We start from the raw sequence: 140,848 nt of genomic DNA, 5'->3' as shown, positions 1-140,848 counted from the left end.
GTCTCTCTGTGCTGGCCGTGGGTCCTGGTGACTGTGCCGTCACACAGACGGTCACACATCCCACAGCGTGGGGTGCTCTGCACTCCTGGGGAGCTGCTTTGGCTTCCTTGCTCAGTAGACCAGCCCCAACTGGGCCCTGAGACCCATCCTGAGCTGCCATCTCCTGGGCTGAAACTCGGCCCTGCAGGCCTCTCTACTGCCCAGGTACCTCCTGCCCGAGCTGGGAGCACTCATAACACCATCAATTCCCAAAGTCCCTTGGATTGCAGCAAGCTGGTCTGGGGTCCAGGGTTTTCTGCGCATGTCACCTCGGATCCTGTTGTGCGTGTGGGGTGTGGGCGTGTGCACATGGGGCTATTGGTCCCTCCACCCCCACCCTGCTATCTGTCCTACTCCGGGCGAGCAGCACTGCCTTCCCCAGCCAGGGAGGACAGCTGCCACTCTTCTGTTCTCTGGAAGGGCTCAGAGGGGAGGCAGGCTCTCAGCAATGATGGATGGGTTTCTAACAGTGATTCTGTGGTTCTTGGGGTTCCGAGAAGAGAATGGCATTGGAGCGCTTGGCTCTGAGCTCTGGCCCTGCTGTTCCTGCATGTGGGTGAGATTCTAGCCTCCTGGGGGTCAGGTGCACACCTGCACCATGCTGCTGATCACTCCAGGCTGCTGTGAGGGCGGGAGGCCATGGGTGGGAGCAGCTGGGTCCCCTGAACCTTCTGTATCCCTGCTGTGCCCCCCAACAGCAGAGCTGCACCCCTGCTCCTCCAACCTCAGAACCTGGCCATCTGGTAACTCTTAGGTTCCCCTTTGGAGACCAGGAATAATTTGTTATAAAAAGAACGGGGACCGAGAAACGTGGCCCATGTCTCAGGGGACTTGTTCAGGGCAAGTCTGTCTCCTTCACTTCTTGCCCCTGCTGAATAGGCCTGGACCCCTCCATGAGGGTCTGTTTCTGCCTGATAAATGGAACAGATGTGAGTGTAGGGGAAACAGATCCTAGAGGCCCTGGTGCTTCTGGAAACCTCTCAGGAGGATTTGTGGGGGAATCTAAGTTGCAGCAAGAATCATAATGGGGAAAGCCTCTGTGTCATTAATCACCCTGTCGGAGGCCAGCGAGGGGCTTCCCAGGAAGCTCTTAACATCCTGCATTATGGCCCGGCGGCTCAGCCCTGCTTGGAGAAGAACGAGGCTCGTCAATTATCCATGGCGGTGCGGGCGGCCGAGTCAGCGCCCCTGAGAGGCTCCAACCCTGGGCCCCTGGGGGAGGGAGGGACTGAGGCTCTCCTCTCAGGCCGCCCCACTTGGCAGTTCCTGCTGGCTCTGCCTTCCCCAGGTGTTACTTGGAAGTGACAGAAAGTCACCTGAGTGTGAAGGTTAGAGGGGAAAGGGCACTATAGTGGGGAGATGGGTTAGCGGGGTGCATGTGGCATAGGAAGAGCTGTTCCTGTGGGTTTCTGGAACCCATGCTGGACCCTGTTTACAGGGCTCATGTGGAAGAGCCTTGCAGAGCATCTAGCTCACACCCTGGACTTACAAGGAGGATGTGCAGAAAGGGAAGGTGACCTACTCAGGGTCATGGCAAGGAGGCTGAGGTGCTCTTGCAGGGAGGTGAGGGGCGTGGAGGATGGTGACCTGTGCAGGCTCCAGGCCAGGCCTGCCCATGGCACGTGGATCTCACAGCCACGCAGGAGGCCCACTTCCTCATCTTCTTCCCCCAAGAAGAGGAAGGCCAGGCCTGGAGACTTCAGCAACCAGCCGGTCAGAGGGAGCTGGGCGGCAGGGCTGGGGCTCAAAGCCAGTCCTCCATCCCAAGTCTTTCCCTGGGAACCCCAGGCTGTGCTGGGGGCCTTTGGCTGAGGCCGGACACTCTTGCTGTCCTCGGTCTTCTGTCACCACAGTGATCTTCAGTCCTGCCAACCACCTGGTACTGTGGGCCAGAGACTCTGCAGCCCCACCGAATGCAAGGGGTGAGGGGCCGGCTGTCCTCCGGCATGGCCATGGGGTCCGCGAGGCCTGTGTATGTGAGGGCTTCGGAAGGCCTGAGCGGGCTTCTTGCTGCCTTGGAGAGGAAGATGGTGGGGAGGAAGTGGGCACTGGGGCTACTCTGGCCAAAGGACTGAACCTTCCTGAAGGAATGTGTCACTTGTCATTTGAACAAGCCACTCTCCTGCCTGAAACCTACCGGAGCTTTCCTCAGCGTGGCCTGGGGCTGCCTGCAGAGCTGCCTGGCCTGAGCCCCATCTCTGCCCTCACCCCTCGCCGCCTGGCCTTCAGTGCCTGTCCATCTGTCGCCTTCCAGTACCTCTCAAGTTGTGCTGGACGTGCCCTGCACGATCCCTCTGTCGTCCCACCTGACACTCTAGCTTTCTGGGGTTGGGGACAGAGCTCAATAAAGGAGCACCCAACTCAGAGGAGGAACCCACAGGCTCCCAGCCCCTCCCTCGCCGTGGCTCTGCAGGCCCATTCCTCCCAGCCCTCCATGATGTCAGTCTAGCCAGCATCCTGAGGGTCAGGGAGGCCATGGATGCCCCTGAACCCCAGCTGGCCCAGGTAGAAGCCAGGGCTCTAGGCCACAGAGCCCTGCCAGGTGGGGGCCAGGAGCAGTGGCTGCAGCCCTGGCATCCAAGTTATCTTCCAGACCCAGGCAGAGACGGGGACACAGAGGGGCCGGGACTCAGAGGAGAGGGGGCTGAGCAGCCGTTGGTAGAATCTTCCAGTGTGCACAGTGCTGAGACACAGGACAGATGCCATTCCAGGGCTAGAGCAGCTGGTGTCACAGTGGTGGGCTGACAGTGGTGGGATGGTGGGGTGGTGTGTGCCCAAATGCAGTGCCCCCTGAGGCTGCGGGGTACAGACTGCAGATTGGATAAATAATTCAAAGCTTGACATTTATGTCTGGTCTGCAGGCACCACGCCACTCCTCCAGCCCAGCTCTGCTGCTGAGTGTGCCTCCTGGTGGCAAGCAGGCTGGAGGAGGCCAGCCACAGCCCCACAGCCCACCACAGGGCTGCACTTATTTCAGAGAGCGCCCTTGTGGCCTGGGCTTATTCAAGGACACTTGTGTTCCCCAGGGCCATGGTGCCTTAGGCTTCTCATCGAGGGCTGGAGATGCAGCAGGAGGCCCATCTACCTTCAGCCAGCAAGAGGAACTTCTCAGAAGGGAGTGACCGGTAAGAAAAATGGGCTCTGTGTTTGGAAGTCCAGGCTGTAAATTTCCTTCAGATTTGGTTTCATGTTCCAGAGGCCACAGCCCCCAGGCCAGGAGGGAGGGCTCAAGACCAGGCCCCGGGGCCCAGGGCTCAGGAGAGGAGCCCCCTCAGCCTACTTGGATCCAGAGGTGACTTCTGTTGGCAGAGCTCAGAGGAGGGGAGGAGGTCCCCATAAAACGACCCAAACTTGAAATGCCAAATATGAACATTAAATAAAAAAAGAAGAAGAAAGAAAGCCTCCTTAACCCCTTACCACCAGGCAGGGCGGCAGCAGGAGCTGTGCCTGCCCCTACCCCAGCTGTCGGGGTCTCCGTCCGGCGTGTGAGCTGTTTTAATGCTGTCTCCCTGGTTGGTCACAATGTGTACACCACCTGGCCGGTGTAGGGAGAGAAAGCACGCAGCCCCCCGGGTGCTGCTGGGTGCCTGTGGTTCTCCCACGGTGGGACAGAAGGTCCAAGAGCTCAAGGGCCAGACGACCAGGTCTGGTACCGAAAGCCTCAGATCCTTCAGAATGGAAGGAAAAAGGAAGTCTCTGGAAACAGACCTCCAGAGGTAGTTGCAGAGGGTGAGGGAAGGCATCCTCGGTCAGGCTGGGTGGCCTTCGACCTTCCTAGCAGGACCACTGAGCTGTTGGAAGGGGAAGTTGGTCCTAGGTCTGCCCCCCGCCAGCGGGTATGGACTGAATGCTTGTGTGCCCCCCAAATTCATACACTGAAGCCCTGACTCTCTCTGTGGTGATGTTTGGAGATGGGGACACTGGGAGGTGACTAGGTTCAGATGAAGTCGTGAGGGTGGGGCCCCATGGTGGGATTAGTGCCCTCATAACCAGAGTTGCCAGAGAGTTTGCTGTCTTTCCCCTGCACATGAAGACTCAACAAGAAGGTGACATTTGCAAGTCAGGATTAGTTCTTACCAGAATCCACCACGCTGCCACCCTGATCTCGGATTTCCAGCCCCCAGAACTGTGACAAATAAATGTCTGCTGTTTAAGCCACTCAGTCTTGATGTTTAGTTATTGCAGCCCAAGCCGAGAAACGTACCAGATGTCTGGCCTTTGTTGATCTCAGAATCTTAGATGACCTATTTTAGAAAGGAAAATACCAGGCACCTCTGTTTAGAACAGAGCACTGTGCCCCTTTCTTTGGGAAATGCCTTCTCCAGGTACCTGGTTGGGGACACAGCTGATTCTCTATGGCACAATGTTGCCATAGAGAAGTTCCTTGGCAAATACTAGCAGAGTTGTTCTTCTCTGTCCATCGCTCCTTCTTCCTCTACCACCACAAGAGGTCTGTGGCCAGGAGGCAGAGGGCTAGCCTGTGAGCTCACGGCCACCAGTTTGCTACACCCAGGGAAGTTCTCAGGTGAGTGCTGGATGGATGGAAAGGTGGTGGTGGGAGAGCTTCCAAGTCCAGTCTTGGCTTTGCTATCCTCAAAGTCCCCCAGTTCCTTGTCCTGCACCAGATGGTTCAGCAAGATTATCTTATAGGCTCCTTTCACAGGCTCTAACCCTCCTGAGAGGTATCTGTTGCCTCCCAGAAGGTGTGGGCTGGTGTAGACATGGGTGCTTGGAGAGTGTCCTGGGGAACCTTGGCTAGAAGGTCTGGCCCGTGGGCATCACAGGGTTCCTGTCAAGAAGGACAGCTCACCCTGGGGAAGGAGCTGCTGCTGGCCGTTTCTTCAGCAACACAACTCCAAGCTCTGGTCCCACGGACATGCTCATTTCCGTGGCCAAAAGAAGACAAGAGCTCTGTAGCCTGGAGGTCACACAGCTCAATTCATAATGAGAATAGATTTGGTGTCTGGCAAGAATATCATGCTGAGGGGTAATTTTTCTCCTGTTATAAATCCATTAGGACATTAAAAATCTCAGCTGTGACTTTAAAATATGGAATGGAATTTTCTTCAGAGCCCCCTAGGTAAATTTTCTTCTGTGGTAAATGCAGAAATCTAATGAATCTCCGCTCGCGCACGGAGGACTTTGCTCCCAGCGGTGACTACTGTGCTTGTTGGGCTGCTCCCCAACTTGCAGCTTGAATGATTCTTTCAGAAAAAGCTCACATAAGCCCTGACAGTGCTTGCCCCAGGCTGGAACTGAGAGCGCAGCTCACAGGCATTACAAAATACCTACTGCGTGCTGGAGGCCACTGGGTGCTGAGCATGAGTCTGTGCACATGGCAAGTCTGCACCAGGGAGGGCAGCGTAGCACCAGGACAAGCCAGCCTGCAACACAGGCCCACTCCAGTGCTTCACCAATCCAGAATCCAGACTTTGGCAAGCCTGGACCTGGAGCAGGCTGGAGATCTGGGCCTGGGGACTATGAGGGAAGGCTCTGGGAAGCCCAGCACCTGCTTGGGAAGAGCAGCCCTGGGTCCTTCCTCAACAGCTGTGCCGTCATCTCAGGCTGAACCATCAGACTGCAGCCAGAAGAGCCAGGGAGAGACCCACAGCCAGGCCTGCAGCCTGGGGCCAGGACCACCCAGCTCAGGGGAGCCTCAGCTCCGGGCCAGAGGACGGGACTGAGCTGGAAAGGTGGAGTTGTAAGTGGAAAGACATAGCAAGCGGACATTCTGTTCTGAGCCCAAAGTCAGATAACAATTTTCCTCCAAATGTTTCTGTGCAACTTGAATGCATTTAAGCGCCATCCACAAAAGATGCTTTCACAGACGTCCCAACAGCGCCCTCGGAGGTTTAAGAATGTTTCCAGGAATGTGGCTGTGGAACTGACCAGGGCCCTCTGTCTTATCATCCTGGATGAGCTCAGGGCACCTGGCAGCGCAATAAGTGCCCCGTGTGGTTTCAGCCATGAGCCAAAGCTGGGAAGAAGTCATGTCAGATATTCGAGCTCCTTTAACAAATGATGCCCCCAAATCCAGTGGTTCAATGGGATCAAAGTTTGTTCTCATGCTTTTAACCACCAATGCAAATGTCCCCCCAGTAGCCATCTCCAGGCGATGATCGGGTCACCCTGGCTCCTATTCTCTTCTGTCCTCTTTGAGGCCATCGTCACCCATCTCTGTGGCCTCATTGGGGTTCTGAGGAGCTAGGGCAGAGAAGATGCTAGTGGAAGGTTTTGATGGGCCGGGCGGGAGCAGCACACTTCTCTCCCACTCACGTCCTCTGACAAGAACAGGCTGGGAGAGGCCTGCAAGGCCTCCTGGGAAAGGCAGTACACAGGCAGGCTGACCAGAGGTAGTCCAGGTGACAGCTGGCAGTCCGCTGCAGCTCGGGTGCATTGTCTTCTAAGTCCCTCCAGCAGCAAAGACCCTGAATTTTCATCCTGTTTGGCGCCACAGCCCTCAGTGGGAGCAACTGAGTGGAGCTGGCTCTTCTACCTTACCTTCGAGCACTGCTCCAGCCCAGATGGGGCCTCCGAGCAAGGGCCGGTCCCACTCACACACTTCCTGTTCCCAAAGCACCCAGCCCACGAATTTGCACGGATTGTGGATTCACATGTCGCCTGAGAGAATGGTTTAAACACCTGACTTTATAAAACTCCTGGGGGAGAAGGACAGAGGCCTAACGCCTGCAGCCGCAGGTCTCATCCTGGTCCGGCTCACACTGTGAGGCCCTCCCTGGCCTGGTGTCAGGAAGCCTGGGCAACAAGAACCCACCTTGTTAGGCTGCTGCAAGGAGTAATGAGACCACGGCCGTGACGTGCTGAGTGCAGCCTCTGGGCCAGCCGTCGGCTCTCCCTCCCTCTTCACCCGGGCTCCACCGTCTTGACAAAGCCCTGGCAGGGGTCGTGTTCACAACCAGCGGGACCAGGACAGATCCAATCATCTTGTCTGCAAGTGGCCTGGATTCTGGCACCATGGAGAACCATATCTAGAATGTTAGAGGCTTTATCTAAGGGTCCAGCAGAATCTCCTGGAGTCCCAGCAGGAGGAGGGACAACATAATGGTCACTGTGATTCTTTACACTTCTACAGTACTTTGTGGCACTTTCACATCTGTTGTCCCACCTGGGGGTTCAGTGGCCTTAGTAAATAGTTTCGGCTTTGCAGGCCACTTAGTCTCTGTCATGCCACACAACCCTGCTGGTCTCATGTGGCAGCAAACACAGACGACATGTGACGAGAGGCCATGGCCTTGCTCCTCTCAGTCATTTACCAAGGCGGGTGGCAGGTCCAGTCTGATCTGCTTACAAGTCCACTGAAGTTCAAACGGAGTCACTGGGTGTCACACGGCTCTTGCTGCAGCTGTTGGACCAGGGCTGACAGACAATCATTCTCTTTCCCTTGAGAATTGGGAACAAAGTCAGCACATGAGGGTCAAGCTGCTTCCTCCCCCTGTGCCTGCTGTGCTCTCACAGCTGTACCTGATAGATGCTCAACCAGTGGAGGACTGGCCGGGGTGACAGGGAGAAGAGGCAGTGCGGGGACATCAGCACTGCAGGGTCAGATGCACTGCAGCAGATCAGAGAACCAGAGAGGGGTGTGTGCTCTGGAGAGATGAGAGATGGAGGCACAGAGACAGGGAGAGATGCACAGAGATAGAGACAGGGACAAAGAGAGAGAGAGTGAGACTGATACAGAGACAGAGAGGGAGATATACAGGAATGGGGACAGAGGTACACAGACAGAGAAAAGACAGGGACAGAGAGAAGCAGAGGCACCCAGAGATAAACACAGAGAGATTGAGCCTGAGTGACGTCCCATCTCCCCCTGAGTTCTGCGGACCCTTACTTAGCATCACCCCTGTTTCTGAGCTCGCCTGACCAAGGCAGTGGTGTGGCAAGGATCAGGGCCTAGGCCTCCAGAGCCCGGCCGCAGGGCTCCCTCTGCCAATCAGTGGTTGTCGACCTTCACCTCGTTTACTCCGTCAGGGGCCGTATCCAAACTCCTGGGCTCCTCCGTGCTGGACATGGAAACGTGCTTTCCTGCAAGGGTTCTCCATCCTGGGCTCTGGGCCTTCTGTGGTGATCCAAACATCTGTGTCTCACAGGGTGACACCACCTCCCACCTGGAGGCTGCGTGCTCCACCGGAGAACTCCTGGGTATCGGGAAACACCTGGCCACAATGGCCTGGGTCTGTCCCCATGGACAGATGGACCTCATTCCACAAACACCATATGCCCCCCACAACACACACACACACACACACACACACACACAGATATGATGCCACATTCTTTCCATGTCTCACAACACTCACACACACTAACACATCTGCATGTATACCATACACAGCCACACCATATAACACATCACACCACACCATGGAACACACTCCATTCACACTCACACACCACACACTCTGCACACACCACCCAGGCAGGCACACCAAACTCCTACCTCCACATACCCATGCCGCACCCCCCCAGCACCCCGCACCATTTCCTGTTGTCCTTCACGGCAGAGCCACCCACCCCATCTCTGCCTCTTGATGCCACCAGCATCCCAAGCGCAGGCTTCAGAACAATTCAGCAATTTCAGGCTGCGTTCCCAGCTCCCCTCATTTCCTCCTATTGTTCGAGGGGACGCGTTTGCAGCCTGTGTGTCTAAGGGGGAAGGCTGCAGGGTGGCCTGGGCTTGCCAGGTTTATCAGGGACTGGAAGGTGGCTTCACATCCTAGTTCCTGGGTAGGAAACAGAAGGAGGCAATCCAAGGTCCTCTCTTCTGGGCCCTTCAGCTGAGATGGCAGAACACCCACTGTGCCCCTGGGAGAAAACCAAGGACAATAGGAGGCCCTGACAGCAGGTCTGCCCAGCAGTGACCGGAAGCGCTTACGTGCTAGTCCATGTCCTTGGAAGACCACTCATTCACAACCTGGCCAGGGGAGCTGCCTGTCTCAGCTCTGTCAAGCTTGTCCAAGGAGAAGCCGGGTGCTCAAGGACACACGCAGATGGGTCCCTGGCAGGGGCTACTGTTGGATTTAAAGGAGTCTGGAGGGTCCTCTGCAGGATGCCTCAGAGTTCCCTGTCTGGTCCAACCAGTTCTGCATAACAGCTGGCCCAGGCACTTTGGGATCTGGGACCCAGGACAGGCTCTGAGATGAACTTGCCTGAGACCTGAGGATGAACTTCTCCTCTCGGCCTCAGCTTCCCACCGGTTCAGAGAGCATGGGTTGAGACAGCAGCTGCACATTTGAGTCCCCCGGGAGCTTGCAATACATGGCTGGCCCCCTCTAGCCTGACTTCTGACTTCTTTTGTTTGGGGTGGGAGGGACCCAGCCCTTAAGAATGTCCTAGCCTCTCTGCCTGTAGCCAGGTGGACACCCCAGGGCTGGGCTCCTGCTCCCATTCTCTTCAGGGGCTCAGATGAGGGGCGAGGCCTTGGTTTGGGGAGGGCAGCCGGCTGTTTGAAAGGCAGCATTGCTGCTATTCCTCTGCTGTTTTAGTTTGTAGATCAACTCAGAGTTTGCAGGTGAGTTCACTGAACTGTCACCTGGTGCTTTTGTGGAATTCTGGGGCACCTGACCTGGAGGGCTATGGCAGCTAGAATGGTGCTGCCCAGGACCACGATCACAAGTCAGGCGTGACTGTTCAAAGTCAAGTGTAAACAAAGGAAAAAACCAGTTCCTCAAGGGTTCTACCAACATGTGGCTAGGGCCACTGACTGCAGCGCAGGGACAGGACACCCCTTCAGCACTGGATGGCGCTGACCTGGACTAGAGGTCATTTTACAGATGGGGAAAGAGGCCCAAAGAGGCTAAGTGGCTTCTGTGGCCTCAGAGCTTAGTGGCTTAGAATCCTAGCATTCCTGTTGGAATCCTCGCTTTGGAGGGCTGGGAAAAGAGTTTGGAGACCTGTGCATTATCTTTCTCCCCGTCTGCACCCCAACTTCAGCATAAACTCAATGTCTGGCCACCTCTGTCAGCACCCAGCATGTGGCAGGTGCTTAAATATGTGTTGACTCTGAGGAGCTGGAAGCTGGGTGGGGTCTTGCGGGGCCTGGGTGTGGAGAAGGGAGAGAGACTGGGAGAGGATCTGGAGAGAGCAGGGGGGCGGGGCAGGAGGAGAGGCCATGGCTGGAGCAGCAGGAGGCAGACCAGGCAGAGACGGAGGGTGGCCCCGTGTAACAGCTGCCGAGGGGCAAACCAGGACCAGGAGTGCATGGGGGCTTGGGGGTCCTCGGTGGCCTCAGGACCGAGGGCTGGTGGGGTCATGGTCCTGCTTGCTCAGACCCTGGGCCAGAGCGGGCCTTCATTTCTGTCCTTCAGGAGCCTCTGTTCTAGCTGTGTCCCAAAGAACTCGCACCACAATGCCCAGGGTCCTCATTCAGCAGAGGACAGCAGCACCATGCCAGTCCTCAGAAGGGCTCTTCCCCCTCAGTCTCTGCCACTGTTGAGCTGGGGGTCCTGGGAGGGGAAGGAGCCCTCTGAGTCAGCCCCACCCGCGGCTGCAGTCTTGGGGGCTCTCTCTGAAGGTGCCCCCCAGGGACGTAGAGGAAGGTGGATCTCCCTGCGCAGTTCCTGGTGCCCAGCCACAGAGCGCTCTGAAGCATCTTTACAAAAGGGCTGGTTTTATCAGGGTGGATCGGAGCCAAGTCTGTTATCTGCAGAGAGGTCTGGCTGGGCTGCTCAGAAGCTCAGGTCACCTGGGAAACATCCTCCCTGGGCAGCCTCCCCTGGCTACAGGTCTGGCCCGGCCCTCCTTGTCTTCAGGCCGAAACAAAATCTCAAAATGAAGGTGCTTTTTATAAAAAGAAGAAAAAAAAGTATGATTTCATTTTCTTTTTTCAAATTCTGTGACGATTAGCATGGTTTTTTCCTTCAGTACTCAGGGAGTGGATCCAGTCCCCTGCATTACAGCAGTCTCTTTAAAATTCCATCTCAACAGTGGTGTGGTGGCACACACCTGTGACTCCAGCAACGCAGGAGACTGGGGCAGGAGGACCGAAAGTTCCAGGCCAGCAGTGGCAGCTTAGGAGGACCTTGTCTCAAAAATGTAAAAATAAATAAAAAGGGCTGGGGACTTAGTTTAGTGGTGGAGCACCCCTGTGTTCAATCCGCACTACTGGCTCCCCCCAAAAAATCCCCCTCAGTTCTTGCTCTGAAAGTGATGTGCTGGTTTGGATGGAATCATAAATTCCTGTGGGATTCCCAAAGACACTTTGCTGGGGGGTGCTCTGACTGCCAGGCAGGACCAAAGCTCTCGGCCTGAGAGCACTGGAAATGCTCCAAGGAAACAGTTCGGAGATGCTAGTGGCACATCCCTGGCAGTAGGTGGGGAGGAAGTCATAACATCCCTCAGAGAAGTGAGTCAGCTCTGTCCTTAGGAGAAGCCCCACACCGCCTGGTGCATGGACTGAGCACCAGACTGCCGACTTCTCTGTCAAGTTGCTGATTGCAACTGTTAGCTGGAGTGACTCAAGCAGGCTGCTGGGAAGGGGAGACTCGGACATGAACCTCGACTTGTGACTTTCCATTGCTGGGCTTCCCTTCACCATGCTTCAGGCATGTTCTACTGGGAAACCTTCCTTTGCTGGGCCTCCTCTTTCCTACCTGTAAGATGGGTCTGTTGGGTGGCCACACGAGAGGTTTGTAAGCAGGGTCACTGCCAGAGCGGGATGGGGATCCCCCTTGAGGAAGGGGTTCTGGGCAGCAGTTAAGAGCCTCACTGGCGTCAGGTGGCCTGGGCATAAGTTCAGCTGAGACTGCCTTTTGTGGCCGAGAGCAAATCCTAACCTTCCTACCCAAGCTGCATGTACTACTGCAGAATCCCTGGGATGGGGCCATGGCTTTCTCTCTCTCTGAGTCTGGGAATTAAGGGGTTCCCACTGTGCTCCTAAAACTGTGCCAGCAAGGGTAAACAGGTGTGATCCCTGCAGCCCGCCTTGCCATGCTCTCCTGACAGGCGAGTGGATTTGGAAAGTGCCCAGGTGTCTTTTCCCGAGGACCTGCGGAACCTGGAGCCGAGGGACCGCCCGGCCACGCTCTCTGAGTTGTCGGGGGTACTTATGGCACCCAGGGCAAAATCTCAAAATGAAGGTGCTTTTAATAAAAAGATTCAGAGAGCTGCGTGAAGCTGGCATCTGCATGGCCGCCACCCTTGGTTAGTCGGACCACCGTAGAGCAAGGTTCTGTGCTTGGGTCCTGCACCTTCTCACTGTGCCCGCCTCCTTCCTCCCCGGGGAGAGGACTCCCTGTACTGACCGGCCTCTCCCTGTACCCAGCCGCCCTCTATCTTTCAGGCTTTCTTGGCAGATCACGACCCTCCTGGCCTTCTCCGATCCAGCTGAGATTAACCCTCAGGCACCAGAGCCCATCCTCTCTCACCTGCTCTAAGGCCCTATTCTAACAGTTTCCACTCTCCTGAATTAAGGTATTCTTTCTCTACAGGTTCACACCCATCAATATCCAAACATGCAGGGCTTTCTACTTGTCAAACAAAACCCCTTGCCCACTCCGCGTCCCTCCCCTCCACACCCTGCTGGCTCCTTCCCATCACAGCTGAACTCCTTGAGGACATTATTACACTCGCTGTCTTCCATTTTCTCCTCCCACTGTTGTTTCATCCTTCCCTGATTTATTTTTCTTCCGAACACTGGTTACTAGTATGCGACACGTTTTACAATTATTCTCAGTATCCACAGGACACTGAACCCCCTTGTACACCAAAGCCACAGATACTCAAGTCCCTTACATAAAGCTGTATGGTATCTCCATAAACCTACCCGTATCCTCTCACATGCTCTTAGTCATCTCTAGATTACTTATGGTAACAAATCCAGCGTAAACTCTGTAACCAGTTGATTCACAGCGATGTTTGGGAACAGTGACAAGGAAAAAAGTCTGCCCATGGCAGAACAGACGCAATTATTTTTTCCAGATATTTTCGGTTTGTGGTTGGTTGAGTCCTTGGATGAAGTACTGTGGATACGGAGGGGCTGACTGAACTTCTTTATCTTACTCTCACCTGCCTCCCTTCTAGAAGCTAATCTCTTTGAGGGCTGGGATTCCATCTGGTATATTCCCGGCCCTAACCTTAGTACTTAGACCAGTGCTGATGTAGATTGGGGCTAAATAAATATCTTTTAAACAAATGAACAAACATTCATAGATTACAAAATGCCCTCATGTGCCTCCGCAAGTGATTTCACTGGACTTTCACAACGGAAGTGAGTCTTGGATGATCTTGTTTTGCAGGCAACAGGATGGAGGCACAGGAAGATGATGAATGTCCCCGGGATCACTGAGTCAGAACAGTGAGGATCCCGTCTCTGACTCGCTCTCTGACGCCTGTCCTTCCCCCACGGCTGCCTCATCAAAGGGCCCCCTCTCTATCTTTTTAGGTCCCTGCGGGAAGAGCTCTGTGCCACCAACTTTGTCTATGGATCAAGAATGGCGGAGAACTGAACCCAGATGTGTCAGTCAGCTTCTCTTCACTGTGACCAAAACACCTTCAAGAACAACGTAAGAGCAGGGAAAGCATTTGGAGGTCACAGTTTGAGGTTCAACCCCTGGTTGGCTACTCCGTGGCCCCGAGCCTGAGGTGAGGCAGGGCATCGTGGAGGAAGGGTGAGGCAGAGGGAAGCTGCTCAGCCCCTGGCAGACTGGTGGCAGAGAGAGAGATGAGCCACGGACAAGATATATATTCCCCAAGGGCCCCCAGGGACCTTTCTCCAGCCACACCCCACCTGGCATACCACCCAGTGATCCATTCACATTATGAATCCATCAAGTGGGTTAGTCCACTGACGAGGTCACAGATTTCCTATCCAGTCATTTCACCTCAACTTTCCCGCGTTGTCTATCACTTGAGCTTATTTGGAGGACACTTGGTATCCACAACACAATAAAAGACTCGAGTGGGCGGTGACCTGCATTAACCCATCACCCTGGTGCTGACCCTCGGTTGCCTGAGCCACCATCACTGGGCAAAGCACTGATTGCATGCATGATGGGTTGGTTAAGATCTTACCTTTGGGGGTGTAATTAATTCAAAGGCAATTAGATATTCAATATTTCTCTTCCTGACTGCCAGGAGGAATTCATAGAAAACCTTTCAATCAGCAACAACTCCAACACAATCTCTGGCCCCAAAGATGATCAATATCACCCAGCAGAGCATTCCTCTCTCTCCAGCAGGCTATTCATTTCGGGAACTTTCAAAACCAGAGCAGAGCATCCATTTCCATCTTCATCAGAAGCCCCTGCCCGCATCCTTTACAGACCATCCTTCAGAAGACACAGCGATCCATGTGACTTTCTCAGACTGTCCATCTTCATGTCATGCTGCAAGTCCCAGGAGCCCTCATAGAAAACTCTGCCCAGGGGGACGGAGGTGAGTGGTGGTCACATTTTAGGGATGTTGGTCCCTGACTTCCCTGAGCCTCCCTGAGCCTGTGGAGGTACCCTAAGGAGAGGAGACCCTTCATCTTGCCACCAGGTTTACATCCTGAAGTCCCCGGAGCCAACGCACCTGGCAGCCTGCCATGGACACTCGGAACCGTTGGTGGCCTCTTCCCTCCCCTCTGCTCTGCAGGCCCAGCCCCAGGGGTGGCCTTGGCCTCAGTGCCCCACCACTTCCTCCCTGTCTGGCAAGGTCCCGGATGTCCTGCCAGCTCCTGCCAGCCACCTCCCGGTGGGAGTTAGGGGGGTGCCTGTGGAACAGGGTTTCTGTGGAATCCCCTCTCTTCTCCCTCCACCCCACCATCAGTCGGGTTGTGGGAGATGCGGAGAAAGTTCAGGACAAAGGTGCCATTTGCACAGACTTCTTGGATGTGAGGACCCCCTGGAGCCAACATCCTGTCTGTACTTTCAGGCTTTACCATCCCCTGGTGGAAACGCCACAGCGAGTGTTCCCCCGATACCGTGGGCCACATCAGTGCTGTGTTGGGAATGTCCTGGGAGACCTGAGAGCGGGTGGGAAAGTGCTGCCCAGGCCCCCCTCTGAGGGGACATTTCCCTGGGGGAGCACTTTCTGAGGGAGCACCTCCCAGCCTCCCTCAGGTGAAGGGGAGGAATTGTGAGCCTCAGAAGTTTAGGAAGGATGGAGAGGGTCAGGGCATACTGTTGGCCGGCTGACCAGGAGAAGCAGGTGACATTGGAGGAAGCCTGGGATGCCATTGAGCACTAACATTTTGGGCTAAAATAAAAACAGATTCTTTGGGGTGCCACTGAGCCTGGGCCAACCTGAGTGTTTCCTTGGACTTTTCCAATTGAGCGTCATCTGCGGATGATGGAGGAATGAACTCTGTAAGAACCCAAGGTGTAACAGCCACCTCAGGCAGCACGCAGGAGGCTAAATGCCTCAATTCTGTCACCTGTTGTTTTCCAAAGTCCCTGCATGGACATTTCTTGGGCTCCAGGTCTGACATCTCCTGGTTTGTTTACTGGTGAGGGGAACAAGGAGGTGATGACGGACCTCACTAGCCATGCGTCCTCATGACTATGTGTCAACTCAGGCAGACACGCGCTGGTCCCCGAGGGTGGAGACACAATGCGTGCTGTGCCTCTGGGGAGTTATTGCCTGTATCAGCGCGACAACATGGTGGGAGCCATGTGACTTACACAGACGTCCTATGTCCTTCTAGGTCACAGCACAGTCTCTGTGGCTAGGTGGGTAGGATGCTCTATGGGTGGCCTCCCTGTATACCTGGGAAATATTCTTAGCCAGGGTCAGGGTGGCGTGGACTGATGTCCCCAGCTCCTACCTGCTTCTAGTCCTTCCTGCCTCTGGCTCTCAAAGTCGTCTTCTGATGACACCATCCTCTCTATAGAAGCCTCATGCTTCTGACTGGGCAGTGGCTGTTCATCCATCCATCAGTCCATCCATCCATCTGTCCATCCATCCACCTACCCACCAGCATTCACTATCTACTATCCATTCCCTCCAGAGTAAGGTCCAGACTTCTGGTATGATCATTTAGGATGATCTGCTATCAGCAGTAGGAGGCCATAAAGACATTTGTCATCTCACCGTCCAGAAGGGTGGAGCAGGGACCTCCAGCCAGGATGGCAGAGCTCGTGCTTCACTTGTGCCCGATCCCATCATTTTGTCTGATCCTGCTCACGGGCTTCCTCCTCAAGCTGGAGACACCATGGCCAGAGATAGGCACACACTGTCCCAAAGAAGAAGGGGAAGCTGCTCTTCCTCTGCTCCTTCCTGTGACAGTGGGGTGGCACACGGGCTTTGGATGTGCATTTTCTAGTCCTAGGAGCTGATCATGAAGTGCGACTCCAAACCCACCCGGCTGTCAGGTTGGGCCCAGCCAGTGGCAAAAGATAAACCACCACTTTCAGCATGTTCCTGGAGCCCAGGGACCAGTCAGTGGGACACACTCAGCCCAACAGGCCCCCACCACAAGGACAGCACGGAGTAGCCCTTCTCCCAGAGCTTGGCCTCAGCCGTGTGCTGGCCTCTCAGCCCTCCTCCCATCACCCTCCCAGGCTGTCCTCCTCGGTGTTCTCCCTGCTCCCCCGGGTTCACGTTTCCTTTTCCCCGGGAAGGAAGACAGTCAGCATAAGGGCTCCCTTGTGTCACACATGACACCAAAGCTGGGGCTGCGGGAGCTGCCAGAAGCTCCCCTCTCCACCCTCACTCCCAGGGCCTGGGACTGGGCGGACTCAGGTCCCACCGGGCATACCTCCTCTGCCCCTGCTGACCGGGGACCTGAGCCCAGAGGACCCGAGCTCCAGCTGAGGCTATTGCAGCAGCTGATGTCCACCCACCCGGCCCCAGTTGTATTTGGCTCCATCATAGACGTTTTCCACAAGTGAAGTCGAGGGAGCAGCCAGGGCCCTGCTCGATTTTGAGCAAGCCCTGCTCAGGCCCACAGCCCCACTCCTCCTACAAACTCCGCTTTGGAAAATGACCGAGGGCAGAGCGTCAGATAGGCATTCACTCAAGAAAGTTCACTGAGCACCGACTGTGTGCTGCACACTTAGGTGCTGGGTATGGGGAACTGGGTGAGGGAGGGTCTAGTGGTGGGAAGGCACATTAGTCATGGGCTCGGACAGGCTGCCCCTCAGCAACCGAGTTCAAGCTGTATGTTCCCTCTGAGCCTCAGTTTCTGGTCTGTGAGACAGGAGCGGTCAATAGTACCTAGCCCAGATCACGAGGATCCGAAGAGATAAAGTCTGTGTGAAGCGTTTAAGCAGTAGTTAGGAAATGACAGATCACATGACGACGATGAATAAGTTCCCCTGTGGGAGGCCATCCTTACACGCGACTGAGTTACACTCCCCGGCTGGGTGCTGAGGCGCACAGTCCAGAAATGTGGCAGAGCTTTCCCCACCCTTCTTGGGTCCAAGGGTTGGGGTCTTGTGCCTGGGCATGGCTTCCTACAGCCCATGGGTGAAGCTACACTCACCTGTTCCTTTGTAATATCACCCCTTGCCCTGTTTAGGATAGAATCTTCCATGGAAGTGCCTTGTGTGTGTCCCCTTCTCTTACTGTGCCCTTGGGTGTGGCCTACCCAGGTGTCCGTCAACCTGCTGACAGTGGACATCATGAAGATAGACTCAGCCCCCTGAAACCTGACCCCTGGCCTCATTTGAATAGCTTCTCCTCAATAAAAGGGGTCAGCACGTGCTCTCGCTCTCTCTCTTTCTGTGGACCCTTAAGGTCAGAGGAGCCGTCACAGCGACCCCAAATAAAAAGGTATTTGTGTCTCTTGTGTGGTTATTTCGTGCAGCCCAGTTAGCCCAGTTCAACTAGAGTGACCCCTGAGCCTTTAGTCGTGAGAACAGAAACCCGGCATTCCCCCCTTGTGGGGATCACAGGGTGCTACAGAAGTGCAGGTTGGCGCCAGAGTTAACTGGGAGCTACTGGAGGGGTGCTGGGGGTGCCATGTGGGTGGACAGGGCCTCTGCTGCAGGCACTAACACCCTCGCCTCTCAGCAGCGTCACACACAACTCCTCGTCTCTGCAGAGGTCGTGCATGTTGACCCAACATCTAGGCATCCTTCTTGCGGGGCCTTAGTAATGGAGGCTCCCTGGGTCCTGGGGTCCGTCAGCTCATCCATGATGAGAGGGGAGACAGCACTGCCGGGCAGCAGCTCCCTCTGCCCTTCCATGCTTCAGCCAGAAACACCCGCCATCCTACCGCCATCCGTTGCCCGGGACTCGGCACACGGCCCATCTCACTGCAAGGGTGGCCAGGAGAGGCGGGAGAACACAGGAGCGGGCGCTCTGTGCAGTGGACATGGCCACACAGAGTAGGGAAGGGGGTCTTATGGAGGGTGTTTGGGAAGCTGGGAGCAGCTGAGGGAGCCTGCCGAGCAGACAGCTGGGAAGCACAGGGCTGGACGGTGGGCCAGTGCACAGGGACTGCAGGGAAGGCCATGGACTGGAGGGGCAAGCCTGGGCAAGGACCCCCTTAGGAGGCTGTTCTCTGGATCTGGACAACGGGGGCCAAAGCAGTGAGACAGGCCTTTGATCTGTCAACCGTGTGATCAAGTCAGTGACAGGGGCAATTCCCAGACTCTACACCTGGTGACAGTAGTTCCTGAGCTGGGGATTAAAGAGGCTGGGGCACTTGGGGGAAGGGGAGGGGCTCAGCCGTGGAGCAGCAGGCAGCAGGCCCAGCCTTCCAGGACTTGGGACAGAGACCTGGGCTACAGGGTCGCGGCCTCTGAACACCGGCCTCCTGTGCACGCTGCAGTCCTCCACTTTCCCCTCAGATCCCCTCCTCTTAGAGGAGCCCGGGAATCAGCCAGTCCCCACGGAACAAAGGCAAGGCAGATGAATCAGAAAGCCCCGTGTTATCCCGCAGCTGCAGTTCTGAAGCCCATGATTCCCAGTGTGGACACACCCAACCCCAGGGCAGTGGCTGGGCTGGGTGTAGACACCTAGGTGCTCACTGCAGCAAGAGGCAGTATGTTCAACCCGGAGGGCCCTGGCACGTCACATAAATATCATGCTTTGTGTGTGTGGAGTGAGCCGTGCAGGATAAGCCTGGACTTAGAACCCAGTCCTCCATGCCTGGGGCATCACTGAATGCAGAGGAAGATTTTGTGTGTCCCAAAGACCTTCGCTGTTCCTCTGCTGAACTCTGGCACTTCGCCTCAGCTGTACTTGCTCAGCCTTGGGGGAGAGGGCCCTCAGCCCTGAGCTGGAGCCCTTGACCTTCCTTTGGGAAGATTAGGGTTATTTGCAGATGATGAATCAGAGGAGCATTCTTTATGAATCAGTCCTTACCCACATATTGCTCTAGCCATTTCACAGAGGGGTAAATGGAGGTGCAGGGCTAGGTCATGGGCCTGTTTCACCAAGCAAAGCCACGTTAGGGTGAAAAGAGGAGCCACATACCCCGTTTCTGCAGAGGTGAATCCTGGTTGCACAAGCCCTGCAGGTCCTGTGCAGGAGGAGGCCACACTGCACAAGCCCACTGGAAGGTGGCAGGCTGGGGACGCAGCCTCTGGTGGGTCTCTTCCAGACGAGGCCCAAGTACCTTTTATTAAACAGAAGACGGCTCAGCAACGGGTACTCCTCACGCAGGGCCAGGAAGTTAGCACTCTTGGCTGCTTCCCAGCCTGGCTGAGTCAGCAGGAAATCAGCCAAGGTGCGGAAAACCTTGCCTTCCGTGATTCCAGCGTGTTGATGTTTTTCAAACACAGTGCTGAAGAGACTGATGGACACGCACAGACCTGCCACCCTCATGGTCCCATATCCCTGGGCACTGACAGCCCGTGGAGGTGAAGGGGCTGTGGACAGACATTCTAGGGGACTTGGGAAGGGGTTGAAGTGAAACTCCATTAGCTCCTTTCCTCGTTTGTGAAATGGGTTGGGTAATGTGTGCTCCTCAGGCTGCCACAGCTTGAGCTTTTCCAAGTACAGGGGGCTTTGTAGGGAGCACATGAGACTTGGATTTGTTTGTTGGCCTTCGATGCTGGGGGTGGAACCTGACCCTGTGCATGCTAGATTGGAATCCTTCATGCTGCTGTTAGGACTCACTGCAAGTCCCTGGGCAAGAGGTGTCCACTTCTTCATCCCATGGCTTCATTTTTATCCTACATGAATCTTTAGAAGTAAGTACCCAGCCCAAAGGACCAGACGAATATGCAGTGTTTGGAAACCGTAAATCCCTAAACAAACTCAAGGCGCTATTACTTTTGGTGCTTCTGTTACGGCGGCACTATGCCTGGGGCAGGTTCTGAGCAGCTGGAGACCTTGTTTATTTCTTTTAGGCCCTTAGACAAGACTGGGGGCAGCTCCTTCCTTGGGATTTAATAGCAAAGGACTGGATGGGTGGGTCCCTTCCCATAAATAATGTTTCCCCCAAAGGGTGCAACTCTATGAAAATTTGATTCCTCCGCTGCTCAGCAGTCTGCTGAATTCCCTGACCACATTCAAAGAAGAAATTGTTTTTACAACCGCCTCTGCTGGGAGGCAGCTGTGACCCTTCGTCCCAGGCTGAGAAGCCATGACTCAGCTTGGCTGATGCAAGGACCAGGAGGCACACATGGCCCTGGTGGGTCCCGAAGGGTGGGAAGCACCACCAGGTCCTTTGCAGGGGAGGGTGGGGGACCCACCTCAGAGTTGTGAGCCCTGGGAGGCAGGAGGGGTCCTGCTCAGAGGCTGGTTCCAGGCGCACTGCCTGGTGGGAAGGGGTGGGTGCTTGGCACCCAGGAGAGCCAGAGGCCAGGGGAAGTGATGGGCAGATGGGCAGATGGGGGAGCCAGAGCTTTGGGCGTCATTTCTGGGGCCCTCCTTACCTCTGGGAACACTTATGGAAGGCAGACGAGAGCCACCTCAGGGGTGACCAGGCATTGCCCTCATCTTGGTACAAAGACAGGGGTCCTCCTGGCTCTAGGAGGAGAGCCCAGCCCCAGTGGGCTGCAGAGTGCAGGGACCTTTGGGGCCCAGGACATCTCTTCTCAACATCACAGTCTGGACTCCCACCTCCAGAATCGGCCCCCCAGGGCAGGGCCAGGTCTGTGCTGAAGACAGAGGGGAACAGTGGCCAAGATCCCCACCTTAGTGAGCTCTTGTCCCGTCCTGATGCCTTGGCACGTGTTTTGCAGACATGTTTGACTTCTCATGCCGGGAGCAGGGCTCAGCCCCCTGACGCAGCTTCCAGTTTCTCATGCAGAGATCCGTCCACGCAGAGGCCTCCTGGTTACCCTTCCCCCTGGGATGGGGGACACACTTCCCAGACTCACCCGCTGGCCCTCACACCCACACCCCTCTGCCAATGGGCCCAGGGGCACCCATCAGTCACAGCATGGCCCTGTGGTACTTGGCCTGGGTGGCTGTGAACCCACCAGTTGGAACTCCCCGGGGTGGGGGGGATGCCTGCTTGGGGGATGCTCTGGAGCCCAGAAGGCCTCAGGCCCCCAGTCCCACCTTGCCCTCCTCCTGCCCCCATGCTGGCCAAGCTCCTGTGGCCCAGTGGCTTCTCTCCTCCTTTGGCTCTGTGAGTGGCTGCCATATTCCCTCTGGGATCTGGACGTTACAGAAGCTCCCCCTGTCACTTCCCAGGGCTGGTTGCTTCGCCTGCCCCCTGTCTCACTGGCCTGCACACTGAACATGACCTTCTTCCTGTCAGGCCTCCTGGAGTGACGTGGATACAGGGAGGACCAGAGCCACACGATGTCTCTCAGGGTAAAGAAGTCTCCAGGGAGAGGCACAAGGTAAACCCACGTCCACCTCCCCTGCAGCACCGTCGGGCATGGAGAGGGTTAGAGATAGGAGCCTGGGAGAGGCCACAAGACCGACGGAGGAAAAAATCCCATGCCAACCCTGGAGCTTGTTCAAAAAGTGTAACAGGGCTGGAAGTCACCCTGATGCCAGGCTGGAGTCCAGGGGCGCCTGTGGTGGGATGCGAAGGTGGCGTCTGCTGCAAGTCTCTCCCCCAGGAGCCCCTTACCATCCCGCTTCTGCTGCAGCCTCTACCATGGCCTGGTCAGAGGATGAAAGGAGAAACTAGAAATAACAAACTTTCCATGGATTGTAACCAGAACATGGTCATCTGGAAATGTTCGCCTTCCTTGTTGGCATATGGGACTGAGCAGGTGACACAAATCTGGAGTGAGGTGTCTGGGGTCCTTGGGCTCCTGCAGGAGACCCCTGAGTGCCTGGCCAGTTTGGCTCTAACCCACTGGGTGGGACCCTCAGCTGCTCCATTCTGGGTTGGGTGGTCCTCTGCACAGGGCACTGATTTAGTTGCCAATCCAAGATTTTTTTTTTTAAGAGTCAGACGATTTCATGATAAAACTCTGATCTGCCCCTGTGTTCCACTCAGAGGGACTGACACCAGCTGCTGCCTGGAAAGGCACGTGTGCTCTGTGGCACCCCAAAGACCTGCCCCCCCCCTGCTGCCTCTGGTCCTTTCCATTCATTTCACCCCCCGGCCTGAAGTGCTCTGGACTTTGGGAATGTGGTTCGCACTTTCTGAGAGTGGTCCCAGAGGAGCGATGGGCAGTGGCAGAATCTTGGCAGGGGGTAAGGGGCAGGGCCCCCAGCACAGCGCCCAGCCCAGGCAGGGGTGGGGTAAGCATCTCTTCTCCTTCTCTGCAGTGAGGCCTGCAGCCCTTGTGCTCTGGGGGACTGATTACCTGTCCCTTGTCCCCTCTTCTCCCCTCCCTTGGTCTTGGCACAGCCAGCTAGTTGCTATCTCACCTAGTCCGCTTTCTTGGAGGCTGGGAGTAGGTGGGAGGCCAGACCTCTGGGAGGTCTGGAGGCCTGACCTCACCACCACCCAGAAGACCACTGTGAAGCCGGCCCCTCCTGGGTCCTAGGGGTCCTATGGTAGGCCCCTGAACACACCCACCTCAGCCTCCTCTGATGCTCAGGACACCTGAGACTTAGCAGACAATAAAGCCACCGGTGGTGCCATCTTAGATCTAGGGAAGGTGAAAGGGGAGGATCTGGGAAAGGACTTTTTGCTGAATGGTCAGCCAAGGTGTGGAGGAGGCCCCTTAGGCCCGTTCCCAGGGCAGGCTCCGGTGGAGGGTGGGGAGTGTGAATACTGTCTCAGAGTACAGGTTGGAAGTGGGACTCAGAGAGAGGGTCGGTGACAAGGACGAGGAGGCCCAGGTGCAGTCTCCTGGCTGCTCCAGCCGTTGCCCTCCACCCCGCCCTCTCCGGCCTGCAGGTCCTCTGTCCTGCACGCCCAGGGCCTGGTCACAGGGGGAGGCATCCGAGGGCTGGATGGGGTGTCAGAGCCTTCAGACCCTGGGGCTTCCGGGGACGCTCTTGCCTGTTGTGGACGACAAAGGAACCAGGCCCTGGAAAGACATCCGCACCAGGTTTCTTAAAATCAGCAGGATTTAATGAAAACTAAGTCTTCTTAGTTTAAAAAAAAAAGGGAAGAAAAAAAGAAAAGAAAACCCAGCGCCTGACCTTAGGCCCTGTCACCACTCAGCTCCCTGGTAGTAGGGAGGAGGCCCTCGTCCCCACCCAGCCAGGACGTAATCACTGCGATGTCTTTTAATTCTGTGTACTTTGTGATCAATGTTTTACAGAAAATGTGGCTTTTCTATTTGCGATGAAAACATAAATTGCTTTTAAGTATATTTTTAAAGCCCCGATCATCATGGATATTTCCAAACAGGAGAAATAGAGATGACGGGGGACATGCGGTCCCAGCTTCACCCCGGTTGCCTGCGGCTGGTCTTGTCTCTCTCGGCACCCCAACTGTCCCCACACCTTGTCACTGCAGCAGCTATGGCTGCCACCCAGCTCACGGCTGTGCCGGTGTGAAGCGTGTGAGCAGAGCCAAGCCCTGGCACGAGGAGGCCCTGGGTACAGCAAGCTCCTGAGAGGAGCCGGGGGCTTGGGGCTGGGGACCTTCCTTCAGGCCAGTTTCTTACTGAATGCACAAGAAGCCGGCACCCGAGGGTGGCATCCAACTGCCCTGCCCTGGCACAGGCTGACTGTGGGCCTTCTGAGGGCAGGGCAGGTCCTGGAGCCTCCGGAGTGGTGTTCCCGGAGGTTGCCCAGGAAATACTCGCTGAAGACAGGTGCTAGCTGGCCGGATGGCTGACGCAGGAGGCAAGGAGGCCTGATTTCCGACGACCCCTGACCCTTGCGATGGTGTATTTTACGTGTTGAGTTGGCAGGACCACAAGATTCCGAGGTGCTTAGTCAGACGCTGTTCTGGGGGTGTCTATAGGGTGTTTCAGGAAGAGGTGAAAACGGAGGAGAGCAGATGGCCCTCCCAATGTGGGCAGGCCCCACACAGTCCACTGGGCCTTGCTAGAATGGAAGGCTCAGGGGGAAAGTGGTCTGCCTGCCTGTCTTCCACCTGGGACATCAGTCCTCTGCCTTCTGAGCTGGACCCTGGCTGAGACTTGCACCGTCCACCTTCCTGGGTCTGATTTCTCCCAGCGGGTTCTGTGCACACAATACATTCTGACCTCCTATCGCTTCTCTTTCTCTGGAGGATTCTGACCTTTGCCACTGTCACCTGGATCTTCTTTGCCCCTGATGCCATGTCTGTGAATATCCTGGGTTCCATGTCACTAAGACCAGTCATCAGTTGCCCTTCAGAAAGGGAGGCTCCTCTGCCCGGATCATCGTGGCCGAGTCCCAGGAGCCTTTCCAGCAGGCAGAGAAGGCAGGCGGAAGGACGGGGACTTGGAATGCCACTGCTGCTTCAGGTTGAGGGCGCCCTTGAGAAGAAATGGAGGTGGCCTCTCAGCACAGAGTGTGAACCCCAGCAAAGAAAGAGGCCTCATGACCTTAAAGAAAGAATTCCTCCCACAACCTGAACTTGAGTTCTTCCCCAGGGCCTGCAGAGTAGCGCTCAGCCTGACCCACACCTTGGCTTTATTTTTTGTGAGGCCCAGAGCAGAGAACCCACCAGACTTCTGAGCTACAGGCTGTGACCTGGTGAAGGGTGTTATTTGAACTTTTCCCCCAGTGTCATGACTGGGAACCATCTGGGGCTATTTGTTATTCAGCAATAGCAGGTTGGTACAGGAGAGTAAGCAAATCCTCCTGCGTCCACTTGTCCTGATGGGTGTCAAGGTTTGGAGAGAGGACAGTCTCAAGAGGTGGTCAAATTTTACCTTCCAGGTCACAAGGAGAGGGACGTGAGGCCCAGAGAGGGGTCACAGCAAACAGGGGGAAGCTGAGCTCTGAACCTGGGGCCTCGGGACAAATCCCACGATCCCAAGGTCCCTACTGAGGTCACAGGGGTGGGGGGTGGGGGGTGGGGGGTGGAGGCAGCATCCACCCACGGCCAGTGGCACCCATGCCAGGTTTGACTTTCTTCAAAGCAAATTTGAAGAAGCCAAACTTTCTCTAGTCAATGCCCTTCCAAGAGCCAACAGTCCCTGGAAATGAACCCTGGAGTTGGTGACGCCACCATAGGCTCTCCTCCCAGAGTTATGGTGTGGCTGTCCCTAGGCACCTTGGGAAGCCAAGAAGATGGGGCCAATGGGAGCATGCGATCCAGGGGCAGATGGGCCCAGAGAAGAGGCAGGGCACCATGGGGCTGTGGTCCTGCCAGCTACCCCAACCCGACTCCTCTTGGTGGTGCTGTGGAGGTGCTGGGGGCTGCATGGGTGTTGGGGGAAGATCTTGGCTATGTTTGCAGAAAGAAGCCAGTGTGAAGGTCCAGGGAAGGAGGCAGGGGAGTGCAGGTCAGTCCCAAGGGGCAGAGGACATGGGTCCAGACCAGCTGTCCCCAGCTGTGGGTTCCAGAGCAGCTTCTGAAATATTCACACTCCTGGTGCCACCCCAGAGAGGCCCGTTCAAATTCCTGGTCCCAGCCCAGAGGTCAGAAGTGGAATCTCTGGTCTGGGGCCCAGGAACCTGCATCTAAAACTCACGGGTGCTTCAAAGAAGAGCCAGGCTTCTGGGAGCAGGGAGGCACACCTGTAATCCCAGGAGCTCGGGAGGCTGAGGCAGGAGGATTGCAAGTTCAAAGCCAGCCTTTGCAACTTAGCAAGACCCTAAGCAACTTATTGAGACCCTGACTCAAATGAAAAAATTAAAAAGGGCTAGGAGTGTGGCTCTGGGCTTAAGGGCTCCTGGGTTCAATGCCTGGTGCCAAAAAAGGAGGAGGAGGAGGAGGAGGAGGAGGAGGAGGAGGAGGAGGAGGAGGAGGAGGAGGGGACAACAAGCCAGGTTTGGGGAGAGGATATTGTAAAGCTGGAGTGGAGAGAAAGGGGCACCAGGAGCTAAGATTGATGCTCCACAGGCAGCGGGCAGGCGCACGTGCAGGCATTACAGGGCGGGGGACGGCATGGTGAAGCAGGTCTGCATCCAGCCAGCAGCGGAGCTGGGCAGGGAGAGGAGTGCAAATCTCAGCTGGCCACTCGGAGCATCTGCCTGTGGTGTTCATTCCCATTGTCCTCCTAGGCACCAATTCTTAGCATTTGACTGCATAAAGCCTCACCAGGTAAGTGACATTTATTTAGAAGGGGCATGTGTTTCACATCCAGCACAGGCGATGCTGCTCTAAATTAATCAAGCCAATAGCTTATTTTTGTTGTTGGGTGGGTTGTAGATCTTACGACAGAATCAGGCAAGTGAAACGCTGCCGGCTGTAAACTTGATCTTATTGGGAAAATGTCCATTACCCAGCTAAAAACATCAGTTAATAGGTGCTGCCCTTCAACAACTGGTGACAACAGAGTCCTGGGTGGTGATAACAATGACATTATGTCTCTTTCATCACCTGTGGGTTCTTTGTGTTGCCAATTAGTGCCTCGAGTCACTCGGAGACTCTAGGATGGACAGGGGCCCCGCCACACACGGTGCTGTCACTGGAGGTCCCCATCTGCTTTAGGACGCCCAGTCTCACTGGTGGGGAGAATACTCAATTTTAGGAACTAGGGAAATCCTGGGAACCTAACTCTGGTGGACAAGTTGCTAATCCAGCTAGCTGATTCCAACGGGGACATTTGCTAGACACCCCGGGGCGTGTCTACAGCGCCAGGCTCTGAGTTAGGGGCTGGGAATGCAGAGACAAACATGACCCTCATCCCCCAAGAGTTTTGGCAGCATCGTTGAAATAAGCAAAGCGCCCTTCCCAGGCCCCCCACTGGAGAAGACAGCTCTCGTGAATACATGAGTGTGGACGTTTTTAAAACCTGCCTGTCCTGTCCTCTCTGAATGTGTGACCCAGAGTAGACCGAGTCTGCCACTTTAAGGGACTGCTACTTATTATCCTAGATCCTGTAGAGGTTTTGGATCGGGTGTAGGAAATTTTCACGAGAACCCAAATTTCACGTCGATTTGTGATGGATTAGCATACCAAAATTGGCTTAAAGTGCACTTAATGGATGCATTACTGCAGGAGGGATCCGCCTAACCAGAGTATTTCTAAATTTATGAAATTGAAATGCACTTCAGGTTACCGAGCAGTCTAAATTTGTCAAAGTCACAGGGCTGGGAGGCAGGTCATTGCTGGTGGCAGAGGTGGCAGAAATCCGAAGCCAGGGCTGTCAGAATGAATTTGAGAGCCTAGGCAATGACCTCCAGGTCATACGGTGGCAGAAGCAAGCCCAGGTCTCATGAGCCTCAGTGTTTACTGAGCCCCTGTGCCTGGGAGGCAGGGTGACCTGCTGGTCCATGCTTCCCTCTGCCCCACCGCGCGTCCCTGAGGGTTCAGTTTACCCACCGCTCGCTTGAATTCATTGGCACCAGAGCACTCGGATGGCACGGGAGTGGCCTTTGGTCTTTTCCTGAGTGTTTGGTTTCTGAGTCTCCGTCTCGTGGCCTGGTAAATAGGGACCAGCAAGACTGACTGGAGAAGGCTGCTGTGAAGGTGATGACGCAGCCTGGGAACAGCTTACAGCCTGCTCGGCACACGGGCGCTTCCTCGGGCTCTTTCCTTTCGGGGTATGGAGTCTTCGCCATCCCAGTGGCTCCAACACGTGGCATATAGCAGGTGTTCAGGGACAATCTGCTGAAGGAATGAATCAGTCAGCATGAGTTTTGAGGATCCTCTAATTTTCTGATGTCCCTGCACTCTCTTATAAAATCTCCACTCACGTTATACTTGTTCCCTGACTCAGCTGATTAACAAACACTTAATATGTGACTATTATGGGCAAAACTACTTTTAGTAATAATGATTACTCATAATACTATTATTTTACTAATAATAACAAATATTTTAAGCTCTGATGAGGGCTCAAAAATTACACTTGGTATTTTTCAAATATCTATCATTATTCTGCACATCAGCCCACTGAGGAAATGCATCAGTCAGCTACTGCCACAATAATGCTGTGTAACAAAATGCTGGCATTCAACGACTTAACAACAAGAAGCATTTTTTCCACCCTTGTTTATGTGCCTGCAGGCCAGCTGAATTGGTTCTGAGTCCAGCTCCAAGTGGGGTGACTTGGTTCCAAGCTACCAGTTGAGTTCAGGTCTGCTCCATGGGTGCTGATTCTAGAGCCTTGCTGGAAGGGACCGCTATTATTCAGGATGCATTTTTCTCATGATGTACTACCAGGATGTGAGACAGCAAGCCCAGCCTTGCAAGCAAATTTCAAACATATTTCCTTAATATCTTATTATGTAAACAAGACAAAAGTCAAGGGACAGAGACTCACAGTCCATGCCACAGGGATGTGACAGGATGTGAATGCATAGTGTGTCTGCTGTGTGTGGGTATGGTTTGCCGGTGTACCTCAGAGGTTCATGTGGTGACATCTAATCCCCATGTGAGGTATTGAGGGTAGAAATTTAATTCTTACTCTAATGTTTAGAGGCAGGGCCTTTGGGAGGTGATTAGAATTAGATAAGGTCATCAGGGTGGAGCCCCGATGATTGAATACTTGTGGCTTTATAAAAAGAGGGAGAGAGACCAAAACATTACCTCTCTCTCTCTCCCTCTCTCTCTCTTGGATTCCCTGAGCCAGCAAGAAGGCCATCACCAGATCAGACTCTTGAGTCTTTAGAATTGTGAGCTAAATAAACTTCTTTTCTATATGAAGCTCTCAGCTTCATGTATTTTGTTACAGTGACAAAATGGACTAATGCAAGCACCACGGGAGAATGAATAGCTAGGATCAATAATTCAACGTGCCACTGGTTGGTACTACTGTCAGTCCTAAACTGAAGCACAGAAAAGAGTGACCTGCCCAAGGTTACTCAGTAAGTGACAGAAATAGGACTAAACCCAGGCAATGTAACTCCATAATAATGGAGGCCTACGAGTCATACCCCGGGAAAAGGATGTTTATTTTCTTAAATTGTCTGGTTTTTTTTTTTTTTTTTCCCCACAAGTTGCCAGTGCTCTGTCAGCACCAGTCCCTCTCATGGTTACATATCCATCTGTCCATCTATTCAACCCATTCACACATGCCTGGCATTTGGGTTTTTCTCTCAGCTCTGCAGAATAACAGGTCCAAGTGCAATTCTTGGATAAGCTTTTGAAATTAATGTTGAGGGGGGAAAAATCACCCTCCAGTTAATCTTAGCCACATGTATAAATACCTTTGGAAAGTCCCTGGTGGAACTCATATCAAAGCGGCACCGAGATTTTACTTAAAAACAATTTGCTCCATGTCAGCCGTGATTTCTGACACCTGAATTTGAAAGTCCTCTGGGTGGGCCCAGTGCCGTCTCCATAACAGGGCATGTGTTTGCTTGGAGAGAACAGAGGAAAGACGGCCGTATGTGTGGCCACAGAACAAGGTTCCACACGCCCTTACAGGAGGGGATTTCCTCCTTGCTGTTTCCATAGAACCTTCCCTGTGTTTGCTTAAACCTGCTGCACGATCTGGTCTGACACATGCGTGGCCCAGAGCCTTCCTGGCAGACGCCTGCACAACTCACCCTCTTTAACAGCAACCTGCACTGTGTCCCCCAATGCAATTACTCGAGTACATAAACCTCACTGAAAGGCAGGCTTTTCTTGGGAGCTAATAAATAAGCCCCAAAGCCACAACATGTGTAAGACCTAGAAAAATGGCATCATCATCTATTGGGAATTGTGAACCCTGCAAAAACAGCTCATTGTATTTTCAGAAAAAGCTTTTTGTTTAAAAAAAATAATAAAGAACAAAAATCACCAAGTGGAGTCTATATGGAAAAAGCAATCTCGTCTGAGATTCTAGGGCAGGTCTCATTGCTGCATTAATCCTTCTTCACAGATTTTATGTAAGAGGCATTATTTGCAGGAGAACAAGACAGGGTTTTAAAGAACCCCGTCTCCTCCAGGGTTCCCATCTGCAGTTATAATCCTCTGATTGTGACCTCTGAATTAGTTGCCACGGATGCTGAGCAGAAGTTTACCACCTCAGGGTGCTAATAGCTTCTGAGGGGAAGGATGAAACCTTCAGCAGTAAACAGAAAAGTGGGGGAAAACACCCTCTGGAGCCACCCTTCACACCTGGGCCAGCACTCTACAGTTTAGGAAGCACTTTTCTGATTGCTTTAAGGAACAGGGTGCTGGCCTCCGGCCATGGGAACATGGGCAGGCGGAAGACTGCAGATTCATTTCTGTCCTCAGTTCCCTGGGAGGCTAGGTTTGGTGTTCTAAGAGCCCGAGCCAGTCTTCCAGTTTCGGGTCTTTCCATTTACCATGCTGTCTGCAGCCCAGAGTTGGGGGAAATCCTCCATTGGAGCCATCCTTTGCCCCAGGGCCGTCCAGGTGGCTCCCTAGAGCAGCCGCCTTGGGGTCACTGCAGCAGGCAGTGCGCTCCAGGTCCCGCAGAGCCTTACCTCCACCAAGAATCAGATACACTGGGCCAAGGAGCCAGACCAGCCTTCACAGGATGCAAAAATACAACAGAGGGCGCCGAACCCACCAGCGCCATGGCCTTGAATATCAATGTATGGGCTAGCTCCAGACCGCCAAGTTCCTTAAAAATGTCTCTGGCGGGGGTCCCTGCCAGACTTTCGGGGTTTCGGTTTGCTATTTGCAACCACCACATCACACAAACAATGTTTACTTGGAAGAGGAGGGGGCGGAGACCAAACCCACCGCTTGGCGCACACGCCTTGATCTCACATTCCAGACTCGAGCTGATGTGTGTCAGCGCGACATGGGGCGGGGGGAGGGTTCTATTCGGATGTTTCATTCGCCATCTGCACGTCACTCCCAAACTTTTCCTCCCTGCGCTCTGGGAGTCAGGTTGACGCTCGCTGGATGCGGGGCTCCAGGCGCGGTGCTGGGCGCGCTCCCGCGGAGCTGGAGCTGCAGAGGAGGCTTCCGGGAGGATCTCGAGCTTTTCAGGTACAAGTTGGGTGCTAGGTGCCGGGGTGGGGGCGGCAGGGAGCGGCGGACGAAGGTATGGCTTCGGGCTCAAGGCTCCGGCGCCCCTCTGCGGGTTCGGGCTGGGTAGCGCCGGCGGCGGCCTGGGCTGGGCGTTCGGAGTCCGGGCGGAGGAGGCTGCGCGCAGTCTCACTCCCCTCGGCGCTCCCGGCGCGGAGGCGGCGGCGGCCCAGGCAGACAATGAACTTGCGAGCGCGCGGAGCCGAGGCAGATTTGGGCCCCGCGCCTCTTGGCCTGGCCTCCCCGAAGCTTCTGCGATCCCCAGCGGGAGGCGTCTCCTCGCCACTGGTGTTGGCCGCGCTCCGGGAGCCCAGTGCGCTTGGGGACCCTGCGGGAAGGGCTGCCTGTTGGCTGCGCCGGGGCTCACACGCCCCCTCCCTACCCCGAGAGGATGTGGCCGGAGCTAGGGGACTGGGGACCTGGCGGTGGCGTGGTGGCGCTGTGTATAGCTGGAGGCTGGTGGAGGGCGCAAGCTGCGGGGCACGCACTGGCCGGCTGTCCGGCTGAACCAACCTCCCCAGGAGCAGGAATCGGGGCGCCCCTGCGCTGCCACCGTCTGGGACTTGCAGAGGACGGACGGACTGACAGAAGAGTGATTTCACGGTGCAAGCGCGCCCTGGATAGTGTCGGGGACTGAATTCCCCCTGCCGTGCGCTCCTCACCCCCAATCCCTCACCCCCAATCCCGCTCCCAGTTCACTTCGGGGAAGTTTCCCGGCGCGGCCCAGGGCAGGTAGGTAGGCATGGGCTACTCTCTCTCAGAGCTCCGGCTCGGAGCCGCCTTCAGAATCTCAGCTCGTCCTGCAGCCACTCCGGGCGGGAAGGCAGAGGGTGTCTGGCGCCGACGCTCTTGGGAGAGGGGACCGCGAGGACCGGCCTGGGAGAAGATGAGGGCACATCTGAGCCCCGCGCGGCCTGAACTTTTGCTCCCGCCTTTCCTCCCCGCCCCCGCCCTTCGTCCCCGGTTCTCTTCCCGCGCCCCGCAGCGTCTCCGGAGGCGGCGTGACTCGGGAGTAGCCGGCGCTTCTCCGCCGTCCTCGGCCAGTCTGGGCGCGGCGAACCGAGCGAGGAGGTCTGAGCCGCGCTGCGGGGCAGCAGCTCGGAGCCGGGGCTGCAGGCGGCGAGTCGGGAAGGCAGCCGCCCCGGCGCGGGGGCGACGCTGGCAATTGTGATGGAGAGCTAGTCCGTTGGGCTGTGCCTGCCAGTGCGAGAGGACGCGGCGACTGAGGGTGCCTGGTGGCGGGTCGTGGCGCAGTTGACCCGGCGGAGCTCCTGGGATCGCGGAGGGAGGCGCCGAGGTGGAGGGAGCCCGGCCTTCCCGGGAATGAATGGAGAGCTGGGGAAGCGCCTTCCGACTCCCACTCTGGGAGAACCTACTGGCCGACGCGCGCGCGAGAGTGTGGTGTGTGGGATTCGGAGCCGCCTGGGTCCAGGCACCGCAGTTTGACTGCCGGGTCGCTGTCTGGGTGCCCACGTTGCTTACCAGGGAGAGGCTGGCGTTGCTGGAGCAGCGGGTGTAGATGCCCAAGGCTAGGTTGCCGGCTCCCAGCCCTAGACGTCTCTGTTCCCCAAGAAGGTAGCGAGGCTGGGGGCTGGGACCGGCGCCTGCCGGAGGGGGGCTTCCCTGTCTCCCGATGGGAGTCCCCCGTGACAGCTGGGCTTCGTCGCCATGTTCTCCGTGGGTAAGTTAATGGTATGGAGTTTTCCAGAATGAAGTTGTGGCTCCAGGAGATCTCGCTAAGGCATGTGGACAGCATTTGGGGGGGAGGGGGTGGGGCCGGCTGCCCCCAGCCCTTTTATCAGCTTGATTTCTGGATGGTGTGGCCTCTGCTCTGGTTTAGGGTAGCCCCCTGAAAAGGCCTACCCTGAGGTTGCCCAGGAGGAAACAGGCCTAGAGATTCGCGCAAAGTTTCTCTTGGACCCTCCCTGACCATTCTCCACCCAGAGCTTTCTTAACCCCCCTTCTACCACCACAGCAGTGGAAAATAAGGCACCCTTCCTCTCAGAATAGGTCACTTTCCGATGTTCACAAGTGCAGCACAACCAGGATCTCTTGATTGATACATGAAGGCACACAGATTGGATTTTGTTCAAAGTAGCATGAAATAAAAATGCCTTTTAATTAGGTAGTTTTTTTTTTTTTTTTTTTTTTTTTTTTTTTTACCAAATAAGTTTTTCTCCTCTCAAACAGATGAAGAACTGGGAGGAATTTTTTTTCCCTTACCTCCTGGATGAGAAAAACGGAGCCTGTTTTCTCTATCAGGCCGCAGGTGAGCATGAGGAGGAGCTGCAGGGCTGGTCTTCCCTCCAACCAACCTCCCCCTTCCTGGGGCAGAAGTTTCAGGGGTCTCTTAAGGCAAACTGAATGGTGTCCTTCTCCCTGTGGGCAGTGACTGATGGGGCCCAGCGAGTGGCATCCAGGATATCATGGTAGGGAGGCTGGTCTGCCTTGTTCTTCTTTGATGGTTAAAGCATGTGACCCCTGGACCTCTGTCCTGACCAGATCTATGGTTCCCATGGCTGCGTTTCCACCCACACCTTTCTCCTCTAAAGGTGAGGTGTCAGAAGAGCCTCTTGGCTTTCCCCATGTCTGAGAGAGAGAGAAGGCCCTGCCTGGGGAAGAAGGGATGTTTTCAGGGAAGGTCGGGCAGGTGGGAGCAGACTCTGCTTATTGGTGACTTGAGAAGAAGCAGGAAAATAACCCCAACTGACCCCAGAGCCGGACAGTGGGGCTGCATGAGGGGCATCTATAGATCATTGGGCTGAGGCAGCTACAGTTCAGGGGGTTGGGGGAGGCTGGCAGGGAGGTATCTTGAACAGGCCAGTGCATGTCCACTCACAGGGGACACCCACCACTCAGCTCCAACCAGTTGGGAGAAAGCAGAGTTTACAGGTCTTGTCAATTTTCAGTACCATTCCCAGGCCTCCATATTGAGGTAGGGTCTCAAATTCAAGAAGTATGGGAGAAGGGCAGGGGCAAGAGCCCTTCCCAGAGTCTAGAGCTTGACATGGGGCCCTGTGTATATGTCAGGAGGGTGTCATATGGTATAGAGGCAGGACACACTAAAGGACAAGGGGAATTACCCCCCATGGGCCAGGTGACTGAGAATTGAAGGCTGCCTGTCATTATAGTGGCTGGTGGGATGGGCGGTGCCCATTGGGTTCATGGGCAAGCCTGCATGTCGGGCCTTCAGTAGCTAATCCACGAACCTCATTGTGTGGACAGCAAGACTCTGCACAAAACCTCTCATATAATTTCATGCCATCACATGGATCCCATGGTTGAGCTTCTGGGGAGGAAACTGTGAGGGTAAGATAAAAAGGGACCCAGCGTTCATGGGAGCATTCAGCATGGGATGACCATCACCTGGGGTATGCACCTTTCGTGTTTAACACCACGGGGGACTTAGCATCAGACAGCATCAGACGATGAGTGGCCCCTGAGTTGCAGTTAGACCTGGAGGGACAAAGCTGAGAAGAAGGATAAGGACAAAGCACAGCAAGGTTCGGGAGAAGGTGGGTTGAGTGGAGGGGTCTCTTCTTGCCACACGTAGGAGCGAAGGCTCAGAACAGCAGAGCGGCTTGCCCAGGTTCACAGAGCTGATAACGGAAGGCCAGCCCCAGCCCCAGGTCCCCCTCTTAGACCTGCCCGCTCAGCACTGCTCCCAGATGAACTGATGCTCCCTGTAGTTGGGAGAGGACCATCTTCTTCTCCACACTTCCTGAACCCTCCCCTTCCTCGGGGCCTCAGCAGGCACAGGATGGCAGAGGTGCCTCCTGAAGGCCATTTGTGGAAGAGAGGAGTTGTCTTAAATTTCTGAAAGAAACTACTTTTAAAAGTCATAGTTGGCTTGAGAGTGTCATTCCTCTGAGCAATCAGCCAAGGGACATGTCTTTAGCACTATGATTTAGAAGTGACCCTTTCAGTCAGTGGTGAGAACTTTGCAACCCCTCTCCCCTCTGCTCTGTAATTGGGGAGCTCAGGTAGGGTATTGTTACTTCAAAGGGTAACTTTGTTCCCATGCAGTGAATAAAGAGATCATGTTCCTGCAGCTGGCTAAGTACCAGACAGGGTTTGGACTTGCATGATGTATTTCTTTATTGTTCTCAAGTGTTAGGGTCTGATTTCACTACTGAGATGGCTTCCCTTTTAAAACAAAGTGCCAGGGACAAAGTATGTGTATGGATGTGTAGACCTGTGTCCCCACGGACGGGATGAGGCAGACATGTGGTGGCTCCCTACATGGCATGTCCAGTCTCAACATCCAGGAGGAGAGGTAAAGGGCTTGTGTGGCTTCGGGCCAGCATAGAATTTTTTTTTCTTTAATATGAAAGTTGAGAAGGAAGGTGGTTGATCATAATAGTGGTCACTAACTGTGTCCCTTCAAGTTCACAGCCGGCCTTGTGCTGGACAGGTGCCACGGGTGTATCCCCTTGCTTCCTAAGCTTAGAGGGCTGTGAGGCTGCTGTGGCCCTCCAGAGGTGCAGGAGGAAGGAGCAAGGGCTGACAGCAGAGGCAGGTGGGAATGGGGATGGGTGGGAGGAGAATAATGATTGTGGCTCCAGAAGGAAAAGGCAGGCGTGAATCAGCAAGCAGGGAGGTGGGGAGAGGTGGCGAGTGGGAAGCCGTTTCTCATCTTTGCAGGATTCCAAGGAATGTGGAGGAAAGGGAGCCCAAGGGTGGCTGCTGTTTGCAGCAGCGACCTGCAGGGTTATGTGTTCCCCCTCAGTGCAGCCCTGGGCAGGTGCACGGGGGCCGAGAGGCAGCACTCAGCACGCAGTGGCACAGCACTCAGCTCAGTGGGCGAGGCCGAACTTGTGCAAGTCAGAATTATATAATGCTGCTCACAGGCGCCTTGGAGGGGCCTCGGGAAAGTGGGAGCTAGTTGGCGACCTGGAGATTGGAGTCCTCTGGGACGGCTTCACTACCCTCTGGCTCTCATGCCTGTGTGCCATAAAAGAGTGAAGTCCTGCCAGGTACTTGACACAGTACCTGGTATACAATAAGTGCTCAGTAAACATTGATTCTTGTGGTATTCTGTAGCTCTGGAGCTCATAAGCAGGGATGGAAGAATGTCTTCGAGTTTCCAATTACATGCCAAATTATCTATCTATCTAATTCTCGTAGGGGATGGAGAACTGACCGGTTTCAACATCCAGGAGGAGAGGCAAAGAGATATTCTATCTCAAGAAGCATGAGGCCAGACTTTGGTTTGGGCCAGCATAGAATTTTGCTTGTTGCCTTTTTTTGGCTGCCTTGGATTCAGCTGGGGTTCTCAGGCTTTACCTTTCTGGGCTGTTTCCTCACCTGGGACTCTTGCCCCGTGCTCCTGGCCCAGGGCTGTGCCTAGGGAAACATGCACACCCTGCAGATGGTGGCTGCAAGCACAGACAAGTACCTCCCCTTTTCTCCACATCCCTTGGAGCTCTGCAAAGATGAGAAGCTGTCCAAGGCTGGGGTCAGGCTGACCGCGCTCCTGTTTGACGCAGAGGAGAGCAGTCAGCTTTTTGTGGTGAGGTGCTGGCGTGGCTCACTTGGGTGTCATATCTTGAGTCCCTCTCTAAGCTTAAAAGGGTCCTGAGTGGGGGTGTTGGGGCCTCCTGGCCAGGGCAGGCACTCCTGACACCTGTGTTTCATTTCTAGATCTCATCCTGGGCTGGGCCTTTTAGGTTTGTGAGGAAAGTAAGGCTGGCAGATCCTCAAAAGCAGAGGTGTCATTATAATGGAAACTTGGACACTTTCCAGCATCGTGTTTGTGGTGAAGATATTGAAACAGGCAGCCCCGTTCCTGGTGCCTGGAAAGTACCCCAACATGGGCAAATAATTAGGTGCAGGTGGACCCAATTATGCTTTTCATACACTGTGTTGGAACCTGGGGGTCCAACATTTTCTCTTGAAATGGAATGTATGCCTGCTGGGCCATTTTGCTCCCTGTGGTCAAAAAGATAGTGGAGTGGCTGCCAGGAAGGAAGACGGGCCAGCATGGAGCTCTGTCCTGGTTTTTGTGTCCTTGTAAGTAGCTGCCCTGTGGGTCTGGGCCCCTGGCACCTTTGCCCTGAGGTCTGAACCCGCATTGCAAAGAAGGAAAGATGGAGAAGTGTAGGTGCACTGTTAATCTCACCCTCATTGAAAGGGGAATGGCAGCCTGTCTGCCCTTTCGTCAAGCCAGCAAGCCTCCCCACACTGAGGAAAGTATGCTCAGCCAGAATTTTGCATTTCCCTTCAGCAAGGTTTGGGGCAGATGTCCTTCTAACCAGGGTTGGATCCTGTGTGCACTCAGAGGGGCCGCCTAGGTCATGATTTGGGCTTGAGTCTAATCCTGGACAAGTGGCTTCATCTTGTGCTTTGGTTTGCTCATTTATAAAATGGGATGAACTCTACTTGGTGGGGTGGTGAAGTACTAGACATGGTATGCTTAAGGGTTCAGGGGAGCTCTCCAAATCCACCCACTGTGTTGGCTCAGTTCTGAACCTGCAGAGAGCCAGTTGAGGAGGAAGACAGGCAGAGATAGATCCAGTGTGATGTCCGCTCCTGATGGAAGCCGTGGGAGCAGCTGGACCCCACAGTCTCTCCAGGGTAGGCCCCTTTCTCCACTGGGCGACCGGCAGGGGAAGGGCTTGCTTGTCGTGGGGAACTTGCTCATTGCTCAGGTCTGGGAACTCCCTCACCATGCCTGGGAAGGTGAAGACACCACCAGGCCTAGACACCTGGAGAGTTTGCAGGTGCAGCCCCCTCCCGCTCCCGGGAAGCCGTGAAGTGCCGAGCCCAGTGCCTGGTCCCTGGCGCAGGTTGATCAACGGCATCTCTCAGGTGTGCCGTGGGTAGGGCAGCCAGGGCGTACACAGTGTGTCAACTCCGTGTCGTCATCTGCTGTGGGAAATTATCTGGCTTTAAATTAAAGAAGATTGTTTCTCGCTCCTTGGCAGACTGGAAGGATTAGTCAAATCAGATAACGATCCTGATTATGTGGCCCTCAAGGCTGCATTTGAACTTGATGACAGTTTACCTGGAGGGAGCTAATGGCTGACTGCCACCCAGGAACCTTTTCTGCCCCTTTGGCCTCCCCCCACCCCCCCACCTGGCCTGTACTTCTGCTAGATTGGACCGTGTTGGCAGTGAGTTCTCTGATCAGCCGGGCCTGGACCTGGCTGCATTTGGGTCCCCGGTCCCCTCATCGTAAACCCCAGCATCACTGCCTTGCTCCGAGGGTGACCTTCCTCCGAGGGTGACCTTCCTCCCTGGGCTTCTGCAGTTCCACTCTGCTGTATCTTTCAACCCCAAGCCTGTCCCACAGGGTACTGTGTTCCCGTTTCCTGGGTGCAGCCTGCTCGCCTGGCCTGGTGGACCTCGCTGCACCAAGGAGGGTGTCCGGGCTCGCCACATATTTGCACAGCTGGCCACTTCTAGGTGCAAGTGTGTCATTTACTGACTGGACTCATCCATCAAAAAAGGTCCTTCCAAAGGCTGGTTCTCCTGGAGAGTCTCTGGTGCACCCAGAAGACAGGAGCCCTGGGTGTGGGAGCTGCATGGAGAGTTAACACTTGCCATTAAACTTCTAGAGGAGGCCAGAGCCTAGTGTAATGACCTTGGACTTCCTGGCGTCAGGTTTTGGGGCTATTAAAAGGCAGTAACCACAGCTTTTTTGTGTCTTGAGAGTCTAAGGGAAAAATACTGTGGAAATTTGGTTCGTGTTTCAAGAAGAAGAACAGGAGCCATCTACTTGGGCCAGAGGTGGGGCTCTTCTCATTTCTTATAGCTGGTATAAATAGCTTGTCTTTATGTTCCAGGCTTCTTTGTTTGGAATGTAAATATTTGCATTACAAATACAAAGTATGTCCTGGTGTGTATTTTTAGTGACCATAATTTCTAAACCCCAAATCAGACTATTGGTCTACAGAGGATTATTTTCTCCTGATTTGTGAACCTGTTTATATAAAGAGACTTCCAAATGTACACACACCAAACCATGTTTGCTTTGTGCACATGAGGGGTCTCCAGGGTGCCCGGGAATCGGGGCGAGTGGGGGGGTTTCTCAGCCTCCATGCTGATCCTTCTGTTGTTAAGTCACGCCAGTGCGGGGGATTGGGGGGTCCTCAGGTGACTCCTCTGCCCGGTTTCTTAGACATCTAGGTGGGGCTTGGCTGCCGCTGGCTGACCTCTGTGTCCTGTGACGATGCTCCTTCTCAGAGCTGCTGCTGCTGCTGCTCTTGGAAGAAGCGGAGGAGAAGGTGTCAGGGTGCTTTCTGTGGCCAGGAGGTCTGCTCCCTGCGGGGCCAGTGTTGATCTTCGGGGGCCTCTGTGTGCCGTCTTCCTTCATCAGATTCTCAGGGACAGTTCGTTTTGAATTGTCCTGTGACGAATAGCCCAGACCTGTCAAAGGCTCGCCCGCCTGCCTGCTCTCTGGGTGGGAGACCGGGATCTGCCCTCTGCCCTGTACTGGGATGGGATTCCTGAGACTCTCTGCGAGGCCCTGGCTGGAAACCATAGCTGGGTGAAAAATGGCTTCCCTCCATCCTTCTGGGTTCCTTGACTGGGACACACATTAAATGGACAGGAGACTGATGAACAGGAGAAAGAACATATTCAATCACACACCCGCAGAGTCCCGCAGAATAGGAGTGGAAGAAGAGTGGGGGTGACAGGGGGGTCCTGCGCGGCCAGGAGGAGGGGCTAGGGCTTCTGGGGGTGGCCACACAGGTCGTGGGAGGGTGAACAATGGTTGTCTTGTTATGCAGATGAAGTCTCTCAGGTCATCCAAGTGGTCCCCGAGAGGCCCTCAAAAGAATAGGTTAGAGTGTCCGGGTGCTGTGTAACCTCTGGCCTCCACTTTCCTGATCCCAGTTAATCTTCCCTGGCTGGTGACAGCCAGGGAGGGGGCTCATGGCATTGAGTTTCTGCTGGAGGATACTCTTTAGGCAGATAAAGGGCTTAGAGAAAGCCTCAGCCTGCATCTTCTTCCCCAAGTGGCCTCAATTCAAAGGAATCAGCCTACAAAGTGGAATATTTGGGTGCTATTTGCTGAATTCCTCAAAACCCTCCATCCTATCAGGGCATGGTGGTGTGCACCTTTAGCCCCGGACACTTGGGAGGCTGAGGCAGGAGGATCACTTGAGCCTAGGAGTTTGAGACCAGCCTGGGCAAAAATAGAAACAAAAGCCAAACCCTCTGGCCCACAGGTTCAAAGGAGAAGGCTGGGGCACTGGAGTTCAGCTGGCTTGATTGCGGGAGGGGTGATCTGGCCCTCTACCTGCAGCCTCTGTCTCATCATAGACTGAAGGGCCAATGAGAGCCAGGATCCTGGCAAGGGATCCCCAGGACCCCTGCTCCTAGCTTTGGCCCCCAGCAGAGGCTAGAACCAAGGGCCACCAATGTTCTTGCCTCCCAGTTGTCCATGTCCCTTTGCCTGGTGGGGGACAGTTCCTTCTCCATCCCACTGAAAGCTGGTGACTTAAGGCCAGGGATCCCATCTTTCCTTCCCCATCACTACCTTGTGACCATCATGGTGTCCTGAGTAGAGAAGTGTCCAGCATTTTTCTTGCCAACCTTTCCTTCGCTGGGGTCCCAGGATGCTGAGCTCCACTCAGAAGAGGAAGTGCAGCAGGGTAAGGGTCCAAGGGGACAGGAATGATGAGATCTGAATTCGAGGGTCACCTTGGGCCGTCCACTGTCGAGCATGGAACGGCTCCTGTTTGGTCCAGTGGACACACCTTCTCTGAAGGACATATTACACGGGCCTGGAAGTGGGGCCTGTTCTGGGTGTTGCTCACTGTGGGAACACGGCATTTTCTTTTCTGTGGTTACCTTTAATCTGATGTACGATGGTGTGACCCTCCTTATTGTCTGTCACGGATTTTGATAAAGATCATATGTTCCAGAAAGGCCCATCCAACGCCACACTGGGCCAGTCACCAAGTGCATTATACCGAAAGTCAGAGGAAAGAGCTGCTTCGGTTGTTTATCAGTAAGAATAAATGAGGGGACAAATGTCGTGCCCATTAATGAGAATGGCATCAGCCTGACATTTTGTGTCATCCTAACTCTAAGAAGCTATTTATACCGACTCGACAGCAGCTTGGGTGAGAAATGAGATGGGGGAGGCCAAGCAGAGGAGGAGGGCAGGAGCGAGTGGCTGTGATCTCCCCACCAGAAACATCTTTCAGGCCAAGAAGATCATTTGCTCGTGTGTTGGCCTCTGGGCAGCCATGGGTCCTTGGCCTCGGGCACAATTTAGCTCAGAATAAAAAATGATGGTATTCGAAGCAGACCCACCTCCAGTTGCCATCTGAGTGGTAGAAAATAAATTTGCTCTCAGCTGTTAAAACTGAAACAAATCAATAGAAAAATGCCAGTCTGCCCAGTTTTGAGTCAGTGATTTTTTGGTTTATAGGAGGAAGACCCGCCGGCTGAAAACCACCTTTGGATCCACCAGGAAGCTGTGGAACTGGCTAGTTTCTGTATAAAAGCAAGGCTGTCCTCTGATTTGCTTTAAAAATCACACAAGAGACTTTCTAAGCCCGTTCAACCTGTTCTTCCTTAAGCAGCTTTATTGAGATATGATTCACTGGCCGGACAATAGACTCATTTAAAGCTTGCAATTCAGTGGGTTTTGTATGTTCATGGAGATGTGCATTATATCACCACAGCCAATTTTAGAGCATTTCATCTTCTCAAAAAGAAACCCTGTATCGTTTAGCTCATACCCTCCCAAATCCTCATTCCTCCACCCCTGCTCCCCAGTCCCGGGCAACCACAGATCTCCTTACAGCCTCTGCCAATTCCAGTTCCTCCATGCTGGACCTTCATGGGAACAGAATCGTGTAGAATGTGGTCTTTTGTGACTCACTTTCTTTTACTTTACTTGGATAAGCAGGTTATCCACGTGGCACAGGTGTACTCCACTCCTTTTTTATGGCAGAGGCTGTAAGAGGAATAATAATATTCCACAATACGGCTCGACCGCGGTTTCCTTTATCCGTCTGTCCATTAGCAGTAGATGTTTGTGTTTGTCTCCACATTTTGGCTCTCATCCACAGGGCTGCGAGGAGTATCTGTGTACAGGCTTGGTTTGTATGAACATGTTCCCGTTTCTAGGGTTATAACTTTTTGAGAAGTTTTTCCTTTTTTCCTCATTATAAGATTCTTTGATTTCTTTCTCTTTCCCTGATCCTGGAAAACTCTTGATTCCCAGGTGGGAATCAAAATCTTGGTGGAGACACTGAGTAGTCGGAGTTTTAGAGTTGGGAGCACCTCAGATGAACATAGCTCCAAGGCCTTTTATGGATGGGGAAACTGAGGCCCAGAGAGACCACCCGCAGCCAGGCTTTTAGAGTCACAAGGGAGTGACTCTGAAGGTTCTGCCCAAGCTCTTAGTAAAACCCCCAGGCTGCTTCTTGACGGACCTAGAGCACAGGTCAAGGGTGGGACGGACGGTGGCCCTCGGCCCCAGCCCACTGGTCAGCCTGCCCTGACCTGACAAAGGCCAGAGAACGTCTCATCCACCCCCAGCTGCCAACAAGAACTGTAGCTTGTGGCGCCAGCATCTTCTAGTTCTTCGTCCCCTGCAGCGATGGGAGGCCAACCGCTTATCCGGGGAGTAATTGAATTAGGAACCAATTCAGAGAATGAAATTTTATCTGATCTGGCCAAGCCCATAAACAAGGGGCTATGATGGTGACTCCAGGGTACATTATGAAGTTGTTTTTCAAAAAATCGTGCTGGGCTAAAAGCACTGGAAGAACTCTATGGGGACCACGCTGGACGCCTCCTGGAGCTGGGGGTACAGTCCTGGGGGCTTGGCTGTGTCCCCAGACCAGCCTTCCAAGTGCTTTGTTCCAGGTCTCCCTCGGCCCTCACTAGTAGGTGACCTGTTGGCAGCTGGGTGCTCTGGGCTCAGGAGACGTGCTCAGGTGCAGCCCTCTCGGAGAGGGGTGAGAGCTGGCCCACACCTTGTGCCCTGTGCCCACAGACTGCAGAACAAGACAGCAAGTCTGATGCCGGCCACAGGAAGTCGGAAGGCAGGATGTCATCTCACTCCTTAGAGGGGCAGATGTGCAGAGAAGAGCACAGCAGAGAGACCCGGTCCCCGCCAGTCTTGCGGAATTTCCTAAGAAGTGCTCTGAGAGGAAGATGGTGTCTGGGAAGGAAAAGCCTAACTTTGATGAAATGGAAAAGGTGAATAAAGTGCTCCTTGATTTGAGGAAGAAAGGCTTCATGGACCAGCTCAGGGAGGGAAGAAGGACCCTGCTGCCCCCGAAAGGCCACCCTGTGGATGCTTCCCGCTCTGTTCAGCGTTCTCCCTGACATCAACCCACAGACGGTGGCATCTCTATGGAGATGTGACAAAGCAGCTGGGTGAGATGTGGAGTCACGTGAGTGACAGAGAGAAGCAGCGTGCACTCCCGAGGCTGCGGAGCTGAGGGGAGGCACCAGGAAGATGTGGCTGACTCTGGGTCAAAGGAAGTTTGACGATGTCAAGGGGCCAGCCAGTGTCACCTGGGAAAAGGTGGAAGAGGAAGAGGAAGGTGGATCAAAGCCTGTCCCCCAAGAAGATCCCCAGGGGTCAGTGTCAGTTCTGGTCAGCACCTAGTGTAATGAGAAGGAAGTGCGCGCGCGGCTGTCAGTCAGAGGCTGCGTTGGAACTCCCAGGGAGCCCTTTGGAACAGATTGCACATCCTCGGATCCCCAGAGGTGGATCACACTGTCTGTGCTCATGGGAAGAGAAGGTGCACAAGTCACAGATACCGGGGGGACGGAGAGTCCTGCATGCCACGAGAGGAAGCATGTGACTGGGGGGGCTGGGGACAGCCTCGTCAAGGAGGTGACATCTCAGCTGATAAAGTGGGCTTGGATGATGAAAAAGTGCCACCAACTGAGTCTCTGCCAGAGGAGCAGCCAGAGCCGAGACCCCCAGGGGATTCCCCGTCAATGGCTGGAATTTGGGAGAGACTAGCTTGTGGCTGGAATTTGGGAGAGACTAGCTTGTGGGTCAATTCTCTTCTGTTCTACGCCCTCCGAATTGTCATCGCAGTTCTGCCATCTCACTGTTCCCCCTGGGTGAAGGCTCTTGTCTGAGCCTGGCTGGCCGCAGCTGCTGCACTTTCAGAAGACAGGGACAGCCAGAAACCAAGGAAACCCCGGCGCCCTGGTCCTCTCTCGTGGGGTTTGACTTGTGGGCAGGAGCTATTTTTACAAAGGCACAAGCCTGAAGGGGAAGTTTTGGGGTGGGCAGCTGAAACCACACTCCCCAAAATAGGACTGAAAAAGGCCGCAAAGTCCCACAGGTGAGCACAGGCTGCTAGCTTGAGTTGGGTGACAGTTTCAAGCAGCACAGTTCCCAGAGGCGGGACCCTTTGGAGAGAGACTTGACCTAGGAAACTCCTGGCTGGTGGGTCCCGTCCTTGAGCATCACTTACCTGCCCTGGATCCTTCTCGGGTGGAAATTCTTGTTCCCTCTCCTTGCTGCCTCTGGGTGTCTTCATCCAGGACCTCAACCTCTGGAGGGTCCTGCGGGGGCTGGTCCATGTTGCAGTCAGCCCCTGCCTTCTGGGGAGCAGACTCCCAGGCTCCCTCCCTGCCCAGGTCCCGCAATCACCTGGGAGCTGAGGTCTCCGTGATGTAGCACTCTGGCCTCCTGGACCTCTGGGGGAGGCTCTGGACCCTGTCCATACCTGGACACTGCAGACAGAATGTCCTGAGCCCGCAGGAATGCCACATTAGCCTTCCCAGCATGGTGCCACCTCCAGGCACCAGGAGAGGAGACCCTTTGGACGGGGACTTCACATAGGAAACCATGGACGTTTGGCCCCTCCTTGAGCACCCTGGAAGCTGACGTTCTGCACATCCTTCACAGATCGTTCCTATCTTATTTCCATACACTGCAGCTCTCTCTAGTCCTCCCTGGACGTCCTAGGGGGTACAGGAGCATTGCATAGTTTTCCTGATGAATGTTTATCTGTAGTCAATAGCAATAATACACAGCTCTGTTTTATGTTGTTTATAATTAAATTTCTAAGCTGTGGACAAAACATAAATCTTCTTGTGTTTTAGAATCAAGATAAATCAAGAGATAAGAGGAAATAATTTTTTCCTAATAGTTTGATTTAGAATCATTCCAGATGTTCACCTAGCATCTCCTCCCAAGTCCGTGAGGCTGCGTGCACCACTGCCCCAAACTGTTTTGCCATGTGAAACCTCTCTGGGAGTCCCCTTAATCTTTTAGCACTCCAAAACACCACCTCATAATTTTGTTTTGACTTTTTATTTTGAAATAATTTCAGACTCACAGCTCTGCAAGAATAGTGCAGAGCTCCTGCGTGCCCTTGTCATCAGTGACAGCCACTGGAATGCCATCTTCCTAGGACATCCCAGCCAGGAGTTGATGCTGGCACAGTACCATCAACCAAGCTGCAGACTATCCTCTGTTGTCTCCTAATTTATTAAATCTGGGGATCCATGGCTGTTTGGAAGCATTTGAGAATTTCATAAATTTCTGCATTGTTTATCTTTTAGATTCTGTCTGGGTCCTTTCCAGTTGGCAGTCGGCTGCAGTTTCCATCAGACCAGCAAATACTGGGAGAGCAGGGCTCTGTGCCTTTCCTGGGGCTGCATGGTGCTTTGTTGTGTTTGGTGCGCACACGAGAACCTTCTTGCCCCTAGATGTGAGAGATTCTTGGAGGTGAGGGATGGAGGACAGCAGTTTGGTGTAGTAGAACATAGGACAGGACCTGGGCAATTTGGTTCTGATCACAGGAACCAATGGGTATCCAGTACTTAGTGTGAGTTAGGCTTTACCTACTTTGTTTTGTTCAATGCTCTCAGCAACATTTGAGGTGGATACAATTAACATTCCTGTTTTTTTTTTTTTTGTACTGGGGATTGAATTCTGGACCCTGAGCCTGCTGGGCAAGCACTCCGTCTCTGAGCTACGTCTTCAGCCCTTTTTCTTTTCTTTTCTTTCTTTCTTTCTTTCTTTCTTTCTTTCTTTCTTTCTTTCTTTCTTTCTTTCTTTCTTTCTTTCTTTCTTTCTTTCTTTCTTTCTTTCTTTCTTTCTTTCTTTCTTTCTTTCTTTCTTTCTTTCTTTCTTTCTTTCTTTCTTTCTTTCTTTCTTTCTTTCTTCTTTCTTTCTTTCTTTCTTTCTTTCTTTCTTTCTTTCTTTCTTTCTTTCTTTCTTTCTTTCTTTCTTTCTTTCTTTCTTTCTTTCTTTCTTTCTTTCTTCTTTCTTTCTTTCTTTCTTTCTTTCTTTCTTTCTTTCTTTCTTTCTTTCTTTCTTTCTTTCTTTCTTTCTTTCTTTCTTTCTTTCTTTCTTTCTTTCTTTCTTTCTTTCTTTCTTTCTTTCTTTCTTTCTTTCTTTCTTTCTTTCTTTCTTTCTTTCTTTCTTTCTTTCTTTCTTCTTTCTTTCTTTCTTTCTTTCTTTCTTTCTTTCTTTCTTTCTTTCTTTCTTTCTTTCTTTCTTCTTTCTTTCTTTCTTTCTTTCTTTCTTTCTTTCTTTCTTTCTTTCTTTCTTTCTTTCTTTCTTTCTTTCTTTCTTTCTTTCTTTCTTTCTTTCTTTCTTTCTTTTCTTTCTTTCTTTTCTTTCTTTCTTTCTTTCTTTCTTTCTTTCTTTCTTTCTTTCTTTCTTTTCTTTCTTTCTTTCTTTCTTTCTTTCTTTCTTTCTTTCTTTCTTCTTTCTTTCTTTCTTTCTTTCTTTCTTTCTTTCTTTCTTTCTTTCTTTCTTTCTTTCTTTCTTTCTTTTCTTTCTTTCTTTCTTTTCTTTCTTTCTTTTCTTTCTTTCTTTCTTTCTTTCTTTCTTTCTTTCTTTCTTTCTTTCTTTCTTTCTTTCTTTCTTTCTTTTCTTTCTTTCTTTCTTTCTTTCTTTCTTTCTTTCTTTCTTTCTTTCTTTCTTTCTTTTTCTTTCTTTCTTTCCTTTCTTTCTTTCTTTCTTTCTTTCTTTCTTTTTCTTTCTTTCTTTCTTTCTTTCTTTCTTTCTTTCTTTCTTTCTTTCTTTCTTTCTTTCTTTCTTTCTTTCTTTCTTTCTTTCTTTCTTTCTTTCTTTCTTTCTTTCTTTCTTTCTTTCTTTCTTTCTTTCTTTCTTTCTTTCTTTCTTTCTTTCTTTCTTTCTTTCTTTCTTTCTTTCTTTCTTTCTTTCTTTCTTTCTTTCTTTCTTTCTTTCTTTCTTTCTTTCTTTCTTTCTTTCTTTCTTTCTTTCTTTCTTTCTTTTCTTTCTTTCTTTCTTTCTTTCTTTCTTTCTTTCTTCTTTCTTTCTTTCTTTCTTTCTTTCTTCTACAGGATCTTGCTAAGTTGCCAGGCTGACCTTGAACTTATGATCCTCCTGTCTCAGCTGGGATTACAGGTGTGCCTGGCATAACATCCGTTTTTACAGAAGCAAAACTGGGTCCCCCCTGCCCAAGTTCCTGCAGCTTGGTGGTGGAGTCAGGGCTGGAGCCGAGGCAGCCTGAAGTCAGAGACCACCAGTGCTTTCCTTATGGGGCTCCCTCCTTGGGTCAGGCCTGCACTCTTCTGGCTCTAGTTCTCATGACTGCGGTGTGTCCTGGGCCTTCTTGCCTGACTTTTCTGCTCCTCTATTGTCCCACTTATGATGCAAGGGGCTTGTCTGAGAACATCTGCCACAACCCTTCCCTGTCAGTGCGTATTTCCTGACGAAACACTTTCACCTATGGAGCTGGAGATGCTCAAAGATGCAAGCAAAATTTCTACCCCACCCCTTGTAGGTGTTTTTAAGGTTGGGGAGATTTTTGCAGCCTAATTAGATTTGATGGGAGCCTCAATTCCAATTGAATTGTGCTCTGGTGTATTTTAGTTAAACCAACTACAAACTGATCTCTTCAAGACGCAAAATCCTTGAGTAGCAGGCTGTACCCTGCACCCACATGCTTAGCTCCAGAGCCCAGGGTGCTGGTCCCAAGTAGAGGATGTGTGCGAGCCCCTCTCTGCCAGCATCACGGGCAGCATTGATTGTGAGGGGCCCCCAGAATTGGACCGAGGGCTTTATCTGTGTACACCTAATTGATTTTGCATTCTCCACCAAGGAAGGTTAAGAGGAAGCTTGTTTGTAAACGGCATCTAAACTGCGCAGGCTTGGGGACGAGTTGTAAAAACTAACAGAGCAGGGCGCTGGCTGGAGGGCTTAATTTTCTCTTCAGGTTGCGGACTCTGCGAAGGTAAAGGTTTTCCCATTTATAGGGGCTGAGCTTCGAAAGCCTCGGCTCGTAAATTTCCCCGACGGCCTTACTTGAGTGCTGTGAGATGGCCTGGACCCTGGGGATGAATGTGTAATCACATTAGCGTGATAAATCCAAGGAGGCCCCCGCAGTTTTTAGATCATCAGGCTGAGCTGCATTAGAGGAGATGCTGTTCGAGATCAGAGTTATGATAAACAGGCTCCCAGAAGCAGCATTTGCTAACCTCCTCCGGGCTTGCTGGGAGTGGAAGATTCCGTTTCTCATTCTGAAATGCTCCTGGGGAGGTCCCTGCTCACCACGGGGGGGGGGGGGGGGGGACAGAAACCCGAGGCCTGATCCCGGTTTCAGAATATTTGTTCTGCAGCTGTAACATACACCCTGGGTGTGTTCTCTCTCTCCCTTTAATCCTGGTTATTTCACTCCTCTGGGCTCTCGGAGACAGGCCATGTCCTTCTCAGGACCCAGTGCAACATGATAATGTGAGTCCTTTATTTAAAAATAAGTAAGACTTTGAGAATAGGGACAGCAGGGCACTAAGCCAAGTAAGGGAGGGTCTGAGTGTGAGACCCACTGTGTGACGACTGTCACTATGGGACTGCAGGGTCCATGCCCATGCAGCGGGCTCTGGACCTTGCCTGATGCTGACCTGAAGTGACTTGGTGCACAGCACCTGGGGAAGGGGCTGGAAGCCTCTGAAGGCAGGGCCTGCGGCAGCTGCTCCTGCCTGTTCCGTGCCCTGGGAGTCTGGCAGGACCCCTGGCTAAGTGCACCCTCACGAGATATTTGTGGAGCTGAATCCACCCATACAGCGCTTCTGCTGGTCTCTGCTGGGGCTTCTCCTGCTCTCAGGTTCAGGAATCTGGGGCGAGTGACCTCCTGGCTGTTCAGAATGGACAGGGTCAGAATTCTCTACTGAAACTTGCTGTCTCGACAGTTCTGCTTTGAGAAGAGAAAACCTGAATACAAAAACTCTTCCAGACTGTGTGTGTGTGTGTGTGTGTGTGTGTGTGAGAGAGAGAGAGAGAGAGAGAGAGAGAGAGAGAGAGAGACTGACTCTCAAGGCTGTGCGATTTTTCCCTGCAAGATAGAAAAGACTGTCAGTGACAATCCAGAGCTGAGCATAGCTGACGTGTGTCTCAGTCCCAAGAGGGGGAAGCCCGGCTCCACTCAGCTCTTGATCTCTTTGATGTCTTCTGCGTGGTCCTCCGCCCTTCTTTGCCGAGAGGGAAGCCCTTGGAGAGGGCCGAGGATTTCAGGGACCACCGTAGGTCACCCTGCTTGTTTCTTGATCATGGAAACCAACTTGCAAAGTCGGGGAGGCAGGGAGAGGGGCACAGTGCATCTCAGAGATGAAGCCAGACCAGCTCAGGGCATCGCTCCCCTGGGGCAAGTGGCTGCAGAGCTTGGAAGGAACCCGACTCCTTTGTGTTGAGTCTTTGTTCTCACCCAGTGTGGGGAGCCCGGACTTGCCCAAGCCCAGTGGGTGCCCTTTTCTTCTTGGAAGCCAGGAGAAGGCGAGAGTAGCATCCAGGGCTGGCTGCCAGAGAGGGACGTTTCCAGCCAAGGACAGCCAGACTTTTCAGGTTTTAAATAGGAACTGGGGATCTCGAATGAAGGTTAAAGTTACCTTTATGCTGGGGCGGTGGGGGTGGGACCTGGGGTGGACGCTCACTCGGAACACATAGGTCGAGCTGCCCGGATCAGCTGCTCCACAGCAGCCACGTGGGGACTGGTGAGCTGCCGCCAGAGTTTCTTCCTTTTGTCCTCAGTTTGCACAGAGGCCAGTGGACATGTGAGCTCCGAGGCAGCCAGGACTCTGTGCTCTGCCCTCATTGTCACAAGTTGATGGGTCTGAATGGGGCTGTGACGGTGGAAGAAAGAAAGGAACCATCTTTTATACCTCCTGGCTTCGGAGAGAGAGCAGGGCAGGACCCCGAGCTGGGCAGGAAGCAGTGGTTCTGGGGCCGCCTGGCCCCATGGTGCAGGGAGAGGCAAACCTGTGCTGTACCTGGTTGTGGGGGACAATCCTCATCATCATGAAGTGCTCAGCCGGCCCTTCACTTATTCTGTATATAACAAATAGAGCACCTGGATTCCCAAGAGAACACTGGTTTTATTTACCTTTTATCATCCCTATCGAGACATTCATAATCCTTGTTTTTATTTGAAAAAAAAGAAAATAAGAGGCGGAAACCCCATAATACTTTTACCGTCTGATGTAGGAGTCTGAGACAAGTTGAACAATAAGTCTTGTTTAAGGCTATTGGGTAAGTAGTATTATGGGGGGGCCGGTAGTCCAAACTTCAGCAATACACAGGGGAAGGGATCCCGTCTGTCCTGTGCGCACTTGGTCTGTGTCCAGCAGGGCTGCATCTCTTTGATGTCTTCTGCGTGGTCCTCTGCCCTTCTTTGCTGAGAGGGGAGCTCTTGGAGAGGGCCGAGGATTTCAGGGACCACTGTAGGTCACCCTGCTTGTTTCTTGATCATGGAAACCAACTTGCCACGTCAGTGGGTCTGTTAATGAATGAATGAATGAGGCTGATTCCCAGTAGGGCCTGTGAGTTGGCATTCTGGGACAGTGGCCTCACATGGGAGGAAACTGTAAAGACAGAAGAAAAGCACACTGTCCTATTGGAGACGCAGTGTCCTGAGCTTTACATAACTCAGCCAGTCTCTCCAAACCTGAATGGTAGGCTACATGATACCTGTTTACAGAGGGGCAGATAGGGGCCCAGAGAGGTTGGTAGCAGGTCACCCAGTGAGCGGAGGCTAGACCAATGTTTGGCTGGAGGATTTGCACCAGTGCTGTGCTCTGTTCTTTCTATGTTATGGGAGGTACTGGGCGGGGGAGAGAATAACATTGCCAGACAGCTAGGTGTTTGGGATGCCTTGGCACCCCCACTCTGAGCCCTAACCCACATAGGGGTGCAGACAGAGATCCAGATAGCGGTGGCTGTGGAAGGCAGGGTGAGCCGTCTTGCCTGGCCGCGCCCTCACGGAGCTCAGAGCCTGGGGGAGCCCCTGTGGCAGCACAGAGTTCAGTGATGGCCCCTCATTTCAGTTGTGAGGAATGCCACCAAGGAGCGGCATGGGGTGGACCAGGTCTGCAAGCGAGCTTGTCCTGTTGATGGTGTGCTGTGAGGGGTGGAGTGCAGGGCACCTAGGCAGCTCTGAGCCCAGGGAGCGGCGGGGTGGGTGGTGGGTACTGGAAGGCCTCTCGGGGCAGAGCCCACAGACACTGTGAGATCTAAGAGGTGGATCAGGGGAGCCTCGGGGAGATTTCACAGACCCGGGAGTCACCGGACCTGTGGTTCTCTTGTTGAGATTCAGAATGTGCCAGAATCCTTGTTCCTGGATATTGGATTGATTTCTAGAGCTGGCGGATCCCTGGCACTGCCCCTCACTGCCTCACAGTTGTGCCCCCAGCAGTTGAGGGCATGTCACTTTTACTGCCCCTGCCCACTGCTGTGCGTGGGAGCTGGGCCTCCTCAGCCACATTTAGATGCCAGGAATTGACTCATTCTCTTTCTCCTTTGGGGAGAATTTGAGAGATTTAAGAAATTATCTGGAAGCAACTTGCAGATTGGAAACTTTCCATGGCAACAGTGTCTTCCTGGCCCTGGGGTCCTTGACTCTGCAGAGTGACAGAGACTCCTGGGGTGAGATGGCAGACGCCCTCTCTGGGGTGCAGCAGGCCTGCCTGGGCCAGCTGTGGACTGCACCCCTGTCTATCCTGAGGAAGCCTCCTGTGGACAGAGGTGCGAAAGAACAGAGCCCTTTAAAGCCTCACCTGGGACCTCTCCCGCCCTTGTGTGCCCTGCCTGCAGGTGGCTGCAGTGTGGAGCGAGTGCGGGGCCTCCTGGTGGAATCCATGGAGGAGCCATTGAAACCCTGGAAACCCATCAAACCTGGCAACTGGAGGTCATTAGCTGTCTGACTGCAAGCTGGGTCGTAAAATAAGCCCCAAGTAGTTACAAGCTCTGCTAACTGATTTACAGTATGTGGACAGAGGAAGCTTTGGTTTGGCACCTCTGAAAGGAAATGGGCGTTGGTCCGAGGGAAGAACACTCACCTTATGGTCAAGGTGCAGGGCTGAGTGCACTGTCTGTGTTGGCCCATCATTTGGGGTGAACTTGACATGGGCCCTCCGTCTCTCCGTTTCTTATATGGCAGAGACTTAATACCACTATCTACCTTTCTTTGCTTTTGGACTGTTTTTAAATTTCAATAAAATATGCATAGAGTATCCATCCTGTGTGTACAGCTTGATGGGTTTTCACCGGCAAAGTCACCTGTGCAGCCGGCACCTAGATGAGGCATGTAAACAGCACCCAGGAGCCCCGGTGCATTCAGGTTACTAAGCACTTCCCACCCTGCCCCAGGATCCCTCTCTCTTGGCTGCCCTGGTCTAGCGGGTTCCTCTGGTTTTCGGCCTTTATGGACATGGAACCCCGTGGGCTGTCCCTTCACAGTGGCTTCTTCGCTCAACCCACGTTTGTGAGACTCCTCCCTGGTGCTGCCTGTTCACTTTCAGAGCTGACGCTGTGTGACTCCAGTTCCTGGTGGATACTAGGCTAGATTCATGGTAGATATTGTGTGATTCCAGTTTGGGGGCTCTATAATCAGTCTGAAGGGACGTCCAGCTTGCGTCTTTTGATAAGCACAGGACGTGTTTCTGCTGGGCACAGGCCCAGGAGTAGTGGATGGTCTGCAATGGGAGTGCCCAGCTTCAGTGGGTACTGCCAGCTTTCCCGGCGGTCATGCCACTGTCCCCAGCAGCAGCCCAGAACTCTCCCGAGAGATGAAATAAGAGATGGGGAAAATGAATGGTGAGATGGACTCCTCTTCATCCTTCGCCAAAGCGAAGAGACTGAGGGTTGGCTGCTGAGTGGATAAACTGGGGAGTGTGTAGACAGAAGGTCCCCATGGTACCCTAGTCACATTTTCCTGAAAACCAGTCTGTGTCCCACCCTTGGATGGGGCTCTGAGAAGAGCCCAGAAGCAGCACTATGGTCCTTGTGCTCTTTTGCATTGAAGAAAATTCTCCAGGCCAGTCCTTACGGTGACCGTGGCTGGCCTGCCTGCGGAACTTTCTCTTGAGAGGATGTTGCAGGAAGCTGTCACCATGCTTCACGGCTCCGTCAAGAAAGCTTTTGATTTGCAGATCAATCCCGGGTCAGAAGTGACCTCTTCTGCACAGTCCCTTCTGAGCAGCTTGGCCAGCAGGCCTTCCCCTGTTCTCGGTGGGGAGAGTGCTTTTCCTGCCTCCAAGGCTGTCCAGTGTGCCCAGCAGTCCAGAGCGTGGGAAGAGGTAGTTGGCATTTACTCAGAGTCTGGCAGTCCACAGCAGCTCTGAGCACAGACAGGAAATGGAGAGAGAAAGCACTCTGCACTGTCCCACCTGGGCTGTCGCCACCTGCCCTTCCTCTGCTTGCAGGGGCAGCAGGCCTGGGCAAGTGCTTCAGGGGATGCTCACATCAGCTTGGGAGCTGACTTTCCAGAGCCTTCTGCTGGGAGGTTGGCAGGAGCTCTTGCACCCCGCACCCCTGAGCAGCAGAACTTGTGTGATGCTGGAAAAGCCACGTACCTGCACCTTCCTCCCCGAGATGCCAGCCACGTGTGGCCGGGGAGCTCTTCAGATGTGATGAGCACAGCAAAGGAGGTGGAGTCTCGCATTTTGTTTAACTTTATATATATATAAATAGTTTAACTTCAAATATATATTGTTTAACTTAAAAATACACACACACACACACATATATATATATATATACACACACACACATTCTCAATCCAGTTATTGGAAGATTTAAGACTGGAGCAATTTGGGCACAAAGGAATTGTGTAACTCCTTTCCTGACAAAGTTTTATGAAATCTGAATACAGATCAGGTACTTCTGATGAAAGTGTAGCATCCAGATTGAGATGCCTGTAAGTGTAAGATACTGGACTTTGAGAACTTCGTGTGAAAAGAGGTAAGACTTTCATAGATAACTTTTGTGTCGACACATGTTGAACCATGGCTGGACTGGGCTGCATGAACACATGAAGGTTCACTTCTCCTGGACGTTCCTCTCAGGTGCGTGGCTCCCATTGTTTCTGGCTGTGCTGAGTGTTCTCTGCTGGAATCCCACCAGGGAACTGGAGGAGGTGCAGGACAGCCTCTGCCTCCCACCAAGTCCCTCACCTGGGAGTAGAGCTGGGGGCCAACTACCCACCTGGCTGTGCAGAGGGCCTCCAGGCTGCCCATGTTGGGTCCCTTGGGCGCTGGCTGGCCCATGGGTACTGGGTCAAAGAGGACTAATCCTCCAAGTCCAAGCTCTGTCCTTCTGCCACTTACCCCAGTTGCCCAATGCTCACAGCCAGGAAGAGAAAAGAGAGAGGGAGGGGCGTGTCTCACCCGGGCTATGTGCAGACACTGGGTGGGATGCCAGGGTGGGCCAAGACCAGCCTGGGTCAGGGGAGAGCTCTGCCTTGAAGTCCAAATGTAACTGAACTCTCCACCCCAGGGGATAGAAAGCAGCCCCCAGTACCAAGTAGCAGAAATGTGGCCCTGGGAAATGAATTGGGTTTTATTTCTGCCACTGCCTGTGCCTCCTGTGTCTGGAGGGGCAGGGGCGTCCTTCAGAGGCTGTGACGGGCAGGGACTTGCCAGTGAGCACGCCAACGTGTCATCAGGCTCTGTCGTCTAACTTTCAGCCCACCCGACTGGCTTCTGAATGCAGCCTGGGATGGGTTAACTCGGAGCCTGCTGTCTTAACCTAAGGGTCAAAAGTGGCCCTGGGAGTGGGGCCACTGACCTCCCTGACGTCACACCCCCACTGAGCATTTCTCTTGGGAGAGATAGAGGCCTAGGATGGGCCAGGAATCTTGGGTCTACAGGGTGCTTTATTCTGAAACTCCTGGAGCAAGTTTTTCTTTTTCGTCCAGGGACTTTCTTGGACACACTGTGGCCAGTACCACCCCAGAGAGAAACCTCATTTGTGGCAATCTTTTCTCTTTACAAACCACTCCCCTGACTGTCCTGTGTCCCTTGCTACTAAAACACTCTGGGCCACATCACTGTTTTCACATGCCTCAGGCAGGAGCAGGGGCCAGGAGTCCAAAGTTCTACAGCTAGTGGGGGACAGAGCTGAGCCTTAGATTCAGGAGCACGCCCTTCTCGGGGTGACTTCTTTACCCTTATTTCATTCCTCATTTAGTGCAACCTAACAAAAAATCCTGGTTGGTCAGGCCTGGTGACAGGAAATGCTGGGGTCAGGCAGTGAGAGAGGAGTCTGTGTCCCTGTTCTTCTCAGGAGGACTAGGGTCTGCTCCGGCAAGGACAAGCTGCCTGTCTGGGGAGGCCAGGTCTCAGACAGACCTCTGTTCCCAGTGCCCCACACCAGGATCTCATACAGATGCCCTGGGCCTTGTGGATGAACCCTCTGCTCCACCTCCCCTGTTTAAATTCATGACTCAAATTTCTGCAACCTTCAACTTGGACTCTGTAGCCTGCTTTGGCCTTCCTCTGGCCCAGACCCGGTACAGTGTTCTCCTCGTTCATGCTGCCCACTTTGGGCCACCTGTGATGCTCGGTAACCTTGATGTGACAGCATAGTGTGGGGTGGGGACACTCTGAGACTTGCCAGAGACCCCAGACTTCCTCTCCCCAAGGCCCCAGGACCAGCCCTGATGAGCCCTGCAGTGTTACTTTGTCACCGTGCCTCTGCACATTATCACTCATGCCACACTGCTGATGGGGGTGGGTGGGAGAAGCCCCCCAAAGAGTGGCTAGCTGAGCTCTGGAAGGTTCCCGTGCTTCCTGGCCATGTGGTGTTGATTTGTACTAGAGTGGAACCCATAGCATTCAGCTGAACCACAGCTCTCTGTATTCTGGAATGCTCCAGAACGTGCAACTCAATGAGATGTTGGTTTGTGGGAGTTTGTAACTTGGCCTAGAGAATCCTGAAGCTCGGGCTCACTGCCTCCTTGGGGAGGGTGCTGGGGGGGTGCTCAGTCCATAGGTGCCTGAGTGGTGACGAGGAACTGCCTTCTTCCCTGCCGAGAGGCCAACGGCTCACCTCCCTGGTCCTTTCCCACCCTTGCCTGCCGCAGTGAGCCCAGAAGAACATGCTCAGGCGCCCTCCCTCTGACACACGCTTCATGGCTGGGATGACCTCCTGGCTACCCTCTCTTTGTGTAAGAAAGAACAGCCACAAATGCCGTGAGACTGAACATTCTAATAAGAATGATCCTGTCTTTACCATTTGAATTGTGTTTCTTACTAAAATTGAACATTTTGCAGTTATTCATGAGACAAGGTCTCCCTCTAAAAGAAACGGTCTCCTCTGTCATTCTGATTTTTTTTTTTTTTTTTTTTTTTGTATTTGAGAGCGGGGATATCAAGACAGGTGATGAAAGAATTGTTTTCTAAGAGCACAGCGATGCTTCTCACAACTGCCTTAGAAGACATTTAGATGCACGCGTTTTGACCTCCTCTTTCTGGATTAGAATCCGAGGAATCACTTATTGCAACAGACAGTAAAGTAATTCATTTCTGGTGCCTGTCAGCAAGCCAGGCTTCTAGAAGAGCAGCCAGAATAAAACCGAATTGCATGACACAGAACAGACCAGAGACTCACCCTGCTCCTCACTAGCCACAGACCTGAGCAGGTGGTAATGGGGACGAGGGTGACAGTGAACATTATCATCATGGAGACAGCTGCCAACTGTTCTGGCAATGATGGGGTGGCCGCTCCTGCGCAGGCCTCCCTGCAGTTTTGTTGGGCAGGTGTTATCATGCTCTCCTGTTTCAGGTCGAGGCGCCGAGGCACATTTAGGGGTGAGAACCCCAGGCGTCTGGAGGACCCATGTCCTTGTCACCGTCACTTTGCTCCCGAGTGCTCAATGCATGAACCGCTCCAGGGTGGAGACCAGCTTTGCCATCCCCAGCCCCTGCCTCTGTCCCTGAGAAGGAGAGGGCTTGGGCCAGTTATTCCCAGAATTAGCCATATGCTTATTTTTTGCTTCAGTTAGTTCACTAATTGAGGCAAAGTTTGTGGGAGTTTTGACATTAAGTACCTGGATAATTGCCTCGGTGCATCACTTTCACTTTGCATGCTTAGCCGCAGCTCTTAATGAAATTTGAAAACCCAGCTCTACTTGGGGAAATGATATCACCTTCTGTTTCTAACTCTGTCCCCACATACTGGATGGCTAGGCTTCGAGTTTTAAGCTCAATTGCTCAACCCACAGAAGTGTCCAACGGCCCTGTTCAGTGGAATAGAAAGTCAGCTTTGCTTTTGGGCAGATTGCCTGACCCTGGTCCTTAACTGGGAAAAGAGGGCTCCAATAAGACGGTCTCCCGGGTGCCTCAGTCTGATCTGGGCTTCTCTGCAACTTCCATGCCTACCTGGCTCGTGCATCTCAGGAAGCAGGGCAGCAGCATGCCCTTCTCTGCTTCCCTCCTCAAGGACTAGCACTGATTACTGAACAAATATTCTTGAATAAGTACAAAAGATGCAAGCTATTTCAATGAATGATGTGAATATAAATTACTAGCCAGAAGAAATCCATAGGAGGTAAATATGGAAAAGATTCATGTTGCCTCTGGAAAATGTTCCTGATCTCCTCTTTATGATCCCCAAAGAAAACTTTAAGAAGGGGGCTTGAGGTGCCCTGCTTTAATAATCACATCCTGTGATGCGTGCAGGAAGTGGAGGCACGGGTGCGACCGTCACCTGGGCTGGGGGCTGCATGCCCCGGGATGCTCTAAGTCCAGCCAGCTCCTCTGGAATGTGCAGCTGCTCCCCTGTTCTAGCTGCAAAGCCCTTTTGGGACAGGTCAGATTGCAAATGGGATTGGGGGGGTGGGACAAAAGAGGAGGCTGAACACGGCATAGTCCTACTGTCACCAAGTGTCCCTGCACCGTCTCAGAAAGCTATGGCAGGGTTAGGGCTCAGCTGATGGGGCAGGGAGACAGCATCCCAGAGAACAAGCCGCCCTCGGGGCTGGACCACCTCCCCCAGCAGCGAAGTGCTTGGCAGCCCAGGTGGAGGTGCCCCCTCCCCAAGATGAAATGTCTTCATTTCTTTTAAGGTATAAAATGAACACTTTTGGCCATTCCCAGGGGAAAGCATGTTTGGGATTTGTTCATGATCATTCTTTTTTGATCAAGGTCTGGGTGTGGAAACTCAGAAAAAGATTCCAACAAATAGCATCCAGTGATGTCATCAATTTTATCACCACCAGAAGGTGCAGATAGTCCCAGCTTATAAACATGGGGGAAAAAGAAATTGTCTAGTGACAGCGTGGACTTGTTTCTCTGTACCAGCCTCACAAGAGAAGAGGGGTAGGCCCAGAAACGGTAGCAGAGGCAGCGACAGAGCACATCCAGCTGGTGGTGGAGAGGGACAGGACAGCCTTGGGCTCGAGGCCCAGCCACTGCACTAGCTAAAGAGGCTGAGAATAAATTTTAAAAAATTAAAATTTTTTTTTAAAAGGGAGGGGGCCTGCCTCTCCCCTGCTGGTGAGAGGTGAGCAATTATTGAACCCCAAATCCTTCCCCCCAGATACCCAGCAAACCTCTCAGTTCATGGCCTGGAGAAGCTCATTAACTGATGTGGTGTTGTACCCTTCTGAAGTCTAGAAGGGGCCTGGAGCAGAGGGAAACAGAACAGGACACGAAGCAGGAAGGTGACTGGGCTTTGGGTGGACTCGGAAGGCTTGGCGATTTTGAAACACTTCCAAATTTCCTTTACAGCAAAGATGAACACAGTCCAGAGGGAGGAGTGTTTTTTCCCCTTCTTTTGTCCTGAGCTCAATGCTGGGATTTTCTAACACGTGGTGAAATGTGGCAACGACTCAGTACATTTGAGAATGGGCCTGAGAAGGTTATAAGAACTGCAAAGGGCAAAACAAAACTCACCGGAGACAAGAAAACTTCTGCCCTCAGACACAGTCATGTAATTTACGGAGACATGTCATTTTGGTGTTTTCTTGAGTGTGAAAGCTAATTTAGAAAAGGCGGGGGGCGTGCCTGAGGTGCGTCAGTGACCCGCACCCTGGGGCCTCCGACCCCCTTGTCAGGCTCCAGCAGCACCAGCTGAGGGGGTGGCTCTCCAAGAGCCTCAGCTCTCCAGGCCCATGAAGGCACCCCCGCCAACAGTCCCACGGTAGAGGCGGGTGATGGCCTCTGGCCCCACTGACAGCAAGAAATGGGTGTTCCGTGCAGAGTGATTGTAGTGGGGCAGGATTCCTTCGCTTGCAGAATTTTAAATACACAACAACCCCCGCCCCCCCCATTTATTGGGAGTTTTCTGTTCACGACTGTGCGGTGTTTTTGTGTCATTGCCTCCCTTTTTAATCTTCCTTCTGCATTTTTTTTTTCCACGAGTGGAGCTCTGCTGGCTTCACGGGGCTCATCACCTAGTGGTTCAGGCGGATGCTGTCAGACAGGCGCCCGCAAAGGTGCTGTGGGGTCTGAGGACAGCGTGGCCAGACTGGGTCTGGGCTTTGGGGTGAGGCATATTGGCTGAGTCCAGAGGGTGGACAGCAGTGATAGGTCCAGCAGGGCCAGAGGTGCTGGGGAAATGGTGACAGCCAGGAGGCTGGGGTACAGAGGGACGGACACACAGCCAGAGGGGCCGAGGCAGGCGCCTGCAGTACTGCAAGGAGAGATGGACCTCCCCATTTATAATCCCAGGCTGGAGGAGGGGCTGAGCGAACTGCTGGAAGTCACCCAGTAGGTGCTGTTGCTGTGCTACCCTGTGTGGCCGTTAGGGCCACACAGCCAGGAATGGTCCTGCTCTGCTTGCTCCGAGCTGCCCTGGCCTCCAAGTCCAGTCTGCTCTGCGGCCTCTGCTCTGCCTTTGGAAGGATGGGTGTGGCGCCCCACAGGCCCTCGGGTGGTGTCAACAGGAATTCCTCCTGTGCCGACTGGAGGTCTGAACAACTGTGTGCGTTGGCCAAATGTTTATTTTTCTGAAACAGATCAGAGCAACTCTGGATAGGAAGTCTGCTACAAGACCTCTCTCTCTCTCTCTCTCTCTTTTTTTTTTTTTAAATTTGGAGACTTGCTTTTAGCCCAGGAGGGAATCTGTTCTCTGTGAATCAGTCCCAAGTTTGTAAGGAATCCCTGAACTTTCCAAATCTTTGCAAAAGAGATTCCACTCCTCTGTAGTTAATTTGAAGAGGTTACAAATTTCTCCTATCATAGATCATTTGCTCTGTGGGAGTTGGTTTGCTGGAGCCAAGACCCATTTATTAATTTTTGAACAAGTTTTCTTTTATTAGCTTGTTTACATAGAACTGCGTGCATCGAGTGGCTCCCAGCGCTCGGCGTCTGACTCTGCGACGATTTCCTTGCCCTGCTAACCCTGGCTGGAGGCGGGGGCTTCCCTGCAGAGCCAGCGCTGCCCCTGACAAGACGGGCACACACAGCCCTGTGCCAGCAGTATCTTAGCTGTGCTCAGGATGGACATCGATGGCATTCTTGGAGAATGTTCTTTAGTTATAATATTTATTGAATGTTCAACTCTCCTGCTTCAAATATTGAAACTTGGAGAGATCTTTCTAAAACAATCGTAGCTCACCAAACACTTTTAGGTTGTTTTTACTAATGAAGAAGAGAAGAGAAAAACAGAATCCTTTTTTGATAGACCAGGCATATTCAGGTTCACGTCCTGGGTGACGTGTCTTTAAGTGAAGGTGTGTTTGACCTAGTTTACAGAGGTCAGGAGTCGAGATTCTAGATCTGAGTGGGGTTCTCGGAAACTGGTTCTATATTCCAAACCCTAGAGGAAGTCCAAAAGCAGAGTTCCTTCCTGGCCCTCTTTCCACCCCAGGCAGCTCCTGCCTCCGGGTGTGCTGGCAGTTGTTGGAGCCCTGGCCAGTCAGTCGGGGAGGGGGCACTTCTGCACCATCTCTTTCAGACCTTGCTGCCTTTGTCCTGCCTGAAGTCTTCTGCTGCAGAATCAGGCTAGCTGGGGCTTCGGCACCAGGCCAAAGGCCGTGCTGCTGGCTGAGATCCTGTTTGCAGAGACTGGGTATGTGGGGATACCAGGCGGAGATGATGGCTGTGATGATGGCTGTGGTTGGGGTTATGAGCACTGGGAGTTGGTGGGCACCACAGAGGCATTTGGCATGGCTGGTCCTGTTCAATGCCCACAGCGCTGTGCAGTGGGTGCTACGGTTCCATGCGTCAGGGGAGCAAACAGGCCCAATGTGAAAAGTAGTGGGCCCCAGGATATAGCCAGGAAGAGGTGGATGCCACCCGGGTGGGTGCGTGCATGCGTGTGTGTGTGTGTGTGTGCGCGCGCGCGTGCGTGTGTGTGTGTGTTTGCATACTTCTGGGTCTAAGATTCCTGTCTCTCTCAAACATTCTCTTTGAACATCAACAAATACAAAATTGTGTCCACCAGAGTCACATTGTCCCTTTTGTCCTTGGACTTGGTACTTTTCGACCTGTGCACGTTTATAAAGATGCATGCCCACTCTGGGGAGTTCTGTGGTCTGCTCTGGGCTCTCCATCATCCTGACAGAGGAGGCAAGGGACAGTGTCCTTTTGGCTTACTCCCGGGTACATCATTTTGAGTTAAATGGAATTGGGTTATGATGAGTATGATGACGACGACGATGGTGACGAGGACCCTGTGCATTAGAGTGTGGTGGGTGGGAAGATGTGATTAATTCAATTTTTTTGAATGTCTTGAGAAATAAGGGGGGAAAGTGACCCTTAGATGGAACTTCCCATTTGCACTTGAACTTCCCATTTGCACTTTTCTCACAGGCCTTTCGCCTGGTCATCCTGGAGCCCTGCAGCCTCCCTGCCGTCTCCCGTTCTCTTGGGCTGGCGGAGAGCAGGTGGCAAACTAGGCCCAGAGACAAATGCACAGGTGTGAGTGTGTTTTGGGGCCCTGGGCCCAGGCCACTTGTATATGCTACATCTGTTGCTCAGTATTTACTGTTTCTTCTTCATTATATTTATAGTTACAAAGCGGTGCCTGCTCTGGGTGAATAAGCCTGGAAGTCACATGGACTGGTGTAAGCGGAAGGCACAGCCCCCAGCTCTACCCTACAGTCAGCACTGGGAAACTAAGGGGTTTATGAACCTACCAGTTCCCATCCTGGAGGGAGTGCGGGGAGCTGGGGCCTCAGCGCGTGTTAAGCCCAGCTCTGCCTCCTGCTTGCAAGCTGCTGCCTGCCCAGAGCCTCAGTTTTCTTGTCTGCACAATGGAGTCATTGCACCTACCTTGGTGTCAACCGTCAGGTGTGGATGAGAAGCAGTAGGCCCCAGAGTAAGGGCAGGACAGGCTCTCAGATTGTGTTTGCGCCTCAACTACCCTGTCTCCGGGCCTCTCCAGCTCTCCTTCTCTGAGTGCAAGAGATGTATGTTCTGACGTTCCTACAGCCAGCAGAGTGAGCCGGACCTCTGCAGATTGAATGAATCTGGGTATCAATTTAAAAATGACACTGTTAATATTTAAATCATTGAAACACAGAAGCTCTGGTTTGTCCTGCCAGTTCATGCAGCCCCCTGCACACCTGGGGGGGAAGTTGCTGGGACATTACAACCCTGTGGAGGGAGGCTGGGACATCTCTGCATGCTTTGGGGGTCCCCAGCACCCACCAGGGCTGGTGCTCAGGTGATCTGCTTGTCCTGGCCACACTTGCTATGGGCCGGGCTGCCTCGGGTGCTCACTCCTGCCTGCCCTTGGTCAGAGGACAGCCAGTCAGGCAGCCCGTCACAAAGAAAGTCCAACCGAGTATTTCCAGGCGGTTCTTCTCCTTCAAGGGTTAACAGACTCTTCTTTTGCTCATCTTTAGAAACGAAACAATGTTTCCAACTATTCAGATCATCAGCGGCCATCTGGTGGGGATTGCAGCTGCCCCCCTCATTTGTGCTGTCTCGAATATATTCATCCTAGGACTCCACCTTGCATCTGCAAAATCATTATTCGCAGTTGGTTTTGAACATGTGAGCCCTTGTCTCCACCCATCTGAAGGACATCTGGGCATTTCTGCTGCTCAGTGGTCTTCTCACTGTCCCTGAAGTCAGGTCACAGTGGGCAGGAGGGGTCTGGGGCACAAGGGTGGACAGAGCAGCCCTGCTCCTTTGGGTTTCCTATGTGGTCTCGGTGTGCTTCTCCTTCTCATTCATTTCCCTGTTGTGTTAGAGAAGAACTGTTGGAAGGCGATAGAATATGCCACTTATCTTTGTGGTCCAGCTGCATGAGAGTGCACGTGATTCCTGGTCTGAAAATGTGTCACTTTGTCCTGGTAGTTAAGGTTTGAGGTTGTAGAAACGTTGGACCAGAAGCATGCCAAAAATGTTTTTCAAAGGTCCTGGGTTCCTGAAATCCTTGGTTCCTGGGGTGATGTTGAACTTTCCGGATCACTTTGAGAAAAAGAGAATGAGGGTCTCAGTGGAAAGGGTGTGCCTATAGTCATGTGGCTAGTTAAATGGCATGGCCAGTGCTTAATCCAGGGTGGTGACTCCCCAGCCCAGACTCAGGCCTGCACTCTGTCTTGATTTGTAAGGAATCTGGGAAGAAGGTGCATGCCATCAAATTCTCTGGACCACAGTTTCCTCATCTGTACACTGGAGATAACAATTGCACTTTCCCTTGGGCTACTGTGACACTTAAATAGCATAGTCCTTATAAATCCAGCCTGGTGCCTGGATACAAGGAAGCCTGGTCAGTGTTAGCTGGTGTCATTCTTGTTACGAGTAGCAGGCTCTTATTTTGCTTATCTTTAGAAACAAAACAGTGTTTAAAACCATGAGGATCAGCAAGGCTTACCCAGAGCCCTGCTCTGCATAGTTTCTGGGAACTTCTGTGCTTTCTGGTTATGTTATTTCACTCATTAATTTAGACACTATCTCTGGAGCGCGTGCCCTGAGAGAGGCCCTGTGCTCTTCCGGGCTGCCCGTCACCGTCCTGTTGAGCTTGCTCCAGCCTCGCTCCTCACCTGGGAGGCAGGGGTCAGTGGGCTTGATGGTGGCTCACACATGACTCTGCCAGCTTCTGCCGGTGACAGCTTCATTTGTGTGGAACAGGAGAAAGATCACAGACTTTGTGGTCAGCCAACTGTGGTTGCCTTTGGCCTCACGTCTGGCTAGCTATGTGGCTCTGGGCATATGTTTAACCCCGCTGGGCCTCAGTTTCCCATATATAACTGGGGGATCCCCATGCTGACCTCGGGGAGCTGCTGTCGTGAAGGCTGATCTGTGGAGCTCTGCTGGGCTCTGACACTGAGCTAGCATTCATCTCCCTCTCTTGTTGTCTCTGGGAGTCCTTGAAAAGCCTGAGCGGAGTCCACGAACCTTGAAATGCTTTCTGGCTGTGTGGCTTTGGTTGCTTTGCGACCCAGGGCCACTTCTAGGCAGGCTTCCCAGCACACTGTGGCACTCCTCTTGAGGAAGTTCTCCTTCGCAGAAAACCTTAGCTGGGGACAGACAGGCTCGAGGGGAAAATCCAGTACCTGCACCACTTTGAGTGACCATTGGTAATAATAAAACGAGTGCTCTGAAATCATTTTCTCCCCCATTGGTTTCAGAAAAAAAGAAAATTATTGGTTGTGTCACAAGGAACTTTAGAGTCTTTTGTGCACATTGAAATCACTAGGTGACAGCTGCGGTCTGAACATGTGTGAAGCCTCTTATCTTCCCTGCCCCTTGCAGAGGAAACCTTGTCATAAGGTGCACTTGAGAGAGGCCGTGTCTAGCTGTGTGGCCTGTCTGCTGGCACGGGGAGCGGGAGCAGGCTGTTCTGCTGGGCGTGGAGAGACCCATGCCCCCTCCTGCCCCAGCAGTGCAGCCCTGCTGTTCTCCTGATGCCTCTGGCCCTCAGCAGGGACAGTCCTTCTGCAGATTCTCGGGGACAGGTGGGCCTGGAGGCTACCCTTGAGATGGGGGTATGACTCTGAGGGTGGCCCCCTTCCTGGAGACCCTGGAGCCTTTGCTCTGCAGTTAGCTGGGATGCTCTTGAGACCTGGACTGTGTCCCTCATGTTCACAGCCCCCGCCAAGGCAGGCCCTGCACCAAGCGATCGCCCGTGATTGAGAGCTGTGTGCCACAGGGCATGGGCCACTCCTCAGGAGGAAATGTGCTCTGCCTCATGGAGGGACTGGCCAGCTTCTTTGGAAGCTAATAAAGCAAGTACTGCACCTGATCTTCAACATTCACTAAAAACCACAGGTGGCTGAGCAGCCCTGGAAGACACCCAGAGGGTTTTTTATTAAAGAGATATTAACTTCAAATCAGAAACCTGCATGTCTTAGGGCTGAGAGGGTTACTTTTAAGTCTGTTGCTTACATATGGGAAAAGGCCCAGAGGGAGGAGGTGACTGACCCAGGGTTACCAGCCAGGATTGATACCGTCTGGATTGCTGCATGGGGGAAGCTGGGCTCGGGGCCACACCCAGGGGTCCCTGACTTGCCAGGAAGGTGCCGCTTTGAGGCTCTCAACTTCAGCACACTGTCAAGGACACCCCCACAGGGTGCCTCACCCAGCTGCTTCCCCAGAGTGTGTTCAGTCACACAGGACCCGCCCAGGCTTGTCCCTTTGATGTGCAGGAATTAAACAGGGCCTGGGCTGCACTGGCACTGGCTCTGCACCAGGCACTCTAGTCCTCTCCTTGGTCTCAGCACTCTCGGCCCCTGTGGGGCCAGCCTTCCTCCTCCTCCCCTGCCCTCAGCCCCTGTCCCTCTGTCCTTTCTGTCCCTCCTCCCTTTCCTCACGCCTGGCAGCAGGCCAGCCTCAGTCCTGGGGTCTCCACCTCTGTCCCCATGAGCTGCTGGCCACTGGGACGTGCAGAATCATGCAGGGCCTTGGATTCCTCCCTGTAAGAGGCAGGGCTGGCGCGGGTGCTGGCTGGCTCATACCCGAGGCAAGCTTCTCTGGAGCTTGCCCAGGTCGGACCTGGCTCTGACGGCTCCCACCATGATCTTCACCATGTTCCAGAGCTTTCGTATTGCAAATGGCTTTGCAGTTAAATCCCAGGGTCCCTCAGGAGTTTCCCTCTGCGGCCTCTCTCCTCCGTCTTATAAGTGGCTGGCTTTCCCCCAGATCTTTGGGGATAGGCACATTTCTGGAAAATTGTTCCTTTTTGGCAATGAAACAGATTCTGGAGGGGACAGTCACTCTGCAGGGCTGAACTTTTTCAGAGTTGTCCCCAGGGCTGTTGGGAGCTCTCCAGAGCCTCAAAATGATCTTGATCACCTCTGATCCTCACTGGCTCCTCTCCCCTGCCGAGCTCAGGGCCCCTTCCTGCGTGTATGTGCCTGCCTTGAGCCGCCACCTGCCCCTTCCCTGTCATTACTTCAGATTAGTGGCAGACAGGAAAGTGGGACAGCTCTGCCCAGGATTATACATTGAGAGCTCATAGCCTTGGAGCAGGGCCTGACAGACTCACCAGTAATTGTGCAAAGCACACGTTGCCCCATGGAGGCTGGCTGAGTGCCGGCTTGAGTGTGTATTACTTCTTCATGTTCAGGCCAGGAGGCCATGATAGTTTAATGCCCATTTTACAGATGAAAAAAATCAGGTCACTGATCATTAAGTCTATGTCCTGAGGTCATGACGCTGGCAGGTTGAGCTGGATTGAAGGGCAGGTCCAAAGCCTTGGGGACCTTTGACTGCTGGGAAAGCATTTTTGCTGCACCCCACCTCTCTGCCCAGTTGAGACTTCCTGGGCTCCGTAGACAGGCAGCCAGGGAGGAGGTGGCTGCAGATCCTGGAGACTTGGCCTCCATGAATGGCTCTTTCTTATAGCAATGGTGATGGATGGGATGGTCACCTGGAGCATGCTTCCTGTGCTGTAGGGCATGCAGAAAAGCTGTTATTAACAAAAATAAGGTTGACAATGAACTCACTACAGAGTTAAGTGTGCTTTAAAAATAGCTAAAAATCTGCTTGTGTGGTTTTTTTTTTTTTTTGGCACTCATTTTGGGCCAGCGGGGAAGATCTCGCCAACCATGCTTAGAGAGTCCTGGCTGCCGACGAAGCACAGAGAAGGTGTCCCAGGTGTCAGGAAGAATGATCTAGGGCAAGGTGACTGTTGGAGAGGACTGTGGGAGGGGCTTGCTCAGGGAGAGGGAGCCAGGAGGAAGTGACAGAAACCCTGAAGAGAGGCGGAGGTGGGGAGTGGGGTCAGTTGTCCCCATAACTGACACAAAGCAGCTGCGGTTGTCATAAGCACATACTTGTCAGGAGATAATGTGGTGTGAGGGTCTGGGCAGCTGCATCCTGATTTGGGACTGGCTCCCATGGCGGTTTCCAGCATCGCCGGAGCTTTCTCTGCTTCTGGTGTTACGCGGGCTTCCTTAGGGAGCAAGCGCTGGCTCCGTGGAGTCCCTGCATCGTGGGTGAGTCACTTTGGCCTGGGTTGCTCCTGCTGTGTTTCACCCATACAAACACATTTTTTGGAACTCATAAACCTACAATGATTGCAGGTTAACTCTGTAGAGTCTCCATAACCTGGAGGAGAGCAGATCGTGTAGCTTTGATGGCGTCACAAGCCACCCCCCGAGCTCAGTGACTCTGAACAGCTGTCCTTCAGTTTTTCTCCACGGCCATAGGGGTGGCCTGGGGTGGGCTGGGGGCCAGCAGCTCTTGGTCGGGCTCAACCAGGTGGCCCTGCACCACTCACCTCTCACTCTCCTCTCGGCCCAACCAAACACAGAGGCCAGAGGGCACGTGGACACACAGGGCCCATGTTAAGGGCTTCAGCTGGCAACGTGGACTCCTGCACCTCATTCTGTTCGCCAAAGCAAGTCGCCCAAGCCAAGCCAGAGGATGAAGGGCTAGTTCTCTCCTTTTGCTGAAGGAACTACAAAGCCATTCATGTGGCAAAGGGCCTGAATCAATAAGGAGTAATAAACTACTGTTTATCAAATACATGTGGGCCAGGACGATGCTTCTGTAATATTAGCTAACGTTTTTGAATACTTACTACGGGCTAGACACTTTTTAAAGCACTTTACATGAATTAGTTCATTTAATGTGACAATAGAGATCTGATGATCATTTCCTATCACATCTGAGGAGACAGGGAGAGAGAGGTTGAACGTCCTGCTCAAGGTCAAACGTGGGCACCTTGGTTCCAAACTTCAGGCTCTTAACTCAGACACTGTGGGGGATTTGTTGCTGGTCCCTGATGCTATCTGGGAGTATAAAGGCCCAGATAGCTTAAGTGACTTGTCTGAGGTCCCTAGGTAGATGGGAGTTTGGAATTCAGACCTGGGTGATGGCTGTGTCCTTTCCACCATGCGGAGGCTAGTGAGTGTCAATCAGGGAGTGTGGCTTTGTTCTGATTAATGACCATGATGTGCTCAAAATTGTCAAACTCCAGGTATATGATTGAAATTGCCGAGGTTTTTGTGCAGAACTCTGGTTTTGTTAGCTTTCTCCTGGGTCTCAGCAACAACCTTCTGATATCTTCGAGCTAAACGTAAAAAAATATTCCTTGCTCCACTTTTTGATTAATATTCCTTGAAAGAAAAATGTGTTTCCACATATATAGCCTAAAGAGAGACGCCAGCATCCAGACGTCCCAATCTGAAGGAGGCTTTGTGTTTTAGTAAAGGTTAATTAAGATCCATCGGATTTTTCCCCTTAAAATATAAAAGTAAAACAATATAATTAGCTATTTTTTTCCTTTTCCCCCAAGGGCGGATTTAAATGTTCTACCTAAATGAAGCTATTTATTTAAATCTGTCCAGATTTCCTTTGAAGTTTCATATACCTTTCTTCTGCTTTATCAGCTTATAGCTACAATAATTTAATAAGTTTTTCCTGGGGTGAAATTGGACGCCCTTTATCAATCTTCCACTGAGGGGGCATTCAATTACTTCATCTGAAGTGGTATTTCTGGGTCTCTCAATTACAAGTTTGTTATAAATGGCTTGCTAATGATGCCTGGGGTGCACAGGTTAACAGGGGCACCCGAGCAGAGGTGAGTAATTGGAGGCTTTCTATTTGGGGAGTAGCTATCTGATCTCACAGTGGCGCCAGGCTCCTGCAGCAGGGGCCTGCACCCATAGGGCACAGAATGGAGCCCAGCTGGGCAGCCATCGAGCTGAAATGCACACCTGAGGACAGGAGCTGATGTGGGCATGGGAATGCCAAGTGCCCCGTGTACTGTGGGTCTGCTGGCACCAACGTGGACATTCTAGACAGGTGGCGCGCAGGGGTACGCACTGCGTACTTTTGAAGGAAGAACACCTTGAGTGCCAGGCTTCTGAACAATGGCTCGTGGGATAACCCATGGCATGTGGAAGAGGCCAGTTACGGATCTTGATTGCAATCTGCTTTCCTTCCTGCAGAGTCGTGGTAATTTGATGATTTAATTTTTCTTCCCTGAGCTATTTAATAGCTACATGGATTGTACAGATCGCTTTGAAAGAACATGCAGTGTGCCTCCCTCCACATTCTGGCTCTCAGGGAAGCCGAGCTCTGGCCCCTGCCTCCTCACCAATCTGGTCCCTGTGCCCCACCAGCCCACGCCCCTAAAGGTCTGCCCTCCAGGAGTACCCAGGGGCCTGGACCCCCTGCTTCTCTCCACAGGCTCCGCCTCCTCTGGTCTCCCTGGGACCGGCTCCTTCTTGTCATTCAGGCTTTAGCTCCGGTGTCCCCCCGATGTTAGTTCTCTGGTCACCCTGTGTTTGGATTCCTTCCCCTCCGGTGGCCGTTCTTGCCTGGGTTGACTATGCCCTCCAAGGGACCTGTGACCACGTCTGAAGACGTTTCTGGTTGTCACATCTAAGGGGAGGGGTGCTCCTGGCATCTATAAGTAGAGGTCAGGGTTGCTGCCCAATGTCCTGCAGTGCGGGGGACAGTGCCCTTGGCATGGAATCAGCTGGCCCAGGCAGGGTGCAGTGAGAACCCGGCCTGTGGACTTCCTGGGTTCCGCTTGTCGGTCCTCACAGCCTGTATCGCGCCTGAGGCTACCTCACACTCACCTTCTTTATACGTGTCCCAGGTGCACAGAGCTCAGCCAGGAAAAAGCGCCCCTCTGGGCCACCTCTGCACCAGCTCGCTCATGGGAGGGCTTGTCTGGAAGCCTCAACTCAGGGCTCCCGCTCGCTCCCACGGGCACCAGCCATGTACCCGCCTGGCTGTGAGACGGGAGTTTACCCACCTGCACGGAGACATATTTTACGTGCTATACAGTGTGTTTTGGTAAAATCTAAGATTTTTTGTTTTCTCAAAGAGGTCACCCAGGGGTGTTTCCAACACCATCAAATTATGTACCTCCTGACTGCAGCTGGAGGGTCACTACTTCCTGGAGTTCATGGGCTCAAGTGTGCCCCACTTTGGGCACCAGTCAGGAGTACTGGGTCCCCAGGGCACATGCCTATGTCCAAATGGCCAGAAAGGTGGGGGATTCCCACGGCAGCCTGTGTGGACTTTGTAACTCCCCTGAGTGACTGAGGGTCCTCAGGAAAGGCTCCTCCCGCCATCCACAGTGTATCACAGAAGTGGCAGCTCAGGAGCTGACAGTGGGACAGATACCAGGGCGTGCCCAGGAGGACTGTCTCACAACACAGGAGGTGGTTCCGTGCTGTCCCTCTGCATGCCCATGTCCCCGAGCAACCCCGTGGCTCCCTGTCCTTTAGGGGCTTCTGTGGAGGTCCCATTATCGTAGCATGAGTTGACGGTCACCTCACTGGCTGCTGCTGTTACCTCAATCCCCAAGTTCCTACCAGGAATGTGGGGGATCTGAGCTGAAAGTTCCAAGCTTCTAACCAAGGCTTGTCTTTTTGGTGACCAGTGCCTCTCCTGAAGAACCTAGATGTTCACTGAGGGTCACCTCATTAGCATAAATTCACGTGTTCTTGGAAGAGGCTTGTGAATGACAAACCATGCTTCCAGCTTCTTGGACGCTCAGCACGCCAAGGATTCAGAAACTGGCTGGGAGGAGGCCAAGTGTGTATTTCTATGTATACACACCCCCAACCTGCAGTGGCTTCAGGCCCCACCCCTGAGCATGCCTGAAGAAGAGTCTTTTCCAGGAGGGAGTGAATGGCTGAATGAATGAATGACAGGAGCAGAGAGTACATTGTATCTGAGTGTTTTCCCAGGGGTTCAACACACCTCCGGTTGTGGGCCGTTCTCTGCGGTCAGAGGCCAGCCTTGCAGGAGCTGTGCTGGCTGCAAGGTGCAGCTGTCCAGTAGACAGCAGGCCTGGTCCCTCTGTTGGCTGCCTGTCGCTCCCCTGACTTCCCAAGTTTATTTATGTTGCTTGGAATAAGATACTTTTGCTCTTGGTTAGAATGTTTTGCCCATTCTTTTGGGTCCAGATTATGTACATTCCTGTCCTGAGGCTTCAAAGCCCATGTTTGTTTGTTTGTTTGTTTTAAAAAAGAATCTAATTAGGCCTTCTTAGAGAGAGGCTGCAGGGTGCAGACTCCCTCCCGGAGCTCCTGGTTGAGTCTCATTTTGACCCCACGTGGCCTGGACTTCGGCATGTGAGAAAATGTTTTCTTGGCTTTAGTGATGGACTTTCCGAGTAGGGGATCTTGCCCTTTTGTTTCTTTGGTTTGGAAGAATTGTTTGTACCAAGTAATGAATGGGTCAGGGGTGATTAAGCCAGCTGAAGCAGAGGTCTGGGCTTGAGGCCCCCCACATGCCCTCCAGCTGCCCTGGGGGATGCAAGAGGCCAGAGCCCAAGCCTTCTGGCCTGGCTCTGAGACCAGCTCCTCCCACCTTCCCTCTGTGCAACCTCACCGCCCACGCGCCTGCCCCAGCCTCTCAGCCCGGGCTCACCAGCTCTTCTCATGCTGGTTCCTGGAGACTTTATGAACATTGTTTGGTCAATTCTGTTTTGCAAATTTCGTGTATTCTCTTCCTTGTGACACAGACATTATTAGCATAGTAAAGCCCCGCTTTACGAATCCCATGTCATCTTGTCCATCTCACCTTTTCTCCGAATAATGGGAGCGTGAATACTTACCGACAGCACGCAGAACCTGGGCTTTTCGGTGCAAGGGAAGGTTTCTTCTGGAAAGTTCTGATTGGTCCGACCTCTAAGCCAGGACAAGGAGACTCTAATGAAGGGTAGATTGATGCCGCCTCTGGGGACAGGATTGTTTGAGGGGTGTGTGAGGAGAGGATTGTCAATCACTAAGGAAAGTTCATGGGGCCGAGGGTCTTCCTTCTGGGATTGCATTTCAAATATCCATGGCGTTCATCACAATTTTAAATCATAATAAATGAATAATAAATAATAAATAAATCATCATCATTGATGATATGGTTATCAATGTTACATAACTTTTATGGGATGTTAAATCTGTGTTGGGCTTTATGCAAACATATAATAGCTAATTCAGTACTTGTTACAAACTTATAGGAGAGTGGCCAAGGCTCCAAGAGGTTGGGTGTCTCGCTCAAGGCCACGCAGCCAGTAAGGGGATCTACCATGGTGAGAAACCAAGTAGGCCTCTTTGTTTTGCTCGCTCGGTGCTCCTTTTAAGACATCCACAAAGAAATGTCTTTTGGGCAACAATACATTTTACAACCACAGGACTGTGTTAATGGATCTTTAAGAATCATGTCTTCCCCAGGATGACGGAAGTGGAAAATTATTTCAGGACCTGAAGTGTTCCGCTGCTCAGGGGAACACTGTACGTTGGACTTGATTGCTTAATAACTTAAAGCCAAATGGTTTTTTATATGATACACTCCGCTGAAGGAGAGAATCATTTCATTGTTTTAAATTTTCATTAACTTTTGCTTCCGAAGCTGATAGTAAAGGTTAGCTCCAGCAAAAGACCCTGGATACTGTTGGGAGGGAAAGGCTCTATTTCTCTGTGTTCCTATCCCAACGGTTCTCCTGATTATTCTTCAGCTTTTACCACGGACTTGAAGGCACTAATATCTGAATTTGTCCCTCCAGTTCATAGTCATTGGCTGGATAGAGGCTGGGAACGGTTGCAGAACCCTGGGGCGGAGACGCCTTAACTTAGTCGAAGTAAGAAGGCAGAGACACTGCGGGGTGGGGGACAGCCCAGAACCAGGCGTCCCACGTGCTGCTGCTGGTGTTGGTGGCTGGGCCACAGTTGTTGGCAGAGACTGAATTCCAAAGCCAAGTGCGGGGACTCGAAACCTCTCCCTTTCTCCTGTAGGATTTTGTGACTTGGTTGAGACCAAGCAGGCTTGGCTGGAATTGAGAAGAGGAGAGACACGAACAGCTATTCCTGTCTGGAAGAGCGTCCCCGGGCTCTTGCTGTTACCATGTAACCCAGTCAGTCTTCTTTCTTTATGTTTAGGTAATCGGACATTTTTAAGAGCTTTCTCCCCACGAAGAGGAAACCTCCCAAAGGAACACAGGATGTGACCGTGGAAACCCTCATGGGCAACTCTGTGGATGGCGCGCCAGTCCGGGGCTGCAGGAGAAGATCATGAGCGCTCCTGATGTGCGGCGCGACCCCACGCTCCCCAGCGATACTGCTCGTGGCGTGATGGGGAAAACCTGAGGGACAGGCAGAAGCGCTCCCCGCCTTCCCGATGCCGTGGCTGCTATAGAACATGACCATCGGGGTCACTTCCCCTTGCTGTCTTGCAGAGTCAAGCCAAAGCATGTGCTTCCCCCTCCTCCCCCCTGGGTTCCTGCCGTGTCTCGGTCTGTCTCTGCTGCCTTCCCACCATCTGATGTAATCGCAGGACATCCATAAGGCTTCCCGGCACTCCCTGGGGCTCACCCATGGCTGGCTAAGCCTCAGTCCAAGGGCACTACCATGAGGCCCTGCATCGACCGCTGCCTACAGCTGTTAGCCGACGACACACACAGACAGCAGGTCAGCTGCCGAGGGGGCCCCCACCAGAGTCACCAGGCGTGCCCCGCATGCAAAGGAGAAAACAAGATCCTGCTTCGCGTGGACAGTAAACAGATGAACTTGCTCGCTGTTCTTGAAGTGAGGACCGAAGGGAACGAGGCCTGGGGCGGGTTTCTGCGCTTTAAGAAGGGGAAGCGATGCAGCCTGGTGTTTGGACTGGTCATAATGACCTTGGTGATGGCTTCCTACGTCCTTTCTGGGGCTCACCAGGAGCTTCTGATCTCGTCTCCTTTCCACTACGGGGGCTTCCCCAGCAACCCCAGCTTGCTGGACGGTGAAAACCCAAGCGACCTGAAGGAGCATCACCACCAGCCCCCTGTGAATAACGTGTCCTACGTCAAGGACTATCCCAGCATCCAGCTCGTCATCAGCAGCATCACCGCCAGGATCGAGTTCACCACCAGGCAGCTCCCCGACCTGCAAGACCTCAGGAGGCAGGAGCTGCACGTGAGTAGCCTCTCGCCGACCTCCACCGGTGGACTTTAAAAGAGGGTTGCTTCCTTTTCCAGCCCCATTTCTTGAGGAGAGTGGGGATGAGTTGACAGGCTGCCGATCAGGGCGCACTGTCGGCTCACCTGGGGAACACCCGGAAGGGGGTTTGAAGTCCTGAACAGCTCAGCTAGAGATATTTAAGGACCGTCCCCCTCATGATTGCGTTCTAGGACTTCTTGCTTGAAACAGAGCCGTGGTGGCCACCGTTGGTTTTGTAGGTGGCCACCATTTGGAATTTTAAAGTTAGGCTTAATTTCACTTTCAATAATTCTATGCTTATCGATGTTTTGATGCTATTTAAATGTACGACTAACAAGAAAGGTCCCGACTATTTAATTTAGATTGCTGTGTGTGGGGGAGAGATACATCATGATAGGATGGATTTTAACTAAGTCTTTATCTACATTTATCTTCATTTAATCTCCTTTTATCTCCATTTTTTTTTTTTGGTTTTTATTTTTGGAAAAAGAAAACATAGTCATTGGCTGCCTACCAAGTTTAGCTGTTAAATCGCTGTCAAACACAGTTCAGATTGGAGCACACACGGGGATTGGGGCGCGATGGCATGGTGGTGGCAATCTTTCTGCTAACTCTTCCTCCCTGGGGGCCGCTCTCCCTTTTCTCTTCTCATTGCAGATGTTCTCGGTCATCCCCTCTAAGTTCCTGCCCAACAGCAAGAGCCCCTGCTGGTACGAGGAGTTCTCGGGGAGGAACACCACTGACCCCTACCTGACCAACTCCTACGTGCTCTACTCCAAGCGCTTCCGCTCCACTTTCGATGCGCTGCGCAAGGCTTTCTGGGGCCACCTGTCGCATGCGCACGGCAAGCACTTCCGCCTGCGCTGCCTGCCGCACTTCTACATCATCGGGCAGCCCAAGTGCGGGACCACTGACCTCTACGACCGCCTGCGGCTGCACCCGGAGGTGAAGTTCTCGGCCATCAAGGAGCCGCACTGGTGGACCCGGAAGCGCTTTGGTGCGTTGGGTGGCTCCTTCCAGCTGCCCTCTGGTTCATTCCTTCCCTGAAGTGGGCAGGGCTGGGCCGTTGAGGAGGTGGGCCATTTATTAGACCGTTGCCTCCGTCAGTTTAGTGTTACTGTAACAAAATACCAGAGGCTGGGTAGCTTACAAGGAAAGAGATTTATTTGACTCAGGATTCTAAGAGTTGAAGGGTCCACACAGCATGGTGCTGGTCTTCTGGGGAGAGGCCTTGGCTGCACGATGACATAGCCTGGAAATAGAAGGGAACTGGCCATGTGCCGCAGAGGCCAAGCCATGGGATGGCCTGGCTTCCTGAAGAACACTTGTTAGGGTCGGGCAAACGTGGGAGGAAGAGACCACCAAGAGACTTGTCTCATGCAAAAGCAAAGGGTTTATTGGGGGGGGGGGAACCAGCATGCTGGGACCCAGAGTTCTCCTGAGAGAAACTGGAGCCGAGTACAGCTTAAGCCGAGTTTTTATACAGTGTTTAAACAGGGAAGTTTACATGGCAGTTAGGGTGCGAGAGTGGGATTGTTACAAAATAACCATGACAGAATGATCATGCGTTTTGTCAGGGGGTGTTGGGCCAGGGTACATTTTGACATAAGTAACTGTTTTGAACATAAGTTTCGGGTTCCAGGAAGACAGAACTTAAACTTACAGAAAAGCAAAACTTAAGAGAAAAACTTAAATTTAACCTTTACACACTCTCATGAGAGACCCCCGCTAATCCCTTCTAGGAAGGGCCTCCCTGACCTGGGCACCTCTGAAGGGCCCTGTCACCCAGCCTCACCACACCCAGGCTGGAACCCGTCCCCAGCCACGTGCCAGCTGAGGGTAGGGCAAGGGAACGACGGTGCAGATCGGGGAGTCTTGGCAGGTGACCCCTGCAGTGAGCAGGGAGGGCCTGGGCCTGGGCCTGGCAGAGCTCTGGGCAGTGGTAGCCAGCACCTGCTCTGGGCTGCTTTGCTTTTGCATGAGACAAGTCTCTTGGTGGTCTCTTCCTCCCACGTTTGCCCGACCCTGGAGCCCCCACACGTGGAGGAGACGCAGCTGCCCTGGGCTCAGCTCCTCTGGCCTGCCCTGACTGCCGTACAAGTATCAAGTGCCACTGGGACCACCGAGACCCTGCTTTCTACCCGCTTGGCCTCAGGGCTGACTGTGGACACAGCCCCAAGCATCCTGTGGCCCTCCGGTCACTCTTTCCTCTCGGTGACCTTTCCCTTCTGCCAGGAGACGTTTGGTCATGGAGCTAAGGGGCGATACCCGGCCCGTTGTCTGCCAGAGTCTGGGAGGCCCCAGGGCGTGCTCTGCCTGAGGACCAGGCTGGCTAGAGAGAACCTCAAGGGTCTTCCTTAGACCCACTTCTGAGTGCTTCCTGACCCACGTCTGGTCTCAGCCTTTGGCTGTCAGCCTGGGGCGGGTGAAGGTGTGTTTCTTTTGTGGTTTCCCAGTGCTGCATGGCAGCCAGGGCTCCACCATGTTGAGCCCACGCCCCGCTGTTGGGTACACTCCCCTCTGGGCCACTGTTCCCCTTAATGCAAACCAGCTGGCCACTGACAGGACAGGCAAGGACAGGTTGTGCCTGGGACACTGGTGCTGCTCGGTCACCTTGAAGCTCATGTTGTTTTGACCCGACTCTTTTTTCCATTTATGCTAACCCGGACGGCTGTGGTATCTGGGGGTGTGTTTTAAATGTTCACAAGTGAAATTTTCCATTTTTAAAGCAAGGGCCAAGTTGGCTGATCCCAGAACCTGTGTCCACCCAGGGGAAGATCATGGCTCTTGACATTTAGACTGATGGCACACTACTGGAACACGTAGGTGACCAGGAGGAAGAGGACAGGGTGTCACCTCCTGACTGGCTACCCTGTGTGTGTCCTGGGTGTTGGAGCTGCCTGAACACGTTAGGATCTCAGCGGGTACACACAGCAGCCAGTCCCGAGCTCTGGCCCACCACATAGACACATTGTAGCTCTTCAGTAGGTCCCCAGCCTTTGGTGCCTTCCACCCCATGAAGCATGTGTGCCTTGGAAGCGGGCAGCCAGTTGGCTGAGGCCCCCTCCACCCAGGTCCCCCTCTGATGCGTACCTGGGCTGAGCCTTTGGCTGCTGCAGTTGGGCCCCGGGGGCCTTTACCCCGTCTAAGGTCATTCTCCAGGAAGCCACCATCCTAGCAGTGACAGTTTGTCCTGAGTAACTTTGGCTTCTTGGCTCCTGTAGGAATTGTCCGCCTTCGAGATGGGCTGCGAGACCGATACCCTGTGGAAGATTACCTGGACCTCTTTGATTTGGCTGCACACCAGATCCATCAGGGCCTGCAGGCCGGCTCAGCAAGGGAGCCGAGCGAGATGAACAAAATCATTATTGGTACGGTGTCTGCGTGGCCCCCAGGGCTGGGCGGGGTTGGGGGGTCTTCTCTGGGGTCCTGGCTCAGCTGTGCTTCACCTGCAGAGCCCTTGCCAATGGCTGCAGGGACCATTGAGCCTCCAACTCCCCACCTGGCTATCACTCTTAGGCCTGTGTAAAATATTCACCTCGTTTGAAACATCAATACAAAGCAGAAAAGCCTAGTCTACTTTGTAACTCCAAGCAGACTCAATATTGAAATGACTTTTTTTTTTTTTTTAAGTTTCCATGTCTGTTTTTACTTAAATTAAGTAGGGGTATGTGACATGGCTTCTTGTATAATCTACTGATTTAAGTTTGGGGGATCATAACTGCAACCATTTAGCCAGGCAGAGTGGTGCTAAATGGTGGTAAATCCCAGCGGCTTCTGGGGCTGAGACAGGAGGATGGCAAGTTCAAAGCCAGCCTCAGCAATGGTGAGGTGCTAAGCAACTCAGTGAGACTCTGTCTCTAAGTAAAATACAAAATAAGGCTGGGGATGCTGCTCAGTGGTTGAGTGTTTCTGAGTTCAATCCCTGGAAAGACCCCCCCCCCCCAATTGCAACCAATTAGTCATTGATTTAATACTTTAGCTTTGATAACTGGGTCGCTGGGGCTGCATGAGGCTGGAGACTGCATTCCCTGACATGGACAGAACTCAGTGTAGCATCTTTGGATATTATTGCTGATTAAAAGACCCTGCCTGGTCCACCAAATGCCTTTGCATTCAAAATGAGATTTTTTTGATTAAGTCTTTCTTTTTTTAAATGCAAGTGTGTCTTATTAAAAATCAATATGTCTATGCTCTTAAGGATTATTGCATATATTTAGGTGTATACATGATATTTTGATATGATCACCATAGCCAGCAAATTAGCATGTTTGTCTCCTTGAATAGTTGTCTGTCTATTTTTTATTGTAAGAGCACCTAAAATTTTTGGGGGGCAAATTTCCAGTATCCCATACAAGTCATCAACTCTGGTCATCAGGTCGCATTCTGTCTCTGGACTTACTTTTCCAACATATCTAACTGGATGAGGCTGGCTGATGTGTTCTGAAAGATGGACATTTAATCTTACATATTGCTGAAGCTGGTTACTTGTGGCAGTGGTCTAATTTTTTGTCTTCCTAGACCTATTATATCTTGATTCTCCAGGTCTAATGAGCCTCTGAGTGAGCAGGATGAATTCAGATCAGCTGCTCAATGAGAACTCCCTGCATGCCCATGTCCAGGGAGCAGGCATATGTGCCCCAAACCTGAAGGATCGATTTTTTTTTCAAACTCAGAAATAAGTCACCGGGAGCCAGTGAGATTGTTACCCAGCCCACCTCCCCCTACGCCACCTGCAGTATGAATTGGCCGTTACTTATTTATGTATTGCAAAATCAGGGCGAACACCCCAAACAGTAAGTCTAATTAATATTTTGCCATAATGCACATGACATGTGCTTCTGGGAGAAGTCTCAGGGTCTATGAAGGAGCCACAAACATTCACACTGGGCCAGGAAACAGAGATTTAGGTAATGAATGAAAAAGGAAAGCCTGTGTTTGGTTTCCTAACTTTAGTTATGGCTAGATTTAAAAAAGAAAGAAAGAAGAAGAAGAAATAAAAATACCACACTGATAGTTACTTCAAGCAGAGTTGGGTGCGTTTCCTGGCAGCCTGTGGCATGATAAGCAGGTGCAGAGGCAGAGGAAGAGTGGACATCTGGTCCTGCCTGTCACCACCTGTGACACCACTCTGTGCCGCGTGAAGAGTCAGGCCTCTGTCCTGGGCTCAGTAGACACCTCTGTGAGATGGGATTGTTGGGCCAGGCCAGTTCTAGGCTTTGCCCAACTCTGATGCAGGATTCAGTTCTGCCTCAGCCCTTCTCCCCTGTTAGGTCCTCAGCAGAGATGGACGGTCTCATCACCATGGCTACGGGTCAGAGGGGGTCCTTCCTCTGCAGTGAGAGGCACACAGGGCTCAGGACCCAGGTGGATAGATTCCACGGGGTAGGGGCTTTGGCATGTTGCAAGGCCCCTGACTGCTTGTGGGGCATTGGCCCTAACTCTTCTTAGCACCCTCAAGTGGTACTGACGGCTTCTTGAACTGTCTGCCCTGGACTGTGAGGGCCCAGAGGGGAGGTCCATGCCTGTCTCATTTCCCTCGTCTGTCCCAGCACCTGTCACGAAGCAGGGTGCCTATTAGACGTCAAATGATGGTTCCCAGGTGGGTGAGGGGTGGATGACGGACAGATGGCAGACAGACAGAGGGACGCAAGGGACACATGCCTCTGTGGCTCTGGACCAGTTCCCTTGGAGAACTGACATAATTGGTGCCAGTCTAGCTTCAGATGCTGCACCTGTCTTTTACGCTCTCTTTTTCATGTGAGTAGATGCTCAGAAGCCTCCCCATCCACTGGTCTTTTCTGTATCCGAGGGTGTCACGACTTAAAAACCAGAACAGAAATGAGACCATGTGCCTTGACTCGGATTTCCCCCAGGAGGTGGCTTGGAGGTTGTCAGAGAAGCCTGTGCCCCGTTCAGGAAAGCGAGCATAGAGCGTTGATGGCCTTTCTTTCTCAATCCGAAGACAGTCCTAACAGACACGAAAAAACAAACCAGAAAACGGGATCGGTTCAGTGTCGGCGGGAGGGAGCCTTGTCCAAATGCCTGCTTTGGCCTGACCTCTGTCCTCGGGGGTGCATTCAGCTCTTTCATCCTTTGGTCACATGGACGGTGATAACCGGGCTGGGGCCTGTTCACCAGCCAGCACTGAGTGAGTGCCAGCTGTGTGCAGACAGGGGAGGGGGTGGGCAGGGACAGATGGTCTTTCAGAGACAGATGCGAGGCTGAGGCCCCTGAGGTTCTGGTGGTCTTCCCTTGCTGGGTCCTAGAGTGTACCCGCCACCAGCCACCGGGGAGTCAGGAAGACAGACGAGCTGTGCCCAACTCCCTGTAGAGGGTTGGCATCCCCAGACTATTGCTTGCTCCCTGATGTGTCTTAGAGGCTTTCCAAATGCCACAGAGCTTGCGCTGCCAGCGGCTAAACGCTGTGAGATGCAGGGTCTGGGTGCTGGTCATGGTTGTATTTCTGTTCTCCCTGGAAGACGGGCTGGGGGCGGAGGACGCTCAGTGTTCTGTGGATGGCCTGAGTCTCCAAACAGAGGTCCTTGGGGTGGGGGCGGGAGCCAGGTGGTGGGGGGAGCGCTGGCCCTCCTCTCCCTGGAGTCCATCTGCTGGCCACGGCTGACCGGCTCATCTGTCATGGCTATTGAAGAGGGAGGCAGGCGAGCCTGGCTGGGCCTTTGGCTCACTCGCATGGGAGCCGGTACCCCAGCCGGCAGCTGCTCAGTTGTGGGGCTTTCTGTTTCCAGGGGAGGCCAGCGCCTCCACCATGTGGGATAACAATGCCTGGACCTTCTTCTACGACAACAGCACCGATGGGGAGCCGCCATTCCTGACCCAGGACTTCATTCATGCCTTTCAGCCACATGCCAAGCTGATTGTCATGCTCAGGGACCCCGTGGAGAGGTGAGCATTTGGGGTGAAGTGAAAAGGCACTTGGGAAAGCAGCATTTCCCCAGCTCAAACAAGACTTTGCTTCTTAAAAAAAAAAAAAAATAAACAAGCTTAACTTGCAATGCCACTGCTATTTCTTATGTAAATGTTATTCCCAGGCCGAGCCTCCTGCCTTTAAACAAACCATAGATTGTTTTCTTAGCAGTTCTGACCCTGGTCTGTGGGCCTTGGCCCCTGACACTTTGACCTGGGGACATGGGGTGCTTTCTGCTGTCAGGGCTTGGGCACAGCTTGGGATCAGGGATATTGGTGTCCTCTGTGTGGTCTTACTTCTTCTGACTCTGTTGATGCCCTTTTCCTTAATAGCCCTGACTGTGAGCTCTCCAGCTGTCCTTGACACCAAAAGGAAGAAAAATGATGAGCAGACGAGCTTTGTCTTTGCAGTCAGGGGTCGGTCACTGGAATGAGGCAGAGCCCACTCCATAGTGGACAGACTGTCCAGGGATGGCCTGGCTGCTGCTGGGAGGCCTGGACCTTAGTATTTAGTCCAGCGTTCCCTCTAAGTGCCACCACATCAGGCACAAGGTGGGCCTCCGGCCTGCCCTCCTGGGATGCCAGTCTCCATCAGGCCGTTCAGCGTTTCTGGCTTTGAGAGTAAGTCCATCTTGGGGCCATCTACACTTTGGTCCCATTTCTTCTCCTTACAGCCACATCGTCCAGGCCTATTATTTCCAAATGGGGAGAACCTGCCAGAGGTTTGGAGATGGGGTCACAGCCCTTCATGTCTTGTTTTCCTTGGGGCCAACGACATTTTGTTATGGGTTCAGTCGGGCTCCCCAAAAGGCATTCTGAAGTCCTGAGCCCCAGTGTTTGCAGCTGTGGCCTTATTTGGAAATAAGGTCTTTGCAGATGAGGTCAGACTGAACTGTGTTGGAGGGATGCTGTCCCTCCCTAAGGCACAGGGTGCATGCCAGGTACGAGGTGGGAGTGTTGTAGCCTCAAGGCAGGGAATGCCAAGGATGGTGGGCAAGGCAGAGGCGGGGAGACAGGCAGGGAGACAGGCGTGGCTGATTCTCCTCGGAACCCCCAGGAGGAGCCAGCTGTGCCAACACCTGGCCCGGGACTCCAGCTCCCTGAGTGATGGAGGAGATTCCTATTGTCAGGGGCCCCCTGTGTGTGGCGATCTGGCTCAGTGGCCCTTGGAAACACGCACACCTGAGTTCTCACATCCTGGCCCCGATTCTAACAGGAGTCATGTTTATGGTGGAAAATACTAGAAAATACATTGAAACACTTTAAAGAAAAAACTGTCATTCGATCACCTATAGTCTCCCACCAAGATAACGACCATCTAAATCCTGGTATGTTTTCGCCCCGACTTCTTTTCTGTGCAGGCCACGTGGGTGCCACTCGAGGGCTTGCTGGAAAGTCCACCCTGCTGAGTGGACGTCCACATCCTCTAGACCTCCACATCCCTCCTGCGGAGTCTCAGAACACTTCTGAGTGGGCTGTCAGGGGAGAGCTGGGCTGTCCGTCCCTTGGCACTGGGCAGGAGGGAGCCTGCTGGGCTGGGCCAAGGGGCAGTTCACCCTCTGCGCACCTCCCAGCCTTGGGAGCACGTCTGCCCAGATCTGGGAGGGCCGTGTCCCACCTGCCAGTCCCCACCCTGCCGAGGCAGGAATCTGGCTCCTCTCCTCAGGGAGCAGGCCGGCCTCTCTGGCCCAGAACGGTTGACAAGCGGCAGTGCTGTCCTGCAGACGGGCTGCCTGACCACGGGCCTTCCGAGGACAGGTCCCGAGGTGTCTTCACAGCTGCTCCTTCTCTGGCCCCCACGCGGCCCAGCCCCCTGCTCAAGTTCACAGGGTGGGACGTTCTCAGGCCTGTGCCTCTGCTCACCATGTGTCTTCCCGCCACTTTTCCTGGTTCCTTCTGAGGACCGTCAGACTGTGCCCAGCCTTGTGGCCCCAGAGTGAGAGCAGCAGGCGTGGGTAGCTCTCTGGACAGTTGGTCTGGCCTGGCCTGAGTGTGTGCCATCCCTGCTCTGGCCTGGGGAGATGGGTGCTCCTGGGCTGGGCTGGCCCTGCAGACAGGCATGGCCAGGGCGTGTCGTGGTCCTGCAGACTCAACAGGAGCTGAAGTGGACAGAGGGAGCAACCCTGAGTGGTGAGGGCCATGGAGCTGGCGGAGCCAAGGTCAGGCTGGGCTTCAAGGCTGGGCAAGGGCTTGTCATGGGAACAGGAAGGAAGGTGGGCCACGGGGAAGCCGGGGGGAAGTGGGCACACGGTGAACCTTGGGCAGGGAGGGCAGCCATGCTGCCCAGGCTCAGCAGGAGCAGGACCTGACTGACTCGCCCCAGCCCCAGCCCTAAGTCGGCCTCTGGAGGAGGCTCGGGCCCACGCTGTCCCTCCAGAAGCCGTAAAAAAACCCACCACCACCACCAACAACAACAAACACCCTGTTCTAGGAACGGGAGGCACAGGCTTCTCACTCCTGAGTCCTCAACTTGACAGAAATACTTGGTCAGTTTAAGCACTTATCGAACCCTGCCTCATGCTGGGCGCTGTGCTGGGTGCTGAGTATTGCGTGGTGGTCCTGTGCCTGCCCGCTGGGAGCAGAGGAGTGGCATGGACTCTGGCATGGCCACTGTGACGGGGCCAAGGCCAGGAGGGCAGGCGGTGGGGCAGCGGTGATGTCCAGCGGTCCTTGCTGGCCCCCGTGTGAGGAACCCCTGCTCTTTGCTGGCTGTTAACTGGAGGCTGCTCCCAGGCCCTGGCCACCAGGCTTTCCATTGTGGCCATGGGCTTCATGAGAGAAGCAAGGAACAAGGTGGCCAGTCAGAAGTGGTGGTCATTTGCAACCGGATCAAGGGTGTGACAGCCCATCCTGGTAGCTGTATCTCATTGGCCAGATGCAAGTCACTGTCCTGTCACACTTCCATGCCTCGGGGTCAGTCACCCCTCACCTGGCTCTCGGCATTCCCCACCCCATGCTTAGGACGCTGGTGCAGGGCTTTGCAGCCCAGGGAAGAGTGACTTCCAGCCACAGCAGGACTGGACGTTCATGTGCACGTTTTCCCTGTGAGTTACTGACAGCAGCAGCTGTCTCTTGGATTCTTAAACATTTATAAAATGTGCAACAGTAGGAATCTCTCCTTTGAGCCTGTGACCCAAGGGCTATCTGAAGTGGCTGGCCCTGTCCCCATCCTGGCCAGAAAGGATGGTAAATACGAGTGCTTAGGTCACTCTTGAAGAAACAAACGCTCAGAGCCGAGTTCCCATTAGTCTAACTGGCTCCTGGGCCGTTGACCCACTTCAGTCATCCCGTGACCTTGTCCTTCTGCAGTAGGAGATTCCTTGGGCTGCTGGACGGCAGTTGGATCTTTCCAGATTGTTCTTTTCCTTCTGCAAATCAGTTTGGTGGGGGAGGGGATTATGTCTAGTTTTAGATTCACATTTAGCCTTTATTTCTATCATTGATCAAAGATAAGGGAGTTTGAAAATGTTGGACTTGGGAGCCAGGCTGAATCACATTTAAGTTTCTGGAGAAGAATATAAAGGGTAAGGCCTCCCCCCACCCCGCCCCAGGAAAATAGAGGAATGATGGGAGGAAGTGGGTAGGATGGTTCATGTGGCAGAGGCTGGCCAAGAATTCTTGTTCCAAGCTTCTCTCCATAAGAGATTGCTGCAATTCAGAACTAAAAAAAATGCATTCCTATGCTAAATTGGCTCACTTAATTAAAAAGAAGCCACCAATTACAAGCAGATTTTCTTCATTTAATTCTTCTCTTAAATGGTAAAGAGGGCTCTTTTCAAATGCACTCTCCTAGCCTCCTGCTTCTTCATTTGTGAGCTGGTGGTAGATTTTGCTTAACTGGGGGGAGGGGTACAGCCCATGCAATGTGAAGAAAGAGCTGGGAGATGCTTCCCCTCCCCCCGCCCCTGAAATCTTGCTTTCCTCTCCATTCCAGAGACCTTTGCCTTCTAGAGACCCCCACCTGCTAGGGGGGTTATGGTGTCGACATTTTGCTTCTACATATAGTCTCAGCACAGTGCCCAGCAAGGGCCACCACAGGAATGACTGGTCTTTGCGTTCTGTGGTGATGGGTCCACCAGGAAGGAGAACTCAGCTTCATTAGGAAGTAGAACTTGATTTCCACCCAGTCCCTCGAGCCTGGGAACCGGGTAGCTGTTTTTCTTGGTCTGCTTACAAACACTGATGTTTAAACAGCTCCCTGGTTGGTTAAATGATTAATCAACGTATGAGAAGACTCTAGGAAGGGAAGGCAGGGTTTAATGAAGTGCATCTGTTTATAGGCCATTATTCTTGGGGACACGGTAATGACAGGGCTAGTATTTAGACAGGAATCCCAGTTTCATTGATTTCACGGGGTCTGCAGAGAGCTGTAGGCGTGTGCTGGAGCAGCTTCTGATGCAGAGAGCCTGCGTGCATGGGAGGTGTGCGGGTCGGGAGATGAGAGGGGCGTGTTGCCCGGGCGGGCTGCGCTGGAACCCTGGCTCTCCTGCTCACTGGCTTTGTGACCTGGGCAAGTTACTTGACCTCCCGAGCTTCATTTCCTCCTCAGTAAAATGGGGGAGGCATAGTTTTACCTTTAGGACTGAGAATGAAATGACTTACTATATGTAGTGATGTGTTTAAACAGTGCTGACCAATGGGAAGTATTATATAATTATTAGCTACTGTTGTGCATCAGTAAGAGTAGTAATAATAACCAACAGGATGCTCCCTGAGTCTCTGTTGAGCGCCCTTGATGTGCCAGAGGCCTTAGGTACCTGGGCACTGCCATCCATACCAACCATCTTCATGACGTCTGCGACAATCAGGGGCAGGACAGTCCTCTGTGAAATAAATGACCCAGCACCCAGGTAGCTGGGCTGTGGCCTGGCTTTGCCCTTTGGACCTGTCCTCATTTGGGCTGTGCCAGCAGGTGGGAGGGCAGTCATGATGTGCCCAGAGGTGAGGTGCCTGGGCTCAGTGGGGTTAAGTCACCTCCCCAGAATCACACCGTTAATGTGCAGCGAGGCTGGATTCCACCACCCAGGCATTTCACCCTGGGCTGTGTTGGTGGCCAGGAGGCACACTCTGGTCCACTGTTCCTGTGCAGGGGGCTTCTGGGGGCACTTTTGGGGTAGTCCCTGTTAGCAGCATTGGGGACAGAGGAAGCTGGGTGGGGCTCTGATGCAGTCACAACGGAGACCACAGTCAACCCTCGTGGCACTGTGGGGCTAGGATGGACTTCTGAGATGCCCCCATTGGAGGCTGCTCCTCTCCATCAGCCACTGGAATGGGCTGCCTGGGACACTCCCCAAGTCTTTTCAGCTGAGGGCGGTTCCTGGGGACTGGACTGGGAGCCATCAGCAGGATGACCTTCCAGTTTTGCAAAGACTGTGGTGGGCAGCAAAGACCTAGTCTTTGTGGTGCCTGACCAGGACCAGCCTCATCTGCTGGGCTCTGCCTGGCAGGGAGCAAGATGCCAGCCAGCCCCAGGACAAGAACCAGCATGGGCGGAAGGGAGCGGGCGGACGATGCCTCTGAGCTGCTCACACTTCTGACTTGAGACCCTCTGGCTGTGCAGCCTGTGCCGAAGCCCTCCTCCAGCAGCGGGGCCTCTCTGGGCCTGGAAATGCCGAGTGAGTGTGCAGACGTGTCCTGGTAGAGGGAGCCGGCCCCCCGACGCCTGTAGCCCTCACTGCGTGGCAGAGTTGCCGAGGACTCAAACGCAGGCTCTTCCCAGGGCTGCCAGTTAACTCCTGGTCCCTCCAAAGGAGGTTAGGAGGGCAGCCTGGGAGAGAAAGGTGGAGACAGGAGGCCCACGGACTCTGGGCCTCCCTCCCTGCCTCCCTCCAGTGCTCCCTGCCTGGGCCTCCGCCGCGGCCGGGCACCGTCTGGAAGGAGCGTGGCACTGTCTTAGCTGCTGCCCATGGAGTTCCTGGTGAGCTCGGGTGTTTGGCTGCTCGGAACTGCCTGTTTGGGTGTCACCAATACTCCTCTCTAGGGGCCCTAGAAGTGGCCTGAAATCACTTTAATAGGGCTGGACTGTCCAGCTGCCAAGGGCCAGAGGGTGGCCTCAGTCCACAGAGCCGGGGTGACGGGCAGCAGCAGCCAGGCCGCAGAGACAGCCGGGCCCTTGTGAGGAGGCTCTCCTCTGAAGACCACTCCGGGTGGATGGTAAGGGGCCCTGCTTGGTTATTGGTGGGAGAGAAGCCACCAAGCTGGGAGCCCCCCAGTATCCTACACTGCTCCTTTGGGGATGTGTTTGCCAAGCCCTGGGCCACCCCGTGTCTGCCCACAGGAACTGTTTGGAAAGGGCAGTTCCCTGCGGGAAGGTGTGAGGCCCGCCACACGGGGATAGAGCCGCACTGTTCCTCTACCTGAGAAGACACGGAGCTGGGAGAGGTGTTCCCACAGGCCAGGGCTGGGCAGGGGACTCTGGGCAACAGGGAGAGTTGGGCGACCTGGGGTGCCTGCAGTGCAGTGACCACATTTTGGCTGGGAGGTCCCAGCCAGACTTGGGGTCCAGGGGAGATGCTCGTCCTCCGTGCACCTTAGTTTTCTCACCTGTAGAGACATCGTCAGCATGAGGGGTGCTTTGCAACCCACGAGCTGCTCGGAGGTACAGGGATGCTTGGTACGGCCGGAGAGGTTCCGTCTCCACTGGATGTGATGGAAGGCACAGGTGCGGGAGGAGCCTAGCTGTGCATAGGAGCCTTGGCTTGTGAGGCCCCGGAACACCCACTGTCGGCTGCTGCCAGTTTTCCAGGTGCGCAGTGCCACAGACCCACTTGCCTTTCCTGACCGTGGCAACGGAGGTCCTCACGTTCACACCGAACGCTTGTTTGCTGCACGGTCACCCGTGGTGATTGCTTATCAGCCTCCTGGGACTCTCTGAGTAGTTCTGTGAGAAAACTGACTTTGGCCTCCGAGTCATTGTGTACCTGGAGCAACAGAAGCCTCGAGTGAAACCCAAGAACCACAGGCCCCGAGCTCTAAAGCCATGGAGGTGTCCTCTCCCCTGAACCACGAGGGCCGAGGTCATGGCCTGCAGGGTCAGGATTGGGGTCGGGCGGCCTGGGCTGCTCCTGGGCCACGTGAGCTCGGGGGCTCCTGAACCTCACCAGGTGCCCGTCTCCTGCGGGAGATGGGCTGGCAGATCTTGGGGTGGCTGTGAGAACACGCGTGGTGCCCAGTGCTGGCCTAGGGCATCACGTTGGGCCACTAGCATCCACTTGGCTGGAAGCCCAGAGCTGCAGGCACTCAAGCCCACAGCTGGACGGCTCTCAGCCCTGGCGTTGCTGGACACAGGACCTGGGGCATCCTGCATCCAGGAGAGTGCTTACCACCGAGCTGCCCCCTGAGCCCCTGGCTTTGCTCTAACGGTCATCACTAGCTGACCTATTGGCTCCCAGCAGTGGTCCTTAAACATCACTGAGTGAGTTCAGCAGTGGCCTTGGGCACCCACCTGGATTTTCCATGGTGGGACCTTGAGGCGGGGGACATTGCTGCCACTCCTTTGTCCCCATGGGGAGAGACATAGTTACCTTTAAAGGGAGCTTCTCCTCCCCAAGACCCTCTGGGCCCCAGGACCCCTGCACCGCACAGGAATGGGCCAAGCCACACAGGCCTGAGCGCAGGCCCCTGCCACAGCTTCTAAAATAACCGCAGCGCAGAAGGCTGGGGACGGGTTGGGGCTTATATTTGGAATCGCTGTTGGAAACAGTCCTGGCCAAGTGTCACACCATCTGTTCCGGTGGCTTGGGGAAGGAAAAGGGGTGGCTTGGCAGGAGGGGGCTGGGCAGTCCCCAAACTCAGGGCTGCCCGGGCGTCAGCTCCGCTGGGCCCCACCCTGCCCCAGAGCTCTCACCCCTCCAACCTCAGCTGCTGCTGCCACCACCAAGGGCCACTGCCTTTTATGAAACGGGTCTTTGTTCCTGAATCTTCTACCCACTGGTCAGTCCTTCGGGAGGACAGAGGGGGTCTCCTTCCTGCCGAGTCTCTGCTTCCCCAGGGGAATCCTCTCTTTGTCCTTCACCATCTGGCACCCAGCTCCACAGGCTCTTGCCTATACTTTTGGGCCCCTTCGTGCCTGTCACTTTGCTCCACCCTCCCATGTTCTCCTCGCCTGTGTCTCTATTAATGCATCCCAAGGGTGCACGGGTGCTCCTGCCAGGCCGTGGCGGCTCATCAGGAGCTTGAGTCGGCTGTACCCCTATGTATTTTCCACATTGGTCTCTTTCCCCTAGTTCATCTTTGTATTAATTGTTTGTGCCTGTGTCTGCTCCAGCGTTTTGCCATCCTTCCCAACATTTTCTTTTTTTTGTTGGGGAAGGGTATGTACTGGGGACTGAACTCAGGGGCACTCGACCACTCTAAGCCACATCCCCAGCCCTATTTAGTATTTTGTTTAGAGCAGAGTCTCACTGAGTCGCTTAGCGCCTCACTTCTGCTGAGGCTGGCTTTGAACTCACCATCCTCCTGCCTCAGCCTCCCGAGCCTCTGGGATTACAGGTGCGCACCACCGCGCCTGGCTCTTTAGCCTGATTCTCCAGGAGGACCTAGAGTGCTCCCTGAAGGAAGGGCCCTTTTCTGTGCTTGCCTCCTTTGGGGTCCCTGGTGGGGACTCTGGCCACTTGGCCAGAGTCCTCTGCACACCTGGGGCCGCTGTTCCCAGGTCTTGGGTGGGAGAGTGCTGTTGAATCAACAATCCTTTGTTTCCCCTGAGATTGGGTTTAGAATCTCTTCATTCCCATGGGCTGTTTAATAAATCGCCTCAACCTTGGTGGCTTAAAACAACAGAAATGTGTCCCCTCCCAGTTCAGGAGACTGGAAGTCTGAAATTAAGATGCCCGCAGGGTTGGTTCCCTGGGGCGGCTCTGGGGAGTGTCTCCCCCAGGCCCCTTGCTGCCAGTGACTTCCAGTGGTCTCTATGTCCTGGCTCCTGGCTGCACCGTGCTGTCCTCCTGGGTCCCACATGGTGTTCCCTCTCTGTTTCACCCTGAACCCATATGATCCCATTTCAACATCCTCAACTTAATTATACAAGCAAGGACCCTGTTTCCCAATAAGCTCACAAACCCAGGTACCCGGATTAGGACATGGACGAGTCTGTAGTTATATTGAACCTGCTACAGAATCTGGGTTGGGAGGTGGTGGCCATCTGTTATGGGGACTCGCTTCTGCTCGGGTGTCTGCCGATGGGGCTGGGTGTGGAGGACCCCGGTGTGGGCCCCAGCAGTGATGCCCAGGGACTCTCGAAGCCCAGCCCGTCTGTGGGCAGACCTGGAGGGGACTGAGGGCTTCTCACCCTGCCGAGGAGGTAGTGCCCTGCCTGGTCAGGGTTATGAGTTCACCTCAGCACCCCCCAGGCAGATGAAAACCTGCAGTCCCTCCTGGGGGTGCACTCGCCTGGGACGCTGGACACGTCCCAGGTGTCTCTGGGGAATTGTATGCAATCAGAGGCTTTTTCATGAATTTATTTTGTATCTAAAATTGAGGCCAGTTTACATACTCTTGTTTTATTTATGAGCCCAATGTCCACAAGAAATGTTATTACTACAAGGGGAAAACCTCTCAGTATGGAAACCTTGAGCCAGTGATTGCATTTTTCTGATGGGACTTAAGTGATGGAAATCTAGTTCCAGCAAACCTTTCGGGTAGCTCTGAGGCATCCTTGGGGAGAGCTCCAGGCTCAGGCTGGTACGTGGCGTTTCATTAACGGTTGGAGAGGTGTCTGTGAACTTTCACTGACATGGTGGCTCGGGCTGCACCCAGACACGGGACTGATTGGGGTCTTTGCAAATCTGATTCTGGCCTCCGTCAGTCAGCCTGTGGGCTCTACCTGTGCCCCACCCTGCAGGGTCCTGGGCAGGATTTCAGGGGTGTTGCGTGTCATGATTTTGAAGGACAGTAGCACAGCTGGTGTGGCAGTGGACTGATCATGGGACAGTGCCTGTGGGATCTAGTGGGCCAGTCTTTTCACCAGTTCCTGAGCGTGTTTAATGACTCATTTTGAGACAAATCCTATTGGGGTTTGGGTCTGACCAGACTGAGATCAACAAGATGCCAGTAGGGTGTGCTTGGGTTCTCGGCAACCTGTGGGCATCTGCCAAGCATCTCCAGGCCTCAAAGGGGCCTCCTCTGTGGACACTGGAGCGGGAGAGGCTCTCAGGGGATTCAGAGGTGAGAAAGACCTGCTCCTGCCCCCAAGAAGGGCATGGCAGTGGGGGAGAAGTAAGGGTGGTGAGAAGGAGCCCTGTGGCCAGCCAGCGAGGCTTCTGCTTCTGCAGGGGTGTGTGAGTCCAGGTGAAAGTGGGGGAGAGGGGGCTGGCAGAGCAGCAGTTCACCCCCAGACACATGTGCATAGCGAGACTGGCTGGCTGGCCTGCCTGGGAAGAGGTGAGCCAGGACAGGGGCTGGGGCATAGACAGCAGGGAGCTGAGGAGAGAGAAGCCCTGTGCGCAGGCCTGGTGCCACTCTGAGGTCGGCCAGCCACTTGTCCCAGGTGGGAGCCACAGCGGGCGCCAAAGGATTGGGCAGAGCTGCTGGGCACTGGAAGGCGTGTGCCAGAAGAGAGGAGGGTAAACCCCTGGGGGAACGAACAGCAGGAATCGTGAAGGCCGGAGAGGGGACGTCCTGGCCCTCTCTGCAGCAGAGACATAGAAAGATCAGGAAGCTCACAACCTGCAGTTCCCATTGGAGGCAGCTCCTTGGCCGTCTGCAGTAAGGGAGAGAGAGAGGCTCCACCAGGGCTTCTGCCAGGCTGGAAGTCCCTAGGGGAAGAGAGAGATGGGGTTCAACCTGGAATGCAGCAGAAAAGGTGATTTTACAGCCAGAGAGTGGAGGGTGGAAAGTCACTAGGGAAACTTAAGGGAACGGGGTTCTGCCCCAAGTCGCCGGTTGGAATCTTGCTAAAGACAGGCCAGGAGATCAGACATCCCGCAGCGAGGACCCTGATAGTGTGAAGAGGGTGATTCGGTTTGGGGGTTGGGAGATTCTGGCTAAAACAGCTCAGCATTGCCTGAAAAACAAATTTCAGCAGCCTGGGTTTAAGGATCCAATCAGCTCTTGTGAGTGGAATTCTTGGATGGAGCAGCGTTTGTTCTGGTAATAGCCAGGCTCCCCGAGAAGCTGAGCCCAGGGGTGGGTACGACAGGCAGAAGAAGAGTGTCGAAGCAGCAGAAGTGGGGAGAGGGTTGGTTACTCCAAAGACTCTTTCTGCTCAGGCTCAGGTGGACTGAACCCCTTTTGCTTTTGATTGGTTGCTGGGAGTCCACTCTGTTTTGGAAAACCAGCCTTTTCTAGCCCAGTTTGATCACCAGGCAGCTGGCTGGAGGACTGCATTCTGGTTTGGTCTTTGTTGAGCCTAGGGCAGAAGCTTAGCCCCAAACAATGGCCTCCCCTGTCTTTTCCTTCACAGAGGAGTTCCACTAAGATAGGGTGACCAGACAGAGATGGGTGGCCAGAAGTGGAGTCTGGTCAAGGAAGACCACCAGCTCCGGTGGCCAGTGTGGGCAGGGGTGTGGGTGAAGTCCCTGGAGAGAGCAGGCCTGCGTGGATACCCAGCCTGCAGGTGTTCCCCTGCCATGTGCAAGTTCCTGGAAGTTGGGTTAAAAACAGGTTCCTGTGAACCTAGGAGCACACATTTAATACTTTTAGAAAACTGTTTGGAATGCCTTTGAGAAGAGCCAGGAGTTTCAGAGGGGCCCGTGATACTGCAAGCGCCCTGTGTTCCTCCAAGAGGAGAGAGGATGGGAAGGAGTGTCACCGTTTTCATGGTGTCTTTTTGCTACTGATCATTTCTGTAATGGGGTGTTGTAAAATCAGAGCCTCGGCCTGAGGGGGCTTGGGGTGGCGGGAAGCCTTGCAAATCCTACTGGTGGTGGTTTGGGGCCAGCGTGGACCTGTCTGGTTGGGGAGGAGGGGTGGCACATGAGGGGTGGGGCGAGAAGGGAACCAGGGAGGGGCTCCTTTGCAAGGGAAGGCAGAGAAATGGTTGTTTCTTAATGAACAAAACCAGATCATGTAATTGCCCATTGATTTTCTTTGTCACCCGCAAGGCGTGATTTCACAGGGGCGGACGGTGACATCATCCATTTATTGTACTCACAGGTTGTACTCTGACTATCTCTACTTTGCAAGTTCGAATAAATCTGCCGACGACTTCCATGAGAAAGTGACAGAAGCTCTGCAGCTGTTCGAAAATTGCATGCTGGATTACTCGCTGCGCGCCTGCGTCTACAACAACACCCTCAACAACGCCATGCCTGTGCGTACGCCCCGCCCACCCCGTGCAGAGCGGCCACTTGGCTGTGGTTATTCGGGGGCACACTGTGGAGGGGATTTTAGGACAGAAACCCAGAGAGAAGCGTCTTAATGTGCAGATGCACTCGGCCATCTCTGAGCAGAGGCTGCTGCTGAGCCAATATCCTGGATGCAGAGGCTGGATGAACAATGAGGGCTCTCGCAGCAGGCTCCCTGCTTCCTCCCTGCCCACCACCCCGTCACCTAGGGTCCCCTCCCTGTGTGAGAGAACAGGATTGTCATTCAGGGAGGCCCTGACAGCACAGGCAGCAATGACTCAGCAGGGAGAGTGTTTGGAAGGGCCTCTCTGCAGTGCGCATTGTCCCTCTGGTTTTAGGATTCCCTGCCGGTGACTTCAACCATCTTTGACAGGGTCTCCTCTGGGTCCTTTGTCTGTTCCCTGCCTTCCCTCAAGGCGCCATCCTGGAGGACCCAGGCTTTCTCCTGCACTAACAGTTGTTGGTGGCGACCTGGGCACCTTCCAGCTGGGTCCCAGGAGGCCAGGTGCTTCTCAGCAGGTGGCTTTCCTGGGTGAGGTCAGTCCACCGTCTGCCCAGAGTGTGGCTGGGCCAGCCTCTGCCTGACACGGCCATGTGGGGCATAGACTGCTGCAGAGGGTGGTGGCACTCACAGGAGAGGCTTCGTGCCCTCTGCCTCGTCACCCAGACTGCCTTATCCAAAGGTGGGGCACAGAGGTAGCAGGCCTGAACCCTAGCTCCCTGCCTGGACAGCCCTGTCCATCAGGAGGGCCCCACTGCAGGACTCGGCCCCAGGACTCTGGCCCCCTGAGGACACTGGAGGGGCTCTGACCAGATGGGCACAAACCTTCAGAGAATATTCTGTCACTGTGGCCAGGTGCAGGGACAGGCTATAGGTCCTCTTGAGGGACAGCATCCTGCACAAACGCTTGACCACTTTTCTTCCAGAAGGTTCTCTAGTTGCAAAGCCAGGCTCTCTGGAAGCGATAAACCTCATTAGTCTGTTCTCCCTCCAGGGAGAAGCCTGCGAGATGCCAGGGAGAGAGGCTTGCAAAGCTCCGTGAGGCCTGCTCCTTTGCATGGGAGGCCACGCGGTCTCGTTTCTGAGGCTGACGCAGGCTCGTTCCTCGGAGCCCGGGCCCAGCTTGTGGTCTTTTTTATGAGCTGGTGTATATGTAGTGAGGAATTGTGGGCCGGAGGCAGCTAATGAATTTTGGAGACAACACTCTATTCCCTCTAATTGCTTTCCTTCCTCCCCATCTTCCTACATCGTTAGAAAAATAATGAAATGGAAAAAGAATAGCAAGATATGAAACTTGATAGCATCTGCACATATTTTTCAAATGTTTCTTCATCTGATTGTTAACTGAGCTCAGCAGTTCTGCTGAGGACCATATTGGGCACCGACACAGGTCTTCCAGAGGAAGGCTTGATGGCCTTCCTTGAAGCCACTGACCCTGCACTCAAGGAGTTGAAGGTCAAGGGCAAGAAGCCTAAGTGAGCCTTAAGCTCTAGGAGGAGCCAGCGCTGGGAGGTGCTCCAGGTGGAGGGGTGAGCCAGAAGGTCAAACTGGACAAGAACCTTCTGTGTGGAGGGCTCTGGAGGCCTGAGCAGGGCTGGTGGTGGCCAGCTCACTGCTCGGCCAGCACATGCTGGTGGCCAGGTAAGGGGTGGGTGTGTAGGCCCTGTCAGGAGCTGTGTATCAGGAGGGCAGCAACGGGCATGGACAAGGGGAGAGGGGTGTAGACAGGGAGGTGGGGAGGAGGCTGCCCTCACTGCCCTCACTTTGATACCACTGCAAGTTCTGGAGCAGACCCCCAAACCACCAAGTTCACTAATGCTCTAGAAAAGCTCACAGGGCACACTGAAGGTGGCCATCTCTGTGGTCACGATTTATTTCAGGGAAAAGGTGCAGATTGAAGTCAACCAAGGGAAGAAGGGTAGGGGCAGGGCCAGGGGCTCCAGTGCAGAGCCCTGTCCTCTTCTCCCCTGGGAGCCGTGGGCAGTGCTCCTGCCCCCCAGCCATGATGGATGCGTGATGGCACTTGTGGACTATTGTCACACCAAGCCTTGGTGCCCCGAGTTCTTACTGGGACTCTCTTACTCACTGCCTTGTGACTGTTGGTCTCCAGTCCTTCCAGAGGTCAGGAGTGATACCTACCTGTAGCCCAGAGCCCCGTCGTTAGTCACTTTGTTAGCCTGTCCATGGCAAAGCTCTGACAAACCAAGATACTCCTGGTGGGCAGTGAGTTGCAAGGCCTGAGATCACCTCCCAGCAGCCAAGGGCGGAGGCCAGACCTTTCTCTGGGTTAACTCTTGACTGCACCGCTTGCAGTTTGGCACAAGAGAAAGGAACAGAAGGATGAGGACCAGGAAGTGAGTAGGTGGACAGGAGAATGGCCTGGGGCCTGTGGGCTTCTTTCTGCACCAGTCATGTCCACATGTGCTCACGCTCATGGCCACGGATGTCCCTGTGGTGCCTGGGTTGTCTGAGAGCGTCTGCGGTGGATTTCCACAGCCTGTTGTGTGCTGGACATTGAGGTTGCTCAGGGAGCAGGGAGAAGGCTGGGCTGTCATGCAGAGAGCACATGCTCCCTTGGTTGCTGCAGCCTTGACCTCTTCCCCACACCCAGTGCTCACCAGCCACGTGGAGACATGGCACTCCTGTGGGGCTGTGGTGAGGATTCAGTGCAGCCAGAGTGTAGGAATTCTCTGTCTACATAGTACAGACTCTTTGTGGAGATGCCAGGGCACCTTGTGTTCAGGTACCTCTGTTGAAGGTGACTGTTGGCCCGGCTAACTCTTCCGGGTTGTTTTATTATGAAGGCCGTAATGCTTTTGGAAAAGTGCCTTAGAGAGCCAGGAACATGCCTCCTGAATAATGCCCTCCTCCTCTGTCCTAGGTGAGGCTCCAGGTCGGGCTGTACGCCGTGTACCTTCTGGACTGGCTCACTGTTTTTAACAAGGATCAGTTTCTCATTCTGCGCCTGGAAGACCACGCATCCAATGTCAAGTACACCATGCACAGGGTCTTTCAGTTCCTGAACCTGGGTATGTGACATGGCTCTGACTGATGGGGCCCAGTGTGAGCCCCATGGAGGCTGGCTCTTGGGGAACTCTCTGGGTCAAGCCCAGTCATAGCAAGTTGGGCAGGGACGGGCTAGCTGGGAAGCCCAGGGAATTCCAAAGAGGCCAGGTCAGTGTCTGTTTATTGAGCACCAGCCCCTTGGGCACTGTGCCTGGCGTGGTGAGGGAGTCTCTGGGGAGGAGGAGGTGGCCTTCCAGCAGAAGGAGAGGACGAGGCCACTGCTGTACTCATGGAGTAACTGGTGGCGTGACATGGAGGAAGGTTACCATTGTCATGGAGGTGTGTGCTGACGACTGGGGACCCCAGCTGCTGAAGGACTGTAGAAGGTTCATGGGAAGAAAGGCTGTGTGGTTTGAGCTTTGAAGGACCAACAGGGCAATGTTGGTGGCTGGAATATCCCTGCAGAAGGCATGGGGTGTGGAGGAGGGAACTGGCCCTTGCACCGTCTCAGAGTCGCTGGGGATCCCTGGAGCCAGAGTTGGTGACTGTTGGCCACTGGCCGCAGCTCTGGGAGGGTGAGCCTACCCTGAGCTCGAGGAGACCAGCCCAAGTCCCCAGGGCACTTTGTGCCCCAGGCCACACTGCTTCCCTTGGCAATGGCTGGCAGGGACATACACATCCTTGAGTGTGTGTTGTCACCCAAGGAGAGCGGCCAAAGCCGAGGCAGGGTCAGAACGGGCTGATTCCTTCCCCGAGTGCCTCCTGTGGCCCCAAGGACCTTGCCTGGGAATTTTGTTAATTGAATATTTCTTAAAATAAATCTGCCTCACTGGGTCGTTTGATTTTCTTTCTCCTTTTGGGAGAGCTGGTAATGTGTTGCAGTGTGGTCACTTTTCTTTCGAAGGACTAGAACCAGTTATTCATTTTTAAAAATTTGGCCACCTGAAGACTCCCTCACCTGAATGAGCTTGGGTCTTGTCCTTAAGAGGGACAGTAAGGCCCACTTTTTATCTTGCATAACTAGGGCACTGGGGTTTGCTAAGGACCTTATCCAGATCCCAAGAGCCCGGGCTCCAGAGGCCTGACCAATGACGGGTGGGTTGAAGCCAGTGAGCATCCTGTGTCCCCATGCCTGGTCCCACGTGGCAGCCTCAGCTGGCAGCCCTGCCAGCTCGTCACAGGCGTCTCCTCATAATGTACTTGCTGTAGGTGGAGGTGTAGCCAGCGGGGACTCTGGGCACAGGTGGCCTGCACCCCCCCATGGCCACCTCACAGCCAGACACACAGGTGAAAAGTGGCCCTTGGCATCAGGAGCCCATGTGGCAGAATCCCAGCGGCTAGCCAGCAGGACACTAAGCCCCTGGACTGTGCCTGGCAGGGTCCGCAGTGCTCAGAACAGGCTGCTGCAGGGAAAGCAGCCCTTTAAGCAGAGCTGGAGACAAGTCCCCGAGGTGAGCCTGTCCTGAAGCCCAGAATTCCTTTGCTGTTTCTTAATGGTATTTCCACCTCCCTCCCCCATCTCCTCCAAATGGATCCAGCCAGGAATCTGAAGCCCCAAACACATTCCTCTTGAAGGAAATCCCTTTCTCGGCACAGAGCAGAGCTGGGATTTTTGCACAGTCCCCTTTGCCGCTTGCCCTGCCTCTGGCCTCATGGGATTCTTTGCCTTTTATTCCAGGGCCCCTAAGTGAGAAGCAAGAGGCCTTGATGACCAAGAGCCCTGCGTCCAATGCACGGCGTCCAGAGGACCGGAACCTGGGGCCCATGTGGCCGGTCACACAGAAGATCTTGCAGGACTTCTATGGGCCTTTCAATGCTCGGCTGGCGCAGATCCTCGCCGATGAAGCGTTTGCGTGGAAGGCACAGTGAGACCTTAGTCCTGGCTGTAGGCCCGGGGCTCAGCGACCCTGTCATTGCCATGACTTGAACCGTCTCCCTGGGTGGGGAACTGTTTTACACAGTGTGGAGAAAACCGGGAGACTCCATCTTCTTTTCCTCCCCAGGCACCTGTTAATTAGAACCATTCCGGAATTTCCTTTGTGAAGTTCAGTAGCTCAGCCCTTGACCCCACAGAGCCCCTCTGGAGGCCACTGGAAGCTGTAGGTGGGCAGGAATTGAGTTCTGCTCTGTGAGCACCCGGAGCCCTGGGGAGGGACGGGCTTGCAGTGCAGAGAGGAGGCCTGGGGAGGCCACAGCCCAACTCTGCTCAGCCACCTCCAGGACAGCCTGAATCCAGGGTTTGACAGTCCTGGGATCCTGTGGAGCACCAGCACTCTCGCCTTGGACTGGCCGGAACGTACACTTCTCATGCTCACGGGCAGTTTTGCAATACTCTTAATTGGATCGCTCACCCCATCTGGGCAGAGTATGGAACCTCTTTTGAGAATGGAATCTCTTTTTCTTTTCTTCTTACTCCCAAGTCAGCTCTCCAGTGACATCAGAAATAAACCCTATTCACAGTTTCCAAGAGAAAAGAATTGTTTTTGGCAGCTGTTCATCTCCAGCCTCGAGTTCTGCCCTTGTAGACTTCATGTTTAACTAGAAAATGGATGCGTTAACAAACCACTTCCTGCATTGGACTAGCCCTAGCTCTCCCTCCTGCCTCTTTAGATGTTTTCTCAAGAAATTCCGTTTATATTTGGAAGGGGAATTTTTGCTGATTGCAGGAATCCTGCATCCTCAAGGAGCTGAGCCCTCTGTGGAGTCTCAGTGACTGAAGTCCTGAGGCATACAGGGCCTCAGAGAACTGGAGGGGCTCAAGTGCTGGGTGCTTGCTGGCTGCAGGCTCTGCCCCTCGCGGAACCTCTCTGGAACGAGTTCGTTATCCGAGTTCTCCAGCTCCTCTCTCATTAAGGAGCTGCAAGATTCTGGTATCCTGATTCAGAAACAATGCACAGGCTAAACTTGGGCTTGATGTAGTATGCTGGAATTTGGAATGAGATTGCTAGGAGCAGTGTTCTTAATGGAATTTTCCAGTACTCTAGGCAGCTTTGGTTTACAATGGATGGGCCGAAGGTCTTGTCACTTCTTGGAAGTCACAGGGAAAAGAATGCTTGGGCCTGCTTGGCATTCAGCCCGAGGTGGGACAAGGAAGCTTTGCACTCCTGTGGTCAAGGGAAGCTTCCTGTGAACCCGTGTTCTCGGATTGAGGTCCCATCTTCTGAGTCAGAAAGTGCAAACACTACATACCCATCTGGCGCTCGGGCGTGAAACAGCTGGGCTTTGGTGGCACCAGGATGTGCACTTGCTCAGCCATCTGACCCTATTGCTATCGTCTTCCTGCCACTGCAAAAGGGATGCTGAGCTCATTGTCCTGCGACCATGGCCTGGGGTACGGCTTGCTCTGAGCACTGCTGCAGCCGGGGCTGTTTCTGCTACTGAAGGCGCTGTGTGTCCTGATCACCACTTGCAGGGACAATCCCCACTTTTCTCTTGCAGAAGGCCCTCACAGCAGCCGCCAGAGGGGAAGGCTGGCCTGAGCGCCAGATTCTTTAGGGAGATATCACTTCGGAGTGTGTGTGTGTATTTATTTGGAATACAGAGTGTGTGTGCGCACGTGTGTGGGCGCATTTGCTGAGTGGGTTCCCTTCAGTCCTGTTGCTGACGAAGCCTCCTCTCTGGACACAATGCCTTTACAGATTAATTTCTCTGCCAATTAACTTGTCATTTCCAATACATATTTTGCTATTCAACGTCAGCCATGATTTCAACAAGGGGTTTTTCTTATGCACTCCTATGCATGTGAATAACATGTCGTGTAACTCTGCTTCTTACAGAAGTATTACGAAGGTATTATTTCCAATATTATTTGGTCCATTACCGATCTCTTTTGTGTATGCAGGCCCCCTCTCTGTGCCGCCCAGTGCCATCCAGACATGGTTTTTCCCTCCAGGCCTTTCTCCAGGGGCCAACTGTTGCCTTTGCTCTCTCTGCGTCGAGGCCTGGCTCCTGTTGACAGCACAGATGCCATCCTTGGGCAGGTGGCTTTCTAGCCCATCACCCCAGACCAAAGCGAAATGGAAGGTTCCTCACGACCTGGTACTGAAGACCCGGCACACGGGTGTGCCCACTGCAGCCTCTGGTTGTGTGAGGTGTCGCGTGAATCATGGTGGTGTTGTGCTTCTATTAAGATTTAACATGATTAAAGATGGACCCATGTGACTGGTGCCTACAAGGTGCGTGTCCTCCCCGTCTCCAGCACGCCATCTGTTCTTTCCACGGTGTCCTGTGTGGGTGAGCAAGTGGTGGACAAGGTTGGCGTCTCACTGGCCGGAGGTGCCTGCTCACTGTGGGAAGGGGCTTATGGAGGGCAGCTGATGAGAGGTGGCCATGGCCACACCCAGGATCAGAAGAAAGCTCAGGGGCAGAGACCAGGACTCAGGTGTTTCCAGGGCCTCCTGCCAGGGTCCAGCTGTGGGTAAGTCAGGGTAGAGGTGGGCCCTATCCAGGGTGGGCCTCCATCGTCTTCCTTCTTTGGAATCTGCGTCAGGTGACAACAGGCCTCACTCCTTAGCCCTCTTTGCCCCTGAGCCCTGGTGTCTCTGGGTGCACGTCATTATCACTAGACACTTGGTGTTCTGCTGAGATGTGGGCAGGCCTGAGGGAGGGCAGGGTGTCCTGGGGCTGGCGTGACAGGTACCACCAGCTGGGTGGCCTGAACAGCATTCTGAGGCTGAAGTTCAAGGTGGAGACACCAGCAGGTGGCTTTTCCGGGGGGCTTCTCTCCATAGTTGTGAGGCCACTCTCCTGCTGGCTCGGGACGTGGTCCTCCCTCCATGCATGGCCTCCTCCTCTGGGCAGGACACAGATCGGATCAAAAGCCACCTCAGTGTCCTCATTTCAACTACATCACCTTTTCAAAGGCTTTGTCTCCAAACAGCCATATTCTGAGGTGCTATCATTGGGACTTCAACACTTGAATCTGGGGAGGGGACACAAATCTGCCCCATACTTGGGGCTCTAGTAGCCTGGGCCATCCATGGCACGACAAGGACTCTGGGTGATTCTCCAGTTCCGGGAAGACAACGGGATTGTCACCTCTTTCCAGCACCGATCCCATGGTGGGACATTAAAGGTGGGGTGCCAATGGCATTTGGGCCTGGAAAAGCCCTCTCCCCCGGCCCCCGCATGGGCCAGGAAGGCTTTGCTTGCTGTATACCTGCATGAGACAGAGGGCGGTGGGAATCGGAGCAGGACAGGCCAGGTGTGTGGCTGAGGGCTGGTGTGTGACTCCTCAGCTAGAGCTCTCCTGAAACTCTCTGTGCTCAGAGGTCACCCTCCCCCAACCGGCTCAGGAAAGACTCCCAGGAGGACCGTGCACCTCCCGACAGCAGGCTGCAGGCCTCCTGTGGGAGAGATGCTGTATGGCCAGCACTTCTGTGGACAGGCAGGAAAACGAGGCTCTGAGGAGTTCCCAGAACTCCTCAACCAGCTCCCCTGCTGGGCACCCGAGGGCCAGCGTGTGGGTACTGCCTGGACAGGAGAGCAGCGCCTGGAGCTGGAGAGCTTCCCATGGCTGCGGTCACAAGTCACCCCCATCTCGGTGGCTTAAAGCCACACAGGTTTCTTACCTGAGGTTCTGGAGGCCACAGTCCCTGCTCAGCCTCCCTGGGCTCAGTCGGGCTTCCTCTCTGAGGAGACTCTGTGTCCTGGCCTCTCCAAGCTGCTGGAGGCCACAGCCTGGCTCTTGTCCCCTTCCCTGTCTTTCTGCTGTGTCCCCCTCCGCCTCTGCCTCCCTCTGCCTTCGGGACCACACGGTCCTCCCTGACTCACTCTCTGCTTCTTGAGAGCACGCTCCTGATGACCCAGGGCCCTGGATATCTGGGCTCATCCCCCTCCTCAGGATCCAACCTGCAGACTCCCTTTTGCCAAGCGAGGGGAGGTGTTTAGGGGCCCTGGGGGTTCAGCTTAGATGTCTGCGGAGGCCACTGTGCAGCCCACGGCAGGAGGCTGGCACAGTGAGCTACAGGACAAGTCGGGAGGGGTGCCCAGGGCCATGTGGGCCGTGGCTGACGTTGGAGGGCCGAGCTCCTGGGTGTGTGCTCCTGGGTGTGTGTCCTTCTGTCCCGTGACTGGCATCAGAGAGCCTCAAGTTCACATCATAAGCCTTCGGTGTACGCCACTCCCCAGAAGATGGCCTGGTTTGCACGGTGAGCAAGATGCCCGCGCTGCCCGGCACTCTCCCCAGCTCTGGAAGGAGGATGTCCGAGAGCTTGCAGCTCAGTCTTGTTCCTCACTTTCTGCGAAGTTCCAGCAGTTCCCAGGAGGTCTCTAGTTTCTCCAGCTGCTGTTGAGTTGTGAAAGTCTCAAGAATAGTTAGAATGTTTTCCTGTCCCCAGGGGAACTTCAGGGGCCTGCGACTGCCTGGGCCCAGCCTCATGCTTTGCGAGGCTGACCTCCAAGCTCACTGGCATCGGTTCTGCTGATGGCCCCAGGCTGGCCTGGCCAGCACCTTGCTCCTCCCTGTCCTTCCCTGAGCAGACTTGCTGTTGGGCAGGTCCCTGGCAGAGACCAGGGTGGGAGCTATGTGTGGTCTGGGCCCTTGGGTCTGCGAGTCGCCATCCTTGGGGAGCCTGCATGGTGTAGACTGGGCAGGAGAGCAGAGGCGGAGACCCGCAGGCATCCGTGCACCCAGGGAGTTGAGTGTGGCAGAGCAGTGGTGCCCCTGTCCTCCACTGGCCTGGCCTGCCCTGAGCTGCCCCTGTGTTCCTCCTCGCTGCTGGGCCTGTGAAGCAGAGGAGGACTCCATTTCATGCTGGTAGCACGTGCCAGCTGCCCCCGAGTGCTGTGTCTGGGGTACAGAGAAGGCTGTGAAAGGGGCCTGCTCTCCCTGGTTAGAAAGCCCCTGGCTGGGGCAGCATCCAGGACCCCAGGCTCCCACAGGGCCCTTGGTGAGTGCAGAGGCTCTGGGGCTCTGGGGGACCTTCTGGGCTGCACCTACAGCTGTTTGTGCTCCAGAAGGTCCCTTGAGACGCAGGTCCCTGTCAGTTTTAGAAGTGGGTGTCAACGCTGAACCTGGGCCTCCCCAGACACGTGACTTGCCCCAGGCAGCGCCATCGTGAGATGGCAACCAGAGGAAGGAGACCCCCCCAGCAGCTCAGAGCAGAGGTGGGCGGGGTCCACCACCTCCCCTTCCATCTAAAAGGCCAGGCAATTTGTACCCCCTGAACTCTGCCCTGAGAAGGACGACATGGGAAAGGGGAGACCTGGGTCTGGCACCAGGTGAGCTGAGGTCAGGTTCCCCCGTGCAGGGCCTGGTATGGCCTTCCCATAACCTAGGGCACAGCACTGGCCCTTTCTGTACCCACGGGTCTCCAGTGCTCATGAGGGGGTGTCAGAGGTTACAGGTAAACACTGAAGGTCAGAGAGGTTGCACGCCTCCCTGAGATCCATAGCACAAGTGTCCAGAATAAAAGCAGAATGTCAACTCAGACCTTTTTACTTATAATTTCAAAGTCAATGCTTTGAACCTTGGTGCTCCATACACCGTGCCACCCTCTGCACCCTGGGCCCCCTCCTCAGCAGCCTGTCAGCATCTTGAATGTCAAGACTCCCTCCCCACCCCCAGCCCCCATTTCAATGCCCAGTGCTCTACTGGGCCAAAGCTTTCTGCCCGTCCAGGGGTCTAGGTGTGGCCTAGAGGCAGCCGAGGCGGAAATGAACATGACTCTGCTCTTCCAAGGCTCCCTGCCGAGATCCAGGTGGCAGAGGTGCCGTCCCTGCCCTGGGCTGCCTGCAAGTGGCCTCAGCCTGAGGTGCAGGCAGGCTGCTTCTTGCTTCCGAGTCCCCTGAGACCCGAGTCGCAGCAGAAGCAGACTGCCCCACCCTCTGGGCTCAGCCTCAAAGGCCCCGGGGCACACAGCCCAGCTGGGAGTCATACAAACAACTAATATTTATTTTCTCATCAAACATTTCCTGAACACCTACTGTGCACGAGGCACTGGAGTCTGCCTGTCCATCTGCCTCAGGGACCCAGACCAAGGAGGGCCAGGGCTGCAGCTTGTGGCCCAACCATCCCCAGGCAGGGCAAGGCTGACCCCAGCTTTAGGCCCCCCTGGGTCCCCCACGCTGTGGTCCTCAGGGAAGTCACCATGCTGTTGTTTTATGTCCTGGAATCTCATGGCCCCTCATGCACCCTCAGCCTCCATCATTCTCTCCTGGCTTGAGATGGTCGAGGGTTTCCCCTGAAGGGCCAGACAGTGGGTCAGACTAGAAGCTCTTAGGTACTAATTTAACAGCAGGGACAAGAAATGTCCTCAGAGTCACCGAGGAAATTCTAAGTATGATAATGGAGCACAGTGGTTGGTTACAGGTCTGCTCCCAAGAAGACAGGAATTCCCCTGAGGGGGTTTCACTTGCGGTCAGTAGTGTACCCGGTCAGATGGCAGTGTCACTGCAGATGCCATGCTTAGCACAGCCTCTTGTCCCTGGGGACTCCAGTGGATGCCCCCCGCCACATCTGAGCCTCTCAGGACGTGACTTGTCCTCCAGCCTCCTCGGTGGCCTCCTCTTCTTTCCGCGTCTTCAAGGTCAAGGTGCCCATGGTCCAGGCCTCGGCCTTCTTGCAGGAACGCCTGTCCACGGAGGGTCTCCCGCACTCCCAAGCCTCTGCTGCCTCTGGCTGGGGACCCCACGCTGTCCCCCCCTGCAGTGAGGGGCAGCTTCTCCAGCTGGAGTGACAGAACCAGTGTCTGTCCCTGTCCCCTGGCCACCCGTGGCCCCACCTCAGCCCCCACAGGCAACAGGGGCAGCCCAAGTCCTGAGCTGCACCCAGCACTGTTCCCCTACTCTGAGCCGCAGCCCACCCGCCTCCCTCCCACCTCGTGCTCCAGTGTCCACCCAGCCTGACCATGCTGACCCCGCCCCTCTCCCAGGCTCCTCTCCTCCCACCTGAGAGACCCCCGTTCTGCTGCCCCCTGATCCCGACCATCGCCCCAAGTTAACCCCGGTCCTTGTTCATATTGATGAGCTTTGATGTCTTGGGGATCTGTGGGCCCCTGAGGGACGTCCCTCCCAGAGCTGGCTGAGACCCCAGAGAACGGGTCACCTACAAGGCGGCCAGAGTGAAGCCAGGTCCCACCATCTCTGTGGAGCTCCTGGGGCCCTCCCTCGCCCCTCAGGGCCTGGGGCCAGACCACTGGGTCCTGCACCCTGGAGCCTGGTGAAATAGAGCACCAGCCCGTCCTCACCCTCAGTGACTCCCCGGCTCGCCCGCTGCTCCTCCCAGAATGACAACCAAGGAGCCTGTTGGGGGCCACTGCCGCCTCTGCCTCTGGCCCTCCCTGAGCTTCTGTGTGGCCCCGGGTGCTGCAGTGGGCCCCATGCGTGGTGGATGGGGGGTAACAGACCCGCTGCTCAGAGCCACGAGCCCCCCCCCACTGCTGGCCTCACTCACCCACAGAATATCCCCCAGGGCCTCCCTCGTGCCCCCAATGCCATTCTCCCCCTGGGATCCCCCCAACCATGTCACTCTCTCCTCTGAAACCCTGACCAAACGCCCACTCACTTAGGATAGAAGGCAAAGACCCTCATCACTGGCCACAAGTGCACAGGCGGCTGGCCTTAGAGCCAGGACGCATGAGTGCCTATCTGTAGTTTCCCATCGGACAGGGAAAGAAGCTGGGGCTCAGAGAGGTCAGGGGACTTCCTCAGGATGACACAGCTAGAAACCCGTGTGGGAACCCAGCCAGTCCGACTTCCACGCTCGCGAGTAAGTGAAGAATACAGCAGGCCTCGAAGGAGGCCAAAGGCAAGGTCAAAGTTAAAATGATGAAACACAGGGATTAGGCTGGTGTCCGGTCTGAGGGTGGAGTGGACTGTCACCCTGCAGCATCTGGGGATGCCCTGAGTTGAGTGCACTGGGCAGGGGGGCTACCCTGCTTAACCACAGCCACCTTTCCTGTTCCGTTTTTACTTAAAATCTTTAAAGTCCATTTGTTTGGTCTGTCTGTTGGTATATTGCCAAAGCCTTTTCTCTGAGCGTGGGTCTACAGACAGGATTTTTGGGTGAACTTTGTCAGAAACCACATCACATTGAATCAGCACTGGTTTCCGGTTTCCATTTCTCTAAAGGAGCATCTGAACCGGAAGCCCCAGCTCAGCAATCTGGAGGCAGAGCCCTTCCTGGTCTGTGTGGCTCTCCCCCAGCTGTGCGGGGGCTTCCCCGAGCTTCTGCACTGATAGTTCTCCAGTGGTTCTCCTAGGTCCTGGGGACCCTGGAGACCCTCGAGGAGGATCTGCAAGTTCAGGTTATTTTCAAGATCATTCTAAGATGTCATTGCCCTTACATTTCCCATGAATGGACAAGCGAAGTGTTCCGGAGGCCCCGGTCTGCTCCGATGACGACTGGGCAGTGTCCAGCTCTGCTTGACAATCTCTCTGCTTCAGCCCTGATTCGGTGACTATCCACGGATGTGAACTGGTACAAAAACTCCTTGGCATCTTCAGTGTGGCTCAGGGTGTAAAGGAGCCTTGGGGCTAAACAGTTTGAAAACTGCTGATTTATGTGGTGTTTAATTAAATAGTGCATTTGTCATATTAAGAACAAGGGGCATTAAGAAAGCCTTGGGGACAGACATAATTGATTTCAGGAAATTCGAGATCAACTGGAGGGCATTTTGCAGAATGGCCCCAAACCAGGATAGCTGAGGATGCTCTAAGCATCAGCCAGAATTTGTAGGGGACGTGAAAGTGTCTGTCACTCAGGGAGGCCAGATCTGGGGAGGAAGAGGGTCGCTACGGTGCCAGCTATTGTCGACCAAGTGGCGGTCAAAGGACACTTGTACATCTTTCATTGACCTTCACTGTGGTCCCAGGATGAGGTTAAAAGGTGGGAGAACTGAGACTCGGTGGCCCAGGCCGGAGCTAGGGAGAGGCTGAGCTGGGCCTTGAGCGTAGGTTTGCTGTTCTCCGGGGCTGAGTCCCGACCTTGCCTTCTCAGATCGGAGTCTATGGAAAGTTCCCAAGGAGACAGGTGGAGGCTTCCAGACTGAGCTGGCCAGAGTGAGCGAGGCCCTTGCAGGCAGTGGACACTGAGGTCAGGCTGGGCGGCCTCTTCAGAACTGACTGCAGCAGCGGGGCTTCGTGCATCCCTGGCCCCACTGTGTGCCAGGGAAAGTCCACTCTGTCCTCAACCGTCTCTTCCAAGTCCCTCCCATGTCCCACTTCCACCCAGACATCAGGAGGCTGAGCTGTGTGCTGCTGACCCGGGTAGGAGCCCCTGAGTGTGTGGGACTGGCTGCTCTGTGGTCCCCGTACCTCCAGATGAGGCCATCTTGAAGGAATCCCAGGCGGCCAGAGGACAGACAGTCCTGAGGTCAGCACTAGCCCCTGAGGTCAGCGGCTCTGGCTGCCACAGGAATGGGATGAGGCTGCTTTCCTCCCCAGAGTTGGCCTCCAGCCGGCAAAGGGGCAGTTGGCCTGCACGGTGGCCATGGTGACCACTTGCTTACTTCCACCTCCACATGAGATAATCCAGAGACTCCTGCCATATTCTGCACTTTCAATAAAATGGAATTCAGGAAAATTTGCAAGTGAGCCAGTATGGTTCTGAAGGCAGAGACCAGGCAGCCTGCAGGGATCCGGCACACCCAGATGTCTCCTCCACCCTTACCCTCTCTGCCTGTGCCCAAGCTGTTACTCCACCGGAGCGCCCACCCCACCCTGTTCAAGGGAGTCAGCTTCCGGCTGCACCCCAAGGCCAAGGTCAAGGCCACTGCCTTCTGTGTGGGCTGTGTGGGTTTGCCTCTCCCCACCCTGACACCCCGCAGTGCACACTGTTCCTAGGAGGGAACAGCGGGTGCTCAGAGCGAGAACTAAGCTGGGGGCCAGGGAAAGGGCTGAACGACCTCAGGCGAGGGATTTAACCTCTCTGAGCCTCAGTTTCCCCAGTTTCTGATGGAGTGAAAATATGGAGGTATTAAGAGGCCCCTTCAGACCTGCCTCTTTACTGCCTTTTGAAAACTAGCCATTTCCCCAGTTCACTTAAATTCCTAGCATGTTTTTCAGAGAGAGTGTGTGGAAAGGAGCATGGGGTCTAGAGTGGCAGCCCCCCCTGCCATCGGGGCTTCTGCAAACTACCTCCCAGGGACTAGGAGGCACAGAAAGGCAGCCCTGTGCTGTCCTCTTGTGGCGGATTCAGAAACTGCACACAGGAAGCCTTTGGTACTTGGTTTGGGGTCAGGATGGGGCACCAAGGCCCTTCAGGCATCTGGACTGCACATAGGAGCCACCACTGATTTCTGAGTCACCTCTGACCTGGGCTAAGAATAACCTCAGCGAGAAGGTGTCTGAGGGTGCAAGGACTAAGGTCTCCACTCATGAGGGGTGTGGTTCTGAGCTGCCCAGATGTGGGAAGGGGAAGGGGCTATTGTGGCCACCCCACAGCAGTGGCCCCACATGGATCTTGGTCTTGAGCCGCTCCACATGACCTCTTAACAGAAGTTCCCAGCGGCCTATGGGCCAGGCAAACCAACCACAGTGCCCATAGCAAAGGGAGGCTGGGAGAGGGTCTTCAGGAGACTGGCCTGACTCTGAGGTCCAGCACTGTCCATCTCAGGCTCCAAAGCACAGCTATAAATGGACTGAGCTGAGACCCTTTGGTGTCCTTGGCAATGGTCCGACCTCCAGCCTCCACCTCCCTCCCTTGGGCCCTCCCCTTCCCGCTCTCTCCCCAGAACACTGAGTCTGGGGTCAGTCATGTTGTGGCTTCAGGCACCCTCCCAGGACAGTGGGTGGCTGAGGAGGGTTGCTGAGGGAACTGTCACCCACCCTGTGGGGGTGGGACGGGAGGGCCTGGGGCCAGGGCCAGGTTCCACTGCTGCCCAGAAAGGCACCCACCTCTCCCTCCTGCCCAAGCTCCCCCCTCTAGGTGCCTTCCCAGCATCCTCTCTGCCCTGGCCTCTCCTTTTCCCTCCTGCAGAATGGCGTGGTCTCCAGGCCACATCCTTGACTTGCTTGTGCGGCCTCTTGGTCCAGTGCAGGCAGGCAGGCTCTGCCTACCTCAGTGTCCAGATGCAGCTGTTCCCCGTGGGAGGGAGGAACTCAGCAGGGACTCCACGCCTACCTTTGCCATACTGCCTGTATCACCTGAGTCCCTGTCACCTGAGTCCCTGTCCAGCCTATTTCAGACCTGCTGCAGAACTGCCACCTGGGCACCTGGGAGTCAGCCTGCTTGGTGCTAGTCTAACAGGGCAGACCCAATGTCCCTGTCCCCTGCAGCTTTAAGCTGCTTTGCTCACCTGTCTCTCCTTTTCCCTCCCATCCACCTGCTCTCCCCTCTAGCCATGAGGGACAGAGGACCTGGAGACACTGCTTACAGTGAGGCCCAGGAGTATCTGCAGACTCCCTGAGCTGCCCCAGAAATATCCCCGTGCCAGGCACCACAAACAGTCTCAAAGAAACACTGTCCCACAGTCAGAGAAAATCCCCAATAGACTGGTCACTCCTGAAAGACGTTTTTGGAAAGTGCTGTGTGTGACCCTCAGTTTCTTAGCCCCCTGTCCCAGCCCCCCAGGCTGAGGACCCATTGCCTGCCCTCAGGGCAGCCCTAGGCCCCTCTGCCTGCCTTCCCTCTCTGGAATACTTGCCTCTGTGCCCTTTTATCAAAAGAGAACCACAGAAGGCCTCAGCAGAGAAGAGAAGCAGCAAGTGTCCCCATTTCAGCAGCCACTAGATTTTAGGTTTCCTTTCTGGATCTAAAGTGCCTAGCGCAGTGCCTGAGACATATAATAAATTGTAACCAGATATTTCTGTTGTCTGACAGCATATAAGTACCTTATTATTATATACTGAAACATTTGTGTCTAAATATTTCCACTCATTTGACCTATTTTAATCCTATCCATGAAATACTGTTTTACTCAGATAGAAAAAAATATATACACATTGTTTCATGTGTGTGTGGTTTGGTCAGAGAACCAAATGCAAATGTGTCCTGCATAAAACCTGCCCCCTTGTGTTACAAAGCTAAGCCTTAAACCTGGGGAAAAGCATCTTTTTACCTTGCACATGTGCCTGGAGTGAGATGCAGGTGAAGCTCCATGCTCCAGGGAAATCATCGCAGCCTTCTTTGGAGAGTGGTAAAGGAGATAACTCTCTTCTAAGGATAAACCAGAGCTTCCCCAAGGAGTCACTGGCCATCCTGAGTACATGACGAGTGTCTACTTTCAAGGACAGTGGCACAAGTACCACCATGATGGCTTCATCTTGACCTATTTCCAAATGCCTCTTAGACCACTCCTCACAGGACACCATATTTCTCTTGATGCAATCCTATGCCATCCGCTCAAGCTTCAATTTTGCCATCCTTAAAATATCCAGCTACCTCAAGTTGCTTTATGACTAAGTGAGGTTGGAAAATTCTACCAGGTGGACTCCTTTCCTGGAGAGTTACCATCTACATCACTGTTTAGACTATTAGCATTTTCTAAACTCATCTCTCACCACGTAAAACCAATGAATATTTAGCACTAATGATGTTTGGGACACTTGATATGTTGTTATGTTGATGAAAACAAGAGAATGCACATCCTCTCTAATGCATAAAACATAAAAGGACTCAATAATGCAGAGGGATTATTATGAAGCTTAGCAACTTAGCTAAAGGTCCTGCTCCATCCTGAGCAAAAGAAGACCACACCTGGATCTTCCAGCTGCTGCTGGGTTGTGCTGTGGGAGGGGAGAGGGTTTTTCATCCTTTTCCTCTTACATGGTAAGACATTTGGGGCCAGTGGACGAGATGATGTGAATCCAGGTGAGCACAGGGTTACTGGCCACAGCCAACAGCCCATGGGACATTCAGGCACCTCGGTTTGTGGCATGGAGGGCAGGAGGTACCACGTCTTGCCCTCAGTCCCAGAAGTCTACACCAGCTGAACCAGGACATACCTCTGGTGCTCCTGGGTCTCTCTGAGTTGTTTGAGGTCCTCCTGGACAGAACGCAGGGTGTCATAGGATCATGGTAGTCCACACTGGGTCCTCTACACCTCCCGGTGCCAGTGGGTCTCAAGTCCCAAGCTCTCTTTGCCCTGACCCACGGTCCTGGCCCACACACACCTTATTTTCTGAAGACCCCTGATGAGGCTAAGGCTGAGGCTGTCACAGGAGCCCTTTAGTTCCAAGCAACATGTCTCAAACAATCTGCATCCACAGGAAACTGCTGCTTTCCCCCGGCTCTGGATCTTTCCAGAAAACGGTTCCACTCTGGGAAAGCATGAGGCCAGTGGACGGGATCCTAAGGGGAAGGGTGCTGTGGGGTAGATGGAGGTTGTGCGGGTCACTGCTGTCACATGCTTGCCCAGCTGTGGCCTGTTCTCCTGTGCCCAGCTGCTTTGCCCTGAACAGAGCACGGGCTCCGTTAATGTTCAGAACGTGAAGCAGGATTCCTGCCACTGGTCCAGCCAAGGGCTCCTCTCTCAAAATTGGCTTAACCCATGATAACCCTGGATTCAGGAAAGGAGGTGCCAGCCCATTCTGGGCAGGATGGGGAGGCTAGAGCTCTAATATCTCCCCAAAAGTGGATGACATATGTCAATGACAGTGAGGCCCAAAGGGTGACGAGATGGACTCAGGTAAGATTGCCTTCCACAGGATTCTGCCCTTCAGTTTCTCACGCTTAGGGGTGAGGGGCTTTAAACACGGCTGTGAAACTCCTTCATGTCTCTTGGTGGTTTTGCCAATTTTGCCACAGGAGTCCCACGGGGCCAGGACAGTGGCATCCCTCACAGAGGACTCGTGTTTGCTGTAGCCATGCAGCTAAGGATTTGCCCTGACAAAATGAGATTTTATATAAAAAAAATTTTTTTTTGGGGGGGGGTCTGGAATTTCCTTACTTTGCTGTGGGTAAAAATTAAAACTTTCCCTCTTGTTAGGGTGGGGTGAATTTGAGGGCTCCGTTTCTAGTGGGAAACTTTCCCTGTACTTTCTGGGTCAGGCTTTGTTCTGGGTACTTCTCTGGTCTTCTTTCTGGTGCTCCTCTAGGTGGCCAGCCTTCTCCAGCCCTGACTTCTGCCCGCTGTGGCCAAAGCCGTTTCCTTTCTCCTCTGGGCACTAAGGCCCAGCTCCCTCTCCCCCCGGGCTGTTGCGGTGGCTGGTAACCCCGCAGCTCTGCCTCCTACTTCCCAGCCTGGCTGCAGTTCCTGTACCTTTCCTTCCTTCAGACTCTCCCATAGATCACGGAGAGATCGGCAGGTGTTAGGGGCAGAGCTGGCTGGCAGGGTGGGAAGGAGATTTTCTAATTAACTTCTCATTATTAATTCCTAGATTAATTTCACAGCGGCCCAAGGATTTACCTCTGAATGATTTAAATCCCTTGGAATTTAAGGCTTGCTTTATGGTCAGCATCTGGCTCCTTTGACTCCCTGCTATGTGTGTGGTTAGGAATGTGTGTTCCCTTGTAGGGTGCTTGCCTGGCAGGCGCCAGGCCCCAACACTGAAAAATAAATTTAAATAATAATAATAATAAAGAGAAGAATGTGTGTTCCCTCGTGGCTGGACTGGGTGCCCGGCAGGTCAGGCTGATTCCTGGCCTATCTGTGTCCTTCCTGCTTCCTTGTCCTTGCTGCTCCTGCTGCTGCGGACCTGTCACTGACTCTTTTTGTAGCCTGGGTGGACGGACACTGCTCTCACGATAAAGCATCTCCTTTATCTCTAAAAACGCTTTTTGGCCCACATTCTACTTTGATACTAGCATATCTGGTTTTCTTTTATCTGGGATAGTTCTTTCCCCAACTTTTACTTACATCTTTTTTTTTTTTAAACTTGTTTTTAATGCAGGCCTCTTGTAACCCACATATCATTTAGGTTTAAAGAAGTCTGTGTGGGCTGGGGTGCAGCCCAGTGGTAGAGCACCTGGCCCTCGTCAGGAGGCCCTGGTTTTGAGCTCTGGCAACAACAACAACAAAGAAACAAAAGAAACCAGAGTCTGTCCGACAATCTGGGTCTTGGAGTATTCAGTCCAATTTTACTGAGAATGATCATCAATCTATTTGGATTCACAGCTGACATTTTTCCACGGGTGTGCCTGTTTCATGCTGCTTTTCTGTGACTTGGTTCTTAGCCTCCTGACAGCTTTATTCTTCTGTTTCCCTGTGCAAAGTTGGCACTCATATATTCTTTTATTTTTGTAATTACCTTGAATATTACTGCATCATGATCACTACTGTCTAATATAACTTAGGGCTGTTATTATTTCTTCCGTACAAAGTTTTAAAACACTTTATTGCCCCTACTCTTTTCTTTTTACAGTTGTCACACATTTTAATTCTACACAAATTTTTAAATCTCACAACACATAATTTTAAAATAACTATTTATTTATTTTTGTGTGGTGCTGAGGATTAAACCCTGTGCCTCACACGTGCTAAGCAGTTGCTCTACCACTGAGCCATAATCGCAGTCCCAAGGTATAATTTTTGGTGTATGGTATCATCATATTCATTTATAATTACATACTCCCTCTTTCTGCAGCTCTTAATTGCTTCGTGTGGTTCAGGTTTTCCTCTGTCTTGTTTTACGTGGGGTCTGCTAGTGACAAAGTCTGTTTTGCCTTCTTTAAAAACCAGCATTTCGGCTTCATCTCTGAAGGCTGTTTCCACTGGGTGCAGAGTTCCAGGGTGGCATCCCTTCCTCCAGCACTTAACACATGCTGTTTCCATTAGAAAGACAAACTTAGTCTGTTTGCTCTGTGGAAGGAAATGCTTCTTTTCTCTCGGCTGTTTTCAAGATTTTCTTTTTGTCTTTGGTTTTTCAGCAGTTCATCTACAGTGAGGTACGATCTACTCTGTATTTATCTTGCTGGAAGCATGTAGTGATTTTGATCTGTGGATTGATGTCTTCCTCAGTTTTGGAAAACTGTCAGCTCTTCGTTCTTTGAGAGTCTTTTTACCTGCTATCTCCCCTTCTCTGGGCTGAGTCACATATAGATCAGGTCTTTGCACCTTGTTCCTCACCACGACCTTTGTGCTTTTCCTGATTTCCTATTTTTCTCTGTGTTTCAGTCTGCATTTTTTGTATTGATTTACTTCCTCTTCACTAATCCTGTTTGTTGCTAGTTTCAATCTATCAATAGTAGATTATTGATGAGAACATATCAGCGTTCCATCTATAGACTGAATTCTTGATCTGTTTTTTCATTTTTTAGCTTTCAGATTTTCCACTTGATTCCTTTCATAGTTTTACAGTCTCAGATGAATCTCTGTTTCTCCCCCCTTCTAGGAGGGTCCACAGTGACCAGCCCTCCTCTGTGGTCTTTATTATCTTACCCCTGCTTCTCGCGGCCCTTGTCAGCTGTGGGAAGCGCCCGGGGCCCTTGCTGCTGTCTGACTTCCCTGTGTTTGAGTGTTTGGTCCCGTCTCCTGGAGGCCTGTAGATGCCCATTGCCTGCTGGACAGTGTTCATCCTTTGCTCTGGTCGATGGACTGAGAGACCTCACCCTGGTGTCCCTGTCCCCACTCACACTGCTCCAGGAGCATAGCCTTGGGGTTCCCTGGGGAGAGGCTGGGGTGTGCACGAGGGCCTTCACCCCAGGATGCCTTCTGACTTCTGTTTCTTGTGCCCTCAGCACAGCTCTAGAGAACCTCACTCGGGGTCAGTGTTAACCTTCCTACCTTCTCTTTTGTGCAACTCCAGAAATATTTGAATATCTTGAAAACTGGCTGAGAGTCGAGGCTCAGTCTCGGTCCCGTCTTATAGGATTCTGGCTCCCCCACTCCCCAGAATCTGGTGTTTCCAGACCTAGAAGCCCCCTGAGGCCTTGGATGGTTTCCCTGCTCCCTCCAGCAGCTCAGGGGCCCCTGTCCAGGATTCCCTGGGGAAAGGAGCACTTCTCCTGCCTCAGCCCTCTTGGGAATCCTGGTCTTCCCAGCCAGGGGCCTTAGCTGCTCTCTGGTGCTGTCAAACACATGCTTTGGGGCTGTTCTGGGTCAGAGGACTGGTCCTCAGCAAGCCCTGAGAGACGCAGTCTCTTTCTGTGTCTGAACCACCCTGGTTTCAGGCCTGTCATTGCCTCGACCTAGAGCAGCCTCACTATCACATAGCACTTCAGTGTCCCTCTAGGAGCGGTCCACTGTGACCAGCCCTCCAGGCTGTGGAGGCCTGACACAGACCACAGTTACAAAGGTGGAGGCAGGATGTTGTCATCACCCACAGATAAGGGGCTCCATTAGATACCAGGTCAAGAGGAATTTTTAAAAACATTATTGCTTTTTTTTTTTTTGCCATGCTGGAGATTGAACCCAGGGCATTGGAGCTTTAGGCAAGATCTCCACCAGGAGCTGCATCTTATTGCAAAGATAATACAGATTTATAAAAATTTAAGTTAATATAAAAATAAAGAAAAAAATTCCAACATCCAGTACATAGAGGAGAGTGCTATTCATACATCATCCTTTTTTTTTTTTTCCAGTTTCATTGCTACATGTCTAATTTGGCTTCATTGAGATCATGTCATATGGTCAGTTACATATGCTATTCAAAGAAAAGCACACACAAAATAAAATAATTTAGCATGTACTGTGTGTTGTATGAACCTCCCTGAACCTCAGTTTTCTCTATAAAACAGATGCGTGCTTTGCAGGGCTATGTTATGTATCAATCTAATAATTGGTATATACTTTCTTAACATTGTTCTAGACACACTTGCTCAATAAATGGCAACTGTTGCACTTATAGTAATAAGCTTCTGTAAGCTCATGTCAGAGGTAAGAGGAGTTAGGCAGCTTGCCCAAGGTCACATGGCTAGGACAGCAGACCTGGTCTACTTGGGTCCACCTGACACCAGATTCCGCCTCATCTTGGGCCCAGAGCAACGAAGTCAGCCCACCACGACTGAACCTTAGGAACCAGAGCCAAAATAAGCTTTTCCCCCTCTAAGTTGTTCTTGTCGGGTAATTTGGTCACGGTGACAAGCTAACACGCGCGGCTCTTGTGGCAGAGGGCTCAGAGCTGGAGATAGGGCAGATGCAAGTGCTTTCTCCAGCTTCTGCTGTGTCCGTCTGCCGACATCCCATTCCACAGCAAGTCACGTGGGGGTCAGGGACGGGGCAGTGTCTCATGGGTGGGTGTGGGCGTGGGGAAGGTGAGGAGCAGGCGTGGTGTCCAGTCCATTCCCAGGCAGAGAGGACGTGCGAGCCAGCGAGGGCCCAGGCAGCCTGGCTGCACCCAGCCCAGCACTGGATAGGGAGATGGGTGATGGGCTCCTAACTCTGCAGAGCCCTTTGAGCTGTGAGTTAGGAGACCACATTGCCCCCTGCGGGAGCCACAAATAAAGTGTATAGGAGGAAAATTCCTAATTTTTAACTTCAAGAGCCTTGGTCCAGGAATAAGCAAGGATTCCAGAAGAGATGCGGTTTTCCCTCCATCAACAGTCACTTCCCTCCCCGACTCAGGTGAGCCCACAAGGTCAGGAAATGGCTCTGGCGAGGGGTGGAAAGAGGACAGGGAACAGCAGGGCTCAGAGGACTGGGGCTGTCACTCCACAGGAGCCCAGCAAAGGGGCCAAGAACACGGGAAACGAAATGCACCCGTGAGAGATGAGACATACTGGAAGGAGCGAAGGAGGAGGGCGCCAGGCCTCCTTGTCCCCAGCCTCTGCAGAATCTCGCCTTTCCAGGAGCTGGGTGGGCTGGTGCCAGCTGCCGAATCGGAGCAGTGCTGCTCCCAAATTAGGAATTTATAAGCAACTCTGGGCTTATAAGGATCCAAAGCTAATTCCTGCCCCAGCAGAGCATGCCAAGTCCAAATACAGACACAAAGAGTGAACAAGATAAATGGTCTTGAAGTCTTCAGAGAAGGAAAGAGTGAAGGGATCCTGCCCTGAGGAGTCACGCCATCTGAGGGCTAATACAGTAGTTGACTGCTTCCACCCCGGAGGATGGGTTGGCCTGAGGGGGACCACAGAGCCTCAGTCAGGGTCACCCAGTTGCAGGTCACACAGTAGGAGCTGTGGCCAACCCTCCTGTCCTGCCTCTGCTGAGGGCCAGTTGCCTGAGCTGTGGATTCTGGATGCCAGGACCACAGGCCACTGCGGAGGTCAGGTGGCCTCAGTGTCTACAGGCTGGAGAAGGAGAGAGTGAGCGCTCCCTGGCCTGTTGCATGCCACCTCTCCTCCTCACACCTGGACTTAAATCTATCTGGCTCTGAGTGTATTCAGAGGGAGGAGAACTTTATGGAACCTTCTAGTAACTAGAGAACGGCAGGAAGTGGTGTGTCTGTGAGCAGGCACCTCCTCAGTTGCTGCAGATGGTGGAGGACTGCACAACTGCTGGCCTGGGCGTGTGGACGCCCGACTTGTGGAGGCTGGTTGGGTTCTTTGAGGCCTGGTCCTCAGCAGGGTGGCTCCAGTGTGTCCAGTGGGGGGCAGGGGGGATGGGGCACAGTGACCCCACCTCTAGAGTACTGCTTCCTGGCTGGGAATCAGAGGGCACTTATTATTATTTTTTTAATTGGCATACAAATAAACTGACCATTCCCTCCAGCAGAGGAGAGGAGGCCTCCACCCCATGCAGTCAGCCCCAGAGGCAGCAGGCTTGGGGGACGCTGCGTGGACAGGAGTCCTGGCATGGCCCAGAGCACAGAGCCTCCTCCGGGGGGCCTCTCCTTCTCCTCCCTCAGGCTCCAGGGAGGCAGCCTGGGTGACAAGTTCATGTCCATTTCTGCTCTTGCTGTCACGCACATCTGCGTTTCTCAGTTTTGCTGCGGTCGAGAGCTGGAGGGGGCTGCCTCGAGTTGGGGGAGAGGCAGAGAACTTTGCTGTTTCCTTGCTCCAGAGAGAAGTTTCAAAGCCGTTCCCAAATAAACCAAACTCACCATCAGTACTTCCCACGCTGCGCTCTGCCAGGGCACGTCGGGAGCACCCTGTGGGCTCCAGGTCTCTTGCAGGAGTGGGCAGGGCGGAGGGAAGGAAGAGGGTCCAGCCCGTGAGTGTGAGGTGTGGCGTGTCCTGTGCGAGTGTGCAAGCCGTGTTGCTGTGTGGAGTTGTGTTTGTGATGGTGTGTCATGCGTGGGCGTGGGCGGTGTCATGAGTGGGTGTGGTAGTCTTGTGTGGGCTGGGTCCTGTGGGTGAAGGAAGAGGACTCCTCTTCCCCAGGGTCGTGTGGGTCCCTGGCTTCCCTGTCAGGCACCACATGGTCACCTGTGTGGAATGCCTAGGGGACCAAGGGAGGCCAGGATAGATCCTGATTGCCTGCAGGTCAGGCCCTGTCCAGCACTGGGGATACCCGTCTTGTGGATGCTGGACAGCAGTATGCAAGCGGCCAAGGTCTTCTCCGGGGTACTGAGGGCACTGGGCATGAGAGAGGAGCTGTGGCAGGGGCTGCTTGGGCGTTTCTGGGGGAAAGAAGGTGTGAGCTCCAGATTGGAGGATGGGGAAGGGAGAGAGGGGACCAGCAGGCCTACCTATGTGGCACTCTGTGGCCAGCACTCCAGGGCAGCTGCCAGGCAGCACCATGGGCTCTAATGTCTGCCTGTTTGCCCTGAGCTGGCCATCTATGGAGTGTTGGGCATTGCAGCTGGCGCCCACTGCAGGCCCACCACTCGCCTGCCTCGGGCTGCCTCTCCCCACTCAGGCTCAGACCCAGCACAGAGCCAGCCTGGACTCTGTTCCCCTCCCACTCCACCCAGCCCTCTGGGATCCACGGACCCCCTCTTACCTCCCCTGCTGTGATGAAAATCCACAGGGCCTTTGCCCTTCTCTGGTGACCAGGCCACAGGCCTCTGTAGCAGTCCCTGCCCTGCCAGCTGCCCAAGGGAGCCTTGCAAATGTAAACGGGGTTGCGCTCTGCTGGAGCCCGCCATGACCCCCACCGGCTCAGATGAAAGTCCAAGCCCTTCTGGTGGCCCTTCAAAGCCTGCATGGCCTACCCTCCCTCCTTGGCCTTCTTCCTGGCCCCATGACTCCTCAAATCCCCAGGGTGCCAGCCTGGGCCTCCATGAAGGGCTTGCCTGTCACCAGGCAGTGAGTCCACCTGTTCCCCTCCCTGAGCATTCCCAGTCCCCTCGCCCTCCTCTGCTGCCTTCTCGAGATTCATTTATCATCAGGTCCCCACACCTCCCACCACACACAGCTCCTCAGAGGCAGAGATCTGGGCTCTAGGCTCCCTGGTTGTGACTTCTGCTCACATTTTCCTGGGTCCTGATTTGTGTTCAACAGATATTGGCTGAATGTTGGCTGACTGTGGGGTCCTAAGGAAGCTGAGTTTTTCTGGTCACCAGAACAGGCCAAGGGAGAGTTGAAGACAGGTGCCATCTGAGCTGAGTTACACTTCAGAGAGAATCCCCTGCCTGCCAGGAAGGAACTGCTGTTGGAGTAGGTATGGGGAGATGGACAGCACCTCTTGTTCCCTGAGCCAGCCTGCAGCAGGGCTGTCCACCGGACTTCTTGAGATAATGGGTATGTCCCCACCTGTGCTGGCCTGCAGAGTAGCCACAGCTGCCTGTGGCTTCAAGCACTCAATTTGAACTTCACTTTAAAGTTTGAATCTTGGCTGTGGGAAGAGACTCCATACCAAAGGTGTAGGTCAGGCAGCAGATGACAGTGACAATTCTCTTTTAGCTTCATGCATGGGAAAGTCTGGCCTGTGGGGAGGCACAGGAGGCATCTGTAGCAGGTCAGCATCCTTAATCCTGAGGAGTGGACAAACCATGGAAGGACCCAGTGTCTCTAAAGAGGAGAAGAGGTTTGGAGTCTCCAAGGTGTGCCCAATAGTGACGAGAGGGTATTGCGGCCATTAGTTAAATGAGGGCTGGACTCCAAAGACCAGTTAGAGAAAAATAATTGCCTCTAGGCTTGTGGTTTGGAAATTCAGTCTTGCTCAGATTTTAGCCCATGGTGGGGGTGAGTCCAGGGTCCTGGACAAGGGAAAGCAACCTTGTTCTTTCTGCCACCATTGCTCAAATTCCAGCAGCTGATTGGAAGTCAGTCCGGGATCTGATTGGTGGAGTGGGGAGTCAGTAACAGATGCAGATCAGCTGGACTCAGATCCTCTGATTGCCCTATGAGACCAGAGTATGTTTCATAGTGACTGTGAAACAGCTTTGAACAATACCTCGTCTGACTTAATGAAGTTAATAGAGGGAGACATCTCAGTCAAACCAGCAGGAGACTGTGCTCCCAGCAGGGTGGAAACTGAGTCAAGCCTTCCAGGTCCTGGGGTCTGGACTGTCAACTCCAGCTTCTGCCTCTGTAGCCTGAGCCCTGCCCCACATCAAAGGTCCTGGATGTGAAGGCTCTGCCAGCCCTGGTCAAGGGCATCTAACTCCCATGCAGAGCCAGTCTCGTGTCCATATGAACTTGAATGGACCCCAATATACTGGGGTCATGTGACCTGGAGCCCAGTCCTTCTACTCTCTGCCCAGACATTCCTCTCCCTGCCCCTAGCAGTGACCAGAAATATTCCACTCACATATTTCATCCAATTTGCAGAAACTAAAAGTTCTTGATTTAAATAAGGGGTCAGAAGGGACAATAAAAATCCTCAGAACACTGGGTTACTGACTTTCCAAACTGCCACTCCCCGTTTATAAGCATGGAACTCGGAGTCATCTGAGAACCCCCTGAAGACCAGACCACCAGAGGCTGAGTAGGCCAGCAGAGGGCAGCCTGGACCCAGGAATGTGCTGCAGCAGCTCCCTTTCCTTCCAGAAGATCCCAAGGATGTGAGGTCGGGCTTCTTTCAAAGCCCTGCTCCCTGCTGGCCTAGCCAGGACTCAGTTTCCTCCCCACCAAAGACAGATCTCAGGCTCCCGACCGAGCTTGGATCCCCTTCCCCTCCTGCGGGAACTGGCCCTGCTGAGCTGTGTCCTGGGGGCTTTGGGCAGGGGTCTTGTGACAAGCTGGTACCCTTCCTCTCTGTACTGCCCATTGGGACCCCTCGCATGGCTCCCTACAGCATCTGTGGCTCTGAACCAGCCCCAGACCTGGAAGCCTCCAGCCAGTCCTGCTGACCCCCTTCTGCCTGGGCCTGGTCTTTCTGAGACAGACCACCTGAGCTCCCAGCTCTGTTGTGTGGTAGCCATGTGACCTCATCTCTCCGTGCCTTCATTTCACATCTGTGCCTTAGATTCTCATCTTGGCCTTAGTTCCTCATCTGTAAAATGGGACAATTTGAGAAACGCCTAGACAGCCTGACACACAAGATCTGCAAGAGAGAGACATAGATATACCCAGTTTTCTCAAACCATGGAAAACTTTCTTTCCCCATAGGGATTTCCAGTGGACCTCAAGATGCTGGGCAGGTGGGGCCGGTGGAGAGAGCTGGCCACCCCAATCACAAGTGAGCACAGAGTGACCACTGGAGCCTCCTGGGCCTGTTGGCCACTCTAGCCAGTGTGTTCTGCTGCATTTTCTTTAAAGAGATTCTCAGGTTGGAGCTCTCATTCCCTGTGTGCTGTGGAAGGAGGGAGGGCTGAGTTTTCCTGCTGTTTCTTGCAAATGCTTAGAGGTTGAGTTTCTATTCCAGACTCTGGCAAAGTCACACAGGTCTGAAATTATACCCAGGTCTGGATCATTCCAGAATCCCCCAGAGGTATGCAAGTTCACTGAGAGCTCCCAGGAGCCAGAAAGCCTCCCTTGCTGCCCTCCTGGGTGACCTTAGATGAGAACAGGCAGTGGACACTTAGCCAGGAGATGGCTGGGGGAGGATGGGGTAGAAGGAATGGATGTCCAGAGGCAGACACAAAGGCCTTCCTTTGGGTCACAGCACAAAGAAACTGAGCTCCGACTGTACAAGGCTCCTTTGTTGGGCTTAATCCCCGGGGCCAGGTTGGCTCCTGAGGTTCCCTGCAGGCCTGGTCACCCCCACCCGCCTACCCCACCTAGCCCAGCCCAGCAGGCCCAGCCCAGCAGGCCATTCTTTCCAACACAGGCCCTGGGAGCCGCTCAGGCTCCTCTCTGCTTCAGCGGCAGAGCTGGGTCCCTGCTTTGTGTGCTCATAGTTTAAGAGGCTTTTCATCCTGGCCCCATCCTAGGGCGTGTGCATTGTATGAATTCCAACCCAAACCCTTTTGGTTTTCATCCTCCTCATTCTGTTTGGTTTCCTCTGACGCATATAATCAGCTGATGTATTAATTACAAAAAGATGGCTGGGCAGTGGAGCTGGAGGTGATTTGGTTTGTCTGTTTAGCAGAGCAGGGAGCGGGCTGGGAGGGGGACACTTGCCCCAGGTCACTGGGGCCTGCAGGGCCCAGTCCCGGTCCTCCCAGCTTTCTCCTCTCTCTTGCTGACTCAACTTACATTTCTGGAAATTCTGGGCAAACAACTGATGCCCGGGGGTGGCAGCGCAGGAGGAGGACCCCTGTACTCAGGAGGCATGCGCACAGCAGGCGGGCTCTGAAGACCTGCCCCTTGGAAGGGAAGCAGGACTGGTGGGGGTGGGGTGGGGGGTGGTGAGGGGAGGCCACCCGCTGACCCTGGTGTGGCACAAGGGGAGGGCACACAGTCTGACTCCTCCCTCCCTGATCAAGTCCCTCACTAGAGGGGGACCCGAGAGCCCCTGTTCTGCTGAGGTAATGGGTGACCCTGGTTTTGTCACCCACAGGGGTTCCCTTCAGATTTGAAAAGGCAAGGGCTCTGGCGGCTGGTGGTTTGAGTGACAAGCAGCCAAGCAAGAGTGACAGAGCCCGGGTGTGGAAAGCGCAGGCATTGACGACCTGAGGTCCTGGAGCAGACCAGAAGCTGTCCTCCCAGCCCAAGCACAAGGGGGATCAGTGACAAATGCGCCCCGGTGAGGGACTTATGCTCACAGGGGGCCAAAGGCGGGGCCTTGCTGGGACAGTGGGGGCGGGGCTGGTCATGGAGGCCCAGGTTGGGGTCGGAGGGGAGCGAGGCCCTCTCTGAGCAGTGGCAGTGGTGAGGGTGCTGCTTCCTGGGGAGGGTGGAGACCAGAGCAGACGCTGCTGCAGGCACCCTCTGACGCGGGGGAGTCAGACCTGCCCTCCTTCCCTGCCCCCGGGAGCCAGCAGGCAGACCTTGGGCAGCAGCTTTACTTGGGACTCTGATCCGTCCTCTGACAGAGTTCCTGTCTGTCTGGTTGGTTAGAGTGAGGGACAAAAGGATCATGTCACCGAGTCCATGTGCCCTGAGCCACCATCAGCCTGGCCTGGCCTGGCCTGGTGGGGAGAACTGGCCTCCAGGTGGAGATGGGCGGGTGGCTCAGAGCAGACTGAGAGGTCCTTCCGACTCTGGATTCACGTTTCCATGGAAACCTGCTCCTGCTGATGAGCCCTCCCATCCCAGGCCACCTTCAGGGCAGAGGGTTCGGTGGCCGTGTGTTTCCTTTCCAGAGCTCTGCAGGGATGGCCAGGAGCAAAGTACAGGTAAACATGGAAGTTTCCAGACTCAGGGTAAGCTGTGAGCCTGGCCTCTCCTGATGGGGAAGGAGATCAGCCCTCCACCACACTGAGGCTGTATTTCATGAGATGATGAAAGTCTGAGTACCAGGTGTGAACAGACCTTGCAAATCCATGGGCCTTTCCAGAAGGTCGAGGTGAATCTCAGGGACGCAGGGTGCAGGGCCAAGTGTAGCCTCAGGGACCACAGCTACTTCCCTGCATTTTCTTCCATCTGTTCAAACCCAGCCCTGAAGGTCAGAATCCCTAGTTAGGGGGCCAGCAGCCTCCCTTAATGGCCAGGCCCAGTGGGTGTGATTCTCCTTGGGCTGCAGAGAGAGCGCTGAGGTGGGAAGCCCAGGACACCCCTGGCTCTAAAGCAGAGCGAGCCCCACCCTGGACCCTGGCTATGGACTCTGTCCTCCAGGGACAGCCCTTGGAGAACACTGCCAGGACTCCAGGTGCTGACGTCCTTGCTACCACACAGGGCTGGTGGCTCTGGGGCAGCAAGGCCAGGGGTGGGCAGTGTCCGCCTGTGGTGGGGGCTCTGAGACTGGGCTTGGGGCCCTGAGATCTCTCTGGATCCAGGAAGTGAGAGTGCGAGAGGGAGAAGGAGGCTCTGCCACAGCCGTGGCTGCACATCTCAGTGGCCCTTTGGAAAATGACTAGTTTGAGCCCTGAAGTCACCAATTTGGGGAGGTGCCTCAATCCCCCTGGGGGGTCCTGCAGCTTCTCATCTGCTTTCATCATTGATCAAAGTCCTTTGCAGGAGCTTTGGTTTGGGGTAAATTAGAGCTACCCTCTCCTGGGGGTTGGGTAGGGGTTGGGTGGGGGTCAGGTGGCATCAAGAAGTCCTAGTGAGACAGGTGCCCACTCTTCCCACAGGCCCTCACCTTCTGCCCCTGGCAGCTCGAGTTGGATCCATTCAATGCTTTTTATACAAATTTCCATTTGCCAAAAGGGTGGTGCTGCTCGAAAGCACTTGGAAATCTTTGGATCCAGGGCTGGGGGACCTCCTGGCTCTCATATTTGGTGATTCAGCAGTAACCTCTTCTCCTTAGGCCACTAATCATCCAGGTCTGCCCAAGACCCAGGGGTCACAGACGTGGGAGTCTCAGGGCTAAGCCATGCCAATTGGTCACTGTCTCGCACTCTCACTCTGGGGGGGCTTACATTTGGAGGCTAGCTTGTTTCAGGGAGGGAAGGGCACACCATTTAGAAACTCCCTCAATACTCAGAAAAGAGAACTGGAGAACCCCGTCCAACAGTAGCAGCAGAAGGCAAGGTAGAGCACCGATTGCTTCTGTCCCGAAGGACAGAATTTGGTTTAACTTGCAAATCACAGGGGACAGTCTTGAGGACAGGCCAAAGCCATTGGGGCCAGGGCTGGTGTGACTGATGGGTGGCAGGGAAGAGGGCAATTTTCAAAAGGAAGAGAATTTTGTGCTGAATATTAATCTATTTCACAAAGAGACACATAAAATCCCCACATTGCCCCGGGACTATCATGCTTATAGACAGAGCCCGGCCAGTACTGTAGAGGCAGCGGGGCTCTCTGCATGCACCCCACATGGTGTAAAATCTGAAGCTACACTTGGTCTTGTCTAAGAGCAAGTCCACGGCCAGCCTTGGCCCCCGTCTTCCTAAGGGAGAAAGCAGTCGGAGCCTGGACTAGATATCTCCACCACACTTGGGGGCAGCAGGCTCCTCTGGAGGACAGAAGCTGACGCGCCGTGACAGAGTGTGACATTAAGTATTAGCTCTTCTCCAGTGGACACACCTGGAATGGCTGGAAGTGGCTGAGTAGCAGGGGACAGGGAGGATCTGCAGTGTCTGGGGAGGCTCACAGGCTACGCTGCAAACATCCAGGTCAGAGAAGTGAGGGCCGCGCAGGAGGGAGATGGCACGTGGCAGGACAAGCCTGCGGTAGTCAGAGAGGTGAGAGGAGCATCCCCTAGTCTGGCCTGGGAGGAGGGAAGAAAAGACCCGAACCCAAACCCCACCCTGTCACTGCAGAGAAGGTGGAGTCTAGATGCTACCTGGGAAGATGGGTCTGGGACTCCAAGGAGGGCAGCCAGGGGTTGGGCCGAGCTCTGACGCCCAGCGTCAACAGCACTGGGAGAAGCTCTGCTGAAAGGGGGCGGGCCTGGAATCCCCTCCCTTCTCTGCAGACTCCCCACCAGCCGTCTGCGGATGGGCACACCTTTGTGTTCGCATAATGACTTTTTAATTTTCCCCCATTACGTGCTTTAAAGTTGTAATTTCCAAATATTGGTCTATGTGGAAAAAATGGGAAAAGAATCAAGTTTCCCCTGGCCTAAGGCACAATGAAAAACAGGAAGAAAATGTAATGAGTTTTTCTCAAAGCTAAGTTGATTCAACTTAAAGACATTCCATTCACACTGACGTGAGGCTGTTCCTATGCTGTTGCGGTTCAGCTGGCACCTTTTAATGGGTTGTCCCCGAATTAACTGAAAATTAACATCACTGATTCCAAAATCCTAACGGCTGGGCACTACCACTTAGACACGGATAGCCTTGCTCTACGTCACAATGAAGTGGCACATTGGCCTATGGCCATTAGCTATCAGGAAGGCAGATGAGGCTGGACTCTGCTGGGTCTGAGGTGGACGTGGTGCATCCACAGAGAAGACAAGAGGACCAGGCCCCAGGCAAAGCCAAGCCCACAGCCTTCCCTTCCCTGGGCTCTGTTCCCTGAGGAAGTGCGTTACCGCGGTGACGGAGGTGGCAGAGTTAGGGGAAGGCTGGAAGGTACTATAAGGTTGGGAGCTATAAAATCTTTGTGAAATGTGTTTCTTGGAGCCAGGTGTGTGAAGTGGAAGCTTTTCATCTCCTTTGTCCCAGACATGAGATTAGAAAGTCACCCAAGACAGTGACTGGCTTTCACTCTGGCAGCCCCCTCTGAGCTTCCTCTAGCTATGTCCTCTCCTTGGGGTCAAGGAATCCAAAAGCCAAGTCCACATGCCTACTTGGAGTCCGTGCCCCTGTAGGGAATGACAAATAATAATCTCTCTACCTTTCTCGGTTGGAATGGACCCTGGAGAGATGGAAGCTTAATGACACAGCAACCTCATGCACACATGGAAAATCCCTGGAGAGATGAGTCTTACAGAGGTGGTTGGGAACTCAGGCTTAAATACCACCATCATCCCCTGAACAAAAGCAAGGTACCAGCAGAAGGCTGGGTATGTGGTGGTGCCAGGAAAAGGCCCACAGAGAGCAAGGTTTGCAGATTGGTAAACCACCCTTCTCTCCCTGGTGCAGAGGAGGCACACTGACCAATGGAGATGTCCTTTGGGATGGAAATTTCCCTTACCAAAGGGCAAATTTTACCCTGTATTCAGAGCTTCTCCTGGGTCTGTTGCTTCTCAAAATAATCAGCTCAAAATAGTCCCTATGCCAAAAAGGCATATTTTGGGGTGGCATGTTCTCATCTCCTATACGCCTTCCTTCTAGACAATGCTCCAGTTTCTAGAACCTTGGAAGCTTCCATCCAAATGTCCCCAAATTTTCTGAGTTCTCCAGAGAAACAGAAGCAATGGCAGACAGGTATTAGTTCTTTATAATAAATTCCATATCCATACATAATTGCTTATGACAAATTCCACATACATGAAGAGAGATTGATTCATATTATATAAAAGAGATTTCTATACATAGAGAATTATTATAAGGAATTGGCTCATGTGGTCATGGAGGCTGAGAAGTGCCAGGATCTGCAGATGGCGAGATGGAGGCCAGGAGAGCCCACGCTAGGGTTCCAATTTCATCCCAAGGGAGAAACCAGGAGAACCAGGAGAGCGCACGGTGTGAGTTCCAATCTGAGCCCAAGTCTAAAGGCAACAGAAGACCGATGTCTGAGCCGAAGGCAGGTGGAGGAGTGAATTCTCCCTCCGTCAGCCTTGGGTCCTATTATGCCCTCGATGGCTTGGACAAGGCCACCCACATGGGGAGGGTGATTTGTTTTACTCAGTCCACTGATTCAAGTGTTGATCTTACCAGAAACACCCTCACAGATAACCCAGAATGGCATTTAACCAAATATCCAGGCATACATTAAAATTAACCAGCCCAGGTCCAAGGTGCTTCCAGGACCTGTGCCAGTCCCCCTGCCCCCCGCCCTGGGCCCATGGGCCCTAGGTGGGCCATACTATTGTGAAAGTACCTCTAGGCCCCAAATGAGGCCGTGTGGGCTATTTTCAGGGGTGGGTAGAAGAGTCTGGATATGAGGGGCTGGAGGGGGGACCCAGGTGTGCATGGTGGGTGGTCCAGGGTGAGCCAGGTTGGAAAGAAAAGGGGAACAGACTGGGGCCAGCAGCTGCCGCCCTGGACTTTCCACTGAGAACTCCAAGGAGGCCAAGGAGTCTCCATTTGAACTTGGCTTTGTGGGTTGTCACACAGACACATTTGTCAGTGTCGGAGGGTGGTCTGTATTCGGCAGCTCGTTTGCCTCACCTGTAACTGTGACATCTAGGCATGTGGCTATGTCCTCAAGAGTCATACACTGGCCCAGGCCCTAAAGGTCCTGTTGGGGTGGATGGATCTTGATCATGTGAAATTGCAAATTAGAGGTGTTCGGAGAGGACCGGCTTTTCACTTGGGGCAGGAATTCTGAGGCACAGTGAGGGCAGGACAGGTGTGGTGGACTCTGATTATGGAGTGCACTTTGGAAACGAGGTGGAATGATGGCCAGTTCCAGGCAGCAGACCAAACTGGTGAGTGTATCTTGACTCCCACCTGTTTCACCAAAAAGATAATAAGGGGTTAGAGGGAGCACAGACCCTTGAGGACAAGGAGAACAGGAACGAGAAAGGGTGTTTGGGAGCTGGACGGAAGAGTGTCCCAGTTTGCTCAGCTTCTAGCATAAAATGCCATAAACTGAGTTATTCATAGACAGTAGAGACTCACAGCTCACAGTTCTGGAATCTAGAAGGCCAAGGTCAAGATGCCAATAGACCCAGTGTCTGGTGAGGGTCCCAGCCTCACAGATTGCACTTTCCCACGTATCCTCATGTGGTGCACGGGCAAGTGGGTTCTGGCAAACCCCTTTTCTGAGCTACCTCCCTCAGGAGGACACAGGGTGTGGCAAGGCCAGGCCCAGAGCCCCCCACCCTTCCCATGCCGGGCAACCCTGACCCAGCTCAGCAGACCAGGGGGCTGGGGAGGAAGCAGGCGACTTACTGCTTCCTTGTGGGTGACCATCGGGGAAACTGCAGGAGGGGCATCTGCTGGAGGAGGGGAGCGGATCTCAGCCCTGGCCTGAAGGTGTTGGTGAAGGTCACACCTTCTGCAGCCCTGGACTCTGGGGAGCCCTGGCCCAGCACGGCCAGCTTGATTCCACCATCCATGTCTCCTGCTGCCACTCATGCCATTTTGTCAACAGAGAGTGGAGCTGGTTCAAGCCGAGCGAGAAACAGAAAGGAACCAGCACAAAACTGTGCATGGACCCAGGAAGAGGGCGGATCACCGACAAGCTGGGAGGACAGGAGCGTTGCTAGACCCGGATGAGCGCCCTCCAAAGAAGAGGGCTGCAACAAGGAAGAGCAAAGATCCCGAGCCCCTAAGCCACGAAACAGCGGGCAAAGGACCAGAGCCCGCGCCCAGCAGAGCTCCGGGTAAGATCTCAGTGGAGATGCTCTGACAACAGAAGGGGACAGGGATGGGGGGAAGAGACAGGGACACGCAGCACATGCAGAGCCCCCAAGTCCCGAGCACACAAGTTTGACAAAATCACACGAATATAAATCCACAGAAAAAGATGCAAAAATGATTGTAGAGCAAATCATTTCTGCAGAAGGCCAAGACGACTGTTTCCCAGGGAGAGGAGGGAGTAAGAGAAGAGGGGTTTCCAGCGGGAGGACTTGAATCTTCAACTCGGGAGAGTGCATTGTACCCCAGAAAGAGAAAAGCAGAGATACAGGATGCCGAGACACAATGCTTTTGACGTGATCGAAAGGTGGAGTCTCATGAATGAAAGAGTCAAATGAAACCAGAGGAAGCAATGCACCCCACCTGGGGATGTCTGTGCCTGAGGGTGAAGGGCAAATTCTACAGAGTTTGGGGACAAAGGCAGGGCCACTCAGGCTCACTGCGATGTGAAACCCTCTTTGGGAAGGCATTTGAGGGGACACTGAGGAATCAAACTGTAGACATCCGAAGTGAGGTGCTGTGCTTGGGAGGACAGTGGGAGCAGAGAAAATCCATTCTGTTCTGGAATCAAGACTCAAAAAGTCCCAAAAGTACTCTATGGAACACAGCACAGGTGTTATAGGCCTGGCCAGGTAAATAAAGGCACCAGTAAGGGCGTCTGAAGGGAAAGGAGAGAAAGGGGGCATTTCACGGGTCTTTCTTAGCAGGACGTGACATGTGGAACACGCAGCCCTGGCACCTAGAGCAGCTCAAGTTCTCATGATTTTTGTACGGCTTCCTCCCTTGACTTTGAAGGGATCTTTGGGTTCTTTTTAGACTGCTTGACTTTGTTTCTCATGAGCAGGGTTTTTTAAAACAACAACAAAAAAGTCATTGTTCTTAAAACATTTCTTCTGAGCTTTCTCCATCTGGTTTGCTTCATTAAAGAGAGACACAAAGAGGAGGCGGAATCTCTGAGAGGCCTCTTTCCCTCAGCATCCTCAGGGCAAGAAAGCAGCAGGGGGCTGCAGTCTGGAGCTTGCGGAAGTGGGGAGGGGGGCTCCCTGTTCTCTGCTGAGGGGCTCTGTAAGCACCCAGTTCTTAGAGAAGGGCTGGGGTTGCAGGCAGGTGGGGCCCTCTGCCCAGAGCCGCGACTTGGGATGGTGGGGGTACCTTGACCCGTGCTGCGCCGAGGTGGAGCCTCGGGGCACCCAGACAGCCCTTGAGGAAGGACTGAGCTCCGTTGCCGTCCTAGAAGACGGTCAGCCAAACCCCACTTAGAGAGACACTGCTAGGGCCACCCATTTGCAAAGTTCCACTTGAGTGGCCCTCTCCCTATCTGGGGACAGATATGTGGGTTGGGAGTCAACTTCTCCCAGATAAGTAACCTGCCAGCTTCCCTCCCTTTCTCCAGGCTTAGCCTGTGTCCTCTCAAGCCAGTGTTTAGGCGGAGAGAAATGGAGGTGAGCACGGGAGGAGGAGAGCTGGAAGGCTCCCATCCTGAGGGGTGGGTCGTGTGAGCTTGGACAGACCAGTCCCTGCACCGTGCCTCAGTCTCCCACCTGAGAAATGGAGCCCAGCCGTCCTCACTGGGTTGTGGGAGAATCAGCTGAGATGAGACACGTGGAGTGCTTCTGGAAGGTAGTGACAGAGGTGTCCTGAGGAGACTAGAGGATCCCCGGGTGTGCAGGGCACACCAGGTCCTGGTTCTAGATCTTCTAGAAGCCCAAATTTTGTCTTGCCCTTGAATTTCATGATCTAACCCGTGATTTTGTGCTAAAAGCCCTTTTTGCTAGCTTGATGGCAAGGGGGGTTGTTACTTTCAACTGCAACTCCTATGTCGGTGACATGGGCGTGCAGAGGCAGGGCGGAGAATGCCTGCTAGGGCCTGGTGACACGAGCAAGCTGAACCTGCTGGGGTCATGCCATTTGCCTGAAGCATGAACACTGGCAGGGGAAGGGGCAGCCAGGCAGAGGGAAAACTGGGGCCAAGCTTGGAGCCCCAAGTGCAGGCAAGATGACAACTGTGGGGCTTGGCACACAGTAGGTGCTCATAGTAGGTGCTGCCACCTGGCCCCAGTGAGCCCCACTCCCAGCTTCCTGAGATCGGTCTCGTCTGTAAGTGGCAGTTTTGAACTAGACGGCCTCCAGGTCCTTTCCAACCCAAGAAACTGCATCTCTTGGGACTCAGTGACAGGCTTAGAATGGCGATACCTAGGATGCCAAGACCCAGGCACTGACACACGCTGCCAGTCCCTGTGTAAGTTTCATCTCATTCTTGTTCCCATTATATGGGTGAGAAAATTGAGGCCCAGGAGGCAAAGTCACCTGCCCAGCAATAAGTGTCAGAGACACTTGAACCTGGAGTTTTTAACCCCCCATTTATTGCATTGAATCATTATATTAATGCTTATTTGTCACACGTTTAAATATCAATTCTTTTTTCCCCTCCAACTGATGGGTAGTAAAATACCAAAGGGAAGAACCAGTGGACCCATAGGGGAATGACAGGGACACAAAGGAAAGGTCCAGCAATAAGGGCTGTGTCAGGGAGATCTGCCAGAGTCCTGGCCCCTTAATTGAGAAAGTGTTTGGAAAATACTCTCTTTGTGCATAATGGGCGGCCGCAGCAGCTGGTTTATGAAGGGCCTGCTAGGCACATTCCCTGTGGCAGCCTGGGCCAGGCCTGCCCTTGGTTTATTTCTCTGGGTGAGTCTGCATTTAATCTCCATAACAAAATGCCTCCGTTATGGTCTGTTCCTCATTTAAAGCAAGAAAAACCCAGGATTTAGAAACCTAGTATAGAACAAAAGGCCTTGTAATTTAGCAATTTCACATAAAAGGAGGAGGAGGAGGAGGAAAAATAAAGAAAGAAAGAGCTCATCTTCTTTGCTGGTTCTGTGTGTAGCTCTGGTCACCCCAGCCTGTCACTGTCCACCCCCAGCCTTGCTGGCCTGCACTCTCGGGTGGGTGTGTGCTGTGTGGACACAGGTGTCTGACCTTCCATACTGAAGAGTGAAAGAGCCGTGTTCTGGCCTGACTCTGTGGCGGCATTTGATCTCCCTGGCGACATGATTTATCACTGTCTCTCCTGGGTGAGCCAGGAAGCTCCCTCCAAGATGAGCAGAGCCAAGGCTGGTGGGTCAAGCATTCTGTGGTCTCCGTCCAGGCAGGCTCTGTGCTCGGCTTCAGGCGGCTGAAGGCACCCTTCTGCTTGGCTCTTTGGGCCTCAGGAATGTTGCTATATATCATGGTGACCTCCCGGGCCAGTGTGAAGCCTGCGCATTGTTCCCACTGGGCCCCAGCCCACTGACCCTGCCACTCCAGGCCCCTCCCAGGAGGTTGGCACAGGTTGAACCAGCATGCCTTATCAGCCTGGGGTGTACAGGTGTGGCCAGGGAAGGACTGGGCAGGGGATGAGCGGTGTGGGTGGGGTGGGAGGGAGAGGGGACTGGGAGAATTATTCAAATTTATCATCTTTCCTCCTTTGCCTCCTGTTTCCCAGACCACTCTGGCATTTTGGTCTGCCCAGTTGCCTCAGGGCCCTGGCCTGTTGCCCTCTGGTTCCTTCTGCACTTCCGACATGCTGATAAGGACACAAGTTACCCTCCTGGGGCGGGGGCTTTTGTGACCCTTACACAGATCAGATCCCAGAACTGAGGGAGGATAATTCCTCCTAACCATAAAACCTGTAAGATTACGGGTTCCAATTAGAACCAATCAGCCTGGGCCAAAATGACCTAGAGTTGTCATGACTGTGGGGACTTCAAAGTCTGATGTCATCTGACTGTCAATCAAAAGTGAAGAGATAGTTGCTGTGTGTGCCTATAATTCCAGTGACTTTGGAGGCTGAAGCAGGAGGATCACAGAGTTGAGGCCAACTTCAGCAACTCAGTGAGGGTCTCAACAACTTAGCAAGATTCTGTCTCAAAAAAAAAATTTTTTTTTTAATTCTCGGGCATGTAGCTCAATGGTAAATACCCCTACGTTCAATCCCCAGTACCATAAAAAAAAATTAAAAATCAAGAAGTGGGACTGTGCCAGATTCTCTGGAAACTTTCCTGGGGCTCCTAATAAGACTGAGGGCAGGGGAGCTCTGCTGAGCCTCTCTTCTTTGGAGGACTCACTCTTTCCCTTGAGAGTCCCTTTCCCCCTTTCCTGTCCTTCTGAGACTCTCACACCTGTTACTCTGAGTGACATTCGAAATCTAATTTGATCTCAAGAACCTGGTTTGAAGGGGGCCTTTGCCCTGGCTCAGTTCTCAGAAGGCCCTGGCCTGTAGCACGATGGGGGTTGACCTGCATCATGCTGGGAACGCCCCTAAATCTGTGCAGGGCACACCCCAAATCACCAAGCAAAGAGCCTCATTCCTCGGATAATGGGACCTTCCACAGGTTTTCAGTAGGAGAACGATAGCTTTATAAACGTGGGTTAAAGACAGTCACACTGGCTGCGGGCAGAGGGTGGGTGGAGGAAAGGAAGGAGGAAGCCACCAGGTGTAGGGCTGTGGCCGGGGCTATGCAGAGAGAGGGCAGGGAGGGCGGGGGAGGGTGGTGGATTCGGGGACTTCAGAGCCACTCGGTGCCAATGCTCGGAACCTAGAAAAGGCCTGGGACGCATCACACCTTCCCGAGCAGCACCGAGCTTGGAAAGCTGGCTTCTGTCGGCTGTTGCCTCTGCCACAGAGACTTTCCAGGATTTTTCTCCTCCACAGTTTCAATGATGCTTGAAAAATTGCTTTGCTCGCTGGAGATAACGTGCACACTTGGAGGCCTTTCCATTTCCGTATCTCTTCCGTGCTAATATTCAATACCTTTCTCATCCATGACTCAAAGAAATGTTCTCGACTCCTACCACCCACGCGCCAGTTCGGCTCTGGAGAAGCAGGAGAGCTAGGATGCTTCAGATGGAACAGGCTTGTGCCGCCCGTTTGCCAGGACCCTGTCTGCCCGTGGCCCCTGCCCATGGTCAGGCTGGGGTCCCTGCTGGGCCTACAGCTCCAGTGGAGTTTGGCAGTCTGATCCCAAAGCTTCCCACCTGTCCACTCTACCACTCCAGCCTCCCATCACAGGGAGAAGCCCCTCACCTTCAGGGCTACCCTGAGAACTACCCCACCTCTACTTGTCGGGTTGTTAGTCACGGGCAGCCATGTGCGTGGCAAGGTCACGGATTTTCTTGGAGTTGCTCTTCAAGTTTTATTTCAATTTCTGTCAAGGTAGATAAGTAAATAATTTGTGGCAGATAACTTGTAGAGAAACATCAGATGAGAACCGATTGAAAGGAGAGGAGCTAATTGGGGAAATAGGTCAAGAAAGGGTGAATGGGACTAACTCTGGACAGGGTCCACTGAGGTCAGAACACAGCTAGGAGTTTTGGCCACTGGTGTCTCCGTGTGTTTTGGAATGGAGGTTTGTTTAGTAATGTGGGTGTAATTAGGTAACTTCTGATGGGCCATTGACCCAATGCCCACATTAACAGGATTGACTGTAGATGAAGCCACCTGAATGGGGCGGCCACCATGACAGTTCCAGAGAGGACCGACTAGAGTCCATGTCATGCCTGACATGGAAGTGGAGTTGCACCCCTGACTGGTGGACCCCGGTTCTCAAGCAGATGCCAATCAGTGATAGATTGGGAGACAGCCGTTTCCTCGGTCTTTCTCGCTCAAGGTGAGCCACTCGCTCCCTGGAGAGTGCTCTATGTTTGAGCCTCATTTCAATTTCACACTTAACAGAGTCCTCTTGCATGGCTTTTGGTGTCTGATTTTAAATTTTCTTTCTGGGAACTACAAGAACTGGTTTCAGCTCTCTGCTATCCTGTGATATACTGACAATCTCCTAAAACAGAAAGGAGTGTGAATTCCTAGTAAATCCACTAGGGGGTGAGTGAGGCAGAGAGAGGGAGGGTAGGGAGGAAGAGAGGACCCAGTGAGTCTGAGGAAGATGATAAAGCTCATGGCTTAAAAATCTCAGTTCCAGGGGGAGAGTGGCCAAAGAACCAGGAGGCCATCCGGACGGACCCCTGTGGGCGGGGAGTCTGTGAGTGTGTGTAGGCAGCTGCTTTAACAGCAACGTCCAGGCAAGGGATGGCTCCTGGGCGGCTCACTTCTTGCATAGGGAACCTTCTTCACCGAGTGACTTTGGCAGCCAGGGTCCTTCCTCTGGTTTCCATACTGTCTACATCGATCCGCATGAGGGGAATGGCCTTCAGGAGAACCTGGGGAGGTTTCAGAGCAGGCCTGTATGGTGCCCTCATATCTTCTGTTTTTTAAACAACTTCATCCAGGTCATTTTGCATATAGAATTTAACTGTGTCAGGTGTACAATTCAAAGATTTTTGTTAGCTTTATCAAGTGGCGTCACCATTGCCATAAATCAGTTTTAGAATCTTTTATACCCAGCAGTGAGGTCCCCTGTGCCTGTTTCCAGTTAAGCTCTGGTCTTACCCTGCAGGCAGCCCCACTCTCCTTACGTCTCTGTAGATTTGCCCATCTCTTTTTGGTTGATGTTGTTCTGCTTTGGGGGGCAGAACCCAGAGCCTTACCATGTCAGGCGCACTCTACTGCTGAGCTGCCTTCCCAGCCCCAGTGTGCCTTCTCCATCAATGAACTTGAAAGGAATCACACACATGTGTTCTCCTGTGTCTGGCTTCCCTTCACTTGGCATGGTGTTTTTTAGGTCAGAGACTGTTCCTTTTTATGGCTGAAGTGCATTCCATTGTGTGGGTAGCTCCTGTGCCTTTGCCTCTGCTCCCTTCCATTGGCTAGGACGCGAATCGCATGGTCAAACCAGCCGCGAGGGAGGCTGGGAGGTGCAGTTTACGTGCCCACAGGAATGGAACCTATTGTGTGAACAGGTTAGCACTCCCCCTGCCCAATGACCCCATAAAAATCTATAAATACACAAGTGCCATGCATGAGTGTAAATTGTGTGGAGTGTGTGTGTAAATTGCAAAGTCCAGGTCCCAGGTGGCTCCATGAGCAACAGAAAGTGTGGGGCGAGGAGGAAAGGAAGGGCACACACCATCCAGGACGAGGGTAACTCGAGGACATGGACGTGACTCCTGCCCTGCTCTCTCAGAACTGTGGACTTCCACAGACCAGAGTAGGAGAGGCAGGGAAAGGCTAAGCAGGTCCTTGGAGGCCTGGAGACCCGGCCGACACGTGGGTTACATAATGGATGGCTTTGAACCCCTGGGAGCAGCTCTGGGGGGAGCCCTTCCAGGGCTGTGTAAAGGTGTCTCTTGGGCTGTCGGTTCCCCTGTGGGCAGCACATGGTGGCCGACTCTTAGCTGTCCATGCATCCGCATTACCAGAGCTCCAAGTCTAGAAGCATCATTTTTAGAAAGAACCCATTGCCTCTCCTTGCATTCCTGAAGTAGTCATCAAAGGAGGAAGCGGCCTCCAGAAAAACCTGTGGTCTTTGTAGGAGAGAAAAAGAATCCCACTCCTGGCCTCTCCTGAGGCCGACGCTGGACCAGAACTGCAGGGTGAGGAGCGGCGGAGGAGCGGTGGAGCAGCCTCAGGAGTTATTTGAGGACACATTGTGCTCCCTTTGATTCTCAGCAATGTTTTTTGCTTAGCATTTTAATCATTTGGCAGGAACAGGGAGGTGAGCTTTCCGGGCCAGAGAATTCCATCACTTGGAATAACAGGCTGAGCTGCCCACACTGACCTGTGGCTGGCTGGCTTCTCTGGGACAGCTGGGGCCCACACCTGCTCAGGATGCCGGAGAACAGCTGAGCACCTGAATCAGGGCAAGAAGTGATGTTGCTTTTCCCCTTTGGAAATAGACTATTGGAAATGCAGCCGGAATTCTATCTGCCGTCCAGAGGGCAGTGGGATTATAGAAAATTGCACAAATAACTCCAAGCAACCTCTCTCTACCCTGTCCAGAAAGTCCATCCAAGGGTAAAGTTCTATTTAGGGAGAGTCAAGAGGAAAGAGCGAGGAAGAACTCTTTGCTGAAATGTGGTAGCCATTTATTAGAAGAGCAGTCGGTTTTCCAGCTCCTGAAGAGTGGAGAAGTTTTATGCAAGGGCTCCATACTGGCTCAGGCCCCATAGAGGAGCCAGTGAGTGTGTGTCTGGGCTGGAACTAGCACTTGGTCTTGTGGCTCGTGGAGACTGGCTGGATCCGTGCTGGATCATGAGAGCCTGTGAAAGACCCATTTGCCACTCTAATAGAAGAAGCAGGTGCAGGCAGGTATCCAGGGGACGTCAACATGGTTCCTATGTTCCCAGGTGACTCCCACAGCTCGCCTGGTCCACACCACTGTTGCTCTGTTGGTGGACCAAGGAAACTGAGTTCAGCACCTCTCCTGAGGCCACACAGCAGCAACAGGAAGGGCTGGGACTCAGACCAAGGTCTCCCACGCTAGCCCAGGGTCTTTGTGCAGCCCCTAGACAGAGTTCCTGACATTCTAACCTTGAGGAGCGACACATCCTCTCCCAAGCTGTGAGCAGTTAGGATGGCCCCGGGCGGAAACAGCAGCACTGACCCCGGCTGTGGGCTCTTTAATTCGAATGCCTTGAGGACCTGCCCGCCTCTGCTCTAGCAGCAGACACTGCTGCTGGGAGGGAGAGCTCATTGCTCCTGGACAGCAGGAGCTCTGCCTCTTCCATCTGGGAAGAGGACCAGGAGGGTGGGATCCCTCCAGGCCAAGGTGGGCTGTGCTTCTCTGTGCAGGTGGATTCATCTTGTGACAGTCTCACGTGACATGCCTCAGCCCTGGACCTCCGCCCTCCCGGCTGTCAGCAGCATCCCTGCACCCTGGCAGCACCAGTTGGCGCACACGTGGCCGGCTGTACTGCTGGCAGGCACGCTTTTATGACCCTGTTTGTTATTTTTCAGGCCTAACCTCATCACTCTGCACTCCAGGGGCTGAAACGCAGCCCTGTGCGGGGCCTGCTGGGGCTTTTGGCTTTCCTGCAAGTTTTGCCTCTTGCTGGTCATCCATGTCCTACACAGACAGAAATATCCCCTCTGAGATTTTATTTGAGTCTCCTGAGATACCCTTGAGGTATCGAGTCTGATATCTTTACCCTTGTCACGGCTGTTTGTAACCACAGATACTTTGCAATTGCGCACTAATGTGTACATCCACATGCTTTGTGCACTGCCCATACTAAAAGGATAATATTCTTGAATCATGACTGTCATAAAGATTGAATGGACACACATCAAACTTATTTAACCCATTACTTAATGGGAAAACCATTAGCATGCTACATCCAGTTCAAAGGAAAATTCAAAGAACAGGGCTTTGGAGGTAAGCAGGAACAGGGTAGCAGATTCATAAACAGGCCAAGCTGGTCAGATCCCACAGGCACTCAGCAACTGCATCTCACCGGAGGGGCACGCGGCACTTCTACAGACAAAAATCCTTTTCATGAACTAGTATTCTACAACCTACAGATTGTCAAATCACTCAAAGGCAGGAAAGGAGCAAGCCCCTGGAGAATCTGGAACCCTGGAGGGTACATGAGGCAGGGTACCCAATATGTTTCTATTTCAGATTCTTCGAGTTTCTCCTGAGTCTCTCCTAAGGGCACAGGTGTGTTTACCTGTGAGTAAAAGTGCCTAATGATTTTAGGGTGTGTGTTTTGGCTTCTCTCATCCTCAGATGAGGCTCAGAGAGGGCAGGGGGCTTGCTCTGGGTAAGGGATAGAGCCAGTCTCCTGGCCTCGGATTCTGGCTCTTTCCTAAGGCAGCCTGAGGAAGAAGACAGACAAGAACTGTGAGGGCCACAGGCCATAGCTGGCTGCATGTGTGAGCAATCTTTACTTCTTAAAATTTTACATTTTATTCCCTCTTAAATCCAGTTTGGGCTAAACATAAAAACAATGTTTTAATTAGTGTGGGTCAAATTGTGTCCTCCAGAAATGTATGCTGAGGTCCCAATCCTAAGTATCTCAGAATGAGACCTTATTTGAAATAGGGATGTTTCAGGTAAAATTAGATAATTTACAAGAGGTCATATTGAAGTAGGGAGGGTCCTGAATCCAATATGATTAGTGTCTTTCTAAGAAGAGATGCAGACCCAAGAAGGAGAAGGCCAGGGGATACAAGTGGGGCTTGAAGGGCTACAGCTGCCAGGCCAGAGCACCAGGGACACTGGCAGCCATCAAGAGCCGTCGAGGGAGCACGGCCCTGCCAACATCTTCCTTTTGACTTCTAGACCCAGGAACTGTGGGACAATGAATCTCGGTGTTTTAAATACCCAGTTGGCAATAGCGTGTTGTTGTGACTGTGCCAAGAAACGAATGCAGTCACCATGGAGACAGTAGACGCTCCGGGAAGAACCATCGAGCTTGTCCTATGGCTTTGAGGACCACAGTTGTGCCTGCCAGTGTGGGAATCTTGCTCTATTTTATGATCCTCCTTCAAAAGTTCACCAATGCCTTAAACGCCAGAAGGTGAAAGGGAAGAGCTTTGGACAGATGTGGATGCCTGTCCATTTCCAGGCAGGTGTCCCAGGAAATGAGGCAACCACACCTGTCCAAAGCTCACTGAGAGCTGTGATCAAACCAACACTCAGAGGGTGGGCAGAAAGTGGCGGGTGGTTTTCAGGCTTGGACACCATCTCACCAGGCAGGATTCCTGGGTGGACCCCAGGAATCTCCATGGACATCGGGACCAGGGCCTGTCAATCATGGGTGGGTCCAAGAAGAGGCAGAAGGACAAGTGTGGGCAGCACCTCCCAGGGAAGGGGGGGGGGGGCTTTAGGCTGTGGACTTGGCATCCTCTCTGCCCTGAAGGTGGGCTGGGGTCTCAGGGTGAGCTGGGTGCAGACAGTGGGGGAGGGTTTGTGATCCTGCTATGGAGAGCTACAGGGGGACTTAGATGAGTCTAGGGGGGATTCTGGATCTGGGACTGCTGTCTCCATGGTGAGGCAGGACCATCAAACACCCC

At 53.6% G+C, this 140,848-nt stretch overlaps 1 protein-coding gene across 2 annotated transcripts; it reads left to right on the top strand.

The window, feature by feature from the left end:
- The first annotated feature begins 30,596 nt into the window (after positions 1 to 30,596).
- Chst15 (carbohydrate sulfotransferase 15) lies at positions 30,597 to 101,135 on the top strand. 2 transcript variants are annotated; one of them, XM_026384239.2, is made up of 8 exons: positions 30,597 to 31,240; positions 73,714 to 74,727; positions 75,409 to 75,748; positions 77,976 to 78,122; positions 81,501 to 81,657; positions 93,769 to 93,925; positions 96,842 to 96,989; positions 98,645 to 101,135. In XM_026384239.2, the coding sequence occupies exons 2-8, from the start codon at positions 74,182 to 74,184 to the stop codon at positions 98,833 to 98,835; spliced, it is 1,686 nt and encodes a 561-aa protein (XP_026240024.2). In that variant the 5' UTR covers positions 30,597 to 31,240; positions 73,714 to 74,181; the 3' UTR covers positions 98,836 to 101,135. The 2 variants fall into 2 exon arrangements, with proteins under 2 accessions (XP_026240024.2, XP_026240023.2); XM_026384238.2 differs by lacking the exon at positions 30,597 to 31,240 and adding an exon at positions 31,253 to 32,011.
- The last annotated feature ends 39,713 nt before the right edge of the window (positions 101,136 to 140,848 follow it).

This window comes from Urocitellus parryii, chromosome 5 (assembly GCF_045843805.1).
Source record: "Urocitellus parryii isolate mUroPar1 chromosome 5, mUroPar1.hap1, whole genome shotgun sequence".
In the NCBI taxonomy this organism is placed as follows: domain Eukaryota; kingdom Metazoa; phylum Chordata; class Mammalia; order Rodentia; family Sciuridae; genus Urocitellus; species Urocitellus parryii.
Note: the sequence above shows the minus strand (reverse complement) of the source record. Positions and strands in the feature narration are given on the sequence as shown.

Coding starts and splice junctions, on each gene's coding strand:
- Chst15 (XM_026384239.2), top strand. CDS start 74,182: ATGAGGCCCTGCATCGACCGCTGCCTACAGCTGTTAGCCGACGACACA. Junction 75,749..77,975: donor GTGGACCCGGAAGCGCTTTG/GTGCGTTGGGTG, acceptor TGGCTCCTGTAG/GAATTGTCCGCCTTCGAGAT. Junction 96,990..98,644: donor CTTTCAGTTCCTGAACCTGG/GTATGTGACATG, acceptor CTTTTATTCCAG/GGCCCCTAAGTGAGAAGCAA.